This window comes from Bidens hawaiensis, unplaced genomic scaffold (assembly GCF_021521415.1).
Source record: "Bidens hawaiensis isolate Kalapana, Puna unplaced genomic scaffold, B.hawaiensis_p1.1 tig00004105_1, whole genome shotgun sequence".
Classification (NCBI taxonomy): domain Eukaryota; kingdom Viridiplantae; phylum Streptophyta; class Magnoliopsida; order Asterales; family Asteraceae; genus Bidens; species Bidens hawaiensis.
In genome coordinates this window covers 254,946-396,347 of record NW_027491242.1, presented here as the reverse complement: position 1 = coordinate 396,347, position 141,402 = coordinate 254,946, and the positions used below count along the sequence as shown (strand labels likewise).

The 141,402-nt window shown below is 37.3% G+C and overlaps 11 protein-coding genes, 1 long non-coding RNA gene and 3 pseudogenes across 18 annotated transcripts; 8 read left to right on the top strand and 7 right to left on the bottom strand.

Annotated features, from left to right (window-relative positions):
* The first annotated feature begins 25,437 nt into the window (after positions 1 to 25,437).
* On the top strand, positions 25,438 to 31,813 carry LOC143625481 (DExH-box ATP-dependent RNA helicase DExH12-like). The gene is made up of 3 exons (XM_077095796.1): positions 25,438 to 27,433; positions 27,516 to 27,905; positions 28,635 to 31,813. The coding sequence occupies exons 1-3, from the start codon at positions 25,565 to 25,567 to the stop codon at positions 31,758 to 31,760; spliced, it is 5,385 nt and encodes a 1,794-aa protein (XP_076951911.1). The 5' UTR covers positions 25,438 to 25,564; the 3' UTR covers positions 31,761 to 31,813.
* A 638-nt stretch (positions 31,814 to 32,451) lies between these two features.
* Positions 32,452 to 35,374, bottom strand: LOC143625480 (uncharacterized). Its single transcript, XM_077095795.1, has 7 exons — positions 35,184 to 35,374; positions 34,165 to 34,313; positions 34,031 to 34,088; positions 33,590 to 33,661; positions 33,402 to 33,497; positions 33,247 to 33,336; positions 32,452 to 32,634 (listed from the first exon to the last, which is right to left on the bottom strand). Exons 2-7 carry the CDS (start codon positions 34,311 to 34,313, stop codon positions 32,584 to 32,586), a joined length of 516 nt encoding a protein of 171 aa, XP_076951910.1. The 5' UTR covers positions 35,184 to 35,374; the 3' UTR covers positions 32,452 to 32,583.
* Positions 35,375 to 37,013: 1,639 nt separating this feature from the next.
* Positions 37,014 to 37,694, top strand: LOC143625344 (SNW/SKI-interacting protein pseudogene; annotated as a pseudogene).
* An 87-nt stretch (positions 37,695 to 37,781) lies between these two features.
* LOC143625479 (glutamate--cysteine ligase, chloroplastic-like) lies at positions 37,782 to 42,640 on the bottom strand. Of its 2 annotated transcripts, none has more exons than XM_077095792.1 (16): positions 42,288 to 42,640; positions 41,457 to 41,607; positions 41,276 to 41,383; positions 41,099 to 41,191; positions 40,939 to 41,022; positions 40,789 to 40,857; positions 40,612 to 40,682; positions 39,974 to 40,042; positions 39,798 to 39,891; positions 39,633 to 39,722; positions 39,472 to 39,552; positions 38,878 to 38,970; positions 38,708 to 38,788; positions 38,552 to 38,621; positions 38,034 to 38,125; positions 37,782 to 37,924 (listed from the first exon to the last, which is right to left on the bottom strand). In XM_077095792.1, exons 1-15 carry the CDS (start codon positions 42,635 to 42,637, stop codon positions 38,037 to 38,039), a joined length of 1,593 nt encoding a protein of 530 aa, XP_076951907.1. In that variant the 5' UTR covers positions 42,638 to 42,640; the 3' UTR covers positions 37,782 to 37,924; positions 38,034 to 38,036. The 2 variants fall into 2 exon arrangements, with proteins under 2 accessions (XP_076951907.1, XP_076951908.1); XM_077095793.1 differs by having other exon boundaries at positions 37,844 to 37,923; positions 38,006 to 38,125.
* Positions 42,641 to 63,823: 21,183 nt separating this feature from the next.
* Positions 63,824 to 67,693, top strand: LOC143625389 (transcription factor EGL1-like). The gene is made up of 8 exons (XM_077095726.1): positions 63,824 to 64,099; positions 65,035 to 65,316; positions 65,775 to 65,871; positions 65,979 to 65,993; positions 66,073 to 66,129; positions 66,211 to 66,837; positions 67,090 to 67,440; positions 67,524 to 67,693. The coding sequence occupies exons 1-8, from the start codon at positions 63,993 to 63,995 to the stop codon at positions 67,593 to 67,595; spliced, it is 1,608 nt and encodes a 535-aa protein (XP_076951841.1). The 5' UTR covers positions 63,824 to 63,992; the 3' UTR covers positions 67,596 to 67,693.
* A 254-nt stretch (positions 67,694 to 67,947) lies between these two features.
* On the bottom strand, positions 67,948 to 70,562 carry LOC143625478 (uncharacterized). The gene is made up of 5 exons (XM_077095791.1): positions 70,221 to 70,562; positions 69,239 to 69,614; positions 69,028 to 69,159; positions 68,766 to 68,941; positions 67,948 to 68,173 (listed from the first exon to the last, which is right to left on the bottom strand). Exons 1-5 carry the CDS (start codon positions 70,475 to 70,477, stop codon positions 68,050 to 68,052), a joined length of 1,065 nt encoding a protein of 354 aa, XP_076951906.1. The 5' UTR covers positions 70,478 to 70,562; the 3' UTR covers positions 67,948 to 68,049.
* Positions 70,563 to 73,345: 2,783 nt separating this feature from the next.
* On the top strand, positions 73,346 to 77,990 carry LOC143625475 (UDP-N-acetylmuramoyl-L-alanyl-D-glutamate--2,6-diaminopimelate ligase MurE homolog, chloroplastic-like). The gene is made up of 6 exons (XM_077095789.1): positions 73,346 to 73,837; positions 75,075 to 76,464; positions 76,555 to 76,671; positions 76,766 to 76,941; positions 77,383 to 77,528; positions 77,607 to 77,990. Exons 1-6 carry the CDS (start codon positions 73,427 to 73,429, stop codon positions 77,623 to 77,625), a joined length of 2,259 nt encoding a protein of 752 aa, XP_076951904.1. The 5' UTR covers positions 73,346 to 73,426; the 3' UTR covers positions 77,626 to 77,990.
* A 27-nt stretch (positions 77,991 to 78,017) lies between these two features.
* Positions 78,018 to 80,644, bottom strand: LOC143625476 (uncharacterized). The gene is made up of 3 exons (XM_077095790.1): positions 80,538 to 80,644; positions 79,496 to 79,643; positions 78,018 to 78,273 (listed from the first exon to the last, which is right to left on the bottom strand). Exons 1-3 carry the CDS (start codon positions 80,590 to 80,592, stop codon positions 78,195 to 78,197), a joined length of 282 nt encoding a protein of 93 aa, XP_076951905.1. The 5' UTR covers positions 80,593 to 80,644; the 3' UTR covers positions 78,018 to 78,194.
* Positions 80,645 to 81,226: 582 nt separating this feature from the next.
* Positions 81,227 to 83,136, top strand: LOC143625388 (uncharacterized). The gene is made up of 2 exons (XR_013152269.1): positions 81,227 to 81,629; positions 82,910 to 83,136. It is a non-coding gene; the product is annotated as an uncharacterized LOC143625388 (long non-coding RNA).
* A 2,381-nt stretch (positions 83,137 to 85,517) lies between these two features.
* On the top strand, positions 85,518 to 86,232 carry LOC143625387 (signal peptide peptidase-like 2). Its single transcript, XM_077095725.1, has 4 exons — positions 85,518 to 85,602; positions 85,744 to 85,814; positions 85,903 to 85,986; positions 86,058 to 86,232. The coding sequence occupies exons 1-4, from the start codon at positions 85,520 to 85,522 to the stop codon at positions 86,174 to 86,176; spliced, it is 357 nt and encodes a 118-aa protein (XP_076951840.1). The 5' UTR covers positions 85,518 to 85,519; the 3' UTR covers positions 86,177 to 86,232.
* Positions 86,233 to 91,143: 4,911 nt separating this feature from the next.
* On the top strand, positions 91,144 to 95,415 carry LOC143625474 (aquaporin PIP1-2-like). The gene is made up of 4 exons (XM_077095788.1): positions 91,144 to 91,504; positions 92,700 to 92,998; positions 94,609 to 94,749; positions 95,210 to 95,415. The coding sequence occupies exons 1-4, from the start codon at positions 91,393 to 91,395 to the stop codon at positions 95,303 to 95,305; spliced, it is 648 nt and encodes a 215-aa protein (XP_076951903.1). The 5' UTR covers positions 91,144 to 91,392; the 3' UTR covers positions 95,306 to 95,415.
* A 644-nt stretch (positions 95,416 to 96,059) lies between these two features.
* On the bottom strand, positions 96,060 to 110,831 carry LOC143625473 (short-chain dehydrogenase TIC 32, chloroplastic-like; annotated as a pseudogene). The gene is made up of 6 exons (XR_013152280.1): positions 110,665 to 110,831; positions 109,754 to 109,985; positions 97,100 to 97,333; positions 96,939 to 97,017; positions 96,419 to 96,516; positions 96,060 to 96,340 (listed from the first exon to the last, which is right to left on the bottom strand). The product of XR_013152280.1 is annotated as a short-chain dehydrogenase TIC 32, chloroplastic-like (transcript).
* A 2,501-nt stretch (positions 110,832 to 113,332) lies between these two features.
* Positions 113,333 to 116,817, bottom strand: LOC143625472 (short-chain dehydrogenase TIC 32, chloroplastic-like). The gene is made up of 7 exons (XM_077095787.1): positions 116,611 to 116,817; positions 115,658 to 115,889; positions 114,530 to 114,763; positions 114,369 to 114,447; positions 113,822 to 113,906; positions 113,691 to 113,737; positions 113,333 to 113,627 (listed from the first exon to the last, which is right to left on the bottom strand). The coding sequence occupies exons 1-7, from the start codon at positions 116,714 to 116,716 to the stop codon at positions 113,445 to 113,447; spliced, it is 966 nt and encodes a 321-aa protein (XP_076951902.1). The 5' UTR covers positions 116,717 to 116,817; the 3' UTR covers positions 113,333 to 113,444.
* A 2,042-nt stretch (positions 116,818 to 118,859) lies between these two features.
* Positions 118,860 to 125,754, bottom strand: LOC143625471 (mitogen-activated protein kinase kinase kinase YODA-like; annotated as a pseudogene). Its single transcript, XR_013152279.1, has 11 exons — positions 125,677 to 125,754; positions 122,334 to 123,093; positions 121,383 to 122,132; positions 121,200 to 121,287; positions 121,043 to 121,105; positions 120,792 to 120,952; positions 120,630 to 120,705; positions 120,488 to 120,547; positions 120,292 to 120,406; positions 119,968 to 120,191; positions 118,860 to 119,900 (listed from the first exon to the last, which is right to left on the bottom strand). The product of XR_013152279.1 is annotated as a mitogen-activated protein kinase kinase kinase YODA-like (transcript).
* An 11,498-nt stretch (positions 125,755 to 137,252) lies between these two features.
* Positions 137,253 to 139,171, top strand: LOC143625385 (uncharacterized). Of its 4 annotated transcripts, none has more exons than XM_077095723.1 (6): positions 137,253 to 137,512; positions 138,125 to 138,257; positions 138,349 to 138,482; positions 138,689 to 138,751; positions 138,853 to 138,894; positions 138,982 to 139,171. In XM_077095723.1, exons 1-6 carry the CDS (start codon positions 137,321 to 137,323, stop codon positions 139,060 to 139,062), a joined length of 645 nt encoding a protein of 214 aa, XP_076951838.1. In that variant the 5' UTR covers positions 137,253 to 137,320; the 3' UTR covers positions 139,063 to 139,171. The 4 variants fall into 4 exon arrangements, with proteins under 4 accessions (XP_076951838.1, XP_076951836.1, XP_076951839.1 ...); XM_077095721.1 differs by having other exon boundaries at positions 138,826 to 138,894; XM_077095722.1 differs by having other exon boundaries at positions 137,259 to 137,512; positions 138,352 to 138,482; positions 138,826 to 138,894.
* The last annotated feature ends 2,231 nt before the right edge of the window (positions 139,172 to 141,402 follow it).

Below are 141,402 nucleotides of genomic sequence, written 5' to 3'. Positions count from 1 at the left end.
ACGGGCCCCGGGGCGGCGTCAAGGCATAATTATTGACCCGATTCTTTCGTAGGGTCATAAAATATTGTATGGAAGTCACAAAAACCGAATTTCTGATCCGATTCGGTGGTTAGACCAAAACTCAGTTTTTCCTCCGGCTTGGTGAACATACCCCTTTGGCAATACTGGCAAAATTTCGAACAAGCCGCGGGGTGGCGTAACGGCATAATTATTGATCCGATTCTATCATAGGGTCATAAAATATTGATTGGAAGTCTCCAAGACCGAGTTTCTGATCCGATTCGGCGGTTAGACCAAAACTCAGTTTTTCCTCCGGCTCGGTGAACATAACCCTTTGGCGATACAGACAAAATTTCGAATGGGCCCCGAGGTGGCGTCAGTTTATACTTACTGATACGATTCTTTCGTAGTGTCATAAACTACTGTATGGAAGTCTCCAAGACCGAATTTCTGATCCGATTCAGTCGTTCGACCCATACTCAGTTTTTCCTCCGGCTCGGTGAACATACCACTTTGGCAATATTGGAAAATTTTCGAACGGGCCGCGGGGTGCCGTCAGGGCATAATTATTGTTACGATTCTTTCGTTGGGTTATAAAATTTTGTATGGAAGTCTCCAAGACCGAATTTCTGATCCGATTCAGTGGTTCGACTCATACTCAGTTTTTTCTTCCGGCTCGGTGAACATACCCCTTTGGCAATACTGGAAAAATTTTGAACGGGCCTCGGGGTGGCGTCAGGACATAATTATTGATCTGATTCTATCGTAGGCTCATAAACTATTGTATGTAAGTCACCAAGACCGAATTTCTGATCCGATTCAGTGGTTCGAACCACACTCAGTTTTTTCTCCGGCTCGGTGAACATACCCCTTTGACAATACTGGCAAAATTTCGAACGGTCCCGGGGTGGCATCCGGGTATAATTATTGATCCGATTCTTTCGTAGGTTCATAAAATTTTATATGGAAGTCCCCAAGACCGAATTTCTGATCCGATTCAGTGGTTCGACCCATACTCAGTTTTTCCTCCGGATCGGTGAACATACCCCTTTGGCAATACTGTCAAAATTTCGAACGGGCTGCGGGGTGGCGTCAGGGCATAACTATTGATCCGATTCTTTCATAGCATCAGAAAATATTGTATAGAAGTCACCAAGACCGAATTTCTGATCCGATTAAGTGGTTCGACCCATACACCGTTTTTCCTCTGGCTCGGTGAATATACCCCATTGGCAATACTGGTAAAATTTCGAACGGGACGCGTGGTGGCGTCAGAGCATAATTATTGATCCTATTCTTTCGTAGGGTCATAAAATATTGTATGGAAGTCTCTAAGACCGAATTTCTGATCCGATTCAGTGGTTCGATCCATACTCAGTTTTTTCTCCGGTTCGGTGAACATACCCCTTTAGCTATACTGGAAAAATTTCGAATGGGCCGCGTGGTGGCGTCAGAGCATAATTATTGATCTGATTCTATTGTAGGGTCTCAAAATATTGTATGGAAGTCTCTAAGACCGAATTTCTGATCCTATTCGGTGGTTCGACTCATACTCAGTTTTTCTTTTTCGGCTCGGTGAACATACCCCTTTGACAATACCGGCAAAATTTCAAACGGGCTGCGAGGTGGCGTCTGGGCATAATTATTGATCCGATTCTTTCGTAGGGTTATAAAATATTCTATGGAAGTCTGCAAGACCGAATTTCATATCCGATTCAATGGTTCGTCCCATACTCAGTTTTTTCCCCCGGCTCGGTGAACATACCCCTTTGGCAATACTGGCAAAATTTCGAACGGCCCCGGGGTGGCGTCCGGGCATAATTATTGATCTGATTATTTCGTAGGGTTATAAAATTTTGTATGGAAGTCTCCAAGACCGAATTTCTGATACGATTCAGTGGTTTGACCCATACTCAGTTTTTCCTCTGGCTCGGTTAACATACCCCTTTGGTAATACTGGCAAAATTTCGAACGGGCCCCGGGATGGTGTCGGGGCATAATTATTGATCCGATTCTTTTTTAGGGTCATAAAATATTGTATGGAAGTCTGCAAAACCGAATTTCTGATCCGATTCAGTGGTTCGATCCATACTCAGTTTTTCCTCTGGCTCGGTGTATGTCCCTTTGGCAATAGTGGCAAAATTTCAAACGGGCCCCGGGGTGGCTTCCAGGCATAATTATTGATCTGATTTTTTCGTAGGGTTACTAAATTTTGTATTAAAGTCTCCAAGACCGAATTTCTGATCCGATTCAGTGGTTCGACCCAACTCAGTTTTTCCTCCGGCTCGGTGAACATACCCCTTAGGCAATTGTGGAAAATTTTTAACGGGCCACGTGGTAGCGTCAAGGCATAATTATTAATCCGATTCTTTCGTAGGGTTATAAAATATTGTATGGAAGTTAAAAAAACCGAATTTCTGATATGATTCTGTTGTTAGACCAAAAACTCAGTTTTTCCTCCGACTCGGTGAACATACCCCTTTGGCAATACTAGCAAAATTTCGAACAAGCAGTGGGGTAGCGTCAGGGCATAATTATTGATCCGATTCTTTTATATGATCATAAAATATTGTATGGAAGTCTCCTAGACCGAGTTTCTGATCCGATTTGGCGTTTGGACCCATAATCAGTTTTTCCTCTAGCTCGGTGAACATACCCCTTTTGCAATACTGGCAAAAGTTCTAATGAGCCGCGAGGTGGCGTCAGAGCATAGTTATTCGTCCGATTATTTCGTAGGGTCATAAAATATTGTATGGAAGTCACCAAGACTGAATTTATTATCCGATTCAGTTGTTCGACCCATACTTAGTTTTTCCTCTAGCTCGGTGAACATACCCTTTGGGCAATAGAGGAAAAATTTGAACGGGCCGCGTGGTAGCGTTAGGGCATAATTATTGATCTGATTCTTTCGTAGGGTAATAAAATATTGTATGTAAGTCACAAAGACCAAATTTCTGATCCGATTCGGTGGTTCGACCCATAATCAGTTTTTCCTCCGGCTCGGTGAAAATACCCCTTTGGAAAAACTAGCAAAGTTTCGAATGGGCCGCATGGTGGCGCCAGGGCATAATTATTGATCCGATTCGTTCGTAGGGTCATAAAATACTGTATGGGAGTCACAAAGACCGAATTTCTGATCCGATTCGGTGGTTCGACCCGTACTCAGTTTTTCTTCCGGCTCGATAAACATACCCCTTTGGCAATACTGGCAAAATTTGATCGGGCCGCGGGACGGCGTCATGGCATAATTATTGATCAGATTCTTTCTTAGGGTCATAAAATATTGAATAGAAGTCTCAAGAATTTAAGATCCGATTCAGTAGTTCGACCCATACTAAGTTTTTTCTCCGGCTCGGTGAACATACCCTTTTGGCAATACTGGCAAAATTTCGAACGGGCCACGGGGTGGCGTCAGGGCATAGTTATTGATCCGATTCTTTCGTATGGTAATGAAATTTTGTATGGAAGTCTCCAAGACCGAATTTTTGATCCAATTCAGTGGTTCAACCCATACTCAGTTTTTCATTCGACTCAGTGAAAATACCTTTTGGCAATATTGCCAAAATTTCGAACGGGCCGCGGGGTGGTGTTAGGGCATAGATATTGATCTGATTCTATCGTAGAGTCATAAAATATTGTATGGAAGTCACCAAGACCGAATTTTTGATCCGATTCAGTGGTTCGAACCATTCTCAGTTTTTTCGCCGGCTTGGTGAACATACCCCTTTGGCAATACTGGCAAAATTTCGAACGGGCCCTAGGGTGGCGTCAAAGCATAATAATTAATCTAATTCTTCCGTATGGTCATAAAATATTGTATGGAAGTCTCCAAGACCGAGTTTCTGATCCGATTCAGTGGTTCGACCCATACTTATTTTTTCCTCCTGCTCGGTGAACATACCTCTTTGGCAATACTGGCAAAATTTCGAACGGGCCGCGAGGTGGCGTCAGGGCATAATTATTCATCCGATTCTTTCGTTGGGTCATGAAATATTGTATGGAAGTCTTCAAGACCGAATTTATGATACGATTCAGTGGTTCGACACATACTTAGTTTTTTCTCCGGCTCGGTGAACATACTTCTTTGGCAAAACTGGCAAAATTTCGAATGAGCCACGGGGTGGCGTCAGGGCATAATTATTGATTCGATTCTTTCGTAGGGTCATGAAATTTTGTATGGAAGTCTCCGATACCGAATTTCTGATCCGATTAAGTGGTTCAACCCATACTCAATTTTTCTTCCGACTCAGTGAAAATACCTCTTTGGCAATACTATCAAAATTTCGAATGGGACGCGGGCTGGTGTTAGGGCATAATTATTGATCCGATTTTATCGTAGAGTCATAAAATATTGTATGGAAGTCAGTAACACCGAATTTTTGATCCGATTCAGTGGTTCGACCCATACTCAGTTTTTTCGCCGGCTAGGTGAACATACCCCTTTGCCAATACAGGCAAAATTTTCAAAGGGCTGCGGGGTGGCGCCAAGGAAAAATTATTGATCCGATTCTTCCGTAGAGTCATAAAATATTGGACGGAAGTCACAAAGACCGAATTTCTGATCATATACGGTGGTTCGACCCATACTTAGTTTTTCCTCCGGTTCGGTGAACATACCCCTTTGGTAATACTGGCAATATTTCAAACGGAACGTGGGGTGGCGTCTAGGCATAGTTATTGATCCGATTATTTCGTAGGGTCATAAAATATTGTATGGATGTCTTCAAGACCGAATTTCTGATCCGATTCAGTGCTTCGACCCATACTTAGTTTATCCTTCGGCTTGATGAACATACGCCTTTAGCAATAATTGAAAAATTTTAAACGGGCCGCTAGGCGGCGTCAAGGCATAATTATTGATCTGATTATATAGTAGAGTCATAAAATATTCTATGTAAGTCAACAAGACCGAATTTTTGATCCGATTCAGTAGTTCGACCCATACTCAGTTTTTTCACCGGCTCGGGGAACATATCCCTTAGGCAATACTGGCAAAATTTCGAACGGGCCCCGCTGTGGCGTCAGGCATAATTTTTGAAACGATTCTTTCGTAGGGTCATAAAATATTGTATGGAAGTCTCCAAGACCGAGTTTCTGATTCGATTAAGTGGTTCGACTCATACTCAGTTTTTTCCTCCGGCTCGGTGAACATACCCCTTTGGCAACATTAGCAAAGTTTTGAACGGGCCACGTGGGGACGTATGGGCATTATTATTGATGCGATTTTTTTGTAGGGTCATAAAATATTGTATGGAAGTCTCCAAGACCGAATTTCTGATCAGATTTGGTGGTTCGACCCATACTCTGTTTCTTCTCCGGCTCGGTGAACATACCACTTTGGCAATACAGGCAAAATTTCGAACGGGCCACGGGGTGGCATAAAAGCATAATTATTGATCTGATTCTTTCGTAGGGTCATTGTATGGGAGTCTCCAACACCGAACTTCTGATCCGATTAAGTGGTTCGGCTCATATTCAGTTTATACTCCGGCTCGATGAACATACCCTTTTGGCAATACTGTCAAAATTTCGAAAGGGCCGCCGGGTGGAGTCAGGGAATAATTATTGGTCTGAATCTTTCTTAGGGTCATAAAATATTGTATCAAAATCTCCAAGTCCGAGTTTCTTATCTGATTCATTGGTTCGACCCATACTTAGTTTTTTCTCCGGATCGGTGAACATACCTCTTTGGCAATACTGGAAAAATTTCGAACGGGCCACAGGGTGGCGTCAGGGCAAAATTATCGATCCGATTCTTTCGTAGGGTCATGAAATTTTGAATGGAAGTCTCCAAGACCGAATTTCTGATCCGATTAAGTTGTTCAACCCATACTCAGTTTTTCCTCCGACTCAGTGAAAATACCTCTTTGGCAATACTAGCAAAATTTCGAACGGGCCGCGGGGTGGTGTTAGGGCATAATTATTGATCTGATTCTATCGTAGAGTCATAAAATATTGTATGGAAGTCACCAAGACCAAATTTTTGATCCGATTCAGTGTTTCGACCCATACTCAGTTTTTTCGCCGGCTCGGTGAACATACCCCTTTGGCAATACTGGCAAAATTTCGAACGTGCCCTAGGGTGGCGTCAAGGCATCATAATTGATCTAGTTCTTCCGTAGGGTCATAAAATATTGTACGGAAGTCTCCAAGACCGAGTTTCTGATCCGATTCAGTGGTTCGACCCATACTCATTTTTTCCTCCGGCTCGGTGAACATACCCCTTTGGCAATACTGGCAAAATTTGGAACGGGCCGCGGGGTGGCCTCTGGGCATAATTATTGATCCGATTCTTTCGTAGGGACATTGTATGGAAGTATCTAAAACCGAATTTCTGATCCGATTCAGTGGTTCGACCTATTCTCAGTTTATCCTCCGGCTCGATGAACATACCCCTTTGGCAATTCTGGCAAAATTTCGAACGGGCCGCTGGGTGGCGTCCGGGCATAATTATTGATCCGATTCTTTCTTATGGTCATAAAATATTGTATGGAATTCTCCAAAACCGAATTTATGATCCGATTATGTGGTTCGACCCATACTTAGTTTTATCTCCGGCTCGGTGAACATACCTCTTTGGCAATACTAACAAATATTCGAACGGGCCGCGGGGTGGCGTCAGGGCATAATTATTGATCCGATTCTTTCGTAGGGTCATGAAATATTATATGGAAGTCTCCAAGACCGAATTTATGATCCGATTCAGTGGTTCGACACATACTTAGTTTTTTCTCCGGCTCGATGAACAAACCTCTTTGGCAATACTGGCAAAATTTCAAACGGGCCACGGGGTGGCGTCAAGGCATAATTATTGATCCGATTCTTAATTAGGGTCAAGAAATTTTGTATGGAAGTCTCCAAGACTGAATTTCTGATCCGATTCAGTGGTTCAACCCATACTCAGTTTTTCTACGACTCAGTGAAAATACCTCTTTGGCAATAATGAAAAAATTTTGAACGGGGCGCGGGGTGGTGTTAGGGCATAATTATTGATCTGATTCTATCGTAGAGTCATAAAATATTGTATGGAAGTCACAAAGACTGTATTTTTGATCCGATTCAGTGGTTCGACCCATACTCAGTTTTTTCGCCGGCTCGGTGAACATACCCCTTTGGCAATACTGGCAAAATTTCGAACGGGCCCTGGGGTGGCGTCAGGGCATAATAATTGATCTAATTCTTCCGTAGGTCCATAAAATATTGTATGGAAGTCTCCAAGACCGAGTTTCTGATCCGATTCAGTGGTTCGACCCATACTCACTTTTTCCTCCGGCTCGGTGAACACACCCTTTTGCAACACCGGCAAAATTTCGAACGGGCCGCGGGGTGGTGTCAGGGCATAATTATTGATCTGATTCTTTCGTAGGGATATTGTATGGAAGTCTCTAAAACAAATTTCTGATCCGATTCTATGGTTCGACCTATACTTAATTTATCCTCCGGTTCGATGAACATACCCCTTTGGTAATACTGGCAGAATTTCGAACGGGCCGCCGGGTGGCGTCCGGGCATAATTATTGATCCGATTCTTTCTTAATGTCATAAAATATTGTATGAAATTCTCCAAAACCGAATTTAAGATCCGATTATGTAGTTCGACCCATACTTAGTTTTTTCTCCAGCTCGTTGAACATACATCTTTGGCAATACTGGCAAATATTCAAACGTGCCGGGGGTGGCGTCAGGGCATAATTATTGTTCCAATTCTATCGTAGAGTCATAAAATATTGTATGGAAGTCTCCATGACCGAGTTTCTAATCCGATTCAATGGTTCACCCATACACAGTTTTTCCTCAGGCTCGGTGAACATACCCCTTTGGCAATACTGGCAAATTTTTGAGCGGGCCCTGGGAGGCTTCATGGCATAATTACTTATCTGATTCTTTCGTAGGGTCATAAAATATTGTATGGAAGTCTCTATGACCGAGTTTCTGATCCGATTCATTGGTTCACCCATACATAGTTTTTCCTCAGGCTCGGTGAACATACCTCTTTGGCAATACTGGAAAAATTTCGAACGGGCCACAGGGTGGCGTCAGGGCATAACTATCGATCTGATTCTTTCGTAGGGTCATGAAATTTTGAATGGAAGTCTCCAAGACCGAATTTCTGATCCGATTAAGTTGTTCAACCCATACTCAGTTTTTCCTCCGACTTAGTGAAAATACCTCTTTGGCAATACTAGCAAAATTTTGAACGGGCCGCCGGGTGATGTTAGGGCATAATTATTGATCTGATTCTATCGTAGAGTCATAAAATATTGTTTGGAAGTCACCAAGACCAAATTTTTGATCCGATTCAGTGGTTCGACCCATACTCAGTTTTTTCGTCGACTCGGTGAACATACCCCTTTGGAAATACTGGCAAAATTTCGAACGTGCCCTAGGGTGGCGTCAGGGCATAATAATTGATCTAGTTCTTCCTTAGGGTCATAAAATATTGTATGGAAGTCTCCAAGACCGAGTTTCTGATCCGATTCAGGGGTTCGACCCATACTCATTTTTTCCTCCTGCTCGGTGAACATACGCATTTGGCAATACTGGCAAAATTTCGAACGGGCCGCGAGGTGGCGCCAGGGCATAATTATTGATCTGGTTCTTTCGTAGGGTCATGAAAAGTCTCCAAAACCGAATTTATGATCCGATTCAGTGGTTCGACACATACTTAGTTTTTTCTCCGGCTCGGTGAACATACCTCTTTGGCAATACAGGCAAAATTTTGAACGGGCCACGGGGTAAGGTCAGGGCATAATTATTGATCCGATTCTTTCGTAGGGTCATGAAATTTTGTATGGAAGTCTCCAAGATCGAATTTCTGATCCGATTCAGTGGTTCAACCCATACTCAGTGTTTCCTCAGACTAAGTGAAAATACCTCTTTAGCAATACTGGCAAAACATCGAACGGGCCGTGGGGTGGTGTTAAGGCTTAATTATTGATCCGATTCTATCGTAGAGTCATAAATATTGTATGGAAGTCACCAAGACAGAATTTTTGATCCGACTCAGTGGTTCGACCCATACTCAGTTTTTTCGCCGGCTCGGTGAACATACCCCTTTGGCAATACTGGCAAAATTTCGAACGGGCCCTGGGGTGGCGTCAGGGCATAATAATTGATCTTATTCTTCCGTAGGGTCATCACATATTGTACGGAAGTCTCCAAGACCGAGTTTCTGATCCGATTCAGTGGTTCAACCCATACTCAGTTTTCCTCCGGCTCCGTGAACATACCTCTTTGGCGATACACGTGAAATTCAGAACGGGCCGCGGGGTGGTGTTAGGGCATAATTATTGATCCGATTCTATCATAAAGTCATAAAATATTGTATGGAGGTCACCAAGACCGAATTTTTGATCCGATTCAGTGGTTCGAGCCATACTTAGTTTTTTCGCCGGCTCGGTGAACATACCCCTTTGGCAATACTAGCAAAATTTCGAACCGGCCGCGGGGTAGCGTCAGGGTATAATTATGGATCCGATTCTTTCGTAGGGTCATAAAGTATTGAATGGAAGTCACAAACACCGAATTTATGATCCGGTTCGGTGGTTCGACCCATACATAAATTATTGATCTGATTCTTTCGTAGGGTCATAAAATATTGTATAGAGGTCACCAAGACTGAATTTCTGATCCTATTCAGTGGTTCGACCCATACTCAGTTTTTTCTCCGGTTCACTGAATATACCCCATTGGCAATAGCGGCAAATATTCGAACGGGCCACGATGTAGCGTCTGTGCCTAATTATTGATCCGATTCTTTCGTAGGGTCATAAAATATTGTATGGAAGTTACTAAGACTGAATTTCTGATCCTATTCAGTGGTTCGACCCATACTCAGTTTTTTCTCCGGTTCAGTGAACATACCCCTTTGGCAATAGCGGCAAAATTTCGGAACAGGCCGCAGGGTGGCGTCTGGGCATAATTATTTATCCGATTCTTTCGTAGGGTCATAAAATATTGTATGGAGGTTACCAAGACCGAATTTCTGATCCGATTCAGTGGTTCGACCCGTACTCAGTTTTTTCTCCAGATCAGTGATCATACCCCTTTGGCAATAGCGGCAAAATTTCGATCGGGCAGTGGGGTGGCGTCTGGGCATAATTATTGATCCGATTCTTTCTTAGGGTCATAAATTATTCTTTGGTGGTCACCAAGACCGAATTTCCGATTCAGTGGTTCGACCCAAACTCAGTTTTTTCTCAGGTTCAGTGAACATACCCTTTTGGCAATAGCGGTAAAATTTCGAACGAGCCGCGGGGTGGCTTCTGGGCATAATTATTGATCCGATTATTGCGTAGGGTCAAATATATTGTATGGTGGTCACTAAGACCGAAATTCCGATTCAGTGGTTCGACCCATACTCAATTTTTTCTCCGTTTCAGTGAACATACCTCTTAGGCAATAGCGGCAAAATTTCGATCGGGCCGCTAGGTGTCGTCTGGGAATAATTATCGATCCGATTCTTTCTTAGGGTCATAAATTATTGTATGGTGGTCACCAAGTCCGAATTTACGATTCAGTGGTTCGACCCAAACTCAGTTTTATCTCCGGTTCTGTGAACATACCTCTTTGGCAATAGCGGTAAAATTTTGCACGGTCCGCGGGGTGGCTTCTGGGCATAATTATTGATCCGATTATATAGTAGGGTCATAAAATATTGTATGGAGGTCACAAAGACTGAATTTCTGATCCTATTCAGTGGTTCGACCCATACACAGTTTTTTCTCCGGTTCAGTGAACATACTCCTTTAGCAATAGCGGCAAAATTTCGAACGGGCCGCGAGGTATCGTCTGTGCATAATTATTGATCTGATTCATTCGTAGGGTCATAAAATATTGTATGGAGGTCACCAAGACTGAATTTCTGATCCTATTCAGTGGTTCGACCCATACTCTGTTTTTTCTCCAGTTCAGTGAATATACCCCTTTGAAATTGCGGCAAAATTTCGAACGGGCCACGAGGTAGCGTCTGTGCCTAATTATTGATCCGATTCTTTCGTAGGGTCATAAAATATTGCATGGAGGTCACCAAAACCGAATTTCCGATTCAGTGGTTCGACCCATACTTAATTTTTCTCCGTTTCAGTGAACATACCTCTTAGGCAATAGCGGAAAAATTTCGATCGGGCCGTGGGGTGGCGTCTGGGCATAATTATTGATCCGATTCTTTCGTAGGGTCTTAAAATATTGTATGGAGGTTACCAAGACCGAATTTCTGATCCGATTCAGTGGTTCGACCCATACTCAGTTTTTTCTCCGGCTCAGTGAACATACCCCATTGGCAATAGCGGCAAAAAATTTAGATCGGGCAGCGGGGTGGCGTTTGGGCATAATTATTGATCCGATTTTTTCTTAGGGTCAATAATTATTGTATGGTGGTCACCAAGACCGAATTTCCGATTCAGTGGTTCAACCCAAACTCAGTTTTATCTCCGGTTTAGTGAACAAACCCTTTTGGCAATAGCGGTAAAATTTCGAACGAGCCGCGGGGTGGCTTCTGGACATAATTATTGATCCGATTTTATCGTAGGGTCATAAAATATTGTATGGAGGTCACCAAGAGCGAATTTCTGATCCGATTCAATGGTTCGACCCATACTCGGTTTTTTCTCCGGTTCAGTGAACATACCACTTTGGCAATAGCGGCAAAATTTCGATCGGGTCGCGGGGTGGCGTCTGGGCATAATTATTGATCTGATTCTTTTGTATGGTCATAAAATATTGTATGGAGGTTACCAAGACCGAATTTCTGATCCGATTCAGTGGTTCGACCCATAGTCAGTTTTTTCTTCGGTTCAGTGAACATACCTCTTAGGCAATAGCGGCAAAATTTCGATCGGACCGTGGGGTGGCGTCTGGGCATAATTATCGATCCGATTCTTTCGTAGGGTAATAAAATATGGTATGGTGGTCACCAAGACCGAATTTCCGATTCAGTGGTTCGACCCATACTCAGTTTTTTCTCCGGTTCAGTGAACATACCTCTTTGGCAATAGCGGCAAAATTTAGAACGGTCCGCGGGGTGGATTCTGGGCATAATAATTGATCCGATTCTATAGTAGGGTCATAAAATATTGTATGGTGGTCACCAAGACTGAATTTCTGATCCTATTCAGTGGTGCGACCCATACTCAGTTTTTTCTCCGGTTCAGTGAACATACCCCATTGGCAATAGCGGAAAAATTTCGAACGGGCCACGAGGTAGCGTCTGTGCATAATTATTGATCCGATTCTTTCTTAAGGTCATAAAATATTGTATGGAGGTCACCAAGACCGAATTTCTGATTCGATTCAATGGTTCGACCCATACTCGGTTTTTTCTCCGGTTTAATGAACATACCACTTTGGCATTAGCGGCAAAATTTCGAACGGGTCGCGGGGTGGCGTCTGGGCATAATTATTGATCCGATTCTTTTGTAGAGTCATAAAATATTGTATGGAGGTTACCAAGACTGAATTTCTGATCCGATTCAGTGGTTCGATCCATACTCAGTTTTTTCTCCGGTTCAGTGAACATACCCCTTTGGCTATAGCGGCAAATATTCGAACGGGTCGCGGGGTGGCGTCTGGGCATAATTATTGATCCGATTCTTTCGTAGGGTCATAAAATATTGTATTGAGGTTATTAAGACTGAATTTCTGATCCTATTCAGTGGTTCGACCCATACTCAGTTTTTTCTCCGGCTCAGTGAACATACCCCTTAGGCAATAGCAGCAAAGTTTCGAACGGGCCGCAGGGTGGCGTCTGGGCATATATATTGATCCGATTCTTTCGTAGGGTCATAAAATATTGTATGGAGGTTACTAAGATTGAATTTCTGATCCTATTCAGTGGTTCGACCCATTCTCAGTTTTTTCTCCGGTTCAGTGAACATTCCCCTTTGGCAATAGCGGCAAAATTTTGAACGGGCCGCAGGGTGGCGTCTTGGCATAATTATTTATCCGATTCTTTCGTATGGTCATAAAATATTGTATGGAGGTCACTAAGACTGAATTTTGATCCGATTCGGTGGTTCGACCCATACTCAGTTTTTTCTCCGGTTCAGTGAACATACCCCATTGGCAATAGCGGCAAAATTTCGAACGGGCCGCGGGGTGGCGTCTGGGCATAATTATTGATCCGATTCTTTCGTAGGGTCATAAAATATTGTATGGGGGGTTACTAAGACTGAATTTCTGATCCTATTCAGTGGTTCGACCCAAACTCAGTTTTTCTTCGGTTCAGTGAACATACCCTTTTGCAATAGCGGCAAAATTTCGAACGGGCCGCAGGGTGGCGTCTGGGCATAATTATTTATCCGATTCTTTCGTAGGGTCATAAAATATTGTATGGAGGTCACTAAGACTGAATTTTTGTTCCGATTCAGCGGTTCGACCCATACTTAGTTTTTTCTCATGTTCAGTGAACATACCCTTTTGGCAATAGCGGCAAAATTTCGAACGGGCCGCGGGGTGACGTCTGGGCATTATTATTGATCCGATTCTTTCGTATGGTCATAAAATATTGTATGGTGGTCACCAAGACCGAATTTACGATTCAATGGTTCGACCCATACTCGGTTTTTTCTCCGGTTCAGTGAACATACCACTTTGGTAATAGCGGCAAAATTTCGAACGGGTCGCGGGGTGGCGTCTGGGCATAATTATTGATCCGATTCTTTTGTAGAGTCATAAAATATTGTATGGAGGTTACCAAGACCGAATTTCTGACCCGATTCAGTGGATCGACCCATACTTAGTTTTTTCTCCGGCATAGTGAACATACCCCTTTGGCTATAGCGGCAAAATTTCGAACGGGTCGCGGGGTGGCGTCTGGGCATAATTATTTTTCCGATTCTTTCGTAGGGTCATAAAATATTGTATGGAGGTTACTAAGACTGAATTTCTGATCCTATTCAGTGGTTCGACCCATACTCAGTTTTTTCTTCGTTTCAGTGAACATACCCCTTAAGCAATAGCGGCAAAATTTCGATCGGGCCGCGGGTGGCGTCTGGGAATAATTATCGATCCGATTATTTCGTAGGGTCATAAAATATTGTATGGTGGTCACCACGACAGAATTTAGGATTCAGTGGTTCGACTCATACTCAGTTTTTTCTCAGGTTAAGTGAACATACCCCTTTGGTAACAGCGGCAAATATTCGAACCGGCCGCGGGGTGGCGTCTGGTCATAATTATTGATCCGATTCTTTCGTAGGGATATAAAATATTGAATGGAGGTCACCAAGACCGAATTTCTGATCCGATTCAATGGTTCGATCCATACTCGGTTTTTTCTCCGGTTCAATGAACTTACCCCTTTGGCAATAGCGGCAAAATTTCGAACGGGTCGCGGGGTGGCGTCTGGGCATAATTATTGATCCGATTCTTTTGTAGGGTCATAAAATATTGTATGGAGGTCACCAAGAACGAATTTCTGATCCTATTCAGTGGTTCGACCCATACTCAGTTTTTTCTCCGGCTCAGTGAACATACCCTTTTGGCTATAGCGGCAAAATTTCGAACGGGTCGCTGGGTGGCGTATGGGCATAATTATTGATCCGATTCTTTCGTAGGGTTATAAAATATTGTATGGAGGTTACTAAGACTGAATTTCTGATCTGATTCTGTGGTTCGACCCGTACTCAGTTTTTTTTCCGTTTCAGTGAACATACCCCTTAGGCAATAGCGGCAAAATTTCCATCGGGCCGCGGGGTGGCGTCTGGGCATTATTATCGATCCGATTCTTTCGTAGGGTCATAAAATATTGTATGGTGGTCACCAAGACCGAATTTACTATTCAGTGGGTCAACCCATACTCAGTTTTTTCTCCGGTTCAGTGAACATACCCCTTTGGCAATAGCGGAAAAATTTCGATCAGGCCGCGGGGTGGCGTCTGGGCATAATTATTGATCCTATTTTTTCTTAGGGTCATAAATTATTGTATGGTGGTCACCAAGACCGAATTTCCGATTCAGTGGTTCGACCCAAACTCAGTTTTATCTCCGGTTCAGTGAACATACCCTTTTGGCAATAGCGGTAAAATTTCGAACGAGCCGCGGGGTGGCTTTTGGACATAATTATTGATCCGATTCTATCATAGGGTCATAAATAATGTATGGAGGTCCCCAAGACCTAATTTCTGATCCGATTCAATGGTTCGACCCATACTCGGTTTTTTCTCCGGTTCAGTGAGCATACCTCTTTGGCAATAGAGTTAAAATTAGATCGGCCGCGGCGTGTCGTCTAGGCATAATTATTGATCCGATTCTTTCGTAGGGTTATAAAATATTGTATGGTGGTCACTAAGACCGAATTTCCAATTCAGTGGTTCGACCCATACTCAGTTTTTTCTCCGGCTCAGTGAACATACCCCTTTGGCAATAGCGGCAAAATTTCGATCGGGCCGCGGGGTGGCGTCTGGGCATAATTATTGATCTGATTTTTTCTTAGGGTCATAAATTATTGTATGGTGGTCACCAAGACCGAATTTCCGATTCAGTGGTTCGACCCAAACTCTGTTTTATCTCCGGTTTAGTGAACATACCCTTTTGGCAATAACGGTAAAATTTCGAACGAGCCGCGGGGTGGCTTCTGGACATAATTATTGATCCAATTCTATCGTAGGGTTATAAAATATTGTATGGAGGTCACCAAGACCGAATTACTGATCCGATTCAGTGGTTCGACCCATACTCTGTTTTTTCTCCAGTTCAGTGAACATACCCCTTTGGCAATAGCGGCAAAATTTCGAACTGGCCGCGGGGTGGCGTCTGTGCATAATTTTTTATCCGATTGTTTCGTAGGGTCATAAAATATTGTATGGTGGTTACTAAGACTGATTTTCTGATCCGATTCAATGGTTCGACCCATACTTGGTTTTTTCTCCGGTTCAGTGAACATACCTCTTTGGCAATAGCTGCAAAATTTTGAATGGTCCGCGGGGTGGCTTCTGGGCATAATTATCGATCCGATTCTTTCGTAGAGTCATAAAATATTGTATGGTGGTCACCAAGACCGAATTTACGATTCAGTGGTTCGACCCATACTCAGTTTTTTCTCCGGCTCAGTGAACATACGGCAATAGCGGCAACATTTCGATCGGGCCGCGGGGTGGCGTCTGGGCATAATTATCGATCCGATTCTTTCGTAGGGTCATAAAATATTGTATGGTGGTCACCAAGATCGAATTTACGATTCAGTGGTTCGACCGATACTCAGTTTTTTCTCCGGTTCAGTGAACATACCCCATTGGTTACAGCGGCAAATTTTTGAACCGGCCGCGGGGTGGCGTCTAGTCATAATTATTGATCCGATTCTTTCGTAGGGTCATAAAATATTGCATGGTGGTCACCAAGACCGAATTTCTGATACGATTCAATGGTTCGACCCATAGTCGGTTTTTTTCTCCGGTTCAGTGAACATACCCCTTTGGCAATAGCGGCAAAATTTCGATCGGGCCACGGGGTGGCGTCTGGGCATAATTATTGATCCGATTCTTTCGTAGGGTTATAAAATATTGTATGAAGGTCACCAAGACTGAATTTCTGATCCGATTCAGTGATTCGATCCATACTCAGTTTTTTCTCCGGTTCAGTGTACATACCCCTTTGGCAATTACGGCCAAATTTCGAACGGGCCGCGGGGTGGCGTCTGGGCATAATTATTGATCTGATTCTTTCGTAGGATCATAAAATATTGTATGGATGTCACCAATATTGAACTTCTAATCCGATTCAGTGGTTCGACCCATACTCAGTTTTTTTCTCCGATCAGTGAACATACCCTTTGGCAATAGCGGCAAAAATTCGAACGGGCCACGGGGTGGCGTCAGGGCATAATTATTGATACGGTTCTTTCTTAGGGTCATAAAATATTATATGAAAGTCTCCAAGACCGAAATTCTGATCCGATTCAGTGGTTCAACCCACACTAAATGTTTTCTCCGGTTTAGTGAACATACCCCTTGGGCAATAACGGCAAAATTTCGAACGGGCCACTAGGTGGCGTCTGTGCAAAAATATTGATCCGATTCTTTCGTAAGGTTATAAAATATTTTATGGAGGTCACCAAGACTGAATTTTTGATCCGATTCAGTGGTTCGACCCATACTCGGTTTTTTCTCCGGCTCAGTGAACATACCCCTTTGGCTATAGCGGCAAAATTTCGAACGGGTCGAGGGGTGGCGTCAGGGCATAATTATTGATCCGATTCTTTCTTAGGGTCATAAAATATTGTATGGAGGTCACTAAGACTGATTTTCTGATCCTATTCAGTGGTTCGACCCATACTCAGTTTTTTCTCCGTTTCAGTGAACATACCTCTTAGGCAATAGCGGCAAAATTTTGATCGGGCCGCGGGGTGGCGTCTGGGCATAATTATCGATCCGATTCTTTCGTATGTCATAAAATATTGTACGGTGGTCACCAAGACCGAATTTACGATTCAGTGGTTCGACCCATACTCAGTTTTTTCTCCGGTTCAGTGAACACACCCCTTTGGTTACAGCGGCAAATTTTCGAACCGGCCGCGGGGTGGCGTCTGGTCATAATTATTGATCCGATTCTTTCGTGGGGTCATAAAATATTGTATGGAGGTCACCAAGACCGAATTTCTGATCCGATTCAGTGGTTCGACCCATACTCAGTTTTTTCTTCGGTTCAGTGAACATACCCCTTTGGCAATAGCGGCAAAATTTCGATCGGGCCGCGGGCTGGCGTCTGGGCATAATTATTGATCCGATTTTTTCTTAGTGTCATAAATTATTGTATGGTGGTCACCAAGACCGAATTTCTGATCCGATTCCGTGGTTCGACCCAAATTCGGTTTTATCTCCGGTTTAGTGAACATACCCATTTGGCAATAGCGGTAAAATTTCGAACGCGCCGCGGGGTGGATTCTGGACATAATTATTGATCCGATTCTATCATAGGGTCATAAAATATTGTATGGAGGTCACCAAGACCGAATTTCTGATCCGATTCAATGATTCGACCCATACTTGGTTTTTTCTCCGGTTCAGTGAACATACCCCTTTGGCAATAGCGGCAAAATTTCGAACGGGTCGCGGGGTGGCGTCTGGGCATAATTATTGACCCGATTCTTTCGTAGGGCATAAAATATTATATGGAGGTTACCAAGACCAAATTTCTGATACAATTCAGTGGTTCGACCCATACTCAGTTTTTTCTCCGGTTCAGTGAACATACCCCTTTGGAAATAGCGGCAAAATTTCGAACCGGCCGCGGGGTGGTGTCTTGGCATATTTATTGATCCGATTCTTTCTTAGGGTCATAAAATATTGCATGGTGGTCACCAAGACCGAATTTCTTATCTGATTCAATGGTTCGACCCATAGTCGGTTTTTTTCTCCAGTTCAGTGAACATACCCCTTTGGCAATAGCGGCAAAATTTCGATCGGGCCGCGGGGTGGCGTCTGGGCATAATTATTGATCCGATTCTTTCGTAGGGTTATAAAATATTGTATGAAGGTCACCAAGACTGAATTTCTGATGCGATTAAGTGATTCGACCCATACTCAGTTTTTTCTCCAGTTCAGTGAACATACCCCTTTGGCAATAGCGGGAAAATTTCGAACTGGCCGCGGGGTGGCGTCTGTGCATAATTTTTTATCCCATTCTTTCGTAGGGTCATAAAATATTGTATGGTGGTCACCAACACCGAATTTTTGATCCGATTCAATGGTTCGACCCATACACGGTTTTTTCTCCGGTTCAGTGAACATACCTCTTTGGCAATAGCTGCAAAATTTCGAACGGGCCGCGGGGTGGCGTCGTGGCATAATTATTGATCCGTTTCTATCGTAGGGTCATAAAATACTGTATGGAGGTCGCCAAGACTGAATTTGTGATCCGATTCAGTGGTTCGACCCATACTCAGTCTTTTCTCCGTCTCAGTGAACATACCCCTTTGTCGATAGTTGCAAAATTTCGAACGGGCCGCTGGGTGGCGTCTGGGCATAATTATTGATCTGATACATTCGTAGGGTCATAAAATATTGTATGAAGGTCACCAATACTGAATTTCTGATCCGATTCAGTGGTTCGACCGATACTCAGTTTTTTCTCCGGATCAGTGAACATACCTTTTGGCAATAGCGGCAAAATTTCGAACGGGCCACGGGGTGGCGTCAGGGCATAATTATTGATACGGTTCTTTCTTAGGGTCATAAAATATTATACGGAAGTCTCTAAGACCGAAATTCTGATCCGATTTAGTGGTTTGACCCACACTCATTTTTTCCTCCGGCTCGGTAAACATACCCCTTTGGCAATACTGACAAAATTTCGAACGGTCCGCGGGGTGGCGTCGGGCAAAATTATTGATCCGATTCTTTCGTAGGGTTATAAAATATTGTATGGAGGTCACCAAGACTGAATTTCTGATCCGATTCATTGGTTCGACCCATACTCAGTTTTTTCTCCAGTTCAGTTAACATACCCCTTTGGCAATAGCGGCAAAATTTCGAACTGGCCGCGGGGTGGCGTTTGTGCATAATTTTTTATCTGATTCTTTCGTAGGGTCATAAAATATTGTATGGTGGTTACTAAGACTGATTTTCTGATCCGATTCAATGGTTCGACCCATACTCGGTTTTTTCTCCGGTTCAGTGAACATACCCCTTTGGTAATAGCTGCAAAATTTTGAACGGTCCGCGGGGTGGAGTCTGGGCATAATTATCGATCCGATTCTTTCATAGGGTCATAAAATATTGTATGGTGGTCACCAAGACCGAATTTACGATTCAGTGGTTCGACCCATTGTAAGGCCCCGTTACCGGTAACCCTACTTTCGTGTTGGATTTACTCATAAACATAGTTCTAAATATCAGAGTTAATTAAAACATTTATGCGGAATATAAAACTTTCATAAAACATTACAATATTTCATAACTTGTCTCAAAACATCCTTTGTCTTTCACGTTAAAACATTAAAATTAAAACATCGTAAGTCTTCAGATGCCAGGCTCTTATTCTTCTGCCATGTGTCCCCGCTCAAGCCAGCTGTCTCATCCTACTCACCTGCGTGCATACTAAAAGTCAGCTACGCTGAGTGAGTTCTAGTTAATCACATAATCATACAATACATTCTTTACATTTCATACTTAACCTCCTAACTTTCTTTCATACACACTTAAGTGCTTTTACTTTCATTTTTACCTTCATACTTTCTTTACATACATAATCATACGTTTTAAAGAGCCTTTCGCCCTATAACCTCACAGATATTATAAGGGTCTGGTCCCTAGTTTTCGAATATTAGAAGGGTTCGATTCCCTAACATCACAGATATTATAAGGGTCTGGTCCCTAGTTTCGAATATTAGAAGGGTTCGATTCCCTAACATCACAGATATTATAAGGGTCTGGTCCCTATCATCACATATATTATAAGGGTCTGGTCCCTAGTTTTCGAATATTAGAAGGGTTCGATTCCCTAACATCACAGATATTATAAGGGTCTGGTCCCTATCATCACAGATATTATAAGGGTCTGGTCACTAGTTTTCGAATATTAGAAGGGTTCGAACCCGACCCGACAACAGAACCCGGCCCGAAAACCCCTTGGCCGAGATAAAATGATGGCATTCCATCCCTAGCATCCATGTATTCACTCAACCACAAAAATTAACAATCTTTTTTCACAATCAAGCAAAATTTGAGCAAGAAAAAGACTAAAACAGAGACTTTAAGCAAAACCCAACTCAAATTAATCAAAAAGTTACAAACTTTATCAAGATTTTTCTAGGGTTTGTAAATTAACAGGCTAAAACTTAAATTTTAACCCAAGAAACCAAAAGGGGTTAAGTAAAAACTGAATCTTTATGGTGCAAGATTGAAACTTTGGTGTTAATCTTGAATACCCATATGATCAAACATATAAACAAGGGGTTTTTAACTTACAAAAGAACCCATGATCAAGAACATGGTTTTGAAATGAAGAGAAAGCTGGTTTGGGGGTGGAGAGTGAAGGAGGTGAAGACAAAAGTGAAGTGATGACAGTATAAATTTAGTCATTATATAATTAAATAAAAGGAGAATAATATTTGTCATTTAATAAACATAACATTCATATGTCAACTATAATTATTATTTATTAAGAAAATATCTTTTTAGTTGATACTATTTTTTTAGCATATTGTTTTAGACAGTCAACTCATGCATCTTTTAGTGGTATATGATGGTTAGTGTGTAAAGGTTTGGTATAATTAACGGGTCAAAATTATCCTGGTGAATTTCAAGTTTCACGAGTACGGATAAAATTAGTATACGAGTTCGTAAAGTTCACAGTACGTATGTATTTATGTATATATGTGCATGATGTTTTTATACTAAGCCACAAGTGAAACCAAGACAGCTCGCACGCATGGTCACCCTTGTCCATGTACTCCCGTTGGCATTTAATAGCCACTTTGCCCCAAGTATGTAATAGGATATAAATTCGGATAATAAACGGTTTTATAGTTATTCAACCTCGTGTAGCACATAGGTTTTATCATATAGTATAATAATATCTAAAATTTTTATACATCGTATGGTTGTATAATCAAGCATGATTATATTAATTACATATATACTGACTCGTGAGTTAGCTGCTGGCCAACGAGGCTGTAATCAAATTTTCCTTTTGGTTCTAATATGTCGGAAGTTATTTGGATAATTAATTTATTTATCCAAATTGATAATTTTTCCATAAATCAGGTCTTTTTTTTTAATCGAATCAACGTTTAAGATATTTTGATTATTATCTTCAAGTCAGCAGTTATTTTGGATAATTAATTTCAGTCGTCAAAATTGATAGTTTTGCCAAAAATACGATAGTTTTCAATATACTCTAATCAAGTTTTATGATATTTTGATTATTATCTTCAAGTCAACAACTACTTTGGATAATTAATTTCAGTTGTCCAAATTGATAGTCTTGCCAAAAATACGACGGCTTTCAAAATACTCGAATCAAGTTTTATGATACTTTATAGAATAATTAATTTGTTTCTGTCTACTAATCATTACGCTCTGACGTACTTTTATATTATCGTTACGTCGACTATTATGGATCACATGGAGAAGTAATCAAGACTTCAAAAATGAGATGAACCTTTTGTCCTATCAAATGCATTGAATCAAATTTTGTATCTATTCCAAACATTATAATGTTTTTATTTTAAATATCTTTATTATGTTTTAATTTAAAAATCCCGTTATTGGGATTTTCCTTTTTAAATTGGTTTCTCATATATATATATATATATATATATATATATATATTGCATATTGGGCTTCTCTTGTTTGTTGGGCCTCTATCTGGTTTTTATATTTTGTTCTTTGTATTTATGTTATGAATCGGACCCGAGCCCGAATTAGCCTAGTTCAGACGGCCCAACAAACTCAAAGGTCTCATGATATAATGAACCGGAGGCGAACAAATGATGTTAACGAATATTATAGACGTGTGTGTTTGATCTTTTTCTCTCATCCCGACTCTAATGTGTGATCTTCCCATCTCCTTTTCTTAGTGTGTATGATTTCTTCGGTGGTAATCTCGTCATTACTTGATTGTTGAACGAACCTAGTGACTGATTTATGAATCCGACTATGTTTTGGTTGTGAGTAAACATCGATCACTTCATATTTTAAACCAGATTCATCCACGGTAAATCCGACAAAGTAATCATGTTTGTGATCTAATTACTATTATATTGGCATGTCGGTCGTAACTGGCTTGGGGTGCTGCATCCATACCCGAAGATTCCTCTTGTTGGTCGTCCCGTATAGAAAAATACTCGCACTGTATAATGTAATTATTATAATTTATTACTAATTTAACTATGGGGGTGTTTGTTTTTTCTTCAAACATCTTCAAGGGAGCTAATGTCTGCAGGCGCGCAGACATTACCCTTGAAGACTGTTTGTTTTTTTTCTTAAAACAGATCTGAAGTTATCTTCTTTCATCTTAAAAGAAAAGCAAGGAAATCTTGCTTAAAACATCTTCACAAAAAAACCCTACTCTTCTCCCTTTGCAGCCACCCTCTCATCCACTGCTCCTACCACCGTCCGCCAACACCACCACCCACCGTACGCCGCCACCACCACCCCCGTACCCCGCCGCCACCGTCCACCACCATCCACCGCCACCACCACCGTCCACCACCCACCATCCATCACCACCACCGTCCACCACCCACCATCCATCACCACCACCGTCCGCCACCACCACCACCATCCATCACCGCCACCACCACCATCCATCACCCACCACCACCACCATCCATCACCGCCACCACCACCACCATCCATCACCGCCACCACCACCGTCCACCACCCACCATCCATCACCACCACCGTCCACCACCCACCATCCATCACCACCACCGTCCGCCACCACCACCACCATCCATCACCACCACCGTCCACCACCCACCATCCATCACCACCACCATCCATCACCGCCACCACCACCACCATCCATCACCGCCACCACCACCATCCATCACCCACCACCACCACCATCCATCACCACCACAGTCCACCACCAACCAAAACCATCCATCACCACCACCCATTGTCCACCACCACCATCCACCGCCACTACCCACCGTCCGCCGCCACTACCACCATCCACCACCACCACCTTCCACCACCCACCAAAACCAAATCGGCATGGAAAGCAAAGACTAAAAACTAGATGTAACTTGAATAAATGACTTCTATCTTGTGAGATAAGTTTGACAGTTATGCAGACAGTATCAGCTTATAAAAACAAACAGTCTTATATTTTCAGCTTGCAGATCTTCAGACCACATCTTCAGTTGCAGACATGAAAACAGATGAAATCAGCTTGCAGACAGTTTATGTCTGCAAAAACAAACAGCACCTATATGTTAAATGATTTCAAAAAAACTAGTGCACTTTTCACCTTTTGATCACAAGTAGTGGTATGTGAAAAACTTTTCACATTTGATGTTATTTTCAATACTATGATTTGAGACCAATCTAATATAGCCTAACCCAATCTCATCTTCATGATGAGATTCAACTTTCAACTATACGTGGCCTTAATTCTAATTATTAAGATGAGATTTGAGACCAGTCTTATCGTCAAGTTAGGAAGCCACATGTTAATTTATAATTGGGTTGTTTAAATCTCATCGTTGACTTATGAATTTAAGCGTGAAGATGGTGCCACTCGTCACCCTTTCATTAGCAAATGATTTTCATTGTCCTACATGCAAAACTCATCGTCAAGATTGGTTTCGAATGTGTTATTTATGGAATTAAGCAAAAAAAACCCAAAGGTCAATTTTTTTTTATATATATAAATACACCCACGTTGTAAAATATATGATTATTTTATTATGCTATATTGGTTTTTATTAATCATAACTATCGTCTTTTGGTCGCTGTCAGTCCCAGCTAATGAATTGGCTTCTGATGATCACAAATTTTAACGTATTTGTACCTAACGGTTCACGACCAACAGAATCTTAATGACGTTAGTTACATGTCGCTGGAAAAAACGTTTTTTTGGCGGAAATGTCACATTTTTTTCCGGAAAACAACACATAAACACCACCACCACCACAACTCTAGCACGACCAACCGATTCCGACGATGGTTCCAAGGTTTCAGCGATCTCAATAACTGAGGCTTTTACTAGAAAAAATGTTCATAAAGGTCTGATACAAAGTTACAAAGATGTTCGGGACGATTTCCTAGGAAAAATTGTGAGTTTTCTGGCCAAGAACGTTTTTCCGGTAAACCTGGAATTAACGGCGTTAGAACCTTGTTAGTCACGAACCATTAGAAACAAATACGTTAAAAGACGATAAAAGTTTGATTAATAAAGACCAATATACACTTTATTATTAATCGTATCTTATAATTCATCATTCCGTGTGGAGCAAGTCACACTCGTTCGTCGGTTATATTAATATGTATATACACACGTATATATATATACGTGTTCAGCAAGCAAACAATCTTCTTATATATATCTACGTCGTCGTCGTCTTCTTCTTCTTCTTATTATTATTATTATTATTATTATTATTATTATTATTATTATTATCAAAACTCTAATTCCCAAACCCACATTCATCAATTACAATGTCAAGTTCCGGTGAAGGTGAGTCATTGTACGGTAAAATCGATCCTAAAGCTTTCGGTGATCGTGCTTACAGAGGAAACCCTAATAATATTAATAATAATGATATTAACAGTAAACGACGTCGTGTTGAAGAAGCCATTAGTGTATTAACATTAACAGAAGATGTTAGTACTAGTCTTAATAATAATAATAATAATAATAATAATAATAATAATAATAATAATAATAATAATAATAATAATTATCAGCCTAAGTCTAAACAGACTGAAGCTGCTTATGAGTTAATGCTTGCTTTGATTCAACAAGAGTACTTAGGTGGTCAGGCTTATAGTATTGTTTGTTCCGCTGCGGATGCGGTTTTGGCAGTTCTTAAGAGTAATAAGTTGGAGATTGATCAGAAGGTTAAGGCGATTGAGAACGTGTTCGGTTTCGGTGTCTCACGCCAAGTGTTCGATGAAATGCTTTTGGTTTCCGAGCGGATAACCGATTATACGGATGCTGGTGATGATAATAATATTAATATTAATGATAATGTGGTTAATGATAATGTTGGTGTATCTGTTGAGTTTGAGGATGATGAAGAGGGTTATGATTATGATGGTTATGAAAGGAGTGATCTTGATGTTATGCAAGAAGATGTTGAGGAGGAGACGACGAGTTGGTCAAACGGTCAACGGAAGGTGATTGATCTCGAGAGTGAGGTTTTGTTTCGGAAAGGTGGTGTTTTGATTACGAATGATAAGTGTGAGCTTCCGTTGGGGTCGTGTAGGGTTCATAATAAAGGGTATGAAGAGGTTCATGTGCCTGCGTTGAAAGGGAAAGCGGTTGGCGTGGATGAAAAGGTTGTGAAGGTTTCGAGCATGCCGAGTTGGGCGCAGATGGCGTTCAAGGGGATGAGTGAGTTGAACCGGGTTCAGAGTAAGGTTTACGAGACTGCGTTGTTTAAAGCGGATAATGTTTTGGTTTGTGCGCCTACTGGAGCTGGGAAGACGAATGTTGCTATGCTTGCGATTCTTCAACAGATTGGTTTGCATATGAATGCAGACGGGTCGTTTAATCATAGTGATTATAAGATAGTGTATGTGGCGCCGATGAAGGCTTTGGTGACTGAAGTGGTTGGGAATTTGTCTGAACGTTTGAAGCCGTATGGTGTTACCGTGATGGAGTTGAGCGGGGACCAGTCGTTAACGAGTCGACAGATTGAGGAAACACAAATTATAGTAACTACGCCGGAGAAATGGGATATTGTTACTAGGAAGTCAGGAGACCGGACTTATACTCAACTCGTGAAGCTTATAATTATCGATGAAGTACATCTCTTGCATGATAACAGAGGACCTGTTCTTGAAGCTATTGTTGCGAGGACCGTTAGGCAAATTGAGACGACAAAGGAACATATTCGGTTGGTTGGATTATCTGCCACGCTTCCGAACTATGATGACGTGGCATTGTTTCTGCGAGTTGATTTAAAGAAAGGTTTATTTTATTTTGATAATAGTTATAGACCGTGCCCGCTTGCTCAGCAGTATATAGGAATCACAGTGAAGAAGCCATTGCAGAGGTTTCAGTTGATGAATGATATTTGTTATGAGAAGGTCATCGGTGTGGCGGGAAAGCATCAGGTGCTTATATTTGTGCATTCAAGGAAAGACACGGTAAAGACTGCATGTGCAATTAAAGACACGGCTCTTGCTAATGACAAATTAGGGATCTTTTTAAAAGACCGTGCAAGCCGCGAGATTCTTCATGAACATACGGATCTTGTGAAAAGCAATGATCTTAAGGGTCTTTTGCCTTATGGTTTTGCAATTCATAATGCTGGAATGACTCGGGCTGACCGTCAATTAGTTGAAGATTTATTTGCTTCTGGACACATTCAAGTACTGGTTTCAACTGCCACTCTGGCATGGGGTGTGAACTTGCCAGCTCATACTGTGATTATCAAAGGAACACAGGTTTATAATCCAGAAAAAGGAGCATGGACTGAACTTAGTCCACTCGATGTTATGCAGATGTTGGGTCGTGCAGGGAGACCGCAGTATGATACTTGTGGTGAAGGGATTGTTATAACTGGACATAGTGAGCTGTTGTATTATCTTTCTTTAATGAATCAACAGCTTCCAATTGAAAGTCAGTTTGTTTCCAAGTTGGCTGATCAACTGAATGCAGAAATTGTTATGGGAACTGTTAGAAATGCAAAAGAAGCCATCAATTGGCTTAGTTACACTTACCTGTACATTCGTATGATGCGGAACCCTGCACTTTATGGTTTATCTTCCGATGCTTTGCAGACAGATCAATTACTCGAGGCTAGGAGAGCTGATCTGGTGAGTTTTTAACTGCTTTTGATTATTGGTTTGATAAAAAGTTGTAATTATATTTTTCTGATTTTATTATTGTTTCTTGCAGGTACATTCTGCTGCGACTATACTTGAAAGAAACAACTTGGTGAAGTATGATAGAAAAAGTGGTTATTTTCAGGAGACCAATATGGGTAGAATTGCAAGTTACTATTACATAACTCATGGAACGATTACCACTTACATTGAGAATTTGAAGCCTACTATGAGTGAAATAGATCTTTGCAGGCTGTTTTCACTCAGTGAGGAGTTCAAACATGTGACAGTAAGACGGGATGAAAAAATGGAACTTGTAAAGCTTGCGGATCGTGTTCCTATTCCCATCAAGGAAAGCTTTGAAGAACCGAGTGCAAAGATCAATGTCTTACTTCAAGCGTATATTTCTCAGCTACACATTGAAGGACACTCTTTGACTTCTGACATGGTCTTCATTACTCAGGTTGGTTTTATACTTTAAGCTCTACTTATTCATTAACTTCCTTTGCATTTGTTTTTTCTTCATAAAGTACCAATGCATTCTAACTTTAGTTATGTTTTAGTAGTATATTTTTTGATACTTTTTTGGCCGGAACCCGTTTTGACCCAATCCGAAATAATGCTTCTTTAGAAGAGCCCGATTTGATCCAAACTCATTTTGCTCTGAAGCTGAATCGACCCAAACCCGTTTTAACCTGTGACCCGACCCACCTAGTTCGGAAGGCCTAACATAGAAATAAAGAAATGCGCCTGAGCTTTGAGTGTACTAGTGGACATACCGATAATACATAAAAAAATCTCACACATGAATGATTCATCTTTTTATGTTATTAAATTGTGTATTACATTATTATCTTAGTTTTAGGTGTTTAACGGTAGAAAATGTTATCTAGTTTATCAGGTGCCCCACACACGTGAGGCTAGCGCCTTCACTGCGCCTTTGTTAAGCCAAGGTTTGGGCCATTATGGGGTCATTTGTAAAATCCCTTAAAATCACCCAAACATGACTAAAGTCAATCTCTTAATGACTCAAATACACAAAAAAACACACGATGACTAAAACAGGACAAAAGTGTCAGTAACTTGGTATTTTATCCAAATAACCCTTTGGATTTTCCATGATATATTCACTTACCATTTATGGTTGCACATTACATATTTTATTAATTAAGTTTTTTTTTTGGTTTTGCAGAGTGCGGGACGTCTGATGCGTGCTCTTTTTGAGATTGTGTTAAACAGAGGCTGGGCCGAGTTAACCGAGAAAGCTTTAAACTTGTGCAAAATGATAAATAAGAGGATTTGGGGTGTACAAACTCCACTACGCCAATTTGATGGTTTAAAAAATGATATATTAATAAAACTGGAGAAAAAAGATTTAGCATGGGAAAGATATTATGACCTGTCATCACACGAGCTAGGAGAGCTCGTTCGTGGCCCGCATTTGGGAAGAGTGCTTCATAAATACATTCACCAGGTCCCGAAGCTTAACCTTGCAGCACATATTCAACCAGTCACCCAAAGCATGTTAACAGTTGAACTCACTATCACTCCAGATTTTCAGTGGGATGACAAGATCCATGGCTATGTTGAACCGTTTTGGGTGATTGTAGAAGATAATGATGGGGAAAACATTCTTCATCACCAGTATTTCTTGCTGAAAAAACAGTATATCGATAAAGACCGCGCTTTAAAGCTCGTTCTACCGTTATACGAACCATTGCCACCTCAGTACTATATTAAGGTTGTTTCTGACAGATGGATCGGGTCGTTATCGGTTTTACCCGTTTCGTTTCGTCACTTAATCTTACCTGAAAAGTACCCACCACCAACCAAATTACTAGAGTTGCAGCCACTCCCTGTAACCGCTTTGAGAAACCCGTTGTATGAATCTCTTTATCAAGAATTCGAACACTTTAACCCCGTTCAAACTCAAGTTTTCGATGTGCTGTATAACACTGATGACAATGTGTTAGTTGCTTCATCAGCTGGATGGGGGAAAACTATATGTGCTGAGTTTTCGGTTTTAAGACACCATCAGAAAGGGCCTGGTGATGTCATGCGGGCCGTGTATATTGCACCCGTTGAAGCACTTGCTAAGGAAAGATATAACGAGTGGGAAAAGAAATTTGGAGACGGGCTCGGGTTGACCGTTTGTGTGTTGACCGGGGAAACAACAACCGATTTGAAGTTACTTGAAAATGGGCAGGTGATAATCAGCACTCCAGATAAGTGGGACGCGTTATCGCGTCGTTGGAAGCAAAGAAAACATGTTCAACAAGTAAGTCTTTTTATTGTTGATGATTTGCATTTGGTTGGAGGGCAAAATGGTCATGTCTTGGAGATTATTGTGTCCAGGATGAGGTACATTGCAAGTCTGGGTCATAATACACGGATCATCGCGTTATCGACTTCACTTGCAAACGCTAACGATTTGGGCGAATGGATGGGTGCCACGTCACGCGGTATTTTCAATTTCCCGCCATCTGTTCGACCCGTTCCACTCAAGACTCATATTCAAAACCTGCCATTGTACAAACATGCTAGTTTTGATACCCTAATGCAATCATTGAGCAAACCGACTTACAATGCAATCATACAACACACTAAGAATAAAGAGCCCGCCATTGTGTTTGTTCCCACAAGGAAACACACCCGCCTGACAGCTGTCGATCTGATGACATACTCGATTGCTGAAAGTAATATTCAATCTGAAAACAAGGTGGGCCCGTTTATCGACCGAATCCAGGAGCCCACGTTGAAGGAGACTTTGAAACACGGGGTCGGGTATCTACACGAGGGTTTGACCACCATTGACCAAGATATAGTTAAGACACTGTTTGAAACGGGCTGCATTCGAGTGTGTGTAGTTAGCACTGCAATGTGTTGGGCGGTCTCTCTTCGTGCACACTTGGTGGTTGTTATGGGAACACAATATTATGATAACACCGATTACTCATTCACCGATCTTCTTCGAATGATGGGTCGCACGGGCCGACCACTTGACGATAGTGATGGGAAATGTGTTATCTTTTGTGGCGGCCTGTGTAGAGCATACTGCATAAAGTTCTTCGTTACAGGGTTTCCAGTTGAAAGCCATTTGCAGCATCACTTACATGATACTCTCAATGCTGAGGTAGTTACTGAGGCGATTGTAAACAAACAAGAAGCCGTTGATTATCTGACATGGACGTTTATGTACCGTAGACTAACCCAAAACCCTAACTATTACAACCTGCAAGGTGTAAGTCACAGGCATTTATCGGATCATTTTTCCGAACTAGTGGAGAAGACGTTAACTGATTTGGAATCGAGCAAATGTGTTTTGATCCAGGATGATTTTAACATTTCACCTGATAATCTTGGTATGATTGCTTCATATTATTACATCAGTTACACGACAATCGAACGGTTTAGTTCTTCGATTACCAGTAACACAAAACTGAAGGGTATTTTGGAGATTTTAGCTACAGCATCCGAATATGAGACACTTGCAGTTCGACCTGGTGAAGAGGTTTTAATCCGGAGGTTAATCAACCATCAACGATTTTCGTTTGAAAACCCGAACTACACGGACCCGCATGTCAAGGCTAGCGCGCTGCTACAAGCTCATTTTTCAAGACAGTTGGTAGGTGGGAGTCTCGGGTTTGACCAGAAAGAAGTGGTCTTAACTGCTGGTAAGTTGGTTCAAGCTCTGGTTGACGTTGTTTCGAGTAACGGGTCGCTTAGTTTAGCTCTTCTTGCAATGGAAGTTAGCCAAATGCTGACACAAGGAATGTGGGAACGAGACTCGGTTCTGTTACAACTGCCTCATTTCACTAAAGAGTTAGCCGAACGATGTGAAGCAAACCCGGGGAGAAGTGTGAAGACGGTTTTTGATTTAGTCGAAATGGAAGATAACGAAAGACAGTTGTTACAAATGTCGGATCTTAAGTTAATGGATATCGCAAAGTTTTGCAACCGTTATCCCAACATTGACATGTCATATGAAGTGGTGAATAGTGAAAGTATTCGGGCCACGGATGATTTTAGTTTGATGGTGACACTTGAACGGGATGGGACCGAAGTGGGGCCCGTGGATGGGCCGAGGTACCCGAAGAGTAAAGAAGAGGGGTGGTGGCTTGTTGTCGGGGATACTGAAAGTAACGCGGTGCTTGCGATTAAGAGGGTTAACTTGCAGAGCAAGTTAAGGGTGAGAGTTGATAATATTAGTGCTCCAAGTGAAGTTGGGAAGAAAATGTTGAGCTTGTATTTGATGTGTGATTCTTACATGGGGTGTGACCAAGAGTATAGCTTCACTGTTGATGTTAAACCATATTAGTAAGTGTTTTTGAGATGTTTCTTTCATAATCACACAAATTTCCACTTTCACTAAGGATATTATTATTATTAGACTCATTTTAATATTATAGTCATTTGACTTTTAGTATTTATGTTGTTCAATTTTCAAGCTTTTGCAATCACATGAATTTTGTTTTTAGGATATTGATCATCTTTTGCTATAGGTTGTTATTTATTGTTATTTTAAGACGAGTGATCTCTGCATTTGATGCAAAACTACCACAAAAACCTATAGCGGCGGCTCTTATGTGGCTCGTGGTGATGTATGTGTACGTGTACGCCATCAAAACACGACTTTGTGATCATCATACAGTCACGGTGCACACATTAAAATAGTCAAATGGATACATGTTGAAATGTGTTGAAAGAAAATCATTAGCTTGTTTTTTTCTTCTTCTCCATAAGGTGCATATTCTGTAATCATTTGCTTAATGGCGAGGAACGAATAACTCGAAAGGTACAAATCACTTACTCACATGTATCGGTGAGAAACTCAAGTCGAATACAATTTTCGTTCTGTTTGAAGACTTTTTCTTGATACTTTATTTGATAAGTAAATCATGAGCTGTCACCAACTTACGCAATTTATTAATTGCGTTACAATTGAATTCCCCCGGGTTTTCTCAATCGCATTATTATAATTTTTGAAATTTTGAAATACTAAGCGTAAAGTATTACATTGAATATCGCTGATAAGTATCAAATTAAGTCGAAACTCGAAAGACTAAATATAAAATGATAAATCACCTAAATATTCAAAACCAAGCCACATAACTTATGGCCCTAAACTAAGGTCTTGATGTTCATTGGCTTTGTTCAGTCACAGCATACCTGTTCACAAAATCCAAATACGCCTGCGAAACACCATAAAAATAAGACTTAAATTTTACGAATAATTAACGTGTTAAATAAGATAATAAAGGCAATTAAGGGTGTAAACGAGCCAAGCCAGTCAGAAGCTATTCGAGATCGGCTAGCAAAAAAGCTCGAATCGAGCCGAGCTTAAATGAGCTCAATCCTAAAAATAAGCTTGTTTAATAAACATACCCGAGCCCAACTTGAGTCTAAAAAATAAGCTTATTTAATTAACAAGCCCGGGCTTTAGTTATTGAACTCGAGCAGCCGCACGAGCCTAAACAGGCCTTTTGCTTATATACTTTTTATTTAGTTACTGCTATATATAAAATTATGATAAAAATAACTAAATATTATATATTACGTTATAAACTAATAATTAAAAGAATATACAGAAATAATATATATATATATATATATAATTTAACTAATAAACAGTAAACGAGCCAAGTCCGAGTCGAGCTCGAGCTTGAAAAACTATTCACGAGCCGAGCTCAAGTTTTAAAAATGGAGCCCAAGCTCTATATTTTAACGAGTCAAGCTCGAGCCTAGTCGAGCTAGGACTCGACTCGGCTCATTTAAACCCCTAAAGACAATAACAAAAGAAATACCTGCAGTATTGCTACAGCTGCAAATTTGTCACTACTTGTTTTCGCTTCCACCGGATACAAATTCAATGGCTTCAACAATAACTCCACATTCTGTTACCAACTTAACCACATCAGAACCTTATAGTCAAACATTTTGCGTAAAAAGATACACACACCTTTGTCGTGTAGCACTCGTTCCACAAAGTATACTTAACGTCTACAAGTTTCCCGGTTTTACTAAGGTCATCTACAAACACTTTCACTTGAGTAGCCTGATAAAAATGAAGATGTATAAATAATGAGATCATGTAGTTTAAATTGAGTAAATGAGAAGGTGAAGTTACAAAAATGAAATAAAACTTACGTTTTCGCTGTTCTTTTGCATGTATTCATATGGGTACCCGACAACAAACGCAGACAGAGACAGTTTTGATATCTACACACAAAAAACAAAGATTAACATATCTTATCTATACTGACTATTAATAAATAATGATATATTTTATAAGAAAATACTAATTATACTAATAAAACACAATTTTATAAATTATCCCTTATTTTAAACTTTGGAATCTACTTATGTAACTTTTGTCACATTACATTAAATAATAATGTATTTTTGAAATCTTTTACATATTTTTGATTTATTTTAAATCGTTAGTATATGGAATACATTTTCCATTTATATAATGTATATAAAAACTTTAAGTTTTATGTATTGATATTTTACACCCCATGTCGTAAACAGGTTCTAAGCTCGTTTTATATATACAAACGAATAGACTGTTGTAAAAGTAAAACTAACCAGTTGTTCAAAATCAAGAGCCATCAGACCGATATTGTTTTTCCTCCTAACTAGAACACTGCAGCAAATAAAAACAACCAATATTATCTCAACCATATTCTATTAATGCTTGTGCATTTGCAACAAGTTTATACCTTAACGGTGAAGCAACTTTGTTGTCAAAATCTGAAACCGCGAGACCAACATATTTGTCACCGACATCCAAACCAAGAAACCGGCCTCGGTCCACTGCACGCAGCTTCAGCAAGTCTTGGTATAAGTTGAGTGGCTTCACAAATCTCATCTATCAAGCCATTATTAAGAGATTAGTGATTAACATGAATTCTTTTAAAGCTCAAAACTTTATAATTTAAAACTCACATTTCCCTCAAAACTTTATAAAGCTCAAAACTTTATAAGACAAGACAGAAATTATGTTCAAGTATTACAAAAGATGGAATTTTTCATACTTAAAATCTTTATCCATTCTAAGAAAAAACAGAAACAACAAAACCAACTAGTAGGGGTGCATGAAACCGAAAAATCCAAATAAATCAAACCGATGCAAAAACCAACAGTTTGGTTTTGTGTTTGTGTAAAACAAAACTTCCGGTTCGTTTTGGTTTTGCATGTAATAAAAACGGAAAAAACATAACCGGACCAAATTTATAGATTTTCTTTAATTATTTTATAATTCATAAATATTAAATGAATATATAGCTCAAATACTTTAGACAAAATATATATTAATCAGTTATTAGTTTTTCCAAAATAATTCATGAGCAAATTCATTATTTTAGGCCAATTTCTTTTTTCAGCCAAAATTTTTCATGCTCAAACGGAAAACCGACAAAACCAAAACCAAACTGAACCCAAATGGTGTTCAAAAACTCAAAAATTCGAATGATTTAGGCCGAAATTCATATTATGGGCAAAAAGAAAACCAGCCCTAAATTTTCAAGCTCAAATGGCAAACTGAACCCAAACCGAAAACCCGAAACCGAACAGTTTTCAAAATCCAAACTTTCGGTTACTGGTTTGGTTTTTAGCTCAAAACCGACCCAACCCGAACCAAACCGTGCACACCCCTACAGTTAATTATGCCTTTCCCATATGCAAATTGCAGATTCTCAACATAAAACTAACTCAAAAGGTTCAAAAGGTAAGCATATACCTTTTATTAGAAGCTAGTGATTTGCAGGTAAAAGTGAACACAAGAAACTAAACAAACAAACAAATTTTGTAAGGTAAGTGGGTCCTTGGTGAAGAAGCCCAAATCAAAATCTTGACCCAAGAAAGATCAATTAAAATTTGACAAGGGTTGTCTCTCAGGCATTTCTACAAACACTTGGTGTGCAGCAGCAAAAAGAAAAAAACAAGAGGCTTTTATTATGCATACGATGGTGATAGCTAATGAGAATCAACCAAGTCCGACACGGAAGCCTTTGGTGTTTCTTATTTGTCTCGTCGATTCGTGTTTTTACGTGTTTAATAGGTTAGAAATAACGCGTTTAATAATGAATTGGGTTTAAATATTCTCAAACCCATGCTAGATTATGAAAGACAGTCTCAAACCCGTCGGGTTTTAATCGGGTAATTATCCGTTGGGTTTTGGGTTTTCTCATCGGGTTAAAAACACTTAGCACACTTTTTTGATTAACAAGTCATATCGTGTCTAAAACAGATACCGAATTAAGAGTCATATTTTTGCAAACATAAGGGGGTGTTTGGGATCGTTTATATTTATCAATTTATAACTTATTAGCCTTTTTAATTGGGATTCCTATGTTGTGACGTTATCCTCGTAAAAAAAATATCGAAACCCGTTGCGACCCAAACACTTCTTACCCAAACCAAAACAAAAAAAATATTAATTGACCTGTTCTGACCATAACTCATTCTGACCCAAGCCCGTTTGTCACCTCTAGCCGTAAGGTACCCACGTCATCACAAATTATTTATTATGATAAAATAGAGTTGTTATTCATAAACTTAACAGCTTAATTCTTAAAACTTTTAAGACGTACGAATTAGTTTTTAAGTATATTATTAAACAAAATTTTAAAAAATCTATAAGGTTTATAAAATTTGGAAAACTAAATCTCGTTTAAAAAAGTTTTCAAAATTTTAAAAACTAGTTGATTGATGTAAAAACGGTATAATAATATAAATTTTAAGCCCTTACCTTGTATCTATATCTATTATCTATCTATAATATATTGACAGAATTACATAAATTATCTTTTATGTTTACCCCAAATTTTACTGGTGGTTATTTATCTTCCAAATTGATGATTATTGTCCTTTGCGTTTAAAAATGTTACACCTTTCGTTCTTTAGGCCTAACCCCATTAAAAAATCTCGTTAAGTTGTGTCATATGCTGCTCATGTGGGGGTAAAACTGTAATTTTACCCTATTAAAAAAACATTTTAGTTTTATCCCAAACCCTTTCTCTCTACTAGACTCATCATCTTCTTCTTTATTATACCCCTTCTTCCAACCTACCTGCAAACAAACACCAGAGCTGGCCCTATGAATTCATCCACTGCCACCATGGCTTCACCTCCGGCGAGCCACCACCACCGTCTTTTCCAGCAAGCCACCAACACTGGCACCGGAACCACCATACACCATTCTCTCTCTCTCACATCCACCAACATTGCCACCACCAATGTCGTCCGACCAAAATGAAACCCAAATCAAAATCCATTAGCATATTCCGGTAAATCGGAACCTAACAGAAGCCTATTTACAACTTAACATAAACACCATTTACAAATACTGCAATCTGATGGCTTGAGAAAAAATCGGGAGGTTTCGTTTATATATATTTAAGATATTACTATTTATACTTAATTATTAAAATGGTTTTTTAAAATAATAGGTAAATTGACTGGTTTGCCCCCTCATGTGCAAAGCACATGACACAACTTAATAAGATTTTTTAACGGGGTTAGGCCTAAAGGACAAAAGATGTAACATTTTTTATCGGGGTTTGCCCTCATGTATGAGAAAACCAAACTAGAAACAACTAAAGCTCTTGTTAACATTATGCTAAACCAATCTCAACATTCTTCAAAGTTTATAAAATATACACACTCGGGTGCAGGCGCAATGCAACGAATGGTTAGGATGGTGGAAACGCCTGTTGACCCGTTAGACCCTCCCAAGTTTAAACACAAGCGCGTCCCTGGAGGCAACCGGTCCCCACCTATGCCAGTCATGCACTCCCCGGTTCAAGACCAAAAAGATTGGAAGGTCCCGCCTTGCGTTTCCAACTGGAAAAACCCTCAAGGGTACACGATCCCACTCGATAAACGCTTAGCTACTGCTGCAGATGGTGCGGGCAGGGGGCTTGAACAAGTTCAAGTTAATGACGGGTTTGCGCAGTTTGCGGAAGTTTTATATGTAGCTGAACGATATGCCCGCGAAGATCTTTGTATCAGGTCCAAAGTGTTAGAGATGATGCTGAGAGAAAAAGAAAAGAAAGAGCAAGAGTTACATGCGTTGGCTCAAAAAGCACGGTCTGAAAGAAATAATCACGAGACGAAAGATGAGAGAGAAGAGCGGGTCCAAAGAGCGAAGATTCGGGAAGAAAGACATAAAGAACGGGAGAGAGAAAGGCGGTTGGAAGCTAAAGATGGACCCGCCATGGGGAAAAAGCGCAAGATTCACTATATATAAATAAACCTTATTTAATATCAAATTCAAACGGGTGTTTTGCTTTCAAAGAAAAAAACACACAAATACATATCGTTTAAAGTTAATCCACGGTTGTACAGATGATCCTACGATCGTGGGAGCAAAGTCAACCTCGGAAGTCTTAAACTGGTCACTTTATGTATATTGTTGCTGCATTAGTGATCACACCAAGCACTAATCACACTTCATATATGCAGCACACAGCTTATTCCTACAAAACAACATTCTGCAGTTTAATAGTTTATAAAGTGTTGAAAACAATTTACAAATATCGAATGCGAAAATATACATACGGAAAATATTGACCATAAGTTGACCATAATCTTAGTAGAGTAGTTCCTCAAATACAGGGTCCACAGTTTGACCCCATTTCCCATGGTACAAATCCAATATCTTCTCTGCTGGTGTTAAACCTGCAGGTAATAAACGACAAATTCGACCCGTTTATGAGTACAATAGTCGACTTGTCACTTGACAAGTTAATGATTAATATCACTAACTTATTTCCCACGAAGGGGTCGAATGGACGAGCTAACGGGTCAAGGGGTTCGAAAGTTGCCCAAAGTGTACATTTTTATATGGGTTCATTTGGGTCAACTCGTATTAAACAACGGGTCAACTTGGGTTTACTCAAACAAGACAACAGGTCATTTTATCTGAACTCATTTGGTTCCTGTATTGTCCCGGCCCGTTTTGAGCATTCAACTGACAGCCAGGTTTTCCATGCTTATAAGATCAATTTATCGTGTCAAAATAGTTTTTATAGTGGTTTTTAAGATATTTATTTATTAAAAAATCTTTTTATAAAAAATATACGAGAAATAAGAAGCATAATTCACCTGTTCTAACAACCTCTGCCACTTCATTTAAAAACCCTGTTTCTTTATATCCTCTTCTCTCCAGCCCATCCTGAATTAAAAAAAATTATAAATAGGATTAATAATGCACTAATCACAAACACGAGTAGTATTAATCAATATAAGTGTCATAATCACCTTGGCGAACTGCAAAACTTCTTCCGCCACATGTTTCACCAATCCATCACGAAACGGTGTTTTCAAACCGGTTACAGGAACCTGAAAAACATTAATCCACAAAAAAGTTAAGATACTTTTAGTTGTATAACGAGAATAACATACTTTTTATATGTTCATAATAATATTACCTTATTTCTCAGCATCTGTCTTTCGCCTTCGGTCCAATCGGCTATCATGTCCAAAACATTTTGCAGAGAAATATCATCATACAATATGCCCACCTGTAGTTAGTTCTACCACAATGAGAGATTGAGAGCTAAAAGGTAAAAAGAACACCTTTTAAGTAGCCATGTAGGGGTGCAAACGAGCCGAGCTGCTCGAGCTAGGATCGATAAAAAGCTCGAAACGAGCCGAGCAAGCCCGAGCCTCAAATAAAGCTCATTTAGTTATCGAGCCCGAGCTCAAGCCTTGTGTATTTTTAAGTTGAGCTCGAGCCGAGCTATGGCTCATTTAAGGTACTACACGAGCTCGAGCCAAGCTTAGGCTAATTTAAAGTTTTTCTAAAGCTATATAAAAATAATTAAAAATGTACCAAATTAATTAATAATAATAATAAATGAGCCGAGCCCGAGTTTGAAAAAACAACTCGCGACCGAGCTCAAGCTTTGGAAAAAGACCTCGAAACGGTCCGAGCTTTAACCTAGTCAAGCTCGGGCTCGTATCGGCTCGTTTACACCCCTACCTATATGAATAATTATTAAAAATAAAACAAATTAACCTACCCAAAATGCGGGCAACGCACATAACCTTCTCCATGGCCCTCCATCCGCACCCCTCATTTCCAAATACCTTTTAAGTCTAACCTGAATAAAAAATAACCAGAATTATAATTTTAAAAAAGAAATCTACTTTTATCGTGTTCTCGAGTAGTCGAGTAATATACCTCAGGAAATATTGTTGTGAGGTGATTTTCCCAATCATTCAAAGTTGGATATTCTCCCGGAATTGGAGCAAGTTTTCCTGCTAGGAAGTCCTGTAAGTTACGACAGTTATTCTCACAGATAACTTAAGCACATAACTTAACTGACTATTAGGAATAGAGTCAAACCCTGAAGGACAATCCAGCACAATCGATATACTTTTTCTTTCGGTAGACAAAATACATAGGGACATCAAGAGCATATTCAACATATTGCTCAAACCTAATACCATCAAACAGACAATGTATTAATATGAAGTATAAACGTTCGTGGATGTGTAAATAAAATAAAATATTTGGCTTACCCAAAAGAATCATCAAAAACAAAAGGAAGCATTCCAGCACGATTGTTATCGGTGTCTGTCCAAATTTGGCTGATAAAAGAATATAGCAGTCACTATAGGGGTGCAAAAGAGCTGAGCTGCTAACGAGCTACTTGAGATCGGATCAATAAATAGCTTGAAACAAGCCGAGCTTTGTTGAGTCCGAGCCTCAAACAAAGCTCATTTAGTTATCGAGCCTGAGCTCAAGCTTTGTATGGGAAGCTCTTTTAGGCTCGTCGAGGCTTAATGAGCCTTGTGTGTTTTTAAGATTGACCTCTTCTGGACTTCTATTTATTTATTAATTTTAAACTGCAAAGCCAAGTTCGAGCCGAGCTTTGGCTTGTTTAAGGTGCTACACGAGCTTGAGCCGAGTTTAGGCTCGTTATAAAGTTTTTTTCTTAATATATAAAAATAATTAAAAAATGTATATCAATAAGTTAACAAATAATAAACAAGATCAGCCCAAACCGAGCCCGAGCTTGAAAAAACGACCCACGAGCCGAACTCGAGCAAGTCAAAACAAGCCAACCTCTAGCCTTGTCAAGCTCGGCTTGTTCACACCCCTAGTTACTTTATCTTGAAATATTATTAAATAGATATAAGTAATATTAAATATTTACCTCCTCATGCTGAGATAACCATTTGGTTTTCCTTCTGTAAATGGTGAATTAGCAAACAATGCTGTAGCAATCTGATTCATTTTGATAAAACAATTTACTCAATTTTAGTTTGACCCGTTACAAGATGCATGATCAGAATTCACCCATTCATAAGCAAACGGTTCAAAATATACTCACAGGTTGTAAAGCAAGACCAGCCCGAAATTTTCTTATCATGTCAGCTTCAGAAGAAAAATCCAGATTAACCTGTCAAATATAAAAGACCAAACTTTGACCATCGACCATCGACCGTTGACTAAACACGTATTCTGAATCAAAAGAGCTCACCTGAACGGTACACGTCCTGAACATCATGTCAAGTCCAAGAGAACCGACTTTAGGCATGTAATTCCTCATAATCTCATATCTTCCCTGAGCCAACATATAATGTTAACATATTTCATTTTTACTAATTATCAAAAAAATAAATTTTTATTTTTTTTTTTACCTTGGGCATTATAGGTATATCTTTCCGTTCCCATTTCGGCTGGAAACCGATTCCTATAAACCCAATTCCCATCTCTTCAGCAACAGCTTTAACCTGCAAATAATAACGAAATACAAAAATCTTCATATAAAGATTACATATTAGTTACATGTTTAACAGAGATTACAATTAACAAACCTGGTAAAGATGTGAATTAACTTCTGCACACGTTTGATGCAGAGTTTCAAGAGGCGCGCCGCTAAGTTCAAACTGACCACCAGGTTCCAAAGATATACTTTGCTTTCCCTAAATAAAGTTATATAAAGTGTTTGAAATATGATTAAAAGCATCAAAAAGTACAAAAGATTATGCAAATTACCTGTTTAAGTCCTATTATGTTATCCCCTTCCATGATTTTTTCCCAATCAAATCTCTCGGAAATGGCATTTAGCAGATGAGCAATTTGTTCATACGTCATAGGGCGCAACGTTTTAAGATCAAAACCGAATTTTTCATGCTCAGTTCCTATTCTGTTTTATCAGTGAAGATTAATCAAAATGTATCATACATAACAATATAAGGTAAGATTAAAAATAGGACTTTAAACAAAACGAAAGTTTGGTGGAAAGTTCGTTTATGTTCGTTAGTTTAATAAATGAACGAACTTGAACAAGGAATTTCGTGAAATCAACTAAATTAAACGAACACACACAGAGGCCATGCTCATTTACATTTGTTTATGTCCGCTTATCTTCGTTAATGTTTGTGACTTTGTTCATTAAAGGGTTTTTTTTCTATACTTTTTTAATAACTTTTCTAATCTTATCACATATATTTAAGCAAAATTATTAATTATGAAACAAAAAATATACGAGTGTTGCGCGATTAATTTATATGTGCATTAGCATATGAATATGATTGTCAAAAAAAAAACACGAAAAAAAAAAGTTGACACAATTCTCAGTTAGCCAAATAAATAAAACATGTTTTGTGTACATTTGTGTCCGTGAACCGTTCATGAACAAGTTTGTTTCCTTAATGAACGAGCACAACCAAAAAATTACATTCAGTCAGGTGTTCGTGAACCGTTCGCTTGTCCAATAATAGCTAAACGGACCACTATCCACAAGGCCGTGTTCTGTTCAGTTCGGTTCGTTTACAGCCCTGTCAAAAATATGTTTAAACTGCAAAAAAACGAATAAAATCGAACCTCCAGTTCTCCTTAGGTTTGCAGCCGGAAGCAAGGTATCCAACAAGGTCTTCTTTTGTAAGTGGCTCTGCAGAAACTGATGCATCATCTGTTGGAGGACTTGCAGCCACAATTACCCTTTTGCCCCTGCTGAACTTTACACCAGTGGCATCTATATGCATATTTAAGGTAGTCTTTAAGGAGTCCCTTGGAAATGCAAAGGTCATATTGTGTCTAGATGCATTTGTGTTGTGTGATCCACTAAAAATTGATGAAGTGTAACCGGATTTATGTTGCGAAATCCCGGCATGAATGACATGTGATGGACTTGTTTGAGACATTGATACCATTTTTTCCTGCAAATAGAACATAAATCAGTGCTAATAACATAACACATGTTACATGATTATGTTCGTGTTCGTTCATTTTACTTTAGCTGAACACAAACACGAACAATTAAACGAACATACTTTCTTGTTCATGTTCGTTCATCAAGAAAAATGAACATGTTCGTGTTCGCTTATGTTCGTTTGGTAACATTCTAAACGAACAGTTCATGAACATAAACCACAAAAAAGAACATAAACGAACATAAATAAACAAATATCAATTGAAGTCTAATACATTAATAATTATTTTTAAAAATTATAAAATTTCATAGTTAAACGAACATATAAAAATGAGCACAAACGAATGTTCACGAACAAACGAAACATCATGTTCGTCTATTAACATTCTAAACAAACAGTTCATGAACATAAACGAACGTAAACAAACAAACAGAAACTAACATAAATAAACAAATATCAACGAACATAAATGAACAATCATAATCGAGAAACCAATTGAAGTCTAATACATGTTTAATTATTTTTAAAAATATTATAAAATTACATAGTTAAGCTACGTGTTCTCGTTTGTGCTCGTTTTCTAAATATTTTAAAAAACGAGCACAAATTATAAAATACGTGCTCGTTTTTACACGAACACGTATTTATAAAAATTATTAACTAACATGTGAAAACGAGCACAAACAGTGGATCAAGTAATTGTGATGATAAAATTAATTAATTAATAAAACTGAATACATAATTGAAAATATTAACAAAGTGAAAACAGAATTGTATATAGAAGAGCATATTGATTGAGATGATACGTACAAATAATGAATCGGACGTGCGAGATGGGAGTGTGTTCGGTGATATTAATATGCTCCTACAAACTCTAACTGAGATTTATTATTATTGTGTGTAAAGGCTTTAACGACCGCGTTTTGGACTCGTGCGACGGCGGAGTGACGCAAGGAGTCTTGTCGTGATTCGATTATGAGTTTTTTTACAAAAACTGAAATGATGATTTTACGGTCACGTGTCACAAAATGCATAAGTGTGGAAAGTTTTAACTACGTATGGTCTAAACTTTGTAGGAGTTCATGTAAATATAGTACCTTAAACGAGCGAAAGCTCGGGTTAGGGGTGTGTGTCGTGTGGTTTTTGACTAAACCTAGACCGAAAACCAAAACTTTGGTTTTTGAGGATTTTGAAACCGTTTGGTTTTGGTTTCGGCCTTTTCGGTTTCTGCCATCTAAGATTAAAAAAGTTTAGGCCGAAAAAATAATGAATTTAGATATAAATAATTTTGTTAATTGTAAAATAATAGACTATTATACATTTGATCAAAAAATATTTGAGTTACATGTTTATTAAATTCTTATAAATTACTTAATATAAAATATAAAAAAAAACAAAAATTTAGGAATTCGGTTCAGTTCGGTTTTTTTACATGCAAAACCAAACCGTCGGTTTTTGTTAAGGTTCGGTTTTTTCGGTTTAGATTTTTCGGATCGGTTTTTCGGTTTCTTGCATGCCCCTAGCTCGGGTTGTTTCAAACTTTGTTTTTAAAGTTTGAGTTTGGCTCGTGAGTCATTTTTTTCAAACTTGTGCTCGAATCATTTATTATTATTATTATTATTATTTATCATTTTGTACGTTTTTCATTATTTATGTGAATTTTGAGAGAAACATTAAACAATTCATAGCTTGGCTTGAGCTTGACTATGCAATGTGAAATTAATACATAAAAGTTCCAAAAATGTGGAAAAAAAAAACACTCATTTGGTAACTGAGCTTCTCATACAAGACTCAAGCTAAGGCTCAATAACTAAACTAAACGAACTTCATGTGAGGCTAAAGCTCGGCTCAAGCTCAAAAAAGCTAATTAACTCGTTCAAACTTATTATCGATCTGATCTCGAAAAGCTTGCGGCCGGCTCAACTCTTTTGCACTCTTATAGGTTTTTGGATAATCAGGTTGTAATAACCTGATATTATCCTTGAATCCTAACCTATGAAGAAATTAAAATCATTCTCGTATCCAGTTTCATCTAAATCTTGACCATATATCCAGCCGAATTTATCATTTTACATGTAAAACAAACGATCTTATATATTTACGAAAGAGGTATATCATATCAAATTATCAACCATTAATTGTTATGAATTATGATAATAGAGTTAATTAGGGACAAAGTAATTGCGTACGATATGAAAGTAGTAAATGGTCACATTCACATCGTCATCATCGAAAAGCAACGTTACTTTGGAACACATGTGGAAAGTCAAGCATTAATAATGATAACAGAATTTTCATACTTATTATTATTATTATTATTAAATGTAATTAATTGTCATATTCATAACTCATAAGTCGTAAATAAAGACAGTTTATGATTCTTTTTTTTTTTTAACGGCCAATTAAGTAACGCCGGGTACCCTGTACGCGGCTCCTATTGGCTAAAGGTAGCCCGAGCCGGCCACTAGTCTGGACGGACGGAGCCCCTAGCGGTCCACCTGTTGAGGGATTCACCGGATAAAACCCGACCACCACGCCCGCCAAACGGCACGACAGCGAGGAGCCGGTAAAACCGGGTGAGATCAGGACTCGAACCCTGGCAAGCCAGGGTCATCCCTCATATCTCCCATATAAGTTGGTGGTAGTAAGGGTCATCCCTCATATCTCTCATATAAGTCGCAAATAAAGACAGTTTATGATTCAAATATGGGTTTATTTATAAGAAGAAAAAATCAAATTGGAATTGTCAATCAGATTGAAATCTTGTAAATAACTAAATAATGAATTATATTATTGGTATAATTAACTATGTACGTCAAACTAAATCATTACATTGAAAAATATTGAAATTTAAAATAGTGATTTAACATTACATTTCAATCTCTTATTTAAATTTGAGCCAAACACGGTCGGGTGTGACTCTCAGTAGGAATTTGGTATCTTTATGTAACAAGGGTTTTGGGAGATTGTCGGAACTCTTTCTCTCGCCTAACTCTTTATTTGACAAATACATTATCATTCATTTATTTTTGATTATGTGCATTACTTCATTTATGTTAATTATGGTCGTGTATGCTCGTTCATTTATGTCCGTGAATCATGTATACGTGTACTTTTAAACAACTTATTTTGACGTTGTTTTTGATTTTTTAATTAATCATCTATTTAATGTATTCATCTATGTTTATTTGTGTTCGCGAAATGTTCATTTAGATTTTAAAAGAACGTCTATAAATGAACACAGATATGTTCATTTTAAAAACAAACAAACATGAACACATATGTTTGTCCGATTAAGTGTTCGTGTTCGTTGTTCGTGTTGGTTCATTTCGTTTATATGCCTATTCCATACACTCATTTTGTTACTGTGCTAGACGGACCAATATTCAAGCTGATAGTACAAGTGGTTGTAGCTTCGTTTTATTGCCACTGTGCTAGGCATGCCCCACCATATACGAACTTCTATCGCTTATACATATCTCCAGTTGCTCTCATAGTTTCATTCCACTTCGTTTGTCCCAAATTGCTCCAAGGCATTCCTCTTTTAAGCATGCAGAGTAATCCAAGAATTGGTGAAGAAACACTAAATGACCCCGACAGATTAAGGATAATCTTAGAGTTAAGTAGATGTTTCCCACGAGGGTTAGGTCCGGCAAAGATGGTTATTCTTCTCAACCTGCAAAACAGACACCGTAAGCTCGTCACTGAGAAGGGGGGTTCCTCCTTGTGACCACCCTCCGACGTGAGAATCAGACTAGGTTGCTCTGAATATAAGTGTATATAGAGAGAAATAGCTAGAGGGAAGATGATGATACCGTTCCAAGGTGTTGGAGTATTTATAGCCGAAGGTAGGTTTCCAAGCAGGTACGGCCAGCTGTATATAATATTCCTTTTCCACCAACTATGGGCTACGTTCGTGCCACGATGGGAGTTGGTGGGTAGGCAGCGGCTGATAGTGACATTTTGTACTGGAGCGTGCTCCTCCTCGTACTATTGTCCGTGAGCTGTCACCCTGTGATTGGTTCATGGGTTGCTTTTGTCAGATCTTGTCTATTTGTCCATACCTTGGTAGGTATAGTACAAAAGATCTTCTAGAAGCGTACGGACTGGCTCTTTTGGGCGGGAATATTCCCGCCCTGCTCATTCCTTCTTCAGGTGACATTGCTGAAGTATAAGAGTTAGTGCCTTATGCGTGTAGCCTTACTGTTAGTGCGGGTAGCCTTCCTTCTTGGCTTGTACCCACAGCTGCGGGGACAGGCAGGGTACTGTACCAAGGGAGGCTTTCCTGCGGGAACAGCTGGCTTACTGCGTGTAAGGTCTTCATCTCTCTGAGCATGGTGGGTTCTGCGGATCCAGTTGGTCTTTTGCGCAGATGTACCTCTTCAAGGTGAGTCTTGCGGGTCCAACTGGGCTTTGCGGGGACCTACCTCTTCAAGTCCCCCCAGTCCATTGTTCTTCTCATGAATTGTTAATAAGTGAGGGGAACTTTTGGACTTTAAGCAAGGGGCTTTAAATAGGGGTTTTCGTTTTTTAAGGTTCTCCGTGGGGATTCTTCCCGCGGTTTTCCTAATGTCACTTGCAGAAAATTCCCGACTTTTCTGCCTGATCTTTGGGTATGATGCGGGTAGATGTGTAACCTCTTCGCAAGTCGGGAGCGTTGAGTTTCACTTGTGTAAATTCTCCACGAGGTTTTGGTAGTTTTAGACATAGTGATCAGTTATGTTAAACAACCAATTCCACCTTGAAGCTTCAAACAATCTAGTTCTCAACGTTCCCGCCATGCGGGGGTGTTATTTCTCTTTCCGCAAGCATGGCCCATAAGATCGATCTTCTTGGTTTCAATTCCCTGCAAGTGCTAAGTATGTGAAGGGTTTCGCCTTGACACTGTACCCGCACTTGTCTTATGGTTTCTTGCTTTCCAAGGTAAGGGGGTATATTCCCTCTTATTTTTGAATCTTTTTGAAATTCAGAGAGTTGGTGAAAGGATAAGGACAGTCCAAACGGTTGAAGGGACGTTGGCGTCTTCTGACGGTTTCAGGATGTGCAGGAAGTTATGACGACGTGACAGCATGTGGTCAATCAGGACGCTTTTTCAGGCGCGTGGGCGCAAGTTTCATGACACGCGCCATTCCTACACCTGTTGCCAGCTTGCTTTATCCACACGTGTCGCCGTGTCATTGCGCCTGCGCTTTCTCTCTCATCCGCATTAAATTCATCGCATTCATTGCGATGAGTATATAAGGGGGAGAGGGTGTATTTCGTCTATTATCTTCACTTCACTCTCCTTTTCCTTTTAAGCGATTTCCGGCGAATACTCATCTTTTCCGGCGAGCATTCTCCTGAAACCGCTTTCTTTCCTCAACATTTAAAAAATGTCTTCTTCTCATGACCCAGAGGTTAACGTCGAGGAGTCCGACGTTTACCCCGAAAACCCGGCGTCCACGTCCGATAAGGACGATAAGAGTACTGCTGGCGAGTGTCAGTGTACTCTTTCTGTCGATGTATACCATTACATCGTCAAGAAATTCATGTTGGAGCCCTATGAGCCGGAGTTTCCGGAGGCCAACCAGACGGTGTACGATGCCCCTAAGGGCAAGATAGGGGTTTACGCTCGTTCTTCATATATGGGAATCTAAGATTCCCATTAACGAAGTTCGTATACCGTGTTTTGGAGAAACACGGTGTTCATTTGACGGAGGTGCACCCAATGGCAATTGCTAAAGTTCGCCATTTCGAATGGGTGTGCCGTATTTTGGATATCGAGCCTCGAGTAGACCGCCTGATGACCTTCTATACCTAGAGGTGCGTCCAGGGTTGGTATACCCTTGTCACTCGGATCAAGGGTTTAAAGATCTGTGCTAGTGAGCGTAGTCTTCGTTCTTGGAAGCGCGAGTTTTTCTTCATTTCCGCTCGTGTCGTTCCCATCGCGATGACGTTCAAGAATGGGAGGGCACTCCCTAACCTTCCGGCTTCCAATTACCAGGAGACGGAATGGTTCACCAAGATTTCCCAGATTCAGACTCCTGTATATCGCTTCGCGGAGTCTGGGATGGTCATGCTTGGGATGAGTCGCGTGTGGAAGGACACCACTCATCCGGGACGCCGCAAATACCCATTGTTCTTGAATACGGTTTGAACTATCTTCCTTTTGGTACGCCCCGTCTTTTGTGTTGGTTTAGGGTTTTCCCTCTTAACATTTTTATCGTTTTTATTTCAGAAGGGAACAACTTACAGTCGCTCTTGTACCTGCGGGAGACTGGTGGTCCAGCGCGGTTGGGTACTCGTGATCTTGATGAGAACGAGTTGCCCATTTTGGAGAGGACTGCGGATAGGTTCGTAGAGGTCTACCCGCCAGGCCATGACATTTTAAGCGCCACTCGGCCAGGTAAGGAGTTCTTTAATCCTTGTCTTCTTCATGCTCAAACTTCTGCTGGAATTCCTCTGATCTTGTCATCTTCTGATGAGGGATCCGCAGATGGGTCTTTTATTGTGAGGAAAAAGAAGGCGGCTGGCGTGAAGGGCAAAACGAAGGTTGCTCCCTTCGTTGACTTGGGGGATCAGTCTGATTCCGAGACTGAGAGTGAGGAGGCGGCGAGGAACCTTGGTGGTGGTGACGAGACCATTGTCTCAGAGGTTGAGACAACGGCTGTCACTTCCGAGCCGCCAAGCGTTGCGAAGGTAACTGGCGTGAAGAGGCCAGTTTCATCGGGTCCATCTCCGCCTGTCAGGGCTTTCAAGATTAAGAAAACCAGTAAGTATATTGTGTATCTTTTCCGCATTTCCTTCCGCCTTTGTTTTTTATATCTTTGGTTTTTCTTTATGCAGGAGTGGACTTATCTGTTTTTGAGGAGAGCGGTGCGGGTGGAAGTGGTTCGGGACCCACGACGATAGGTTTGGTCAACCTATCCGAGGCGATGACCCAGACGGCTGCGCCTGTTTCTGGTACTGGTTCAGTTGCTTATACTGTTAAAGCAACTGTTCCGGTTATGACGTCGTCTGTCATGGCTGCTGTGCCGACGATGGCGTCCACTTTCGTTGCTGCGTTGAGCAGTTCAACTTCTTCGCCGGCCGTCAGTACCATATTTACTACATCATTCACCGGACCGGCGGTGACTTTTTCTGTGAGCTCATCTGCAGCGGCTACCACGGTTATGAGTTCATCTCAAATGAGTTCATCTCCGATGGTCTCTACCTCAGTGGCTTCTACAGTGTCACATTCGGCGTCAACGACTACTTCGTCCTTGGCCGGTTCTTTAGGTATGTTTAGAGTTGGGACCTCTAGACTTACCTCTGTTGATGAGGGGGTCCAATCTTTGCCTCCTTCCCATCTCCTTGACCTCTTGGATGGATATCCTTTAGGTTCGGGTGATGGGTTAAGCGGCTATCGGCCTGTTATCGACCCTACAGGTGCGTGGGGTTACTTTGGCCTGTTATCCATCCTTGTCATTTTTTCCTAACTGTTTTCTGTTTTCGCAGTTTCGGATTCTAATGAGGTTTATGCTCCAAGGTGGAATATACGCCGAGGAACAACTCTCAGGACGGCCGCAGACTGCGTCGACTGGACGCGCCATGCCGCTCCAAGTGGTGCATTGGGGGAGGCAATGGTTAGCTACCAGGAAGGTAGGTTGTCCACCGAGCTCCGAATTCTACTTGCCCGGATGCAGCCGCGTGTCGAATTACTTTGTCGTGAAAACGATAAGTTAAGGACTGCGCGTAGCTTGGAGGGGGCTCAGGTGCGATCGCTGAGAGAAGAGAACAAGAGGCTTGCCGCCACCGCTGCTGAGAAAGAGAAGGCCTTTAAGGATCTTGAGGCCGAAATGCAAGCTAGGCATGAAGCCCGTTCCAAGGCTACTCAAGTTGTTAATGAACAACTTAGGTTGGCTAAGGAAACGGCGCGTAATGCCACTGAAAGGGCCACAAAAGCTTAAGCCGTTGCTGAGCCTCTACGCGCTGAGAATGAAGAACTGAAAGCCAAACTGGAGAAGCTTCAGCAGGCTCATGAGGCTTTGGCTTTGGAGGACGCCAAGAAGCTACAGGAGCTCTTGTATCAGAGGGGTGTGCTTGATCGCACTGAGCGCAAGCTTATAGGCGTTGAAGAGGCTGCTGCCAAGGAAGTGTTGCTTGCCAACCTTAATAAGAATGAGGCCGAACGCGCACGCGATCAAGCTCAAGCTACCCTTCAAGAGTCCTTGTCCAACAACGATTGGCTTCTACGAGAAGCGTTGCCGCAGGTACGCATAGCTCCACAATTCTTTGCTTTTTGCTCTTTTTCTTTATACTTAGAAAAGTTTTTTTTTTTTTTTAGGTTGTGCATCGGATTTTCGCGAACACATCCAATGATGATGCCATGAGCGCAACCCTCAACGCTTCTCATGAGGATGGAGAGAAAGCTGGTTTCTTACTTGGCCTAGGATTTACAGAGAAAGGCATCTCGCCTTCCAAATTTCCTTTACACGATGTTGATACTGAGGCTGCCTATGACCAAGCTGTGAACCAGTATGCTGCTTTCTCTCATCCGGTTGTGGAGAAGGTTAATGAAGTTGCTGCTGCTGACGACGGGCTAGCTGTTCTCAAAGCTTTCCTTGAACAGCCGCAGCCAACTGATGGTGCGGGTTCAAGCGGATTTGAAGGGAGTGGTCCCGAAGCCTGAATCTTGAGATTCCTCCAAGCCGTTAGGATAGACTAGCATTTTTTGTAGGCGGGTAGATACCTTAGCCATTTTGTAATGTTTGAACAGCTTTTATCGTGAATATAAATGTTTGGTTAATGTCTTGCCTTGTAAACATTATATGATTTGCTCATGCATATTTTAGTTTAACTTAGCAATTTTCTAAGTGTTTTGAATAAGTTAACCTTTCGACGCGTGTCAGATAATAGGTTAATGTTCTGTTTCCTCTATCATGATTGTGCGGGTAGGGCCGGCACTTTCACTTAGTAGGATGACCAAACTTCATCTATATATGACCTGCGTGAAGGTTTTCCTCATCTTCCCCTTAGAAATTTTTACTGTTTTTGTGTTTATGCGGGTTGTGCCGCTTTCCACACGCAACGACTTACTTCCTCCCTCACTTATTTATGCGGTGAATACCAGCATGTCATTGTGGTCGGTTCATAAGTATAAAGGTAAGGCTATCAACATCAATGTGATAAGGAGAATCATTTCCATTAGAAGTGGCTCTAGGCATGTTCGTTACAAGTTTGGAATTGATCTACATGTAGCATCTGCGTAATTGAGCTCCATTCCATGTTCTTGGGATGGGGGTGCCATCGAGCCTTTCGAGCCGGTATGCGCCCTTTCCCAGAACTTCTTTAATAATGTATGGCCCTTCCCAGACCGGGGCCAGCTTTCCTGGGCGCTCCTGGTTCGAAGCCTCGTTGTTACGCAGTATGTAGTCTCCGACATTGAAGTTGCAGAGTTTCACCCGCGTGTTGTAGTACTTTTGCATTTGTCGCTTGTAGTTCTCTTCGCGCCCTGCGGCTAAGTCTCTGCGCTCTTCGGTTAGCATAAGGTCTAACCGTCTTTCCGCATCATTGTCTTCTGGTTGAGTTATGACTCTTGGTGAGGGTAGACCAATCTCGATTGGAACCATGGCTTCAGTGCCATAGGTGAGGCTGAACGGGGTTTCGCCCGTGCTTGCTTTTTTCAGCGTTCTGTTTGCCCAAAGGACATGTGGAACTTCGTCCACCCAGCCGGATCTATGCTCCAAGAGTCTTTTCTTTATGCCGTCGACGATGCTCTTGTTTGCTCTTTCCACCTCACCATTACCCTGCGGGTGTGCCACTGAGAGAAAGGTGTGGGTGATTTGAAGCTCTTTCAGCCACTTTTGTATCTTCTGGTCAGCAAAGTTGGTGCCGTTATCGCTCACCAAATTCTGTGGAAGTCCAAAACGACAAATAATAAATTCCCAAATAAATTTTTGATATGTTTTGCGGTTGTTTGGGCTAGGGGTTTTGCTTCTATCCACTTGGTGAAGTAGTCGATGGCTACCATTAGGAACTGAACGTTCCCTGCTGCTGTGGGAAATGGGCCTGTAACATCGATGGCCCACTTCTGGAATGGCCATGAATACGTGACTGGAACAAGTTCGTTCTTCGGGCGATGCGTGTTGGGTGCGTAGAGCTGGCAGGACCTATATTTTCTGATGTAGGCCAGCGCATACGTGTGCATCCCCGGCCAAAAGTATCCCGCGTTGTTTAGCTTAGCTACAACTGCGCGTGGACCTGCGTGTACTCCACAGATGCCTACGTGTACTTCCATTAGGAGGTAGTCGGCATCTTGGTCGTCAACGCATCTGAGGAGTGGGCCAAGAAAATTACGCCTGTAAAGTATGTCATCAACAAGTTGATAGTTCAGTGATTTACAACGTATCTTTCTTGCATGTGTCTTTGACTCTGGTAATACACCCGTCGCAAGGTAATTTATGATTGGCGTCATCCATGTTTCCGTGCCGGTTTGGATGACACAAATTTCCTTGTGCGGGACTGATGGTGCTCCAAGAAGTTCAACGCGGATGTCCTTTCCCAAGTGGGTGAAGGCTAACGATGCAAGCTTGCTTAACGCATCCGCAGATTTGTTTTCGCTTCGCTTGATGTGCACAACTTTGCAATCGTTGAAATCGCGCATAAGGGTTTTTGCTTGTGCGAGGTACAGGGTCATTGTGTCGTTCACGGCCGTGTACGTCCCGTTTATCTGGTTGGCTACTAGCATGGAATCCACGTGGGCTTTCAAGTTTTTCACCCCCATCTTACGCGCAATTCTTAATCCGGCCAAGAATGCTTCGTACTCCGCTTCGTTATTCGTACTTGGGAAATCCGGCCGAATAGCGTAAGTGTACTCTTGGCCTGCTGGGTTAGTTAGTTTCAACCCTGCGCCTGAACCTTCGTTATCGGCTGCTCCGTCAGTATAGAGTCGCCAGACATCGTTAATGTCTTGTGCTGGAGAGGGTTGAGCCTCTTCCTGGCACTCTTTTTCCCGCGAAGCGGGGACTTCTGCAATAAAGTCGGCCAAGACCTGGCCTTTTATGGCTGGTCTTGGCTTGTACTTTATCGCGTATTCTCCCAACTCAATTGCCCATTTGGCTAGGCTCCCTGACAACTCGGGTTTGCAAAGAATGTTTTCAAGTTTGAAGTTGGTGAGAATGGTGATTGAGTGGCCTTGGAAATATCGTCTTAGCCTGCGTGAAGCCTGTACAAGCGCTAAGACTAATTTTTCCAGGGTGGAGTACCGAGTTTCCACGTCTGTTAAGATGCGGCTTACATAGTAGATAAGCATCTGGATGCCCTTTCGTTCTACTAGTAGGACTGCCCCGGTTGCTCTGTCTGTGGCGGAGAGGTAGAGAATTAATTCCTCCCCCACTTCTGGTGCTGTGAGTGTTGGGAGTTCGACCAAGCGTGACCGAATCTCTTGAAAAGCTGCTTCCGCTTCTGGTGTCCAGCGGAAGTGCGTTTTCTTCAAACAATTTCTCAATGTTGACACGAATGGGAACGACCTATCCGCATGGTTTGCCAAAAAGCGGTTGAGTGCGACTAGTCGTCCATTCAGTGTCTGAGCCTGTTTGATGGTAGTAGGTGATTCCATTTTCATAATGGCTTCAACCTTGTCAGGGTTCGCTCTGAAGCCATCTTTGGTAACGATGACTCCTAAGAACTTCCCATCTTCCATCCCAAAGGAACACTTGCTCGGGTTGAGCTTCATGTTTATCTTTCTGAGCGTGTTGAAAGTTTTTTCGATGTCTTTCAACATCGCCTCTAGCTCGAGGCTTTTGATGACCAAGTCATCCATGTAAACTTCCAAGTTCCTCCCGATTTGGGTATGAAACTCTTTGTCCATCAGGCGTTGGTATGTGGATCCGGCGTTCTTTAGTCCGAATGGCATCATTTGGTAACAAAATGTGCCATCGGGCGTTCGAAATGCGGTTTTATCCTGATCGTCAACAGCCATGTGGATTTGATGGTACCCTTTATACGCATCAAGGAAGCATTTAAGGCGAAACGGTGCTAATGAATCTACCTTAAGGTCAATTTCAGGTAACGGGTAACAATCCTTAGGGCATGCTTTGTTTAGGTCTTTGAAATCTATGCACATGCGCCATTGTTTGTTGGATTTTGGTACCATGACGGGATTTGCAACCCATGTTTGATATTTACTAACGCGTACGATGCATGCGTCAATGAGTTCCTTGACTTGGGTTCTACACGCGTTAGCCTGCTTAGCACCCATTACGCGACGCTTTTGTATGACCGGCGCAAACGCCGGGTCACACTTGAGCTTATGCTCAGCCTTACTTCGAGGTACACCAGTCATGTCAGCTGGTGTCCACGCGAAGATGTCGGTATTTTTTTGCAACAAGCGTTTGAGTAAGGTGCGTGTGGGATTAGTGATCGTTGGGCCAATGGTAACGGCCTGGTCAGGGTATTTGCCATTGAAGGCCCATTCTTCTGGCTCAGAGGTGGTTGGTTTAGCCATTTTGGTTTGGGTTTAGATGAGACAGATGCGATGCATACCTGGGGAATGCCCGTGATCATAGCAACGCCCTCGGCTGTTGGCCATCCCATCATCCCATGGACCGAAGACACCACGGCATTAAATCTTGCCATCCCATCTCTCCCAAAGAGAATGTCGTATGTGTGGTGTGGCTTCCTCATTACAACGAAGTCCACGTCTTCTGTGCGGGAGTACTTCCCGTCCGTGAGAGTGACAAGGAAAGATAGGATTCCCAAGGGGGTGTTTGTGCTGCCGTCAAACCCTTCCATCGAGGCGTAAACTGTTTCTAGGCGCTCTTTGTCTTCGTCGTCTAGCTTGTCGAAGAACTGCCTATACATGACCATTGATGAAGCGCCATTATCAGCAAGGCTGCGGGAGGTGATGTAGTGCCCCAGCTGGCTTTTGATGACTATGGGGCCTTCTTTGTTGGCCCCCCCTGGCACACGCGGGAAGCGCACTTCTGCTTCCTTCCATGCACTTGGCTCTGTTGTTCGTCGTTTTCTTTCTCTGATGTTGCCATGAACCATGTGAATGCTGATGTCGACGGGCTTCCATCCATTGCCCTTGTACCGATTGTCTTTCCTCCCTCCGTTTCTGATTGACGCCACGAGGTGCGTGAGTTTCCCATCTTTGACGAATGTTTCGACGACATCCTTCAAGGATGTGCATTCTTCAGTGGTGTCGCCTTTTGTCCCGTGGAAGTCACAGGATTTGCTCTGATCAGCGTTATGATGCTGTCGGATTATTGGAGCCTTTGGCCATGGGAGTTTCTCGGTGGCAAATATCTCGGTGACGCTTTTGGTGAGTGGCGTTCATCTGGGATTCCGGTTCGACGACTGCATATTGTCCCTTCCGCCTAAGAGAGGGCGAGAGCTGGATGAGGTGTCAAAGTTAACCCTTGACTGCCAAATACCAAGCTTCCTCTTTTTGTTATGTCGGGCGGTACGGACGTTATTTTCTCTTGTTCTCTGAGTGTAGAGGTTTGTGCTCTGGGGAAGATTTCTACCCAGTTGCTTCTCCGTTTTGGCAAAGCGTTTAGCTGCCGTCATGATGGCATCCCACGTGGATGGCATGCCGTCTTTACCTGTCAACGTGCGGATGAGCTCTGGGTACTCAGCGCCTTGGATGAAAGCTGCGCGAACAAGATCTTCGCTAATGGTGCCCAGACTTAGCTTCTTTGAGTTGAAGTGAGTGATGAAGTCTAGCAAAGATTCGTCTTCCTCTCGGATGCAGTTGAGGATCATCCATTGCTCTTCAGTATTTTTTCTTTGTTGACTGAAGTGCTGGCTGAACTTGTGCTGGAAGTCCGTCCAATCGTAGATGTGGTGGACCGGTAGACGATCAAACCACGCTCTGGCTGCTCCGACGAGCATCATTTGGAACTTGTAACACCATGTGGGTTCCGTCCAATTACTGACGGTTGCCCTCCCCCTATAAATCTGTTCATGTGATCGTCCGGGTCAGATATACCATCGTAAGTGCCTATGTTGGACATCTGTTTGGCACTCTTTGGAGCGATTGCTTCCGCAATGTCCCTTGCAAATTTGGACGTTCCCGCATTCGCAACAGTTGGTCTGAAAGTTTTGGAGAAGTCACGTGGGTTACCCCCCGTGTTCTTTGGTTCGAAAGCTTTTTCGAAATTTCTTCTCGAGTGGAAGTTTATTTCTTTACGCTTCCCTTTCGCCTTATGACGTGGGTTTGCGTCACTGTCAGATTCTTCCCAATCTTCATCCACATACTCGCAATCATTGCTCATGTTGAGCTGTTGTCGAGTGCTTCCGAATTGGTCATTGGCCTGTTGGAGTGAACGTAAACGTTCGTCCAACTCGGCTTGGAATTCTTTCTGACGTGCTTCCGCCCAAGCTTTAACTTGTTCTAGTGTTTGTCGGGGAAGTCTCGTCTGTTGTCTCCCCAACTGGGTATCAATGAATCCCAGGAGAGGATTTTTTACTGCACTTGCCCCGGCTTGGGTAACCGGGGTAGTGTTCGTAACAATCGTGTATTCACCGGTGTTCCCCCCAGTAGCTGGGGTTGTGGTTACCGGAGTTTCTTGGTTACACGGTGGCTTTGGCATCGGAGTAACCTTAACCATCTTTCCAGAAGTTTGAAAAAACTGAGAAAACGAAAAGTTCTAGCTTAATGCACGGATGGCGCCAATGAAGAAACACTAAATGACCCCGACAGATTAAGGATAATCTTTGGGTTAATTAGATGTTTCCCACGAGGGTTAGGTCCGGCAAAGATGGTTATTCTTCTCAACCTGCAAAACAGACACCGTAAGCTCGTCACTGAGAAGGGGGGGTTCCTCCTTGTGACCACCCTCCGGCGTGAGAATCAGACTAGGTTGCTATGAATATAAGTGTATATAGAGAGAAATAGCTCGAGAGAAGATGATGATACCGTTCCAAGGTGTTGGAGTATTTATAGCCGAAGGTAGGTTTCCAAGCAGGTACGGCCAGCTGTATATAATATTCCTTTTCCACCAACTATGGGCTACATTCGTGCCACGATGGGAGTTGGTGGGTAGGCAGCGGCTGATAGTGACATTTTGTACTGGAGCGTGCTCCTCCTCGTACTATTGTCCGTGAGTTGTCACCCTGTGATTGGTTCATGGGTTGCTTTTGTCAGATCTTGTCTATTTGTCCATACCTTGGTAGGTATAGTACAAAAGATCTTCTAGAAGCGTACGGACTGGCTCTTTTGGGCGGGAATATTCCCGCCCTGCTCATTCCTTCTTCAGGTGACATTGCTGAAGTATAAGAGTTAGTGCCTTATGCGTGTAGCCTTACTGTTAGTGCGGGTAGCCTTCCTTCTTGGCTTGTACCCACAGCTGCGGGGACAGACAGGGTACTGTACCAAGGGAGGCTTTCCTGCGGGAACAGCTGGCTTACTGCGTGTAAGGTCTTCATCTCTCTGAGCATGGTGGGTCCTGCGGATCCAGTTGGTCTTTTGCGCAGATGTACCTCTTCAAGGTGAGTCTTGCGGGTCCAACTGGGCTTTGCGGGGACCTACCTCTTCAATTGGCTTCACATCGAAATGACTGTCGGCTATTCAAAGAAGAAGTTAATTACTCATGTCATCTTTGACATGAGCAAGTGAAGATCTTGAAGCCGGAGATATTGCTTTGGTGATCCCTGTGTTTGTCATCAGTACATAGGACATTGTACATAAAGCATTCACAATTTATTCTCTATAAATATGCGTGTGGGTTTTGTATGAGTGATTGTAATTAGTGGAGAAAGAAAAAGTTATGTGGATTAAACGGAGTTAATGATTTGGACGTAATTGACAAGAAATTGGAAACCTCGATGGTCCAGTTGCACAAAATATACTATTTGGATGAAAATCACATAATTAACCAAACCTCATGAACGATTTAGGCCCTTAACTCCTTTTTTTTATTATGTCAAACCTCATTCACATAGGTTACATGTAATACATATTTAAACTGGAAAGGTGTGCCATGCATATTTGTATTGATAAATATGCATGCACATAAAGCTAGTTAATTATTAGCATTTAACTTAGCACAAAACTAAACTTCTAATGACCAAACAACATCCAAAAAGATATTATTTAAAAAATATAATCAATTGAGTCGAAGAAACAATATTTTTATAATTAGGACATAAATTAGGGTTTAATCCTGTTTCACACCAGCTCTTCTTCAACTTCTATCTTCTTTAATGTGCTTTCCTCCTCTATTTTCGTTGTCTTAAATTTAGAAATGGTTGTATTGCATCCACCATCGCATCAATACGACTCTCCATATCTTCACCGAGATGGGGTTTTTGAATATCATGTAGGTCAACTCTGTCACTGAACCAAGTGCATTTTATCACAACTTCAGCACACACAACTCGTTGCCTTTTCGCTTTGTATCACTAATAATTAAGTTTAGTAACTAATTCATAGAATTCCTGGGTTGTTTCTAACATACTTGTAATTCCCAACTTATACAACTCACCCTTATAATAATTAAGGCCTTCCATGGTAACATTAGAGAGATGGTGGAAATTATCTCTTTAAGGTGTATAGGCCTTTTCATCATTTGTAGCATCGTCAATTGTAGTTTGCACCCACTATTCTACCTGTTATATATCTATTTCCATCTCTTGTAACTTTATTTTGAAATTTATAACTCTATTTACATCTTTTACGATATAACTGGAACCAATTGCAACTAGATTGAAGAAATAAAACAAAAAATAACAGGTTTCATTCTTTTCAATAGTAGCATTTCTTTACCTGTGTTTCCCCCCCCCCCCCCCCCCCCCCTTTATCATCATTTTCTTACTTATGGATATAATCAACTACACATTATTCATCATCGAATCAATACACCTCTCAATATTTTCAATGAAGTTTGTGTACTGTAGGTAAAATTTGTCAATGAATCGTGGACCTTTCATCACAACTTCGACATCATACAACTTTCCGCCCACCTCACACGCCGTTATTCACCATTTCATTTGAACTGGGGGCTTTAATCGAAATCTATATGAAGTAATAGACTCGTGACATCCGGTTGGCTCAATGCATTTCAGCCTTGCCTTGCATTTGTTTCACATTCGACACTAGATAAGTACATTAAACACACGAAACTGTAAAAAAAAAGACAACAAATGTAGAAGATTAAGAGTATGTTTAAGATTGAGTTTGAAAACAACTTACGAGCTTATAGGTTTAAAAAAATTAAGTTAAAAAGGTGTTTGCCAATCACAAAAATATTTCTTATTTTAATTTTTTGAAAATGTTAAAAAATTGTTTTCTAATAACCATAAATCCTGACTTTTTAAAATTCCAATAAGTCAATAAACTATTTTGAAATTCAATCTCAAGCATGCTTTATGATACATATGTGACCAAAGTACACCGATTTGCAATAAAAAAAACAAAAATTGGCATAAAAGCGGTCAGAGATAAGTTGGGATATTATGAGAAGAAATTTTATGTGAAAAGATATTTTTCATAGATCCTAATAATAAATATTAATAAATAAGTAACATTGCATAAACATAAAGTCATTTTAAAAGTATAACTTTTAAATTGGTTAAACATAAGATAAATTAAATAGTAACTTCTTAAACAATTTAATATATAAAAAAATAAAATAATTAATTTTACATAGAATTAACAAATACCTCACCTAATAATGTCCTTAATTAATTAAATGCAGGCGATAATGTCTCGAGCCTTGTCGGTGTTTAGTATGTTTCAACCTGGGTTTACTAAATCCTTTGTTAGAGGATGTGCTAGAAAGTTGAGAAGCTTGTTGATCGTGCTATAACAAATAGTCGATTTATTAAAAGGCATAAAAGTGAGTGTAATTTTAGACTGGAAGATGTACACATTTCAGAAAGAATGTATAAATAGGGAGTTGGGCGTCTAATAAGTTTGCCCATAATTCTATAAGATTATATGGACATAGTTCTAGACTTTTTCATAAGTTTGTCCATAATTCTATGAAGTTTGTCACAATATGTTTATAGGACGATTATTGTATGTTTGGAGCAATATATTAAAAGTAGCCGTCATAATTAGATCTACTAAGTTAACTTGGACTAAATTTGAATTAAGAAAATAAAACATAATTCGTATATTTATAATATTAAACAATGAATATCATTCTTTAATCAATTATTAGTAATTTTTAAATAATTTAGTATTTAAAAATATATTTCTCTTATATATCTTGATATTAATTTATTTTGTTATAAATATTAGTAAACTTAATATATTTGACATGTATATAATATTCAAAAATTATTTTTCTTTATTTTTACCATGAGTACTCTTCGAGTACTCCAAGCACACTCAACTCTCCAATCGAACGCTCATATCATTGTAATCATCATTTCATCCACATACTGTAATTATTTTTTACCTATTTTTAAGATTGAAAATTGATTAGGAATAACCACTAAATTGTTTCAAAACAATAGGAAATGATTATGCATATTTTGTATGTTCAAAAAACATGTTAGAAAGTGTGTAAAAGAATGTAAGACTAAGTGGGTTCAACTTGATACTTCATTTGCGAAACGAAAACCGGAGAGTGTTGACTAGAGGAACAACTCTATCGTAATAGATTAAGGTTGTTGCGGCGTTTTAAGGCGACCGAGTATCTCACGAAGGTGGAGTCACGGTGGTGTGACCTGATTTGGGAGTAGATACGGTGATTGTTTGTAGGCACTTGAGAATTTAGCAGCAACAAATGATCAGAAGCAAAAAAAGATGAGTGCATGTAAGGGGCTTTATGAAGAACAAAATCTTATAAATCTTTTATATAAATATTTTAACTAACCTAAGTTAAAACTATTATGTCATTGTAAATATTAGACTATATTATTATTAGGCATTATTAGTGTCAGCCTACCACCTTAGGTTTCTAGGGTTTGTTTATGAGTATGGTTTGGTGGTTGATTATTTCATTTAATAAACGTTTACAATATATTGAGTTAAACCGGGTTGGGTATAAAACCCTAAACACTACATGGTTTAAGAGCCAGCCTAGGCTCGTATAACGTCCCCGCCACTCCGCACTCAAAAACCAAACCATAATAATAATATAGTCCAATAGTTAAAGCCAAAGGGTGATTTACTTAAAATGCCTATGTGACACTTTAATATACCCTTTTAACATCTACCATCAAACATAGTTTAATTAACATATAAAACACTTTAACATACCCTTTTAACATCTATCATCAAAACACAGTTTAATTAACATATAAAACACCTAATTGCACTAGTTAACATCCTAATTAATTGTGCATTTAAAACTTTCCAAACTGTTTTTTTCCTCTTTGTCATATTATGCTGATTCATTTAAAAGCAAACATTATCCTGAGCCTATATGAACCTAAACCACTACTACTCTAACCACCCTTAAATATGTGGACCAATTGCCTCCTTCATATATCATCTTTCTTTCAAGAATGCTACCTTGCCCCATTTGAGAGTCAATATTTATGGCAACATATTTTATTTATAATATTGTATATTAATATCAAGTTATGGCGACATATTGTATCTTATACTATGTGTTGTGACTAGTGAGCGACTACTATCATGTCATGTTATTTATTTACGCCTCCAACACTACTACATCATCGTTAACACGGGCTCCAAGGGACCCTCTGTCAAACCCTTAATGGGCATGAATATTGATAACGATGTGGGGTATACTATTTTGATCAATCACCCCCAACTTTCTTTCTTTATTTTATTTTTTCATTTTAACATGTAACATTTTACCTAACCGCTACAAAATTATGAAAGAGTAGGTAAGTTAAAGTCACACTATATACGTGATACTTTAACAAATCATTTTAATTGAAATCACAACACTTCAAGTAATACACTATTAATTACACTATTACTCATGGTAATAGTTGAGTCAAGTTGTGTTTATTATTTAATAACAAAAAAAGATAACTTTTTTAAATAAGAACAACAAAAGATTTTCTTTAAATTCATTACAAATTAAAATAATTAAGAAAATTAATAATTTGATATTTTATTCTTTTCTTGCCTACATTGTCAATCTATTATTATTCATGAACCTAATTAGTGACTTCTAGAAGGTAAAAAGAAAATTGTACCAAGAATATACCAATCATATGTCACAATTCGAAAATACCTTATTATTATTTTAAAAGATGATAGCATAGCTTGTTGCCTGCTTAGCTATCTTTTTATTGTAATTAGATCATTTTATTTAAAATTCTAAAAGTAGTTTTACCTTTTTTTTCTGTGATATTTTAGCAGTCTAGTCAAGTTTATTTGAATAAACCAAATAACTCGTAAACCAACTTGATTAACATCCAACATTTTGATTTCGGTCGATATCAGTTAGCTTATGATAAATAGAACAATTAATTTTTAATTTAAACTAGGTAACAAAACTCCCCAACGATGTGAATTCGGTTGGTATCAGTTAGCTTAAGATAAATAAAACACATTTTAAAACGACATGTAGTCGGTTGGTAAAACCCGCACAATGTGCTTGCGAGTCGACGTGAATTCGGTCGGTATCGGTTACGGCACTGAAAGTAAACAAAGATTTTTTTTCATTAACGCCCAAACAAATTAACATACGTAAAACAAAGAGTAAAAAAACCGCAACAAACTAAAAAGAAAACATCTCAACAGTGTCAAGTATCAACATTAAATCGTAAACATAAATTAGTAAGCCTAAAAGAATTAAATTAAAATAATAAAAAAATGACGTGGCTCAACCATGCATACATCACCAACCGTTGATATTTATTTATAATTATAATTAAGAGAAAATTCTCAAAAATAACCCTTTTAGAATAGAGTGTCCAAAAATGTCTCGTTTTTATTAAATTATCAATAATGGCCCATCTTGAATCATCTTCACCGTGAGATTTAACGTCCAACTAGAACCTTACACGTGACGATGAATCTAAACTCATCGTGAAGATGAGATTTGAGAGTCACATGGCAGATGAATTCATTGTCCGACACATAAATCTAATCGCCATAAATAAATCGGGACGAACTATTTCTGGAATTAAGCAAAACGATAGGTTAATATGAAAATCTCTCTCCTTTAACGAGTCATTTTGATAATTTTCCCTTAAAATTAAAGGTCAAATCTTGAACTTTTTATTTGTTTTGTGCAGCCCCCCAAGCTATGTTCATTGAGCATTGACAGTATGACACCTGCCATATTAATCATTTAATGTACTTACTCTCACTCACTCTAATGCACTCACTTCACTTGTCACTTCATTTTCTCTTTTATTTCACCAAGATTTTGTACTCTTCTTCAACCACTAAACCCCACCTTTTAAAATTATTATTCCCATCATTTTCTTTGAAAAAAAAGATTATAACTTGAACCTTGTTTTCTTGATTTTTATGGCTGCAAAAGAAACCTTAAGGAGAAAGTTGGCTATGGCTGTCAAAACCATCCATTGGAGCTATGCAATCTTTTGGTCCATTTCTTCAACACAACCAAAACAAGGGTACCAAAATTCTAGATTTTTACAAATTGTTTATAAATAAATATGCATCAAGATTCAAGCTTTTTAGCATATGATGCAACTTTGTGAGAGTTTTGAGAAATCAAGAAAATTTGTTTTCACTTTTGCTTGTGATTTAACTCCAAAGATTCTTGTTTTGATGTGTCATTGAGTGAATATGTGCCTTTTAAGTTATAAAGATAGATAAAAATTTGAACTTTTGAGGTTAGACATTGATTCCCATATTAGGTTTTTAAGGAACTGTTACATTTGGTAAAATTTCTATATAACAAAGTAGGCATGTGCACAGTTTGGTTTTCAGTTCGGTTCGGTTTGGTTTGGTTTGGTTTGGTTATTAGCCTCAACAGTAACCGAAGTTATCAAATCTATTTTATTAACCAACTGGTTTTTGGTTAATCAGTTTGGTTTATTCAGTTAGTTGGTTTTCGGTTTGATCTATGTCGGTTAATAACCAAAACCAAACTTGGGCCAAAATTTTTGCTTTGAAATAAATGAAATGGAGGTGTAAATACATGACTCAGAGGCATAAAATATTATATATATGAATGGTGGTATACAAGCTAGAAATATGTAAAAATATTAATATTTGGGTCGGTTAACCGAGGGTACAAAAAAAAACAGATAAACGATTTTGATCAGACGATTTTTGGTTCGGTTCCGTCATGAAATATATGAATGAAGGTATAAAAGCTAGAAATATATGAAAATATGAATTGTTCAGTTCAATTAACCGAGGGTACAAAAAAACTACATATACCCGATTTTCGATTAGTAACATGCTTGACCAAAAATTCAATATGCTTTTTTCTCTTTATTTGCTATATGGGTGGTACCTTTTTCATACCAAGTAACAATCTTTTGTCAAAAAATACAATCTTTTTCATATATGAATAATATATGAATAGTATTTGAATTAGGGTGTTGACATGGTGTGATGGTTACTACAATGGAGACATTAAAACAAGGAAGACAATACAAGCAGAGGAAACGGAAGACGAAGACGATGAGGATGATGAAATGGGACTGCAAAGGACTGCGCAGTTACGACAGCTTTATGAATCACTTTCAGCAGCTTCGGAGATGCAGCATTATGAACCACAACCACGAAGGCCCCCGACTGCATTGTCACCTGAAGATCTCACGGATGCCGAGTGGTATTTCTTGGTTTGCATGACATTTGAGTTCACTAATGGTCAAGGGTAAGCAAATGTTATTTGTCTATTTTATGTGTTTTAAAATGTATAGTTTGTTTTAGGTTTCTTATAGTAAGATGTATATGTTTCAAAAGATTCAACATAAGGCAATTTTAAGGTAAAAAAATTGCATTTTTTTGGTACCATTAAAAGTCAAAATCAAGAAAGATGAGACCACATAGAAGTCAAAACATGTTAAACATTCATGTATAACATAAATCAATTTTAAGGTCAAAAAATGCATTTTTTTGGTACCTTCAAAAGTCAAAATCATGAAAGTTAAGAGCATATAGAAGTCAAAATATGTTTAACATTCATGACTTGACATAAATCAATTTTAAGGTCAAAAAATGCATTTTTTTTGGTACCTTCAAAAGTCAAAATCAAGATGAGACCATATAAAAGTCAAAACATGTTAAACAATAAGCATTCATGATACAAAATAATAACTTGATCTAATTTAGATTGCCAGGAAGAACAATGGCAAAGAATACAACTAGTTGGTTGTCCAATGCTAACCTTGCAGATAGCAACGTTTTCAGCCGCTCTCTTTTAGCGAAAGTAAGCATCTTTTTTTACATTAAAGTCATATTTCTTACTCAAAATATTGTTTTCAATCTAACTATATAATACACATCTTGCTTTTGCATTGCTACCGTCTTCCTCAGAGCGCGTCAATACAGGTATGCAAATTTTGCTCATTTAAATCATTTCCGTATATAGAAAACATAATTCACTATTTTTTTTGTTTTTGTCGTGTAGACCGTAGTATGCTTTCCATATTTAGAAGGTATAGTCGAGTTCGGTGTAGCAGAGAAGGTATAAAATAATAAAAATTATAACTTTTAATCTTTTTCCACATTACTAAGTTTCTAATATTATGCTAAATATTTTTAAAAGGTTTTAGAAGACGAAAGCATCGTTAAACAGATTAAAGCTTTAATCTTTGATGCTCCACTTCAAAAGGTTCTTGAACTCCCTCGAGAAAGTTGTTCCAACATGCTTGATCATGATGATCATTTTATCAACAATCTTGACAACATTCTTGAATATGATCAAAACCAAGAACAAAGTTGGCGGTTTGTAGACGATGATGAAGAAGGAGAGATTAGTTTTCACCATAATAATTATTCCATGGGTTCGAGTGACTGTGTATCTCAAAACTTAGCCAGTGCCAATGGTCATGGAGATGTTTGGAGCGATGATGATGATCGGTATCAATGTGTTCTTTTGAGGATATTCAAGAACACCCCGAGATTGGTTTTGGGACATCATTTTAGAAACTGTGATTTAAAAGAGTCTGCATTTGTTAGTTGGAAAAGTTATGATGGTATTGAATCAAATGGAAGTTGTTCACAATTTTTGTTAAAAAGTGTGCTTTATAAAGTCCCGAAAATGCACGAAAACCGCTTACTTTGGCCTCCTGATGAAGATCTTGATCAAATGAAGAGATTTGAAGATGATGATGTGAAGAATATTGATCATAGGTTTTCAGTTTTAAGCGCCTTGGTCACGTCTAGAGGAAAGGTAAATTTATATCTCACAACCTTCGTGTCAGTTGAAAAACGGGTTGTTTGTGTACATTGGGTCGGATTGGCCCAAAACACTTTCTTTCTATATTATTAAAATAATAATATAGAACAAGGGTAGGGGAACAAGGGTACATTCAGTAAAAATAATGTGTGTGGGGTACATTTAGCACAATCCTGTAGTTATTATTATTATCATGTCAATCAATCTTTGACATTGACTTTGACTTTTTACAATGATGTGTTATAGGTTGACAAAGTGTCTCTACTTGATGACACTATCGATTACTTAAAAACTCTAGAGAGAAAAGTTGAAAAGTTACAATCCAACAAATCGTATGACACGCAAGAAATGACATGTGATAGCTATTGCAACAAAAGAAAAGCATCGTGTGATCTTAAAGATTTACAAGAAGAATGTTTTTCAGACTGTATCACAGTCAGTGCAATAGAAAAAGACGTGACGATAGATATACGGTGTAGGTGGCGAGATAACATGATGGTACAAGTGTTTGATGCATTGAGTAGTCTAAACTTGGAATCTTATTCTGTTAATTCTTCTACCATTGATGGGATCCTCACATTAACCATTGAGTCTAAGGTATGGTTGACTAGTCAAACAACCATTGATGTACATATTATGATACAATGTTGTTTAATGCTTTGCGTACTTGTACGTTGCAGTTAACGAGTTGTACAACATCAACCACAAAGATCAGGCAAGCACTTCAAAGAGTGATTGGTAATAGGTATTGAGTTCAATTTTTCGAGTTAAAATATGTAATTTTCGCGTAGATTAGCAACTTTTCGAGGACGTTCATTTACGTTGGTATTTACATAGACGTCCGATTGATTTCTAGAATAAGTTTTTGAAATTATTGTGTTTGTAACAACATACATTTTTGTTGCCCGAAATTTATTTTGAGTTTTTACGTTTATGTACATTATCATTTTCCTCTCCGCGTACATAATTTGTATATATACATTATCATTTCACTATCAATCATATCCAATCACACAACAAGTGTTATATCTTTGTCTCAAATCTACACATCTAAGATCACACAAAATTCATTACCTAAAGCAAACAAACATGAAAACACATGATTGTTTATATAAAAGAGTAGTGTTATAACTTGGGTCTCATACAAATTTCATTACCTATAGCAAGAATCTAAAAGCTGCAAAAAATATGCATAAATTCGTCCGTTCACTCCCACTCGATTGTTGATGGAGGCTTGGATGTAACGTCAAGACACACTCGGTTGACCCCACGAACACTGTTGCAAATCTTTCGTGACACGTCATCAAGGAACTTATGCTCAAAATAATACCTGAAGTTCCAAAAAAAAAGTCAACAAAAAACAGTCTTGATTTGACTTTTAAAAAGTCTTTATTAAAAAATTTATAAGCATTAGTTAAAAAGTTGAAGACTTTATTGGTCAGTTTAGTACAAACAAGCTAAGCTCGAATCGTTAAATGCTCGAATCAAGCTGAGCTTACACGAACTCGAGGCCAAGCTCGAGCCTAAAATTAGCTTGTTTAATAAACAACCCAAGCTTCATTTGTCGAGCTTGAGCTGACTCGTGAGCCTAAACAAGACTAGAACTTATATAATTTTTATTTAGTATATTTAATATATAAATTTATAATACTTACTAGTATATAAAAAAATTAAGAAATAAGTATATTATATATTATGTTATATATACATGATATAAAACGAATAAGTACAAATACAAGTAAAATAGTTAATAAATAACAAACGAGTCAAGCTCGAGCTTTAAAAACTACTCACAAGTCAGCTCAAGCTTTAAAAATATAGCTCAAAACAAGCCAAGCTTGAGCCCAGACGAGCTTGGATTCAGCTCGTTTACACCCCTATATCAGTTTTGACGGTTGACCGGAAAAGTCAAAGGAGCTTACCAATCTGCAGTCATGCCGTCTTGACTCGTGACGGCTCTAAGTGCAACCGCATTAGAATGAGTCCTTTGATCTCCTTGAACACCAGTTGTTTTTACAGGCAAAAACACCGCAAATGCTTGCCATATATCATCATAAATCCCAGCATCTTTAATTGCTTGAATAAAGATTTCATCCACCTAAATTTTCAATTTATAAATAAATAAAAATAAAAAAGTCACCATAAAATAGCTTATGCTATAATTTTATTAAACTTAAATCTTACCTGGCGAAGGATATCCAAAGCGTTTCCTTGAGTGACATCACCGGGAATGCGTACAGCAAGCCCGGGCCCAGGAAACGGGTGACGTTTCAAAAATGAAACGGGAACGTCTAAAATCTTACCCAGTTCACGAACCTTCAAAACAATAAACGAATCGTTAAAAGATGATAACTTTAAAAGAAAAAAACAGTATATATAAAAAAAAAATTTCAACCTCGTCTTTAAATAAAAGTTTAAGTGGTTCGATGAGTTTCAACTTCATATCTTTAGGAAGCCCGCCAACGTTATGATGACTTTTAATCGTGTGAGAGTGAGTCTTCCCACTTCCGGGCGGTGGGCAAGATTCAATTACATCCGGATACAAAGTTCCTTGAACCAGATAAGTCGGTTTTTTCCCCAACTTTTGCTCTAACTCGTGTGCAAACGCATCAAACACTGAAATAAACTCCTTCCCGATGATTTTCCTCTTTTTCTCGGGATCGGTGACCCCTTTTAACTCGCTGAGAAACCGCACCGATGCATCAACACAAGTAACTGGAAGATGAAGATCTTTTTCAAAAGTTTCCATCACTCTTTCTTGTTCCTTGTATCTATAAACACAAAAAAAAAATCAATCTTTATTACAAAAAAATAAATCTTTTGACTAGCCTGATTTTAGCAAAATCTTTCAAGTTGACCATTTGACTCGTTTGAGCTAAAACACTATCAAACTTACACATAAAGATTCAATCTTTATCAACAAAAAAAAAACTTTTGCTTGCCCCGTTTTAGCAAAATCTTTTGAGTTGACCATTTGACCTGTTGGAGCTAAAACACTATTAAACAGACACTCAAAGATTCAATCTTTATCAAAACAAATAAAATCTTTTGAGTTGACCCATTTTAGCAAAATCTTTTGTGTTGACCGTTTGACCCGTTTGAGCTAAAACTTTTATCAAACTTACACATAAAGATTCAGTCTTAATAAAAATAAATATTTTGACTTGCCCAATTTTAGCAAAATCGTTTTGAGTTGACCATTTGACCCGTTTGAGCTAAAACACTATCAAGCTGACACATAAGATTCAATCTTTATCAAAAATTAATAACTAAAATCTTTTGACTTGTCCCATTTTAGCAAAATCTTTTGAGTTGACCATTTGACCCGATTGAGCTAAAACACGATCAAACCGACACATTGCAAATCAAAATCTCACCTTAATAAACCATTATCAACAAAAATACAGTGAAGTCTTTCTCCAATTGCTTTATGAACAAGAGTGGCTGCAACGGTTGAATCAACGCCTCCGGATAATGCACAAATAACATGATCTTGAGGGCCCACCATACCTCTAATCACTTTGATTTCTTCCTCCATTACATCTTCCATTTTCCAACCTGCTTCAACTCCACATATGTCGAGAAGAAAATGGCGTAATGTTTCCATTCCTTTAGGTGAATGTGTTACCTTCATAACATTCAAAAATTGAGTCTTTATACTATTCTAATTGAATCAATTCACCGAAGATTACAGAATAACATATTAACAAAACAGAGAACTCATATAATCAGCCCTAAAACCGGTCAAAAACCGATTTCACCTAATCGGCACCAATCAAAGTCAGTCAAAATTGGTCAATTTTCGGTAAAAATTTGTCAAAATCGGTCAAAATTAGAGGTGTAAACGAGTTTAACCCGAGCTCATTTAAAGCGGTAATTTTTTAAGCTCGAACTAGGTTAGTGAGTTATTTGTCAAGCTCGAGCTCGGCTCGGCTTGTTTATTATTAATTGATTACTCAATTATTTTATTTATATAATTTTACAATTACTAATATTTATATCTAAAATTATAATTGTATATATAATATAATATTCAAATCATCTTATCATATTTTCATAACTTCATGTATAAAAATATTACTATATAAAAAAACTGTATAAATGAAAAGCCAGTTTAATCTCGCTGGCCAGCTTGAGCCCGATATATGAAACTCGGGATCAAACTCGTTTATTAAACGAGCCTTAATAAAAGCCCAAGCTTGAGCTCGTTTAAGCTCAGCCCGCTTCTAGCTTTTAACATACCAATCCCAAGTAGCTCACAAACAGCTTAGCTCGTTTACACCCCTAGTCAAAATATCTTAAGCATTTAGATTTATATATAAACATTTAGATTTATAATATTTATATATAGACATAGTATAATATATATTATTTAATTGATTTTATCACATGTTTATATAATTATATATATAAACAATTATTATATAAATAAATTAATAAAAATTGTAAAATGAAAAGCTCGTCTAGTCTCGCAAGCCAACTTGAACTCGATATAGGAACCTCAGGCTCAAGCTTGCTTATTAAATGAACCTTAATAAAAGCTCGTGCTTGAGCTTATTTAAGCTAAGCCTAATTCTAGTTTTCACAAGCCGAGCACAAGTAGCTCAAGAGCAGCTTAGCTCATTTACACCACTAGTCAACATATCTTAAGCATTTAAAAAACTATACAAATTCAATCCGATTAATCCCAACTAATCCGTATTAATCACTAGCATGGGCGAGCTTCTTTAGGGCCCGCCCCCCCACCCTTTTTTTTCGTGCAGTAGTGTAAATTGACCATTTTTCGTCCGAAAATTTGTATAGGTAGTGTAAATTTACCCGTTTTTGCCCCAAAATTTAAGCACCCCCCCAACGAACTCGTCCAAGCTTCGCCACTGATCACTAGTCTGTACCCCACCACCCGACTAACGCCTAACAAGATGGATAGTGAGCGGATGCGGCGGGTGATTAAGTGGGTGTATTGTGAACCGTAGTCTAGGATGAGTACTATGTTGGATTTATTAGTGGCTTCTTGTTGGTGTTGGTGTTCCATTGAAGAAGATAATGATAAGGGTTTAAGAAACGGGTGCTAGGGTTTTTGGAGGGTGTGGTGGGAAAGGTAAGTGTGTTGAGCATTATTTATACGCGACTATATGTCACGTATAAGGTTATATGAGCTTTAAATGTGCAAAATTTTGTCATTTTGTCGTATATAGGCTATACGACCCATATAGACTAGAAAAGCTGACAGTCCTACATTAGCTAGTCATGTGAGGTCTATACAAGTTCATATACTAACCATATAGAGTTGTTAATGGGGGTGGTGTTTGTATATAACAACCCTATTAGTAATTTTGACACGAGGCTTGGGTTACATGAGAGAATGTGAAACCTTAATTGACAGTCTATGGTTTTTTGGGGAATGTTTTAAGTCAAATTCTGAAGCGAGTGTGGGTCTGATTAAGACAACATGGTGTGGCAAGAGTGAGACAACGGGACTCTCCAAATTTTGAAAGTGTGCTACGTGACACATAAAAAAGTCGTTCCAAAAAAAATAATAACAGAAGAGACAGCATAAAAGACATAAACCTGATGTCGACTAGGCTCGGGATTGGCTCGTTGACTTTCGAGGGCTCGAGCTTTACTTGTTTCATGTTGTTTTCCTAAAACTTGAGTTGACTTGTGAGTTGTTTTTTCAAGCTTGGACTTGACTCGTTTATTATTCATTAATACTTAATTAATTATAAACTTTTTTTAATTGTGTTTATATATATTGAGATAAACCTTAAACGGGCCTAAGTTCGGTTTGTGCTCATGTAGTACATTAAACAAGCCAAAATTCAGCTCAAGCTCCACTATACACTGTAAAATCAACACATAGAAGTTTAAAAGAGGTAAAAGGTTAGAAATACACAAGACTCATTACACTCGACAAGCCTACAAAGCCTGACCTCGAGCTCAATAACTAAACTAGTTTTAATTAAAGCTCAGTCATGACATGAGTTCGAAAAGGTTCGACTCACTTCAAGATTTTTATCGATCAGAGCTCGAGTTAATTACAGTAGAGCAGTGTTGCAAAAATCCCGACTAGGCACCGATGAATCCGATTAATCGCTAGTCCCTACTTCACTGATTAATTTTGGGCTATTCAGCTTGTTAATCGATCAACGGTCATATCCGACCAAAATCGAATCAGCGGTTTTCGACGAGATTCCAACCTAAATCAACGCTTTATGGCGAGATTCCGACCAAAATCAGTAGTTTCCGGCGAGATTCCAGCAAAAACCAGCGTTTTCCCACGAGATTCCAGTCAATTTCCGTCCAAAATATGTTTATGTATGTATAAAACTGAAAATTACATATAAAAATGTGTGAGTATATAAAACAAAAAAATAAACATTAAAGTCCGATCCAATTAATCCCGATTAATCCCTAGTTTCTGCTATACCATGATACCACCTGACTATTACAATACCTCTCATTTGAAAATGAAAAAAGGATTTTGAAAACATATAGCAAAACTATATCAATCACCATCCTCATAAACCCCATTCAACACACCTTATCCCATCCTCAACCTCCAAACACTTAAACCCCTTCACAAATGTTCTCTTTCTCTCTCTCTTTCTCACCCTCTAAACCCTTATTCCACCGCCCAATTGCCACCACTTTTGCCACCAACAAGAACAGCAAACACTACCCAAACCCATCTGACATTGACCCACCTGAGGCCCCAGAAGACACAGTACATGGTGTGTCTAAGTTCAAGCAACTTGACCTCAGGATTGCAAGAGCAAGAAAAGCCCAACAAGTGCAGTATGAGAAAGACCAGTCTATCTTTCTGAAAGCCATTGAAGAGGTGGAGGATGCACCTGATGATGATGATGAAGGTGGTGTTAAAGGTGGTGGTGAGTCTGAGGGTGATTTGTATTCTGAGATTGATGAGTCTATTGCTTTGAAGAGGAAGGAGTTTGTGAAGAAGGGGTTGTTGAAGCCTAATCCTAAGAAAGATGAGGTAAAAAGATCTAAGAAAGATGAGGTAAAAAGATTGGATTTTTATTGTTGATTTGATTGTTTCTTGATGAAAGGTTGAATTTTTGTTATTAATTCACTTGTTTCTTGATAAAAGATTGAATTTTTATTGTTAACCTACTTGAAGTTTGTAGTTAATAAGTGATTTTGAACTTGTTTCTTGATAAAAGATTGTATATTTTTGTTTCTGGTTTTACTATATTTATGTTGTTGAAGCCAAATTTAAAGAAAGATGAGGTAAAAGATTGAATTTTTATTATTAGCCCACTTGAAATTTGTAGTTATAAGTGGTTTTGGACTTGTTTCTTGATAAAAGATTGAATGTTTTTGTTTCTTGTTTTTCCTGATTTTATGTTGTTGAAGCCTAATTCAAAGAAATATGAGGTAAAAGATTGGATTTTTATTATTGATTCACTTGAAAATTGTGGTTAAAAGTGGTTTTGGACTTGTTTCTTGATAAAAGATTGTATCTTTTTGTTTCTTGGTTTACTGATTTTATGTTGTTGTTGTAGCTAAATTTAAAGAAAAATGAGGTAAAAGATTGAATTTTTATGTTGGATTTGTAGTTAGAAGTGGTTTTGGACTTGTTTCTTGATAAAAGATTGAATGTTTTTGTTTCTTGTTTTTACTGATTTTATGTTGTTGAAGCTAAATTAAAAGATATGAGGTAAAATTTTGAATTTTTATTGTTAGTTCACTTGGAATTTGTAGTTGGAAGTGGTATTGGAGTTGCTGATTGTTGAAAGATTGAATTTTTATTATTAATCCACATAAATTTGTAGTTAAAAAGTGATTTTGAACTTGTTGGTTGTTAAAAGATTGAATCTTTTTGTTTCTTACATTTCTACTTTTATGTTGCTGAAGGCAAATTCAAAGAAAAATGTGGTAAAATATTGAATTTTTATTATTAGCTCACTTGGAATTTGTAGTTACAAAGTGATTTTGTACTTGTTGAGTTGCAAGTTTATTCTTGTTTTACTAAATTTGTGCATAAGTTTGAATTAGGCCCTAATGTTGTCAATTATTAGAAATTTTCTTGGCCCAAATCTTGTTAATTAGGAGTTGCAGGTGATAATATATAGACTCAGTTTGGACTAAGAATTATGTCTTTTTAAAGATTCTTGATTCAAAAGACACGAATCTTTGCATTCGGTTTATAAAAAAGCAAGCTTTTACTATCATTTGGCTTATTTATAATTTTTATGCCAATTTGGGTGCAGTCAAAGGAAGAGGTAAAAGATGAAGTGGTAGATGAACTACAATCTCAAGAAGAAGAAGATTTGGATGAAATCGAAGAACTCGAAGAACTAAAAGGAACCTCTGAGGATTCAGAGGCAGAAGCTTCAGATCTTGAGATAGATGACGATTTGGGCTCTGGTGATTCATCCTTCAAATCCGAATTTGAATCCGAATTCGATGCTTTTCGCAAAGGCGAAGTTAGAATCGTTGAACCCAAATGTAAAATGACATTAGCCGAGCTTTTAGACGAGAGCAAAGTCGTACCTGTTTCGGTTTTGGGTAATTTAGAAATCGAAATCACGGGTATTCAACACGATTCAAGATTAGTTGAATCCGGTGATCTTTTTGTATGTTGTGTCGGGAAAAAAACCGATGGGCATTTGTTTTTAACGGAGGCTGATAAACGAGGGGCGGTTGCGGTTGTAGCTAGTAAAGAAATTGATATTGAGGAAACTTTAGGGTGTAAAGCGTTAGTTTTAGTTGAAGACACGAGCTCGGTTTTAGCAACTTTAGCAGCCTCGTTTTATAGGCACCCGTCGAAAAAGATAGCGGTGATTGGTATCACGGGAACATATGGGAAAACAAGCACTGCTTATTTAATAAAAGGTATGTATGAAGTGATGGGATTACGAACCGGGATGATAACTAACGTTGCTCATTATATTCATGGAGAAAACCAATTGGAAACGAAAAACACGGTCCCGGATGCGGTTTCCCGCCAAAAGTTGATGGCGAAAATGGTCCATAACGGGACGGAAGCTCTCGTGATGGAAGCTTCTTCTCACGAGCTTGAATCGGGAAAATGCGATGAAGTTGATTTTGATATCGCGGTTTTCACGAACCTAAGTACGGACCATTTGGATACTCACGGGTCGGTAGAAGAGTATAAAAATGCTCAACTGAGATTGTTTAGTAGAATGGTGGACCCCACACGGCACCGGAAAGTTGTGAACATTGATGACGAAAACGCCCCTCTGTTTATTGCTCAAGGGAATCAAGACGTGCCGGTAGTCACGTTTGCGTTGGAGGATAAGAAAGCCGATGTGCACCCGTTGCAGTTTGATCTTTCTTTGTTTGAGACACAAGTTTTAGTGGATACACCGAAGGGTATTTTGGAGATTTCATCTGGATTACTCGGGAGGCAAAATATTTACAATATTCTTGCAGCTGTGGCTGTTGGGATTGCGGTTGAGGCACCATTGGAAGATATTGTTAGAGGGATTGAAGAGGTCGATGTGGTCCCGGGTAGATGCGAGTTGATAGACGAGGAGCAGACGTACGGGGTGGTGGTAGATTACGCAAATACCCCTGCTGGGCTATCAAGACTTCTCGATAACGTTCGTGAACTCAATCCAAAAAGGATCATCACAGGTATGAAAATTGCAATACAACATTGTTAATATAATACAAAATGTTCAACTAATTATGAAATACCTAATATACCCTTGGTGTTCATTTTAGTTATTGGCTGTCCGGGTGAGACCGAGAGAGGCAAACGACCGGTAATGACAAAGATCGCAACAGACAAGAGTGACATCACTATGCTGACATCAGACAATCCAAGAAACGAGGATCCGCGTAAGCACGTTTGAAATTTGAACAGTAATTGTTTATTCAAACCATGTATTGTAAGTTTGTAACTAAATAATGCTGTGAATAACATGTGTACCAGTTGACATATTGGACGACATGTTGGCGGGCATAGGGATGACAATGCAAGATTACTTCAAGCATCAAGCAGACGATTACCATCCGCCACTTGCAAACGGTCACCGACTCTTCCTTCATGATATTAGAAGAGTAGCTGTACGGTCTGCTGTTGCAATGGGCGAGGAGGGCGATATTGTTGTAAGTTAATTGTCAGTAGGGATGTCAGATGTGCATAGGTCGGTTTTGGCTCAAAAGTCAAAACCATAACCACTCCTTTATGGTGGTTTCGGTTAATCGGTTTTCAAGGTTATAGCTAAAATATAGCTCAAAACTTATATTATTGGACATTATTTCGGCTTAAAAGTTTTGGCTTGAAATATTTTGACCATGGAATGAATTGTTATTACACATTTGTATATATTTTACTATATTACATATCACCAAAAAATTACATATAATCTATAATATTAAAAAAAAATTATAGCCAGTCTGATTTTGGCGGGTATGGAAACCTTGTTAACCATAACCGACCCACCGGTTTTTGGTACAGTTCGGTTTCATCAGTTATATCAGTCTGGTAGGCCAGGGCCCGACATGTTTGCAAAGGTTAATTTTTTTATTTTTTTTATATTTGTGTAGGTGGTTACGGGGAAAGGGCACGAGACGTATGATACAGTTGGCGAGACAACCGAGTTTTTCGATGATAGGGAAGAGTGTCGGGAAGCTCTGCAGTATGTGGATGAACTGCACCAATCTGGGATCGACACCAGTGAATATCCATGGCGGTAAGATTCACATTATTCACGCCGGTTTGGGCTTAAAAATCAAGTTGTTTTAAGTTTTAACTATCCATTTTCGTGCAGGTTGCCTGAGAGTTACTAACAAGGATAGAGCTTCTATGTCATTTAGTTTTTTAAAAAGAAAGAACTCGGTTTTGTTCTTAAAACAACGGTTGTGTGATCCATCAAAGTACAGTTTTGTAGGAACTAGGAAGCAGTGTTGAAAAGAGATGTAGTTTGAAAAGGTTAACGAACGAAGAATTCGGGTTGAGGTTCGACGTAAGAAGCATAATGAACAATCTGTAACGATTTGTGGGAGCCAAAAAATGAGATGCAAGTTGTAATGTTATTTTCTGTGATGTTGAGATGGTATTATATGCATGTTATGTATGTAGTGTAGGAATATTGTCACTTTGGTTATCAAGTTGTAATTTAAAGGAGTTTACTATTAATGAAAGTATTGAGATTTTCGGCTTATAATTCAAGTGTTCTTTCAAAACCACTAAATTCATCGTTCGACTTAGTTTAACATGATACGTGTTTCAAAACCAAGCGTGTTGAAAACCTGAAATACACATAAAAGACATGTATGCGCTTGATATAAACTAAGTTTCAAACAAAACAACAAAACGCAAACCACAAACATCGTCTATGAAAGAAACAACAATGTAGTTAGACCGCAGCAGGTCTCTTGGACTCCTCTTGTAGCGCATACTCTTTCTTCATTTCTTCCAAGACTTTGTCATTCGTGCTGCAACCAAAATTACAATGAACTATTAGTTCCTTTGCAGGTCAAATCAGTACTTATAACAGCTTGTAGGAGTGTGCGTGGTGCGGTTCGGTGTGGTTTTTGGTTAAAACCGAACCGTAAACCAAAACTTCGGTTTTTGGAGTATTTGAAACCGTTTGGTTTCGGGGTTTTCGGTTTTTATTTTGGTTTCTGTTCGGTTTCGGTTCTTTCAGTTTTTGCCATTTGATAAGTTTTCACAAAATAGTTAATATAGGTATACATAATTTTGTTAATTGTAAAATAATTGACTAGTAAACATTTTATCAAACATATTTGAGTTACATATTTATTAAATTTTTATAAATTACTTAATATAAAATATACAATAACAAAAATTTAGGAATTCGGTTCGGTTCGGTTTTTTGGTTTTATTATATGCAAAACCAAAACCGAACCATTAGTTCGGTTTTTACGAAAACTTAAAACCAAACCGTCAGTTTTTGTTTTGGTTCGGTTTTTCGGTTCCAGGTTGGTTTTTTTCGGTTTCTTGCACACCCCTAGCTTGTAGATAATAATCTGAATCTACAAGTGGCCTATCTGCTTGTAAGTTGTAACCATTAAGCACCCCAAAGTATTGACGATATTGAGTTTGGTGCATAAGGTTACCCCAAGGGCCGTAAAAGAACCGAACATTCAACACGACGAACAAGAAATTTTCTTCAAACGATTAAATGAACGAATATGAACGGAGTTTGTGCTCGTGAACGTTCGGTAATGTGTTCGTTTGCTTATGTTCGTTAGTTTAAGGTTGTTTTATATTTTTATAATATTCTATTTCTAATAACCAACCTAACGTTTACATTTTATAATTTTATTGTTTATGCTTATGTTTATGTTCAGTTCGTTTCGTTAATGATTTGTTTTATAATGTCTTACTTTAACTAACAACAAATCTAACTTGTGCTTCGCAACATTTTTATGCACATGATTATTATTATTATTATTATCTCAAGTGCTTAACTTTATATTTAATTAAGATAATAATGTCTAACGTTTTGGAGTAACAATGTTGCTTTTTTTCCACCATAAATAGTAGAAGTTCATTTGTGTCCGTGAACGCTCACAAACAAGATTTCTGTTCAGTTAGCGTTCATACACCGTTCATGAACAAGTTTATATTTGTACAGTTAACAACAGTTGCAACTTTATAAATGCTGGTAAAAGATATGAAGAACGAACTTACTAATCATGAAGACAATTATTTAATTCTTTAGCTTGTGCACGACATTTCCAAACAACAGAAAACGTTCTCCCCGTAGCGCACTCGGCATATTTAGCAGTGTAGTGATCACATTCTTTTAACGCCTTCGCCTTCATTTTGCTTTTTAAAGCTACAACAAAACACAAAGTACAAAAATGAACAACAGGAAACTCATATTGATGGGATACAAATTCATATTTTTATTGGCTCTCATTGATCAAGAAATACTGAAATTTGATGGAAGGTTTTGTATAGGGCCGTCCAAACCGCTCGTCGCTCGGAAATTGCTCGCTCGTTTTTTCGCTCGATTGAAAACGGGCCGCTCTGCTCGGTTCGGTTTGCAAATGAGACAAGCAACGAGCAAAGGTCTGCTCGGTTCGGTTCGGCTCGAATATTTTTAATTTATTTTATATATAATTATATATGAACAAATATATAAATATATAGACAAAACACATAAATATAAGCTTAAATATTTTCCTATTCCATCAATTTTATAGTTTTATTTGTTCCCTTCAAGTTTTTAGAATACTAGAAGTTTGTTTACACGATCATTTTACCTCACTCCAAACTTACTTTTAATAAATATTTACAATCTATTATACGTTTGTCTAAAAACTACTAATTTATTTATATAATATATAAATAATTTACAACCTTCAAACTTGTTTCTTATTGAAAATTTTCAAAATGAAAAAGAAACAAATAATGCTCGAAATCGCTTCGAAAAATGATCGATTTGATTTTGGCTCGTTTCGGTTTTCGCTCAGTTCGAATTTCAGCCCTAGTTCGGTTCGGTTGTAAACGCACCAAGCAACGAGCAAGTCTTGGCTCGGCTCGTGAACAGCCCTAGTTTTGAAATATCCTTTAATTTAGAACAAATTCATAGCTATATTTATATGAAACTAATGTGATCCTAAATATAATATAACATCATAATAATAATAATAATAATAAACCCTAGATTAATTAACATTGAACAAGTGAATTGGAATGAGAGAAATGAAATGGATAAATATCATACCTTCTTCGACCTTCTTCTTAACGTGATTCTCTCTGGCTTCTTGAACGTAACTCATCTCTCAAAGCAACCAATCGAATAGCTCCTCCTTCTAAAATCCCTAAATAATAATCAAAAAGGAAAAAAGGAATATGTAACTTATTAACTTACAAATCGGTTAGATCCGGGTCGGGTTCAAAACCAATTCTAGTAAATGCGACTACGCACTAGTATACGAACCTACAAGTTGAGTCAGGTCCAATATGGTTAAGCCCAAACCAAACTTTTTGGTGAAGTGGGCCGAGTCAGAAACCGGTTTACCAGATTTTTTGTACATCTTTAGTGCAATTGAAAGTTAAGTATAACAAATTAACAATAGAAGCATTTAAACGAACAATAAACGCACATGGTCTTTTTGTCCGTGTTCGTGCATTAAGAAAACAAGTGTGTTCGTGTTCATTTGTTGAAAGTACAAACGAATGATGCGCGAACGAACATAGTTAATCATGGATTAACCAATGACTTGTGTGTTTTTTGATTGTGGGCAGTGTAGTTATTTAGAGTACTTTTAACAGTGTTAAAATGGCTAGTAAATATTCGAACACACTATTCAATGATCAAACTTTTTATTAACTATAAACTAGAAGAAGAGTTTAAGGAACTTATTGTCATAGTTAGATTTTCTTTGCACGAGTTATTATAGGTGCCTTTTGTTTAGTGCATAATCGTGCGACTAAGATTCCATATATGAATGAGTTTTCTTATGAGGTTTATTTTATAAAACAAACTGAATCACATAATTCAGTCAACAGCAATATGTTTTGTACTTGTTTCAAATATATTAATGGACAAACAACATATCGTCAGTAATCTACATCGTGCAGTTTTAAAAATCATTAAGTGGAGTTGGGTTATGAACTTGGGTGAAATGGACCAAATGGGTAGAAAGCCAGCCAGTTGATATTACTGTTTCTGAAAATTGTTTTATTGTATGCAGATTTGCATACTCGTGATCATGTTCTTTTGAAACCGGTGCTGGTGATAAACTTGGAAGTAAAAGATAATCATGAGGAGGCTGCAATTGGTGCTCGCCAAACTTTAACGTTGTGTCAAGAGGTCTACACTATCTCTTGTTTTTTTTTTTAATTCCATCTCTTTTCTATTACATCCATTTTGCTTAAAGTTAGTTAATTTCCGTTAAATTCAACTTCAAGCGGTCGAATCTGTCAAAGGTGACAATTTACGTATGGTTGAGTGGGTCAAGCGAGCTAAAATTAACCCAAAATGAGCCGGGGCTGAGGAGGCTCGAGCTCGGCTTGTTTTGAGCTCCATCTCTAAACCTCGAGCGTAGCTAGTTTATTATTTATTAATTAAGTATACATTTATAGTAATTTTTATTATTATTTTTATATACAACATATAATATATTTAGTTATTTTTATCATAAATTTATATATAATAATAAATAGTAATATATAATATTATAATATATATATATTATATGATTTTAACTCTGTAGACATAATAGGTTTGTTTAGGCTTGTGAGTCGGCTTGAACTTGATAAGTGAAGTCGGGCTAGTTTATTAATAAGCTAATAATTTTTAGGCTGAGGCTCAAGCTTGGCTTGATTCAAGCTTTTAGCGAGCCGAGCTCAAGTAGCTCACGAGCAACTTTGCTCATTTACACTCCTATCTCGTAGAATTAGTCAAACGAATTGATTTGATAGTCATTATAAACTTATTCAATCAATCAATCAATCATGCCCAGTAAAATCCCACCGACATCGAAGCTATAAGTAGGGTCTGGGGAGGGTGGGATGTAGGCACACCGTACCTCCATCCAAAGGAATGAAGAGGTGGCTTCCAGAGAGACCCTCGGCTCTAAGTACATGTGTATGAAGCAAAATAAAGGAAATCAAAGTTTAACAGTTATATACAAACTACTACTAATTATAATAATATTAATAATAAGATCACAGTTTAACAGCTATATAAAAGCTAATAATAATTATAATAATAATAATAATATATGTAAGGGAAATACCATTATGGTATGCGACCTAAATAAGTTAAGTCTAAGCCCTAAGGTATTCAATTCTCTCTAAAAATCCTTAACTTTAATTCTACTTCTCCACGAATTCCTATCCTCAACCATGTCCTCGGAGAGGTTTAGGTCTATCAAATCATGCCTAATCCTCTCATCCCAAGTCAATTTCGGTCGTCCTCTACCCCTCCTCCCCTCTATAGTAATGTTTTCTACGGATCTAACAGGATTCGTACATTAACTAAAAATTTTAATATAAAAAGTCACATATGCTGATGTTGCGATCTGGGCCTGCTTGACCCGCATTAAAGTTTTATAACCTTAATCAACTACTTCATTGTTTGTACAATAGCTTGAAGAAACTAATGAGTGGGAGGATGTAATTGATGATATTATATCTGCATTTGAGCGAAAACACCGAAGAAAAGTGGTCTACACAGTCTCCTTTTATTGACCTAATGGATTCTAGTTTCAAAAGTAGATGTCCCAATAGATTGTATTAAAAATGAGTGTATTTGGGAAATATTGTGTTTTCATCATGTGATTTGCCCGAATACATCATTGTATAAGTTCTCTAAACTATAATTATCATATTCAAACCAGGAGGCACATCTAGAGGTGTCAATAAATCTGTTTCTAAACCAATATAGAAACCGGCACTAATCATCCGCTAGATTGAAATCGGTTTGAGATATATCTGTTGGAAACTGGTTGAAGCCAAACCGAACATGATAAAGACCAGTTTTGAACATCAAAACTTGCTAAACTGGATTATTTCCTAAAATTTAAAAATGTAAATATATAGCCTAAAATTTTTAAAGGGATTAAATTAAAATATTTTTCAGTGAAAAAAAAAATGCTATAACTAAGTGAAGGGGTATTAAATTCATACAAGAAATCGTACCTGCCATGTTTACTTTGTGTTAGACGTGTTCGTGTGGTCATTCTTTTAACGGATCAGTCATGTTGTCGTTGGTAAATTAGAATTTAGTTTTGTATATATATGCTTAACTGCCTTGGTTAAGTTCAAAATCAGACAGGAATTTAGTCTTTGCATATATATCCATCGTTAGCCTAATTATATATTTTTTTGAAAATAAGTGTTGTGGCTTCATTCCATGGTTAAAAAGCTCCTTGTATGCTCATTAAGCTACTGCTTGCTTCGTTCCATGATTGAGTTGTGGTTGATATTTTCCAAAAAAAGGTCTGTTCTTCAATCCATGGTCAAAAGGGGGTTGTTTTCCATAGTGGGCTGGTTCAAAGCCTGCATTTCTTCATAGTCTCCTCTATTCTTGCATAAGCATTAGTGTCCGTTTTAAAATGCCTCTACTTGTCATTTGTGATCTAGTACCTGATGGCTCGTGTTGTGGCCCTTTTTGCATCAGGGCTTATGGTGTGAAGTGAGGGAGTGCAGCACGTGGTACTCCTGTCATGACAATGTTTTGCTTCTCATTTAAATTGTTGACAGCGGTGGGGGGGTCTTTGTGTTTGACCTGCTCTTTGCATAGTCTTCCAAGGAGGGCTGTCATTACATCGTTAAAGAAGACCGCATGTACATCGGACGTGTCATCGATATGGGTAGCATTGTCATAGTACCTTTTAAGTTGTCGAATAAGAAATAAAATTAGTAAGACTGGCAGATGAATTAGACAACATGCAATTTTAGTAAAATATCAGAGTAACTAAGACTTAAGGAAAACACAAACAAAAACACTGTGAATTTGGATCCACTTAACCCACTAAGTGACAAATATTCAAAATGAAAATAATCATATCTGGTTGAGCGGAAAATATTTACATGTTAAGACATTAGCTGCCATTGTAAAGGCGACTTGGACACGTAAAGCTGTGATCTCAACCCATTTTAACACCTCATAGAAAAGCTTGACATGTCAAGAAGGTCGTGTCCGGGTAAGCCCACGAATATAAGGGTCGTGTTAGGACTCATTTCATGTTCAAGTTGCTATGAATCAAACTCGTTTGGACCAGTTCAAATTATTTGTTCAGGTCCCAAATAAAACGTAACCTAAATCGGGCGAATTGCGTCTTTAAAACTTAACCCAGTTCGAAATGAACTCGTCCTGACCAGAACACAAATAAAATCAGTAACATTTCCAAATGATTTACCAATTTGATAGAGTCGGTTCTGTCAAAAACTACCAAAGTTGTGATAAGTGCTTTATTTGAGTACATACATACATGACACATCCTTTAAAAAGTATGAATGTGATGAAACCAATAATTTAGTAGTCTATTTTAATTGAAAAGTCAACTAAATACCACAAACATGTATGAGCCAACAGATGTCCTATACTATTTTAGACTGAACATGTTCTGTTTCCTTGGCCCGTTAGTCTCTCTGATTAAACATATGGTTTTTTGATGACTGTGTTAAGAGTTTATATGTATAGCTTGTTAATTGATGATATGTTTCCCAACAGACGCATGTGTGTTTTGGGTTGTGTTCGGATTTGAAATGAGAGTTTATTTGTTTGTTGGTGTATACCTGCAACATTGGCTATCCTGTAAGAAGAAGATGAACAAAATCCCTAATTGAACGAATTACTCCTAAAATTTGGCAGTCATTGTTGATGATTATCACCGAACATACACACATGATGGAAGACAGAAACAGTCTTTTTTTTATCAAAAACTCACACGTAGCCAGACACGTGTTGAACTGTTAATGATACGTGGATAAAAACTAACGCATATGGGTACATGTACTACATGCTTAAATACTTGTAATGTTTTGCTACAGTAACTATTGTGAGAGCATGTCAAGACGCCTTTAAATTATATTTATAATTATAATTGGCCTACCTTTTATTTTTTTGCTTATGCTTATACCTCAAACCCATCAGGCAACTCCGCGCCCTGTTTGTTTGTTTGTTTGTTTGTTTGTTTGTAGGTGGCTTGCGGTGACAAAAGCGGGGAAAATGGTATCCCGATGCTACTAAACATGTTTGACCCATGGGGCGGTTTTAGTATAATTGGCTTTGGTGATATTCTGTTACCCGGTTTATTAATCGCATTTTCCCTCAGGTTTACATCTTTATCCTTCTAAATAAAAATATAAATAAAGTGTAATTTTTATCAACTCGAACCCATTTTGATCTGTTATATTGTCAGCCCATTTCATCAGCTATATAATGCTTGGTTTTGTTTTAACAAAACTCAATGCAGGTATGATTGGTTGGCAAAAAAACACATTCGGGCCGGATATTTCTTGTGGGCAATGTTTGCTTACGGGTTAGGTAATAAAGATCTATAACGAAACCTTTTATTGATCGGTTCAAGTGTGTCGAATGTTCTAACAAGAATCCTATGAAAAATATACAACAGGTCTCCTTGTAACATATATAGCATTAAATTTGATGGATGGTCATGGTCAACCGGGGTTGTTATACATTGTTCCATTTACTTTAGGTAATGTCCTTGCTTCGAAAGATATTAATAACATTGTGGTATGGCTAGCGAGTCGGGCTTAAATGATGCAGGGACATTTTTGTCATTGGGAAAGAAGAGATGGGATCTTGGTGTTTTATGGTCAAGCGGTCGGCCCGAAAGAGAATGTCCGCATGTTTGGCTTGGGCAAAGTCATCCACCAGATGAATGAGCTCGAGTTAATATTGTTTACGCGTTAATATTATTACACTGTTATTTAAAAGTAACAAGTTTTGCATACTTTCAACCAACATCAAAACATAACAATTCAAAACTAGCAACCAACACAATGCTAACGTTGTTGGATGCAGGTCGTCAGAAAAACGTTTCTAGCCTGAAAGTCACATTTTTTTTCCAGGAAACTCAACCCTGAACACCACCACCACCAACTGACTCAACAACCGATTCCGACGATCGTTCAGGGTTCCGACGACCTCAATAACTGAGACATTTACTAAAAAAGGTTTCTAAATGTCTTATCTAAGGTTACAAATATGTTTGAAACAAAAGTGTTGAGTTTTCAAAAAAAATGTGAGTAATTTGCTAAAAACGTTTTTCCAGCTACTTGCTACTAACGACGTTAACATTCGACTAATATGGCCCATTATAACATGCTTTAAAAGTTAATCTATTACGACCTGAACATGTTTTGACTCGTTACTTATCCAAAAAATTCTGTTGGTATGATTTTGAAGGGATTACATAATAAAAGTTATCGCATGTCTTTTCCAGAATCACAGTTTGTCTTTTCACTTGTTGATATGGACTGTTATTTCGGGATGTTACCCCCTGTAACTTTAGAACTAAATAAATTCTAGAACATTAGTTAAAATAAAAATAAAATAAAATAAAATTTTACTTTTTAAAAGATATGACATAAATGGAGTTTAATATACTATGTGTTAGATGAATGCCACGTTGATGAATGCTTGTCGGCGTGGACGGTTGGAATGATGTGTTTGGATGTAGAACTTACATTACAATATTAATTAATATTTTATTAAAAAAATAAATTTTCAACTCATGATCAACTGGTCCGGTGGTAGCTCTATGACTTACTTTATAAGATGTCATATATTCGAGTCTTGCATGCAATTTTTATTTCAGAATGAACAATGAGTTTTCTCGGTTGCAGGTTTTCTTTTGGGTGTGGACCGGGTTATCACATTCGGTACTTCGAACGAAAGAATGATTAATTTGTTAGGATGATCCCGGATGTTGTCTTTGTTGTCAAAAAGACAAAACTCGTCTTTACACTCATAGTTATTGTTCATCAAAACCGTTATTATCCATATAAACGATAATTGACATGTCAAGTTTGGTATTCGCATGTTTACATGATACAAACATGAGACACGTTAAAAACATGTAAGATATATGAACTACAAAATCGTGTCAGATGTGTACAAGTTATTATTAGTTAACCTGAGAGTACATATTGCGAGGCTCTAGAGAGGCTTTAAGATAAAAAAAAAGGTTGTGTAATGTGTCGCCACGTATACCGGTACACATTAAATTGTTTATTATTTTGCAAACAAAAATTAATGTCAATGTATTATTATTATTATTATTATTATTATTATTATTAGTTTAATTTAAATTTCTCACAAGAGGTCTTGGCCTACCTCTTCAATAAGCATCTTCAAACATATCCATATTAAGACAAGTGTAACATATTTATTTTTATTTAAAGTTGGTCTTGGTTTCATTAAATATAGTATTTTCTTTATGTGTTATAATAAAGGACAACCCAAAAAATAAGGATAACTTCATAAACAGGACAGATATTAAAGGATGCATGTGAAGAGGTAGGCCAAAACCAGAATGGCATCCCTTGAGTATGAGTTGTTTAATGATTAAAGTGTTCTTTAATCAGTTTATTTCAACATATATTTTTTTTTATTAAATTACAATTATTTAGAAAATAATATCAACTAATAATCATTTGTAAATTTAATTAATGCATAACATTTGCACTTAGTGATCCACGTTGTTGTAATGTATCAAGTGAGTTGTTTTGTTTTTTTTTTTTCCAAAGAACCACTCGAAATTCATGCGTGTTCGTGGATTGGCAGGTCCAACCTTAACTGGAAAATCAAGTAATAGACATGAACCGAAACACGCCCGTATATTCGCGGATTGATCTGAACATAACCCTTTTGACCATAAATTTTTTTATTCGTTATTGTTTTCTAATATTGATACTTTGAAATTATAATTTTTACAACAAAAGTTACAAATTTATATAAAACAATTAAAATTTATTATAACATATTATGTAACTACCCAATAAATTCAACTTACTACATGTTTTAAAAATAAAATTAATTAAATTAAATGGGTTAAACGGGTCAACTCGTGAATCTACATGGTTGACCCAAATTCAACTCGTTTAACTAAAGGGTTTGCGGGTTCAACCCAAAAATGAGCGGAACCCGTTAATATCAAACACAACCCCGTAAAAGTTGTGTTAAGGTTTTATCGGATTTTCATGTCGTGTCAGAAATTAACACCTCTTATACTGTTTTAACGTGCAACGCAACGACTACCTTTGCTTTTAGATTGGTTTGTATTTATAGAACATATTTCTCTTATATTTTTTTCTATCATTTGTAATGATATGTAGATTAAAAGTTGGGCCTATCTATCAAACATGGAATAAATAATTACAAAGTATATAGCCTTGGTCCCAAATGCATCATTGTGCATGCTAGTGGAAAAGTTTTAAATTTTTAAAAAATATAATTCCATATAAATAATTCGAATATGATTCTTCTTATTTTATACTTATAAACATTCTAGGTAATTGTTAATATTTAAATTTTCCTGTATTGAACCACTTCACAATAAATAATACACGAGAAAATAAATCTCTTTTTAAGGATGTCATGGGCAGGTTATTAAAATTGGACCGGGCAGGCTGTCGAACCGGTTAAACCGAAACCGGCTTGTATAGCCGTCCATGACTCATGAGACGCAAGTAGGGTGCAAATGAGCCGACCTCGAGCCCGATCTCGACGTGACTTTTAAGTGCTTGAGCTCCGATCGTTTCAAATTCTTTTTCTAAACTCAAGCTTGATTCGTGAGTCTTTTTTCAAGCTTAGACTGATTCTTTCAATATTTATTAATTAAATTTTATATATTTTTAATTCTTTTAAATATATTTTACATATACAAATAACATAATATGAGTTATCTGGTCATTTTAAAAAGTAAATATTATAGAAATAACGAGCTTGCGAGTTAGATTGAGCTCTCGTTTATTAAAGGAGCTTCTTTTATAGATCGAGCTCAGAGTCATTTTGAACTTTTAAAAAGTCGATTTCAAGAAGTTCACTAACTGACGCGGCTCAACTCGCTACTACGATTATATTTTAACTTTTAGATCAAATACAAATTTAATTAACGTGCTAACTGAATCAAGCAATGTAATTACATATTACACTACTTGATTCGTATGGTTAACATATTTTTTTAATTTATACGTTAACTTTCCCTTTCCCTTTCCCTGTACATCTAATATATGTTATATGTATAAAATATTTTATTTATTAAATTTTGTGAAGTGTAACGTTTATAAAAATTTTAAATCATGACGGCGGTTGCTCACACAACGGTCCGAATAAAAATGAATAAGTACCGGCCATTTGTTTTCAGCCACTAATTCGGTTGTGGGTCCCACTTTTTAAGAAGAAACACTTACACCACGTAAGCATTTATTTTTAAAATCATAAATTATTGAGTAATTACGTATTGAAAATATTAAAATTATATTTTGATGTTGATTACTTTTTATGTTTGATTAATTAAACTAAATAGAAATATTTGTGGAATTAGTCGGATAGAATTGACGAAAATATTAAATGGTTCACGTTTCGATGGGTAACGAATAGCGGAAAGTAGTTGGTATAAAGTGGCAGGTGTGTTATTTTATTTATTTTTTTTTTCATTTTGAGTAATCACTTAGTAACTATATTGAGTATGTTTATTTTCGGGATTAGCTACTTGTTAGTCTCATAATAACTATTTAATAACATTGAACCATTTTAATTTACACCACCCGTTAATTTCAAACCACTGGACCCCAATTTTTTTTTCTTCAAACAAACATCAATTGTACATTTGTACCGACCGACTTTTTGTATTTTAACGTTTTTAATACATTTTATCGGACCCACTACTCAAAACTCAATCATTAAACTTCAAATTAATAATAAAGTAAAAAAATATATACAATCACTCACATATTAAAAGTTTTTTAATTAAATACAATATTGTAACCGAGTCAAGCTATTCACAAGTTATTTGAGTTTGAATTGAAAGAAAATTTAAATAAGCCAAATTTTATAAGCTCGAACCTTGTATGCAAAGCCCGTTTAGACTCATCGACCTTTAACAAGTTGTATGTAATTTCATGTTTTACCTCCTTTAGAATTCTATAAATTAATTTCACGTTACACAACCAAGCTCGAGTTGAGCTATGGATTGTTTAAGGTATTACACGACCTCGTACCAAGTTTAGGCTCATTAGAAGGTTTTTGCAAAATATATGAAAATAATAAAAACATATATAACTTACTTAATAAATAATAAATGAGTCGAGCTAAGCTGCGAGCTTGAATAAACAACTCATGAACCGAACTTGAGCTTTAGGAAAAAAAACTTGAACGAGTCGAGTGTTTTTCAAATTGAGCCGTGTATGAGAAGCCCGTTTGAGCTATTTGACTTTTAACGACCCTTATGTAATTTTATGTATTATCTCCTTCGAACTTTTACGAATTTATTTCTACATGAGTTTGTTCCAAATTTTTGCTCATTTAAGTTGTTTCACAAAATATATAAAAAATATTTAAAGATGCATATAAATTAATTAATAAATAATAAACGAGTTCTAGCCCGAACTTGAATAAACAACTCACCAGCCGAACTCGAATTTTAGAAAAAAAAATAAAAAACTCAAAACAAAAACAAGTCGAGTTCAAGCTTGAGTTCTCGTAGGTCAAAACAGACCAAAGTTGGACATATTCAAGTTCAGGCTCAACTCAGATCGTATACACCAAACTTAAATGTTTAGTTCCCAACTTTCCACTATAAAATCCCACAAACACTTATCCTCTCACCACACACTTGATCACAAACTCACATACAAATACAAATCTTGGAACCACAACAATGGAGGGTAAGGAAGAAGATGTTAAGCTTGGTGCCAACAAGTACTCAGAGAGGCAACCCATAGGTACCTCAGCTCAAACTGACAAAGACTACAAGGAGCCACCACCAGCACCTTTGTTTGAGCCTGGTGAGTTGTCATCATGATCTTTTTACAGAGCTGAGATTGCAGAGTTCATAGCCACTTTCTTGTTCTTGTACATCTCTGTCTTGACTGTTATGGGTGTGGTTAAGTCACCTACCAAGTGTGGGACTGTTGGGATTCAAGGGATTGCTTGGGCTTTTGGTGGTATGATCTTTGCACTTGTTTACTGCACTGCTGGTATCTCAGGTATATTATTTTTACTATTAGTTTATTTCCTTGAAATTACTGTCTAATTTATTTATTTATTTTTGGTTTTCTTGATTTTTTTAGCTTTAAAGTTTATATTTTTAGTTAAAATTTTGCCTCAAGTGACATGGGTTCTTCAAGATTTATCTTTATGTGAAATGGGTTCCTCAAGATTTATTATTGTAACCCTTTGTTTTCTTGAAATTACTGTCTAAAAATGTGTTGTTTTATTGATTTTTTTAGCCTTAAAGTTTCTATTTTTTTAGTTAAAATTTTGCCTCAAATGACATGGGTTCTTCAAGATTTATGTTTATGTGAAATGGGTTCCTCATTATTTATTATTAAAACCCTTTGTTTTCTTGAAATTATTGTCTAAAGAATGTGTTTTTTTTGTTTTCTTGTTTTTTAGCTTTAAAGTTTCTATTTTTAGTTAAAATTTTGCCTCAAAGGATATGGGTTCTTCAAGATTTATCTTTAAATGAAATGGGTTCTTCAAGAATCCTATGTTTTGGATAAACATACTTGTGTTTTTGTTTTCTTGATTTTTTTAGCCTTAAAGTTTACATTTTTACTTAAAATATTGCCTCAAAATGACATGGGTTCTTCAAGAATCATATGTTTTGGATAAACATAAGTATAGTTTGGTGTAAAACAGAGGAAAAACATGCTTATAGTTTTATTTCTCTTTGCTGTTTTTAACCTTAAAAGTTTCAATCTTGATCTAAAATTTTACCTCCAAATGACATGGCTTCTTCAAGATTTATCTTTGAATGAAATGGGTTACTCAAGAATCCATTGTTTTTACTAAATATACTTATAATTTGGTTTCTTGCTGTTTTATACCTTAAAAAGTTTCCATTTTTGTCTAAAATTTTACCTCAAAATGACATGGGTTCTTCAAAAATCCCATCTTTTAATTTGGTGTAAAACAGGAGGAAAAACCATATATATATATATATATATATATATATACTAAAATATCATAGAAACATCCAAACGATTTACAATGAAGTGGCTTGTAAGCAGGCAACAAGCTGCGCCGCAACCCCCTTTTGGAAAAACCATATATATGTTTTCTTGCTGTTTTTAAGCTTAAAGTTTCCATTTTTACCCTCAAAATGACACGGGTTCTTCAAGATTCACCATAAAACAAAATGGGTACTTAAATTTTTTTTATCTTTTGGTGTAAAAACAGGAGGACACATCAACCCGGCTGTAACATTCGGTTTGCTACTAGCTAGAAAGCTATCCTTAACCAGGGCATTATTCTACATGGTGATGCAGTGTCTTGGAGCCATCTGCGGTGCGGGTGTGGTCAAGGGGTTCCAGGGCCGACACCAGTACACCGCTTTAGGCGGCGGAGCGAATGTTGTGGCCCATGGTTACACCAAGGGTGATGGTCTTGGTGCTGAGATTGTTGGGACCTTTGTTCTTGTCTACACTGTTTTCTCAGCCACTGATGCCAAAAGAAGTGCCAGAGACTCACATGTTCCTGTATGTGTACTCTTGCTCTTGTCTATTCCATACTTGTGCATATTAATTGTTAAATGACTAAATTGCCCTTAATAAGATTATTCAGGATATAAAGTATAGACAGAAAATAAGTTAGATGAACTTGTTTTAAAAAACTTAAATTGGATTTTAAAACGAAAACTACCATATGCCGGCGATGAAGACAATATTTGAAACGTAGTTTCATTAGCATTAATAAATAATTTACTGATTTTTATCCGAATCGGAAGAATATTGTAAATTGTTTTGAAACGACAAAAGTTAAAGTTAAGAGTGTTACTGATCATTATGTAAAGTAAGAATTATTATCGGTAGACAGGTAACCTATTTATAATTATTAAATGTCTAAAATACCAACAACATTATTTATAACATATCTATAATCTATAATATATATAAACGAAGACATAAAAATCCTACGTGTCGTGATGTGGGCGCTACCCCTTTTTTTGGAGTCACCATATTTGCTTGATTTTTAAATGGAGGCTTCTCATGCATTTGACCTGAATTCATGGGTATGGGTCTTACCAAACCCAGATATTCCTTAAACGGGTTATAACATCTCATTAAATTAAATATTATTTTCACCAAATTATTTATGTAAAAATCCTATAAAATAGGATATACTAAAAATTAATATCTTATTTATTTTAAAAAAGATATATATATATATTATTTAAATTAAAAAACCAATTTGATAGTAATAAAAATAAACGGGTCTTGGGTCTCATCAAACCATAAGTATATTATAAACTTTCATAAATATTATTTATAATTAAAAAACCAATTTCATAGTAAAAAAAATAAACGGGTCTTGGGCATCATCAAAACCATATAGCTTTAAACCGGGTTATAACATCTCATTTATTTGTGAAACAATTTATCATCAAACCATAAGTATATTATTAACTTTCATACAATAAAAAATATATAAATTAAAAAAATAAATAAATATTAGAACAAACAATACAAAACAACCCCCGTAATACGGGGGACAAAAACTAGTTTATAATATAAATAGAAAATAAGTTAGATGAACCTTTCTTTAAAATGTAATTTGGATTTTAATAGCTAAAACTATTGCATAATGAAAAACTGATTGATTTTTATCTTAATCAGAATATTGTAAATTGTTTTGAAACGACACAAATGATAGTTGAGTGTTAACGGTTTATATGAATTATTTAAAACTTAATTTTATTTTTTTAAAAAAAGTAAATACTAGACAAAGAGGATATAAATAAATTAAATGTGTGGAATGATGGAAGAGTAGTAGGTATATTGCCTTTGTGTCTTCTTTTGTCTTTGCATACTGCATATATTTCCAAGTGTATCATTACAAATATTTTACACTTTTCATTTCAAAATGTCATAAGTTTTTAAACACTTGTATCTCATGCAATGGAAATTGTACTTTATTCTAAAAAAGTATAAACTGAAAAGTAAAAACTTAATAAAGTTGTTAATTTGTTATTGGAATAAGTGACTATATCATGGTTGTAAAAGTTTAAGTTATACATGCTATATTTACCTTATGTTTGACCTTGACTTTGACCATCTTTGTTGACTTTAATTTGAAATGAACTATGCAGATTTTGGCTCCACTTCCAATTGGTTTTGCTGTTTTCTTGGTCCATTTGGCCACCATCCCCATCACCGGAACCGGTATCAACCCAGCAAGGAGTCTCGGTGCAGCCATCATCTACAACAAGGACCATGCTTGGAATGACCATGTGAGTATTCATTTGACTACAAGTTCTAGGGACTTGGTTTTGTTTTTTATATTTTCATAAAACCCATTACGGTTCGGTTGTGGCTTTGCATGTAACTAAAACCAAAAAAACCGAACCGAATTTATAGATTTACGGTTTTTATATTTTTTTATATATAATTAATAAAAATTTTAATGAATATTTAATCAGTTACTTATTAGTTTTAACAAAATTATTTAGGCCAAAATTTATTATTTGAGGCAAAAAAGCTTTTCAAGATCAAATGGCAAAACCGAAAAATGGAAAAACCGAAACAAAACGATTTTCAAAAATTCAAAAACCGAAATATTATAACACAAAACCGACCCAAAATTAACCGTGACACCCCTACATTTAACTTTCAACATATTAATCAAGATTTCATTTTGATGTCGTCAATCCATATATATTGAACTACATTTGTTTTTCGATCTTTTTGCAGTGGATTTTCTGGGTTGGTCCGTTCATCGGGGCTGCACTCGCTGCTTTGTACCACCAGATTGTTATCAGAGCCATTCCGTTTAAGAGCCGATCTTAAATAAAAAAAAGAACCTTGCATGTCTTTGATTTGTTGTTTTTATGCTATGGATTGTTGTGTTGTCTACCCAAATGTGGATTTAGTGTTTTCTTATTTTGTAGCTTTTGGTTTATTATGAATGTGTGTAAATTACCTGTATGACCTTTGAGTTGGTGCTGAATCGATGTTAAGTTAAAAAAAATCGGAAAATAAGAACTCTTTTTTCTCGAATGCGTTTTTGGCGATGGACGTTTTGAGCCTTAAATGACCCCTTTGAACACAACTAAGTAACTTTACAGCCTCAGGCGTTAGGAAACGTTCTGAAAGCAATTGAACCCGCACCAGGGGCTAAGATGGACTAAGAAATAATAAGATGGCGTTGACGTTTCATTTCAAGCCATACCCGAAGATCTAGTTCTTAAGATGGCAAGTTTTGTGATGCATTGAAGCAAGGCCGTCTCAGAGAATTGCTGATAAAATTTGGGCCGAAGGCAAGTATAAATTCAGGCCCTAAGTAAAATATAAATTCGATAACTCATATATTAAAAGCAATCAACTATTGTATATGTATTGGATTTTAGGTCTGACTTAAAACTTTTGATTTGTGCCTAATATAGTTTTTTTATATAAATACGTATATTATTTTTTTTTAAATTTCGGGCCTTTGGGATGATCAGGCCTAAAGCGGCCGACCTCCCTGCCTCTCCATCCCAGACGGGCCCGCATTGAAGACAAGGTTTCTAGACTTATACTTATTTTAAGTGTCTTATTAATGTAGGATTAAGATAATTGCAACTTGTAAAACTTTTATTATGACAATGTACAAACCACAAGGACATTATACAGTCGCTACACAATTGCGACGAGTAGAACTTATAGCGACGACGCCTTTAGCGTCCGATCAACCAAATCCGCACTAAAATTCCAAAATTTCTTCACAAACTCTGGATCATTAACAAACCTGCTTGGACTTGATATATTATTATCAGCCCAATACTCGCCACTAATACCCTTAGCGCCCGGGTGCAATGCCAGATAGCATGTAGTCGACGCCCCCTACACAAACCAAACAACCCTTCAGTGACACCATTGTGACCGTCACAATACAAACATGTTCCGTCAACAAAAACAAACCTGTTCCGCATTCTTTAAGAAAAGTCTTACTAACCTGTAAGATTCGTCGCGATAACTCCCGGGTGGAGTGAATTTACGGTTATATTCACACCGTCCTCCTGTAAAATCGCATGTAAATGTACATTATTAGTCAAACTGTCAGTATAAATTATTATGTGACCATTTAAGGGTGTGCATCAAACCCCCAAAAAAACCGATCTGAAACAAAAACCAACCGAACCGTGTTTATAGGTTTTCATTATTTTTATTTTTATTTTAAGTAGTTTATAAAAGTCAATTAATATGTAACATGAATTTTTAGCCCAAATGTATGATAATCATTTAGTTATTAACTAACAAAATGATTTAGGCCCAAATTCATTATTATAGCCAATTTTTTTTGGGCCAAAACTTTCAAGCTAAAATGGCAAAACCAAGCCCAAACCAGTAAAACCAAAACCGAACGGTTTTCAAATATTCAGAAACCGAAGTTTTGGTTTTAGCCCAAAACCAACCTAAACTGAACCGTGCACACCCCTACCTTGAGTCGCCTTGCGAGTTCCTTCGCGTGCAAAGCATTAGCAAGCTTAGATTGTCCATATGCTAGTAAAGGAGCGTAACTGTCACATTTAAGAAATTCAAACATTTAGCAACGAATTAACGCCGCGAAAACAAATAGGGGCAACTTAATCTCGCGTGTACCTCTTTTCGTCGTTAATTTTATCGAACTTAATCCCTTCTTTATAACTCACCTTTTGAAGCTCCGACGACACTATGACTATCCTACCCTGCACTCCCGACAACTCGGCAGTGTTTTTCGTCGTTTCCAGTAATCCGTTCATCAAATGGAAGTGACCGATATGGTTCGTCGCGAAATGTAGCTCTATGTTGTCCTCTGAGAGGCTGAATGGTGGTCCCATAATCCCAGCATTCGCACTATAAACACCAAATCGCCGTGTTATAAAACCGAAAAAAACCGATTCGAAACCAAGAAAAACCAAACCGAAACAAAGAACCAACGGTTTGGTTTTATGTTTGCGTAAAAGCCAACATACAGGTTCAGTTTTGGTTTTGCATGTAATGAAAACGGAAAACCAAACTAACTGAACATAATTTATAAACTTTTTTATATTTTAAATAATTTATAAAAATTTAATAAACATGTACCTCAAATATTATAAAGCTTAAATGTACAACAATTAATTAGTTATTTATGACAAACTGAAAATTTTTCTTACTTTTTCAGACACTCATCACGACTTGACTCAAATTTTCGGGACGAAAATTCTTTAACATGGGAATGATGTGACAATCGTCAATTTCAGGTTAACTCCGTTAACTCCGTTAACTCAACTCCGTCAATTCAAACTTAAGATCATTGAATCTATAACGCACACTTCATTACATTTAAACTAGGGTTTAAATGACGCTTGACACTTACTACATGTGTAGTCTTTCGGGAATTGCACCGAAACGCAAACGAGTTGACGCAAACAATTGGTGAATAAACGAAAAACGTCAAAACAATAATTATGTGATAATTATGTGTTAGGCTTATGTGTTATGTGATTACATTGTTTAAGAAGTTAACTCAAGATGCAAACTAATTACTTTGGGCTAGTAAACTAATAAATTGAAGTGGAGGGACCTAGATGTAACATGTTATTATTAATAATAATAAACCCTAACTCTCTCTTCTTTCTTTCACTCTACCCAACGGCAGCCCTCCCCCTCCCCTCTCTCGCGATCGGCAGCCTCACACACACACATATCACACCCGTTAAAGCTTGATTCTTCATAATCGGAGCATCCTACACTCGTTTCTAAGCACCTCTCACGTTTCTCTTGGTTATCTCTGCGTTTTTAAGGTATATATATGAAACCCTAACTATTGAATATCATATATTAAGTGTTTTATGATTGATTATGGCTAGAGGATGATTGATTATGTGTTAGTGATTGATATTGATAGTCATATGTGATTTTGAACGGTGAAAGATTGATGAATCATTAATTGTTTGTAAACCCTAAAGGGTTACTACTGATTTTTATGATTAATAATGTTTATTGCATGTTTTGAGTTATGTCATATGCTTAGGATGCATGTTAGATGATTGTTTATGCTTGCTGAGTTTGACAGCAGTGATTGTTAAAATTGAACGGTGTGTAACTTGTTGAGTATATAAGCAAACTGAGCTAATTATGAGTCTACAAGGTAGTACTCTGAGTCTAGTTTTCAGAAAGTCCAACCACGCCTAATTTGGAGGTGTTTTGGTTGGTCAAACGATTTAAATGCGATTAAAGGTCAAAACTGGTACTGGACAGATTGTAAGTTATGATTAGACAACTGTAACTAAATGTTAATGTAAGAATTAGTTGAGATTATTGATACTATAGTAAACTAGGTTGAGTCTAGTTTCTAAAGAATATAAATTTGCAATTTTTGGACGTGTAAAAGTTAACCTTTATGATTTTACAAAAACGTTGTGCAAGCTGAGTTGTTAGACCTGCTGTTAGGTTGTTTTGTAAATATTATATCTCATGAACTACGAGACCAATTGGGTTGGTTCCACTTCTGGAAGTTGACTTGTTGAGTTAGGAACCTAACCCAAGTGGTCTTTGTGACATCTGCCCCGATCCGACCCGACCCAGGTACCCGTTTCTCTGACCCGATCTCTTTCTTTTATGATTTAATATTTATACTTATATTTTACTTTTAATAATAATATATATTTTCCTTCCCGCCTCTATCTCTCTCTTTCTTTCCGCCGTCCCGTCCCTCTCCTTCTCTCTTTCCGCCTTCTTTTCCCTCTTGTCGTCGTCCCGCCCTTACGCCTTGTTTCCCTCTTTTTCTTCTAACTCTTTGCTTGTCCTTTGTTCCTTCCCGCCTAAGGTTGTCTGCGCAGCTCCACGCGCCAGACCCCTTTCAAGGAATCCTGCGTGAAGACCACCTGTTACAGCGATACGCGAGACGAACTCTTCTCGCAGCGCGCTAAGAATTGTAATTCTTCTCGCAGCGCGCTAAGAACGGTAGTTCTTCCCGCGACGCGTTAAGGTTGGTTCTGTCTGCCTTCGCGCTCGCGCTCTCTTGTCCTTCTGTGTCTGCCTTCGCTCTCGCGCGTGCGCTCGAGCCTTCTCGCGCTAAACCCTTTGAGTTTCCTTCTGTTTAATCTAGCCGTTTGCTTTTGTGTTGTCTTATCTTTTGTGCTGTTGACCTAATCTGCTTTATGTCTGAAAAGCCACTTTTGGCGCAGCATGCGCACCAACCCCATTGGTTGACAGAAAAAGTGACTGACATTATCTTTTGAGATATGCTTTTTCCATGCTTGACCAGTACCTTTATCTGACCCGCCCATGCTTTTTACTGTTCCCTGTCAGCTTTATCTTGCCCCTGCAGCTGCCATATCTTTCCATATCTTTTGCTTTTGGATTCTTATGCTTTTTGATATCTTTTGCTTGATCCTGTTAAAGATCCTTTCCCCTTTTCTAGGGATTATGTCTCCTAGGGTTTTCCTATAAATAATAATAATATTTTCATAACACTACACACACAAAACACTTAATCTCTCCTGTTCTCTTGCCCCTTGCTCTCTCTGCCGTCTTCCTCTCTGCCTCCGTCTTCCTCCCTGTTCTGCCCTGCTTTTCCGGTAATATATATATATTATATATAATAATTTACTTATTAATTATGCTAACTTATAATCAAGACTTAAATCAATTCATTAAAACAATAATCTTATTTATAGGTTAACTTGTGCTTGTTTAAAGTTGGTTCTTGCTTTATCTTACACCGCATCGTTTATCATGTGAGTAATCTCGTACCTAATCCCTTTTTATTTTTAATGTTTTGGGATGTTCATGTGTTCGTACAAACTTGAGTCTTAAACTTGTTTATGAACTTTAGTCGCGCAGTATCCCATGTGTTGAGGACGTTTACTTGGCTGTTTATTTGTATGTGTGTATCATTAACCGCTTTGTTCGGCCTATTCCGAAGTTTTCATGGATCCATTAGATGAACACGGGAGACCTATCGTTTACGGTTTTCTTTGTTTACACTTGCACAGATGTTTTCTCGTTTTTGTGCTCAATTGGGAGCACGGATTGAACTATGAACTATGAGCTATGATCTAATTAGGCTTGATCACAATCTGATTGCACCCTTGTTAAACACCAGACATACACGTGTTGCGCGCAGATTTATTGTTATCTATGTATTGTATTAAACTTGATTTCTCACCAACACGCAAGTGTTTGACATTTATTTTAACACATGTTCAGGTTTGCAGTAGCTGTTTTGGAGCTTGTGGACACATAGGAAGTTTTCTTTATTTTGGACCTAGATTAAAATGTATCAAGACAAGTTATTTGTTGTTCTAATATTTTGCCTTATAATATGTTGATTTATGTTATCTTGTGCTTACTTTGCGCGTGCGCGAATGAATGTATTTATTAAATATTGACACCCAATAGTGTCACGAGTAATGAAACAATATGTGGCGCCCCGATGTATAATCCGCCTTTGGTCGGGGTGTTACAGATTGGTATCAGAGCTCGTTGACTTTAGGATAGGTGGTTAGACGTAACGGCCTAGAATACCTAAGAGTCCCTTCTCGCGCATGAGAGAAATCTCATGTTCGCGCGCTTATTGTTAATTACTCGTTATTTATGAATATGCTCGCGCTTGCGCAGTATATGATTTTATGTTTTATTTCGCGATATTTCGATTTTTGTTGAATTTCGATTTTTATTGATTTTACTTACATATTCGTTTGTTGGATTTGAAAATCCGAAAAGTCATGGTGATACATGAATAGTTGATTTTCAATTTCCATTTACGATTATGATTCTGAGGTTGGAGACTTGAAAAGTCATGGTGATACATGAATTGTCAACCTCCAATACTCATTTTCTTGTATATTTTATATTGAAGATTGAAAAGTTATGGTGATACATGAATCGTCAATCTCCAATACTCGTTTGCTCGTATATTTTAAATTGGGAATTCGGAAAGTCATGGTGATACATGAATTGTCGATTCTTGATTCGAATTTGTTACCTTTATTAAGTCTGCATTTAGGGTCATTTATTTTACTTTAACTTTTGACAGTAACTGACTCCGTGAAACCAAGCTTTTCGAGGTTATACTTTGCGCTAAAACCAAGATATTAACTAAAATTAAAATTTTTATAGAATGCCTCCGCTATCTCGCCGATTTCAGAGAAGAGAAGCCTCGCGCATGCGTAGACAGCAACGTTCCCAGGAAATGGCCGCCGCGATAGCCCAAGCCTTGAGCCAAAATAATACCTCCAGTTATAACATTAAATCCTTCAACGCGGATAACCCTCCAAAGTTCACAGGTCTTGAAGGAGCCACCGTGATGCTCCAGTGGCTTGAGAAAATAGAAAACACTTTCCTCCACACCCAATGCCCCTCAGACAGACGAACCCTGTATGCTTCCAGTGTCCTGGAATCTAGAGCGCTTACATGGTGGAATGGAGTAGCTCATGCGCGTGGCGCAGAAGCTGCTTCTAGCATGACATGGGAGGAATTCAAGGAAATTCTGACGCGAGAATTCTGCCCTCCCAACGAAGTTAAGCGCCTGGAGGAAGAATTTTGGAATCTTAAGCAATACAGTGGCGAAGCGCGCGAGTACGCGACGCGCTTCCATGAACTAAGTTTGCTTGTCCCTCACCTTGTTACCCCTTCCCGCCGAGCCATAGAGAAATTCCTTGGGGGTCTCCCCATGGATATTCAAGATTCTGTATGGGCCAGAAACCCAGTAACCCTCTCTGACGCCATCGAGTTGGCCGCTGTGCTCAGCGACAACCATGTCAGAGCAGGAACCCTGTTCCTGCGGGGAACAGAAAAGACCAAACTCACCAAGACTGTTCCTGAACCAACAGAAACCAAACCAGAACCCTCAAACCGTAACAACCTCAAGCGCAGGCGCAAGGCCTATGCGCTTACCAACCCGCCCATTGCCCAGCAACCCATCTACCAACCTCCAGTTTACGCGCCTAACCCTCTGTCAGCCTACCCAACACCTCCTGTAGTCCATAACTATGCCTTAACCAATCCCGCACTCCCTGCCCCGCCACTTAAGAAACCTTACACAGGAAATCAACCCTTTTGCCCAACCTGTAGACTTCACCACCCAACCCAAACCCCGTGTCGACAATGTAACCGATGTGGCCGCGTTGGTCACTCTGCCGAATACTGTAGAGTCCCTCCCGCCAACCCAATTGCGCCGACACCACCAGTCTACCCGCAGAACCCACAACCAACCTACCAAAACCCACGACCCAGGTCGTGCTATAACTGCGGTGATCCCAGTCATTTCCGGAACGCGTGCCCGAGACTACAAGTGCAAATCACACAAGCGAATCCGGTGAACCAGATTTCGAACCAAGTGACACGCGGACGAGCTTTTAACATAACCGCGCACCAAGCGCAAGCGAATAATGACGTAGTTAATGGTACATTTTTGCTTAACGGATTTTATGCTTCTGTACTTTTTGATACTGGCGCCGATCGAAGTTTTATTTCTCGCGCGTTTGAGCAGAAGCTTGCGCGACCGCGCAACGATTTAAAAGAAAATTTTTCAGTTGAATTGGCTAATGGCAAAACTGTTTTAATTAACTATGTGATTAAAGATTGCACGCTTAATCTTAACGAAAACGATTTTCTGATCGACCTCATCCCCATGCCTCTTGGAAGCTTTGATGTTATTATTGGTATGGACTGGCTTACGCATAATCGCGCCGAAGTTATTTGCGCCAAGAAGATGATTCGCATTCCTCGAGAAAATGGTGATCTTCACATCTACGGCGAAAAACCCTCCAGTGGTCTTAAACTTATGTCTTGCGCCGAAGCCCAAAGACTCATGCGGAAGAAGTGTATTGCATTTCTAGCCCATGTGGTTAAACCTGCTGAAGAAAAGAAGCTTCGCGATATCCCTGTTGTGCGTGATTTCCCTGAAGTTTTTCCTGATGATCTTCCTGGTATCCCTCCCGCTCGTGAAGTCGAGTTCCGTATTGATCTTGTCCCTGGTGCTTCCCCCGTAGCCAAATCTCCTTACCATCTTGCGCCCGCTGAGATGCAAGAATTGGCAAGCCAACTTCAAGAGTTGACTGCTAAAGGATTCATTCGCCCTAGCTCTTCGCCCTGGGGTGCTCCGGTGTTGTTCGTTAAAAAGAAAGATGGATCGTTTCGCATGTGTATTGATTACCGCGAGTTGAACAAACTCACCATTAAAAACCGGTATCCCTTACCGCGTATTGACGACCTCTTTGATCAACTCCAAGGTGCCTCTTGTTTCTCGAAGATTGATCTCCGCTCTGGCTATCACCAGGTGCGCATCCGCGATGAAGATGTTCCGAAGACAGCTTTTCGAACTCGTTATGGCCATTTTGAATTCTTGGTCATGTCCTTCGGTTTAACCAACGCACCCGCCGTTTTCATGGATCTAATGAATCGGGTGTGTAGGCCTTTCGTGGATAAATTCGTGATTGTGTTTATCGATGATGTTCGGTGTATTCTAAGACCAAGGCCGAGCATGAGCAACATCTCCGATTGGTATTGCAACAGCTTAGAGCTGAGCAACTCTATGCTAAGCTTTCCAAGTGTGAATTCTGGTCTGATGAAGTACAGTTTCTTGGTCATGTTGTAAACAAGATGGGTATTCATGTCGACCCATCCAAGATTGAAGCAATCAAGAACTGGATTACGCCATCCTCTCCTTCTGAGATCCGTTCCTTTCTGGGCTTAGCTGGTTATTACCGGCGCTTCATTTCGAACTTCTCGAAGATCGCTTTGCCTTTAACAGCTCTAACGCACAAAGGTAAACCGTATATTTGGGGCTCGAAGCAAGAAGAAGCCTTTCTATCGCTCAAGCGATTGTTGTGTGAAGCTCCTGTCCTTGCGCTACCTGAGGGTAATGATGATTTTGTCGTGTACTGCGATGCCTCCAACCAAGGTCTCGGTTGTGTTCTTATGCAACGAGGCAAGGTTATCGCTTACGCATCAAGGCAACTCAAGGTTCATGAAAAGAATTATACGACTCACGACCTCGAACTTGGTGCAGTTGTATTTGCCTTGAAGATCTGGAGACACTACCTTTATGGTACTAAGTGTATCCTTTACACTGACCATAAAAGCCTTCAGCATATTTTTGATCAGAAGGAACTTAACATGAGGCAACGCCGATGGAACGAACTCATCAGCGATTACGATTGTGAGATCCGGTATCATCCTGGTAAGGCTAATGTGGTAGCCGATGCGCTCAGCCGAAAACCCTGCCAGCTTAACTGTATCTTGCCGCGCACGCAGCTTCACTTCGCGCCGATCCAAAGCAACCTTGAATCGCGCATTCGTGACGCGCAGCGCGCATCCATCAGTAATGGTAACCTTCGCGCCGAGTTAGCGTGTGGCGCGGAAGCGCACTTTGTCCCTAATCTGAGTGGAATTCTCTGCTATCTTAATCGCATCTGGATTCCCTGTGATGAGAATCTTCGCGCTGATATCCTGAGTGAAGCGCACAAATCTCGGTATTCTATTCATCCTGGCGCTGATAAGATGTACAAGGATTTGCGCATTACTTATTGGTGGCCCGGTATGAAGAAGGATATTGCTGTGTTCGTAGCTAAATGCCTGACTTGTTCTAAAGTAAAAGCTGAACACCAACGCCCATCTGGTTTGCTCGAACAACCAGAAATTCCTACGTGGAAATGGGAAGGTATAGCGATGGACTTTATTACCAAGTTACCTTTGACAGCAAGCAAACATGATAGCATTTGGGTAATAGTGGATCGTTTGACTAAGTCTGCTCACTTTCTGCCCATTCGTGAAAACTACCGTGTTGAGCAACTCGCGCAGCTTTATGTCAAGGAAATTGTCTGCCGCCATGGTACTCCTTTGAGCATCATATCCGATCGCGATGGCCGTTTTATATCTCGCTTTTGGAAATCTCTCCAATCTGCGCTAGGAACTCGCTTGGACATGAGTACGGCATATCATCCCCAGACTGACGGTCAGTCTGAGCGAACTATTCAAACTCTTGAGGATATGCTCCGATCTTGTGTTCTTGATTTTGGAGGTAATTGGGATTCGCACATGCCTTTGATCGAGTTCTCTTATAATAACAGCTATCATTCCAGTATCGGTATGGCCCCATTTGAAGCACTTTACGGTCGTAAGTGCCGCTCCCCGATTTGTTGGAGCGAGGTGGGTGAAGCTCAAATCACAGGACCCGAACTTGTTCAAGAGACAACCGATAAAATCGCCAAGATCCGTGATCATCTGCTGACTGCCAGAAGCCGATAGAAGAGTTACGCAGATCGTAGGCGAAAGCCTCTCGAATTTCAAGTTGGTGATCTTGTTCTCCTCAAAGTGTCGCCTTGGAAAGGTGTTGTCCGCTTTGGGAAGAAGGGTAAGCTTGCTCCTCGTTATGTTGGTCCATTCAAGATTCTCGCGCGTGTGGGAAAAGTTGCCTACAGACTTGACCTGCCGCCCGCGCTCAGTAATGTGCATCCAACGTTCCATGTATCCAATCTCAAGAAGTGTTTAGCTGACGAGAACCTTCACATTCCGCTTGATGAAGTTCAAGTTGATGAAACTATGCATTTCGTTGAGAAGCCTGTTGAGATTATGGATCGCGAGGTTAAGCAAACCAAGCGCAGTCGTATCCCTATCGCGAAAGTTCGTTGGGAGTCCAAGCGCGGAGCCGAGTTTACATGGGAAAGGGAAGATCAAATGAAGATCAAGTACCCGCACCTGTTCTCTGCGCAACCTACTTCGAGATAAATTTCGGGACGAAATTTCTTAAAGTAGGGGAGACTGTGACATCTGCCCCGATCCGACCCGACCCAGGTACCCGTTTCTCTGACCCGATCTCTTTCTTTTATGATTTAATATTTATACTTATATTTTACTTTTAATAATAATATATATTTTCCTTCCCGCCTCTATCTCTCTCTTTCTTTCCGCCGTCCCGTCCCTCTCCTTCTCTCTTTCCGCCTTCTTTTCCCTCTTGTCGCCGTCCCGCCCTTACGCCTTGTTTCCCTCTTTTTCTTCTAACTCTTTGCTTGTCCTTTGTTCCTTCCCGCCTAAGGTTGTCTGCGCAGCTCCACGCGCCAGACCCCTTTCAAGGAATCCTGCATGAAGACCACCTGTTACAGCGATACGCGAGACGAACTCTTCTCGCAGCGCGCTAAGAATTGTAATTCTTCTCGCAGCGCGCTAAGAACGGTAGTTCTTCCCGCGACGCGTTAAGGTTGGTTCTGTCTGCCTTCGCGCTCGCGCTCTCTTGTCCTTCTGTGTCTGCCTTCGCTCTCGCGCGTGCGCTCGAGCCTTCTCGCGCTAAACCCTTTGAGTTTCCTTCTGTTTAATCTAGCCGTTTGCTTTTGTGTTGTCTTATCTTTTGTGCTGTTGACCTAATCTGCTTTATGTCTGAAAAGCCACTTTTGGCGCAGCATGCGCACCAACCCCATTGGTTGACAGAAAAAGTGGCTGACATTATCTTTTGAGATCTGCTTTTTCCATGCTTGACCAGTACCTTTATCTGACCCGCCCATGCTTTTTACTGTTCCCTGTCAGCTTTATCTTGCCCCTGCAGCTGCCATATCTTTCCATATCTTTTGCTTTTGGATTCTTATGCTTTTTGATATCTTTTGCTTGATCCTGTTAAAGATCCTTTCCCCTTTTCTAGGGATTATGTCTCCTAGGGTTTTCCTATAAATAATAATAATATTTTCATAACACTACACACACAAAACACTTAATCTCTCCTGTTCTCTTGCCCCTTGCTCTCTCTGCCGTCTTCCTCTCTGCCTCCGTCTTCCTCCCTGTTCTGCCCTGCTTTTCCGGTAATATATATATATTATATATAATAATTTACTTATTAATTATGCTAACTTATAATCAAGACTTAAATCAATTCATTAAAACAATAATCTTATTTATAGGTTAACTTGTGCTTGTTTAAAGTTGGTTCTTGCTTTATCTTACACCGCATCGTTTATCATGTGAGTAATCTCGTACCTAATCCCTTTTTATTTTTAATGTTTTGGGATGTTCATGTGTTCGTACAAACTTGAGTCTTAAACTTGTTTATGAACTTTAGTCGCGCAGTATCCCATGTGTTGAGGACGTTTACTTGGCTGTTTATTTGTATGTGTGTATCATTAACCGCTTTGTTCGGCCTATTCCGAAGTTTTCATGGATCCATTAGATGAACACGGGAGACCTATCGTTTACGGTTTTCTTTGTTTACACTTGCACAGATGTTTTCTCGTTTTTGTGCTCAATTGGGAGCACGGATTGAACTATGAACTATGAGCTATGATCTAATTAGGCTTGATCACAATCTGATTGCACCCTTGTTAAACACCAGACATACACGTGTTGCGCGCAGATTTATTGTTATCTATGTATTGTATTAAACTTGATTTCTCACCAACACGCAAGTGTTTGACGTTTATTTTAACACATGTTCAGGTTTGCAGTAGCTGTTTTGGAGCTTGTGGACACATAGGAAGTTTTCTTTATTTTGGACCTAGATTAAAATGTATCAAGACAAGTTATTTGTTGTTCTAATATTTTGCCTTATAATATGTTGATTTATGTTATCTTGTGCTTACTTTGCGCGTGCGCGAATGAATGTATTTATTAAATATTGACACCCAATAGTGTCACGAGTAATGAAACAATATGTGGCGCCCCGATGTATAATCCGCCTTTGGTCGGGGTGTTACAGTCTTGCATCTGTTGGATTTTTCATTTAACGGGAATTTCAAATAACATTCTGTTGCGCATGAATTTGACTGTTATGAGTTTGCTGTAATGTTTTGATCATTGTGAGAAACCTATGGGGAATAAAAGTAAAATAAAACATGTTCTGGAAACCTAATACATGTATGCTTTTGTGATGATTTTTGATGAATTAATTGAGATGCTATGATCGGTGGAATAGTATAATCTTTCAAGTAGAATTCTGTCTCGGTAAAGTTAACTGCCGAACTTTGTGAAAATGCATGAAAAGTGCTAGTTGCTAGTTAATTGTTATGTTTTGACCAAATTGCCCCTGCGGGAATACTTGCTAAATAAGTGTGGTATTTTGACAAAATTGCCCCTGCGGGGAATAGTTGCTAGTGATATACGTTATTAATACATGACACGTAAATAATTGTTCACACATGTATCGTATCACAAATGTACTTGTTAAGTCACACACGATTCACAAATAAACACGAAACGTATCTTGTGCTTAGGAATTATGTGCCGGGTCTAGAGACTCGATATTAGTTCCGATACTTAGAAAATCTCCTTGTTGTTTTAGAACGCTAGAGAGAGTTTTCTGTGACGCGCATCACTTGGTGATTTATTTTGGGAATTCTTCGCAAACAGTGAGTTTCACTTACCCCTTTAAACTGTTTTTAAACGCTTTTCACTTGGGGGAGATGACATACTCCGAAAAACGCATTTAAGATTTTGTTAGTAGATTATATATCACTTGTAAAGGCTAAGTGGCAAACGAAACAATTGAAGTCCTACACATCGAACCGGTTAATATTTGGATAATAGCGAGTCACTGTTGAGTAGTACTACTGGGTTTGACAAACCCCACCCAACGCTAAACTCGACTGGAGGTCGAGCGGGTGTAATTTTGGCTAACACATACCATGGTCTGGATGACCTGGTGGCAAGGCACTTGATCAACAGTCAGCTTCGGTGTCGAACACTTAGTAATACTTGTTGTATAGGCTAGCTACCTATCGATATATAATTGATTTAACACTATCTGGTAACGCAAAACGCTGAACGCAAAACGCTGAACGCAAAACGCTAAACGCTTTATTTTATATAAACTTGTGAACTCACCAACCTTGTGTTGACACTTTTAGTATGTTATTCTCAGGTAGCCGAGGCGGGCGCGCGGTATAGGATCATGCATGGTTTTTGAACATTCTGATATGCAAACATGTTTTTAACTATTATCACTTGGGTTTTTAAGTCGTCCTGCGTGACGTAACTTTTGTCTTTGGTTTTTACGCTTCCGCACTTATTTTCATTTAAACGTTTTTATGGTTTGATTATAACTAATGATTCCGATCCTGTTAGTTCACACCCTCTGACGGTAAAACTCCGTTAGTGGATTTTGAGGGTGTGACATTATTGATTAACAAAATGATTTATAATTCATTATTTTGGGCCACAACATTTTTTCAGCCCAAAATTTTCAAGCTCAAAATGACAATACCAAAACCTAACGGTTTACAATTTTCAAAACCCGAAATTTCAGTTTTAGCCCAAAGCGACTCAGACTGAACCGTGTACATCCCTAGAACCAGCCATACTTACATGAGGATATTAAGGGGTAAACCCGTCGCTTTAAATTCGGTCACAAATTTATTAACAGATTTTAGTGAAGCAACATCAAGCTCCATAACATCAATTTTGGCCTTTAGGATTTCATTGATTAAGTCCTGCTTAATTTTGTTACCCGCGACGGTGTTTCAAACTGCCATAACTACATGTACACCGCGCAACGCCAGAATCCGAGCAGTTTCCAGCCCAATTCCACTCGTCGGACCTAAAATTGTTGCGCGATGCACAAACGAATTAACAAGCAGAATACGACAATATAAGGTAGTTATTAGGCCAGTTCATTTATTTAATTAACTAACGAACATGAACATATTTTTTTTGTTCATTTAATTAAATGAACGAACACGGACACATGTATTGGTAGTACATTTATAATCATTTATTTACATTGGTTTATGTTCATTTAAATTGTAAATAAATAAGTGGTTATATTTATAAAGATATAAACATAAAAGGGGCTCGTTTAAATTATATGCATAGTTGCATACACACACACATATATATACATGGTTATGTTTTTATATTCATTTGCATTCATTTATCTTTGTTCTGTTATGTTTGTTTATGTTCACAAACTGTGTTGGTTTTGCTTAAAAACAAAGGCACATGAACGAACATAAACATGCTCATTTTCTTAATAAACAGACATGAACACAAAAATTTGTTCAGTTATATGTTCGAGTTTGGTTAAATTTCAACGAACGAACACATGCATAACTCATCCGTATTCATGTTCGTTCAGTTTATTTACAGGCCTAGTAGTTCGATCAAGGTGACTTGCGTCCACAACTGCATCTAACGTTTCTCTTTTATCGTTGATCACACATCAAAAAAAAAAAAAAAACCTAAACCATAAACGCTAAACACGGAGGAACATGAGAAACCTGTAATAACGGCGGTGAGGCCATTAGCTTCGATTCCTCGAGTAACTTCTTCAGCAGTAGATGAAGCAGAAAAACCAGTAGCTTCTTTCCATGAAAGTATCCACATTTTTAAGCTTTTGATTATGGATGATAATTGGATACTATGATCATAAAAATATTGTAAGGTTGATGATATATAAACTAACAAGAAGGTTGACTTTTGGTCAACTTTGTACACTCTACCATGATAAAAGTATGTCTCTTAATAAAGTTTTTTATTTTTTTAATTGTTATAAAACTAAATTTTTATTTAAATTAAATTAAATTTATGTAATGAAACCTGAACCCAATAAAAATTCTTGAAGCGTATGGGTCGAGACGCCAAGTATGAGGTCAGGTAAATCAAGTATGAGACCGGGGTGTGAAAATACACTTGAAAGTTTTACATAATCTGATTACCTGATAACGCATACTCATTTACCCGACTAGATATCCAACATGATTTTTGTTTCTTTTACTTACTTTAAGTATATATTATATTCCTAGTTCGTATCAACTTGATTTATATTAACTATATACAATATATAATATACCCCACTTATTTAAAGTGTATACTGTATATAATATATTTGAAACTCACAAGTATACCTGATACTCGATAGATACACGGCAGGTTTTGGAACGGATGGGGGAGAAGTTTTAATTATCGAATAGGAGGTTATAATTGGTGATAATTACTTAAACTAGTCCCATACCGACATATTGCCATCCGTAATTGAACATTAAAACTTTCATGAACATTTGTACTAAATAAAATTTCTGTTGATAATTTTCAATAATATAAACTTTTTTTAGTCATTTTTGTAAACTTTTGAAAATAAAATAGTAAAATAATAATATGGTAAAAAAAAGATAATATGAAAACAAGTATATACATATAGTTTGAAAATAAATATTTGCTTGTGACATCTCAATTATGCAAAGACAAAAATGGTGCAGTTGAGCCAGTATTAGCGACAAAAGGCTGTCCGTTGGGAATTGATGGGCCAAAACATAGTAAAGTATTAGGTTCAGAATACGTGTACCTGGTCATTAGGGACATAGCGTCACGCCAGCAGGGGACGATTTTCATTTTAGGATGTAATGGTTTGTAGCTAATATCGTCCGAATAATAATATAATATTATTATTTTTTAAACCTTTCTGGCGACGAATACATGTCACCTCCAAATCGCCCCAGGTGTTAAAGGAGACATCGGGGCGATTTTCGCACAAAATCGCCACATGAGCTTAACTACTTTCATCACATATCTAATGGATGTTGTCACTTGTCCCCAAACGTGAATTAATATTATTGTATATCGAATTTCTTGACTTTTTGTGCTTTTAAAATTAGAAAAAAAGTTTTTTTTTTTAATTTTTACTTTTTTTTTATTTTCAATAAGAGCATTCAAATCCTACCCATTAAATTATGTGAGTGGGGAATTTATTATTTAAGGAGTTGTTTAAGGTGCCGTGAACATAAAAAAAAAGAAAACACAATGATTAATTTAAATGTATATTTAAAAGTATTATTTAATTAAATTTATAAAGAAATGCAATGATTTTTATATAGCATTCTCATCCCTTCCTCTATCTTAAAATTCAAATATACACTGAAAACCACTACATTTTCTTTCTATATTTCTTTTTAATAATATATTTTTTCAAGATTTATCATTACATTTTCTCTTTTTTCACTAACAAACACTTTCAAAATATTTAGGTCACAAAAAAATCACTGTATTTTCTTTCTCTTTCACTCATAAACACTCTAAACCACTCTATATATTATGAAAGTCTTACTAAATTTGATGGGCGGATTGTGAATGCTCTTAAGTTATATCTAGTGCCGGTATGTACCTGGTGGCTGGTACCGTGATGAAGTGAAGAATCGATTATGACTGAACATCAGTACCAATATAAATATTACTGGTACCGGTATTCCTTTTTCTGGTTTTCGATTGATGTGAACATGTGTCTATATCCCTTTAAGCATATCACATACCTGTGTTTTTCTGGTTTTCTGTTTTGGTTGCTATAACGGGAGCTATATTACGTTCCTATTTAGATGTTTGAGGGGTAATTTGGGAAGTTTTAAAATTTGAACTATTAAGTGATGTTAACCGAATTGAAACCGGCCAAAACCTGAACCGAAACCGATCAAAACCCGAACCGAAACCGATCGTATCATGGTAAGAAACCAGTTTCAACCCGAACCAAAACCGACAATAACCTTGTTTTAACTTTTGTTAACCAAACCGGTTTTGAGTTTAAACCAGTTTATGCATCTCTAACTTAAGGTATTTTTCATATTCACAAATAAACATTAAACCAAAACGGGCCGGTTCCATAACAATTAGAGATTGGCCCAACGAAGACTGGGCCGGTCTAATTTCTATAATGCTATCATACACACCGGTCATGTAAAGCACCGGTCTTTAGGCCCGCTTGAGCCCGGCCCGTTAACCATGTCATGGCATCTTGATGCAACTAAAGGCGTAAAAAAAAACAATTTGGATTTCCAAACCGGTTTTCTAACCCAACCCGGTACCAGTAATGAAACCGGTTTGACACAAACCGTCGGTATATCGGTTCCTTTACCGTTGTAATTATTAAAACATCAAAACTAAATAAATGCATATAACCGATTTCAACCCAACCCAAAACAATTTGTATAAAGTTCAGACATTTTATTATAACGTACAAAACACAAGTACAGTTTATATTATACAGTCGCTACATAATTGCGACGAGCATAACCTATAGTGCCGAAGCTTTTAGCGTCCGGTCAACCAAATCCGCACTAAAATCCCAAAATTTCTTCACAAACTCCGGATCATTAACAAACCCGCTTGAGCTTGATATGTTATTATCCGCCCAATACTCACCACTAATACCCTTAGCGCCCGGGTGCAATGCCAGATAGCATGTAGTCGACGCTCCCTACACAAATCCAATTGTTATTATCGTCGCAAATACAAACACATTCAGTCAACAAAAACAAACCTGTTCCACATTCTTTAGGAATAGTCTTACTATGTACCCAAAGACCACTGCGAATAAAAAGAAAACAAATTTCGTCACAAAGATGATTTTTAGCGACACGATATGGTATTATATATGAAACAAACTAGTACATCGCATCCAAGCCGTGTGTCGTGCAAGATTCGTCGCGATAACTCCAGGGTGGAGTGAATTTACGGTTATATTCACACCGTCTTCCTGTAAATTCGCATGTAAATATATGTATTATTAGTCAAACTGTTAGTATAAATTATTATCTGACGATTATTTGATTATTTTTAAAGCACCTTCAGAGTGTGCATGAAACCGAAAAATCTAAACCAAAAATAACCAATCGTTTGGTTTTATTTTTTTGTAAAAAATAAAATTACGGTTCGGTTTTGGTTTTGCATATAATAAATCCCGAAAAACCCTACCGAACAATCTTTATAGATTTTCATTTTTTTTTTATTTTAATAACATAATTATTATAGGCCAAATTCATTATTTCAGGCAAAAAAAAATTTTGGGCCAAAACTTTCAAGCTAAAATGGCAAAACCGAAAAAAACAAACAGAACCCAAACCAAGAAAAATGAAACCGAACAGTTTTCAAATATTCAAAAACCAAAGTTTCAGTGTTAGCCCAAAACCGACCCAAACCGAACTGTGCACGCCCCTACCTTGAGTCGCCTTGCAAATTCCTTTGCGTGCAAAGCATTAGCAAGCTTAGATTGCCCATACGCTAGTAAAGGAGTGTAACTGTCACATATAAGAAATTCAGACATTTAGCGACGGATTTAAGTCGCGAAAACAAATAGTGGCAACTTAATTTCGCGCGCACCTCTTTTCGTCGTTAATATTATCGAACTTAATCCCTTCTTTATAACTCATCTTATGAAGCTCCGACGACACAATCACGATCCTACCCTGCACTCCCGACTTCTCGACAGTGTTTTTCATCGTTTCCAATAAACCGTTCGTCAAATAGAAGTGACCGATGTGGTTCGTCGCAAATTGTAGCTCTATGTTGTCCTCTGAGAGGCTGAATGGTGGTGCCATCATCCCAGCATTCGCACTATAAACACCAAATCATCGTGTTATGATTAGCGGTCGTCTAGGGGTGGGTTAAACAAGCCGAGCCTGAGCCCAAGCTCGCAAAGGATAGAGTTCGGCTCGTTGTAACTTAGGAGGGCTCAAGCTCGGATCGTAAGTAGTTATTCAAGCTTGAGATTAGGTTGTTTATTATTTATGGATTATTTAAGTGTTTTGTTTAAATATTTTTATAATTATTTAAATATATATTTATAATTATACTTTTTATATAATATAACTTATACTACTTAATTACTTTTATCATAATTTTAAGGGGTGTAAATGAGCTAAGTCGAGCCTGAGTTAGTTTGACTCGCTTAACTTATAGAGAGCTCGAGTTCGTCCCAAGCTCCATTTTTAAAGCTCGCGCTCGGCCCGTGAGTATTTTTTCAAGCTCAAGCTTGACTTGGGCTCGGCTTGTTTATTATTTATTAGTTCATTTTTATATATATTTATAACTATTTATGTATATAATATATATATATATAAATGTATAGTTATATATATCATAATTTTATATATTACAAATATATATTAAATAAAAATTATATAAGTTAGGCTCGTTTAGGCTCGCAAGTCATCTCGAGCTCCATAAGTACAGCTCGGGCCCGTTTATTAAAAAGCTTATTTTTGGGCCCGGGCTCGTTTAAGCTCAGCTCAATTCGAGCTTTTCTGCAAACCTGTCTTAGATAGCTTGCCAGCAGCTTGGCTCGTTTACACCCCTAATAATTTTATGTGTAATAATAGTTATTATATAAATATACTAAATAACAAATTATATTAATTAAAAGCTCGTTCAGGCTCGCTAGCCGGTTCAAGCTCATTTATTAAATGAGCCTCATTAAAAGCTAGCCCGGGCTCGTTTAGTTATACTTACATGAGGATATTAAGGGGTAACCCCGTCGCTTTAAATTCGGTCACAAATTTATTAACAGACTTGAGTGAAGCAACATCAAGCTCCATAACATCAATTTTGGCCTTTGGGATTTCATTGATTAAATCCTGCTTAATTTTGTTACCCGCGGTGGTGTTTCGAACCGCCATAACTACATGTACACCGCGCAACGCCAGAATTCGAGCAGTTTCCAGCCCAATTCCACTCGTCGGGCCTAAAATTGTCACGCGATGCACAAACGAATTAACACGCAGAACAAAAAATAAAAACAAGAACACGACGATATAAGGTGGTCCGTTGGTCTGTAAACAAATCGAACGTTCATGAACTGTTTGCTGGGAAGTTCGTTTATTTAATAAACAAACATGAACAAAAAAAATTATTCATTTAATTAAATGAACAAACACGGACTCAAGTTTTGTTGTTCATTTATGTTCATGAACATTTGTTTATGTTAGTTTATTTACATTCGTTTAAATTTTAATAAATATGTATGTAGTTATATTGATAAAAATATAAACATAAAAGGGGCTTGTTTAAATTATATGCATACACACACATACATGGTTATGTTTGGTCTTATGTTCATTTGCGTTCATTTATGTTTATTCTGTTATGTTCGTTTAACTTCGTGAACTGTTCATTTAGATTATAAACGAACAAACACAAACATGCTACTTTCTTAATACACAAGCATGGACACAAAAAAAAATATTCAGTTATATGTTCATGTTCAGTTAAAGTAAAATGAACGAACACAAACATGACCCGTTCAGTTCTTTACAAGCCTAGTGGTTCGGTCAAGGTGATTTACGTCCACAACTACACCTAAATATTATTTCTTTTATTTTTTTTATCGTTGATCGCCAGATCAAACCAAAAAAAAACATTAAACCCTAAACCTTAAACCTTAAACCGAGAAGAAGCGTAGAAACCTGTAATAACTGCGGTGAGTCCATAAGCTTCGATTCCTCGAGTAACTTCTTCAGCAGTAGATGAAGCAGAAAAACCAGTAGCTCCTTTCCATGAAAGTATCCACATTTTTAAGCTTTTGATTATGGATGATAATTGGATACTATGATCAAAAAAATATTCTGAGGTTGATGATATATAAACTAACAAGAAGGTTGACTTTTGGTCAACTTTGTACACTCTACCATGATAAAAGTATTTTTTTTAATAATCATCAACTACCTTTTTATTTCTTTTAAGTTATTTTTTATGAAAAAATTAAAAATCTGAAATTATTATTATTATTTTTTTAGTAAATATCAAATATATTTAACTGATACCAGATGATAATTATTTGATAGATACCTAACATGTTTTTGGTCAGATGTGAGACATGTTTTAATAATCGGATATGACGTTGTGGTTATTTAAACTCGTCCCATACCGACATTAAAACTTTCATTAATTTTTTTTGTTGGTTAACTAGAAAATTAGAAAATATCTGATTTTTTTGGTTATAATTATACAAAGTTGTTAACATAATTTTATATTGCTTATATACTTATAGTATAACAAAATATAAAAAAAAAAATTTTGAGCATGTACTCTTATGGATCAAATAATTCATTTTATAAAGTATGTACCTGACTGAGTCACCTTTTACTTTATCACGTGAATATTTTGTACCATATGAAATTTTAGTTGATAATTTTTAAATAATATAACCTCTTTTGTTTGGGTCATTTTTGTAAAAATTAATCAAGTTTTTTTATACTTTTTTTTTAAATTAAAAGATATGTAAATATTTAAAATAGTAAAAAAAAATTATGTATATAATATGAGAAGTAGTATGTAAATATAGTTAAAATAAATATATTTAAATATATATATATATATATATATAACATCTCAATATGTAAAGACAAAAATGGTGCAGTTGGGCCAGTATTAGCGACAAAAAGCTGTCGTTGGGAAATTGATGGGCCAAAACAAAGAAAAGTATTAAGAGTCAGAATGTGTGTATCAAACAACTTTCATTACATATATATAATGGATGTTGATATTAATATTATATCAAATTTCTTGACATTTTGTGCTTTATTTAAATTAGAAAAAAAAATTTATTGTAAGCTATAGTGAGTGCCGGTAAGTATTTGGTTCCGTAATGAAGCAAAAAGATACGGCTTCGGTTGGTTATATGTACCGATATCAGGATTTGTTTTTATGGCTTTCGATTGATATAAAACATGTGTAAATATAAGTTTGTATTTAAAAATTTTGAGGGGTAAATTTGGAAAGTGTTAAAATTAAACTATTATTTGTTAAAAGTGAAATAAGTGCTTGGTTTTGAAATCTTGATCACCTCTTTAATATCTATCAACTTTGTTCATTTAATCTTAACTAGCAATCTTTTGTTTTTTTTTTCTTTCGCTTTATCAAGCTAAATATATAAAACCGAGATTGTTAATTGAGAATGAAAGATAAAATTCACAATGTATCACTCATGTTCATAAATGAACATTAAACTAAACGGGCCGGTCGTATAAGTCTATAACAATTGAGACTGGTCCATCAAGATTCAAGACCGGGCCGGCCTAATTGCCATATGCTATCATACACACCCGGTCATTCAAGCACCAGTCTTCAGGCCCAGTTGAGCCCGGTTAACGGTTAACCGTATCATGATGTCTCGATGCAACTAAAGGTGTACGAAAAAACACGATTTGGAAATCCAAACCGGTTTCTAACCCAACCCGATACCACTAACGAAACCGGTTTGACCCAAACCGCTTTAGTGAATATCAATTCTTACTCGGTTACTTCTTAGTGAAACCGGTTTTGATCCGACACGATTTACAGCAATTAGAACACCGGTTCGAAAGCCGGTTTATACCTTTAGGTCAAAACTAGCCGTTTCTTTATCGTTGTATATTACTAAAATAAATATCAAAACTAGAAAAAATATGCATATAACCGGTTTTGAGTACTGGTTTGGACCCGAACTGGTTTCAACCCAACCCAAACAGATTTGTATAAAGTTAAGATGTTTTCCTCCATAACCGGTTTCAACTCAAAACCGGCTTTGACCAAAGTTGACCAAACCGATTCGGTTTACAACCTGAACCGGTATGGGCCCACAACCCGGTTTCTCCCCCTATAAATGCAACTATAATAATAATAATAATAATAATAATAATAATAATAAATAAATAAAAAGCCAACCAAAAATATGACAAAAACTAAAAGAAGTTCTTCATAGATAAACTTTTGTTGTGTGCACAAAACATGATTACATTCCTACTCTTACACAACAACTTTTAACCAACTTTTATCACCAAAATCTTGATTTCTAACCTCTAACCATTAACCATTAACCATTAACCATCTTATTCTTCTTCTTACTGTACCACCAACCATAACAAAAACAATCTCACCTGCATAACAAGTATGAGTTGTGTACACTTCTTTACTTTCAAAGCTATCCATCTGCATAATAATATCAATAACTGTACCTATACTTATACTTAATATTAATAATACCATCCCTTCTTCCACTTCACTTTCCTTAAGGGATTATGACCATGAAACAAAAACATATATATATTTTTATATATTATTTTTTTATATAAATATATAATATTATTTTATTATTATTATTATTAATATTTTTTTGAGTCAAACAATGGTCGAACCAGACGAACTCAACTGACTCAATTCCACTCTCGGCAACTCATCACAGGCGAAGTCGACTTGAACTCAACGTGCGGATACGGTTTCACATGATTACTCAAAAGCTGCTGAGAAACACGGTCGCTAACACCGACTTCCCTCCATACGTTTCCTTTTGGTTCCCTAAAAAATCATTCTCCGAGGGAACTATCTCTTGAAAATAGGAAGACCCTTGAGGCATTGCTCGAAACATGTCAGGCTTCGGGTCGAGATAGTGGGGCCCGTGGAGGCCGTTAGCAGGCGGGCCGAAAGACCGGGTTGGAGACCTTGAAGTTGAAGGCAAGCCCGTGAACTCGTGAGTGTACGGCTTCGGGTAATACGGAAGGGGAAGTGCGCCACCGCCACTTGCTCCGGTTCTAGGTGTCGACGAGCCTGAGATGGCCCGCGGGCTTGTTGTTGGAGTTGGGGAGAGTCTTCCATTTGGGGACTGTCTTGAATGTAAAAGCGGGCCCGGGCCCAGGCTCTGGCTGGATATGTTACGAGGCACTTGACCTCTAGCGGGAAGAACCAAAACGCCTTCGGGAGCGGGAGCATGTCCGATACCCTATAAAAATAACCGTTAAAAATTAATAAAAAAAAATTGTTTCCCAAAAAATAATAAAAAAGCATACCAGAGATCTCATTCCATTTGTGATCGGGGCCGGATTAGGCGTCGTCAATCTTTCGGACGACCCGAAATTTTTAACGAACGGATGCTCAAGAAGTTGGGTGGCGGTAGGGCGCTGACATGGGGCCCGCTGCAAGCATCGCAAGATAAAGTCTTTACATTCATCCGAAAGTTTAGCAGGAATTGTAGGCAGTTCCTTGCTGTTTGAAACTTTAAATAAAGCAGCAACTTTTGAAATATAAACATAAAACAAGAAAATGAAATAATAAGATTAAACGAACCAAGAATGTATATTTTTCGGTTAAACGTCTTTTAATGATTTGTTTACTGACCCCTTCGTACTGACTCCATGGCGGTTTTGTGGTAGCCATTTCAAGTACAGTGCATCCGAGACTCCGTATATCCACCGCAAGATTACAGCCTTGTGAATTATGGTTAATAAGCTGAAACAAAGTAACTTAATTTAATATATGTAAACCAAAAACATTTTGATGGTAAAAAAAAAGAAATATTAATTAACTAACCTCGGGTGCCATCCAGTATGGACTTCCCTTGAACGATAATGCGCATGATGGTGCAGTAATCTGTATATGCAAAAAAGTCAAGAAACCAAAAGACGATTGGCGATGTTAGCATTGTAATTAGCAGTCTAAAGACATGTCTTACGTGTTTTGCCATCCCAAAATCGGCTAGCTTGACACGTCCGTTAGGGTCAACAAGTATGTTTGCTCCTTTAACGTCCCTAAGTAAACATAATAAAAATGTTGTCAAATTAATATAAAATCTGCAGACTATAATAACCATAAGATGTGACAAAATTAAACTCACCTATGAACTGTTTTTTGAGCATGCAAATAGGCGAGTCCTGACAAAATTTGGTGAGTATAACTTCGAATTGCGATTTCACCCAACTCCCCGTACTCCTGAAGAAGTTTATGAATAGAACCACCCGAGACATATTCCAAATATATATAAAGCTTGTCATCCACCTGATAAGTTTATAGCAGATGTTTAGGATACTTAAAAATATTATCACAAGTCAACGTAAACATATAAATTTACGAAAATGATTTTCTTACAGTCTCGGATCCATAATACTGCACAATGTTTGGATGTCGCAAACGACTCAAAAGTGCAACTTCCTGTCAATATCAAGAATACATTTTTTTAAATAAAGATTGTTTTTTTAACGAAAAAAGGCGATAAATAATTAAAGGGTGCGGTAAAAAGACTTACTTGCCCCAACTGTTGGGCACTTTCTTTAGACTTTGAATCATCGGAGCATAAAGTCACCTCTTTCATTGCACACATCTCTCCACTTTCTCTATAATTCGTATATCAAAAAAGTCAAAAAATCGAATAAGTCAAACAATGAATGAAAATAGTCAAATAGTCAAATACAATAAGTTGATCACGAACCTGTTGAAACCAAGATAAACCTGGCCAAATGAGCCACTACCAAGCAACCGACCCTTCTTCCAACGTGGACCGTTGCTACCCAAAAGTTCAGCTCGATTCGGACTTCTTGGAACCGTTGGTGTGGTCCCGGTTGAATACTAGGGTGAATACAGGCCAGGGCTAGTGTTGGGCATGTGTACCGGGGGAAGAGGTAGCCGGTGGGTTTGTTGTTTTCCATTAATGGCATCATCGGGCCAGTTTACAGGTGAGTCCATGTTTGACCCACCAGCCCGTGGATGCAACGGCGTGACGGACCCACTTTGTGTTCTCGAGCTGGGGCCTGCGCTGGGGCCCGCGCTGGTCATCTTAGGGCTCGGTGCGGGTGAGTATTCAGGGCTACATCTACTGGGTTGCCACAATATCTGGCCCGTCATGTCTCCACCAACCGAGTTATGACTTGAGTTGTGACCCGACCCGGGACTAGAACATTGGCCTGATCCAGGAAAGCCCGTATCTGCGTAGGGCCTACCGGCGCAGAAGCCGGATGTCAGGGTCGGATCGGGCCCATATGCCCTCATTGGGCTTCTAGATGGGCTGGACTTGGAACTGTCGGGTGCACTATAGAAAGCACCAGATTGAGGTATCTGTAATTTCGCCATTTGGTGACCAAAAGGACGCCGCTTTTGTGGTGGTGGGCCCGGTTGAGGGTTCACGCTTGCTTTCACTGGCTTCATTTGCTCCCTTCTCCTTTGAGCAACATTAGTCACACGGCTAAAGATAAAAAAGAAAAGAAAAAAAGTGTGTTATTTACAAAAATAAAATAAAAATTATGACTTTACATAATTTAACAAACTTTGAATTATAGAAAACTATTAGAGCATTACTTGAATAAATCTTGAGAATAATTACACAAAAATACATAAAAAATATTGAAAAGGATTAAAGAACAAATATAAAAAGTTAAAGACTGACCTTGACGGACTGTTTGTAGAAGTTTTAATCCCGGCTTCATGATCAGATGCTTGAGGACTTATACGCCGAGAATCAGCAGGGTCAACTTCATAACTATCACAATCACTATCACTATAAAACAAACCGGTTGCCAACTCGCCTTCACCGTCTGCTTGACCAACAAGGGCATTTTGGGAATGATTAGGTGGCAAAAGCGGAAAAAACACCAACGGCGATGACCCTCTGGCAACTCTTGGGCTTCTTGAAGCCCGTTTTCCTGATTCGACCAGAACAGTATCCGATAGCTTTTCTGGACGCGGTAGTGGATGAGCAAGTGGATAATCTGCAAAACTTTGAGACCGAGCCGCTAGGGTTGTTGGAGACGAAGCTCAGGAATTAGATCCCTTTTCAGAATAGATTTCACAGTGTTTTCTTGATGAGACTTGTTTAGATTCAGGGCTTTTCAGCTTTCGCTGAATAGAACCGAAAATACCGCCACCGTTTGCTTTCTTTTTCGGTTCCTTTGACGAAGATTTGCTCCACCATGGAGACATGATTGTTGAACTTTGATTAGCAGTCTAAAAACTACTTGATTTGAGGCTCAAATTTCCAATTGGAAGCGAAATCGGTTCTGCAATTTCTAGGTTACAAGTGAGATTTGGGAACGATTTTCTTTGAAAAATATCCCAAACATTACAATGGGTATATAGAGCAATGTTAGCGGCTGCTTCCGTAATCATGAAATAAATAGTATTTACTTGAATTACAGGTGCACCGATAGCTGCATTTAATAATTATACATTAAATTCGAGAAGATAACCATATAGAGTTGCGAATCGTAATTACATTCGCATCATATACTCAAAATACAAAGCACCGAATGATAAAAGTCAAACTAAAGACGTGCGTGGTTTTCAAATTCGAAGTTTGAAAATCAAGCGCGATTCAAATTATTATTTATAATTAATTCACTAAAAGTCAAACTAAAGACGCGCGTGGTTTTCAAATTCAAAGTTTGAAAACCAAGCGCGATTCAAATTATTATTTCTACTTAATTCACTATATGATTAACTTGATTATAGTATCAAGTGTGATTCTTGGAAACTTTTGTTTTGTTTTTTTTTTTGGTATAATCAATAATGCTTATATATCACATAAAAAGGTAGCATTTACATCGAAACATAAGGTAAACGAGCAACAAGTTGCGCAACTACCACAAATCATGCTTTATTTTCAAGAGTTTATTTTTAAAATTTGCACAAGTCACACGACCGCTTAAAACCAAATGGCGAGCCCATATCTCACCATTTGATCCTCATCTACTAGAAAATTCTTAAGAGTGACGACATATTAAGATACACGTGTAAAGCCTGCATCAAGTGTTCTATTTCCTATAGACAACCTTTTCCCTATCAAGTGTTCTATTTGGCCCCTCGACTCAAGAGACACACAAATAAAACTTTTAAAAAAATTGTTTATTATGAGGAATCAAGATACACATGTTGTTTGATGGCTTGATTTATGGAAAGAAAGTAAAAATGAAAACTTTCATGAGATTCTTCACAAGAAACAAAAAATCGTTTTTTTTTTCTATAAACAAGGAACGTATATTAATCATTAAATCCTTTGTATGTGACTCCATTAAGTCATTAACATCCGAATCTCGAAACAGCTAATAAAACCATTTTCTCTATTAAATTTTGCATAAAAGATATTAATCATTAAATCCTTTGTATGTGACTCCATTAACATTCGAATCTCGATATAACTAATAAAACAATTTTCTTTATTAAATTTGCATAAAATATTTTACTTATATAAAGATAATATCTTCAACACGCTTAATTTTCTGTAATGGCAAAACTGTTTATCAATTTAACGAGTTACCTGAACTTCCATTTAAAAAAAAGCTGACACTTTTCTATTTAGCCTGATATATACAATATGTATATACTGAACTAAAAACACCCCAACGTTATAAAAGCTACCTAAAATTTAAACCCGAGCAAAAAAAATGCATTTTGTGGTTTTAAATAAGAACACAACATCAACTCATTTATTATATTAATTAGATACTTTTTGAAAACACACTGTGTCCTAATCCTGTGGCTATCCTCTAATGCCAACATTATGATTAAAAAGGAGTGTTTACCTATAAATTAGGTGAATCAAAGAAAATGAAGTATGACCCGTGTTGTTTCCAGAAAATTAAAAGCGTTTAAACCGTAACCGTCAAAGAGAATACTTTTTCACTTCAAAAGATTAAAACCAGACAGTTGACTTGTGAAAAAAGGACCCGCACGTGCACGAAGGTTAATTACTGAAATCAATGTTTTACTTTACATATCTTAATTCTTAACTCATACCGCCAAAACCTAACATCTTCAACTTCCATTTGATTGATGTCTACTACCAACCCTAATTTCTCAAATCAATATTTTAGTCACCAATCATAAGTTCAAGTAAGCACACGCCCGCTAAGCATATCAAATTCAACGGTTAAGATTTCACTTTAATCATCAAATTAAGGGAAATATAAAAACCTAATCTCACCTATATTTAACATTTTTTTTCAAGATTACACATCAAACATATGTGTTACAACTTACCATAAATTGTTCATGACCAAAATGTGCATAATAATCAAACCCCTTAAATCCCTCTTAACATATACCCAAATCAAAATTCAAAACTTCATATAAATCAGATTCTCAAGCATATATCATCTAAAACACATTCAAGACATTATTAAAACAAGCAAACACCATCAAAACCATAAATTCTTGTAATCTTGCACAAACCACATGCAAGAAACCATCATCAATACTCAAAATTATCAAAATTTAACACACACCCACAACAAATTTCCCAAAAGGGTATCCGAAAAATAATACTTTTTGTTCAAATTCACCGAAAAATGTACAAACACAGAACAACCCGAAACTGAACAAAACCCTAAATCTGCAAACTGAATCATCAATCAACCATCATCTAAAACACACATTCATACCATTACTAAACCAATCAAAACCATTCATTCTTGCAATCTTGCACACACCCACCAACATACTCCCACTAATTACAACCCACATGCACAAAACCCATCATCAAAAATCAAAATTATCACAATCCAACACACACCAACAACCAATTTCCCAAAAGGGTATCCGAAAAACAACATTTTTTGTTGAAATTCACCTGAAAATTGTAACACCCAAAACTGAAACAAACCCTAAATCTGCAAACTTTTTAACAATTTTTTAACAAACAATTTGTGGGTTTTGACAGTTTTGTGATCCTTTGTACATCAAACCATTAAAAACCCAAACTTTATATGTTTAAAGTAATCAAAAGAAAGACTTACTGGAGCATGAATTGCAGGAAACCGGCGGGAAGTTTACAGCTTTTTTACAGACAGATAAGTGTGTCAGTTACCGAAGAGACTGGAAGAAAATGAGAAGAGAGGATATATATATATAGAGAGAGAGAGTATACATATGCATATACATATACATATACATATACATATACATATAGAGTGTGAAATGGGGATTTTGTAGGGGTTATTATATTTCCATATATTAACTACAGTCAACTCCATTGTAGTTTAGTTTAATTACAATTTGCTACCTCTTATGTTTTCTATCATTTGTATCTAACTATAACTTGTAAGGGTCCGGTTAGACGGGTTACGAGTTAAGTTGAGTTGAACTGAACATGTAAGATAAGGTTTCTTGTATCTGGTTTATTACAATGAGTTTACAAATGTGTTTTTGATTGCATGAGTGGAAACTTTTTATGCTTTTTATAATATCACGTGTCGGAGATTTGTTAAAGTACAGTCAGTCTCATTATAGGTTTCATGTATGTCTGTTATACGGGTTGGGTTGAAATGGACGAATAATGTGATAGAAGTAATATTATGATTATTGAAACTTGACGAGTGGGTTGAGTTGAACTAAATGTGTAAGATAAGGTTTTTTGTACTGACTGGTATTATCTGGTTGATCACAATGAGTTTACGAGTGTGTTTTTAGTTGTATGAGTGAAAATTTACTGTGATCGGGTCGTCTGTCGGAGATTCCTTAAAGTACAGTCTACAGTCAACCCCACTATAGGTTTCATGCATGTATGTTATGCGGGTTGGGTTGAATGGTCAGATAATGTGATAGAGGTAACTTTATGAGTATTAAAACTTGACGAGTTGGATTGAGTTGAATGAACATGTAACGTAAGGTTTCTTGTATGACTGGTATTAACTCGTTTACTACAAGGAGTTCATGAATGTGTTTTTGGTTGCATGAGTGAAAGCTTACTATGATATCACTCGTTGGAGATTTCTTAAAGTACAGCCTATAGTCAACCCCACTGTAGTTTTCGGTTGAAATGATCGGATAGTATGATAGAAGTAACTTGACGAGTATTAAAACCTGACTAATCAGATTTAGTTGAACAAAACATGTAAAATAAGGAGTTTGATACTAACAGTAGCCAATATTGTCTGTATTGATATAAAGAGGTCATGAACATGTGTGTTTTGTTGCATGAGTGAAAACTTCATATGATAGCCACTCGAAGATTGTTCACGCTAAATCACGTTTAGATATGAAGTTACGGTCTCATGTGCATTCAATGCGCCAAAGGAATGCGTATGTAGTACTTGAGGCGGACATTTCTTATGTTCATACATTTACGGTGTAAAGAAGATAGGATGTAACGATGTGAGATTTGTGTAAGGTGTCATAAACACAATATGAGTGGTTTTGGTGAAGGTTGTAATATTCAGTACGTTATATCAAGCTACCAGCATATATTTCCATGTACTAAAAACGCGTTAGTAGTGTTCGTACGGGAGAATTTTTACCGTCAAATATCTTTCATGTGTATAGAATATAAGTATATAACATAATGATGTGGAAATCATCTAAAGCGTCATGTAATTACTATAAACAACACCTAACTCGATTAACTTGTTTATAGTAAGTAGAGTAAACTACAGTTTTTTACCACGTGTCTTGTTCAAATTTCCATCCAGTCCAATAGTTTCTAATTCATCTATTCAATCTCTAATCTTTCATCTCGTTGCAATTAACTCCACCTAACTAACACCGTGTTAACTGTAACAAAAATGAAAGATTGAGGACTAAAAATACGAATTTTAAACTATTGGAAGAATATAACAAATTTAAACAAACCAACTATACAAATCCTGATTAAAAGTGTAAACATGAAGATTGAGCTTGTTGTATATATACCAATATAAAAAAAATGTCATTTAGAAACAAACTTTACGTTATAATACTATGTGGGAAAAAGGTAGTAATACATAATAGCACAAGTATGCAATTGAATTAAAGATATAAAGTCGCAACTTTTTAACAGAAAAATATGTAGTTTCAACTTTTGATGGTAATAAACATATACTAATCCATTTTCCAAAGAGATTGATGTAAATCCATAACTTCAATGTGTTTAAAACAAGCCGAATACTCGCTTTAAAGTAAGGTGTCAAGAAGAGTTTCTTTAACTCCGAATAGTTGCTAAGAATCGATCAAATACGGTCAACCTTAGTCATAATCATATCTAGTCGGTCAACTTGAGTCGATTTTTTACTTAAAAAATAAAACACAATCCATATTTCATTAATATTTTCAGTTTTTTAGTTAATGATCAACAAATTTTAAAATAAATTAGTATTTAAAAATGTATTTCTCTTACTTATATTAATTATTCACTTATTTTGTTATAAATATTAGTATACTTATGATATTTGGCATATATATAATATCCAAAAATTAATTTGCTTTATATTTACCATTTCCGAGTACTTCCCGAGTACACCCAACTCCTCAGTTGATTGCATAAGGTCCGCCTATGATCTATTATCAATTCAGGTTTTTTCATGTTCTGCGTTCATAAACGTTATGCTCATTTTAATTCGATAGATTTGTAGTAAATAGTTAGATAGGAATACCGCGTTTGTTTATTACAAATGTGTAAAGTCTTAGAACAAGTTTGTAACATACATGATATTTATAAATTATTTGATATCTTTGAATAAAATGATAAAAATTCAAAAACTACGTTAAAGAAAATCACTTCTTTAATAAAATAAAAAAGAAACTATTCAATAAATATTATTCTTTATATAAATAAGAAATAAATTAAAAAGAAACAGAATTCATAAAAAAAGTATACTTCAATAAGTAGCCAACATTCTTTAAGTATTAGCATAGTTGACAAATTTTCTCCATTTTTTCTATTTACAAAAGAAAAAACAAAGTCAGATTGATATACAGAAATGGTTCTTATTTGTTCACACTAGTGATAAATATGTTTAAATACTTTGTAATTAATTTCTTTAACATGTGACACAAATATGTCTTGTGACTTTTTGATCACACACACGGTCTTCTTTTTTATTTTTTGGATATTTCTCATGACCACATTAGAGAAACAAAGAATATATATTTTTTAATAACCTATAAGTTAATCCCTTTTTCTTCAAATTTTTTAACATACTTTCTCTTCTCATGTATTTCTATCATATTTATAAATTTTTCTACTACAATCAAATGTATTTTTATATATTTTTTAGTATTTTGCATTAATGAATTTGATGTATTTTCATTTATTTATTTTATTTACTGTTTTTTTTTGTCTTTATATATATATATATATATATATATATATAGTTTTATATTATAAACTTAAAAAAATTTATATATTAATCTCCATACACCCCTAATAAATCTTTATAAAGTTTTAAAAAAACTCCGTTAACTGTGAGATAACAATCCGTCATTAATTCATTTCATTATTCCTACATCGATAAATTTTCAAGCACCCCTAACACTTTAAAGTATGATGATGTACGGTAAATATGTGACTAAATTTGCACATTTGATACTTTCCCATGTCATTTTCATTAGATACACTAAATTGATATACTATTTAACATTTTTGCAATGTCATTTTTGTGGCCACATGCCTAACAAAACCCATTCCATGATCAACAAGTTGCAAAGTGTTTTTACTAGTTAATTGATTGAATGAAAGTTGTCGTTCTAAAAAAAATACACATAAACCACTTACACAATTAATCAGTTACTACAACAACATTTGATGATAAAGCCAATGAAGAATCAATAGTCGTGAATCAGGTCAAAAGTGCATGACTTTCTTTGTAAAGAGCAATGAGAAGATGTATTTTTACCGCCACGAGGGATCTGAAAGTCAAGATGGGTTTGATTGTGATTTTTTAAATGACGTTAGTCCGGCTCACCTGGTAGGTCTCCGAAGGAAAACTCTACATCAACCACTTTTTACCCGAGTTTAAATCCTATTACACTGTTACAGTGGTGGTCTCCCGAATAAGTTACATAAACTTGTTAAATAAGTGATACATTTAAACAAAAATAAAAATAAAAATCCCATGTTATAGTGCTATGTTCATATGTTTGACATATGATTCTTAAATGTTAATATTGTTTATGTTACCAATAAATTGGTGTAAAGTATTTTACTTTCCTTTCTGTGTTTAACAAGCTACAAAAAATCTTTTCCTACATTTTAATGATTTAATCCAAGAAAAAATATCTAGTATACCCGACCCGTGGGTATGGATCAGATTTCAATTTCTAAGAGAAATCATACTTGGACCCGCGTGAACTGTTTCTATCTCTAGCCGGACCTGACCCGGTCACAACCAGGTAAAGCCGGTCAAAAAACCGACTATACCTGGAACCGGAACTCACCCGCCCAGTTTATTGACTTTGTTGACCAAACCTATAAGCGAATCCTACCGGTTTTTTGAAAAAACCCGGGTTGCGAACCCGTCACCTCTGTAGTGGGTTATGAGTGTTAGGCCCATTGGGTCATCAGATCAGGTGATGTAAATAGAAAAGAATTGCAATCAACATTAATGGGCTGGATATTTAAAAGCAAGAGGTGGGCTGCAGTTCAATCTTATTGGGCTAGTCCACTTTATGTGTAAACACTAAAGCTTATGGAGACAAGCAGTTTCTAAGCAGGTCCACCGCGGTTCGGTTTCGGTCAATGAAATTCAATATCAGTTTTTTGTTCAAATCGGTATTTGACGGGAAAGGATCAATTCGGTTTGAAACCGTGTTACATTTGGTTCGGTTTGGTTTTGCCTGGTTTCAACATACGAATATACATATCGATTACAAACCACCAGTTCATTTTGGTTTGTAACCGGTTTCATCTAAATAGTTTAAAATCAACTTTGGTTCGCTTTACTGACCAGTTTCTGCTTGGGAACCGGTTCATAAATAACGAGACAGATAATAGAGTTATAGTACATTATTCAATGTTAATTCCATCAATATGTTTGATATAAGCATTCTATTAGTCATATGGAGATAACATATATTGATAATAGTGTTTAAATATTTGGACGGGCGTCAAACGTTAATCATATGCATGTTGTTTGTATTCGATTTAGTGCGATCAGTTCTTATGTAAACTCAACAATCACTAAATCGTGCATAATGCACTCTACCGTCCTATCCACTTTAGTTAAGGGTTAGGTTTTCGTGTATAAGTAACAAATAATTCAATAGGTTAATTATTCGATCTAGTTAGTTTAAGTCTACGCAGGTGATTAAACACTGCATTCACTAATTAAGCCGTGTCACCAACTAATCAAACATAAAACCTAAAGTGATTGCTTCTTCTTGTATTTGTAAGTTTTCCCAACTCTCTTTTACTTATAATTTAACAAGACGTGTAATACTAATCGCATGTTATTCGTAGATACAGTATCGAACTTACGCTAACTAAGTAACTATCAAAGTTTAACACTTGGACACGTGTCATATAACACATGGTTATTGAGTGTGGGGTTAGACATGTCTTTTGGCTTTTGGATGTTAATGTAAAACTCTTTTTGTATGTTATAGTTCATGACTTCATGTTCTGGACCATGGTTTAATCCTTGGTTCACTGTCCCATAAACAAAGCAAAAAGAATCCAAATTGACTAATTTGGCTTCATGTGCATAATAATAATAATAATAATAATAATAATTCAAACAATATGTCAATCAAATTCATGTACCCAAATTTGACATTTCTTGTTTTGATACAAAATTGGCGCCAAAATATGGAGGGAAAATAAAAAAGGAAAGAAAATGGACAAGTGTTACAATATTTATAAAAAAATAAAAAAAGTGAAGAATTTGCAAAAGTTAACGAGTTTGGATGTGGGCCCACACTCCACCATAAAATCTCTTAAGTGGGCCTATTATTTTCTAACACCTTCAACTTTCTTAAGTTCATTATTTAGTCCTTGTATTTATATTTGTTCTTGATTCTAAATAGAAGACACGCACAAGGGTCAACAAAAGTTTTCATATACATATCGTTATAGATACGTTTTAAGTGTAACGAGTTTATGTGGTTGCAATTAAATTTATATTATAATTGGTATTACTTGGTCAAGCTACGATCATCATATAAATACATAGTCATTATTAGGGTTCGTATATAAGAAATATTGTACTCGACTTTTGTGTTATTTTATGGATTATAATAATACGAAAGCTCATCTAAAATATTGCGTGCACGTTTGTGTTTTTGTTTATCTATTCAGTATTCATTCTTGAGCATGCCTGCGTTGTAGTAACATGACAACCATATTTTTACTTTTTAATTAAACCGATACACAAAGCGTAAAATGTTGATGTAATAATAATTTAGGGTTAAGTTGTTATATAAAGAAAACAATATAGGATTGCCTCCACAATACCAAACACTTCTTGTCTTCACTTGACAAGATAATGTGTACGTATAGATAGAGAAACACACACACACCATATATATATATATACACACACATACGTATACATATAGAGAGAGAAGAGAAAGAGAGTGATGTGTAATGTAAACTGCCCGGATAAGATCCGACAGCTGTGTGTATCTTTACTCAAACTGACACGTGTATGTCTCTATAATTTGTACATACTAAAAAGTTTAAACGGCTCACTCTCTTGGCTTAGCTTGGCTTGTGATATATACTATTATAGTCTATATAATAATATATATCCACTTCAATCCACAATTTCTTAAAATTTGTTTTTTATATGTTTAGATTTTAACTTTTGAACTAGTCAAGGGTATTTTAATTTTTTTTACATAATTCCCTTTCGAACACAAGACGATGTTGGGTTAGATCAAGTTGGTCGGTTTCAAGTTATAAATTAAATAAGTTTAATTTATGATGGCTAATTAGATTAACAGACAGACATGTAGATTTACTTATTATTTAATTAAAAGTACCGAGTCATTGTCTATATAACACAATCAAAGTCGTGATTATGGTTAGGTGAGTTTGTAATCGGTTTTACAGTTATAGTTTCTTGTTGTAATATTAAGAGTAATTTAATCCAATTTCATTGTTTTCGTTTTGGTGAGTTGCATCAACTCGTTCTTGATATGTGGTGTTGTCTTTCTTTTTAATATGTATAAACTTTAATCCATAGGGGCGTACCCAGCTTTATATCCATCGAAATGGTTTCTTTCTTTCCCATTCCTTTTGGGTTCTCACAGTTAGCAAAATATCTTAAGGGGTTGGTGATACAGTGACAAAGATAAAATATCTTAAACATCCAAATGATCCGAGTTCAATACAAGAAATATATCTTAAAAACCCGAATGTACATTGTATTGTGGTAACTTGTAATACAGTGAGTGGTGATTTTGTTTAATAGAAAACCAATTCTTAATAAGTATTGTAAGATCCACATAATATATATTTTTTTCTCTCACCGTTTCATTCATTTATATTATTTAAATACAAAAAGAGATGAAAAAGCAATAAGAAAAATAAAATAACATGATTAAGTAGTGAGCCGCGTGACTCGTGCGGATGTTTATTTGAACACCATCATTCGTGAGGTGAAGGGCAAGGGTGCGGTATTTGCGTGAGGTTAGACGAGTCACAATAACACCATACGTGATAACACATGAACCATACCCATTAATCTTACATGATCCAAATGTATAGTTTGTCCTTAAAAAATATTATTAAGCCTTTTGTCCACCAACTATCATTTGACCTCCATATAAAAGGGTCAAATCCTTAAATCTTGTTTGGATTCTTTTACCAATTTTTTTTTTATTATTGATTTGATATGCACATTTCACTTTTGTTTGAATAATAGCCAAATACTTCAATTTATACTTGGAAAGAGAAAAATATAAATCAACCACCATATTGTCATGTCTAACTTTAACTTTTATAGCGTGACTGCAAACACGTGTGTATATTATATACATAAATTATCTTAAAAAAAACATATGTTATATTTAAAAAGTTAATTATAACATCTTTGATACTAAGATTTTCAAGTAACAAGATTGAGTTTTATGCTTTATTTATTTTAACACTCTTAGATATTAACATTAACGATCGTTAAAACTTTAGTGGGAAGCCTCTTATACACATAACACGTGTGGGTATTTCGTCACTTTCGAATTAAATCGATGAAACAATATTTTCTCATTTTCAAAACCGCAACTAAAAGATGTAGCGGAATCCAACTCACGTAATCTACTCGTCGTAGGGGGAGCGGGTAGTAGGGTTGCTCATGCAAGCTCGGGTGAGGCAAGCTGGGTGCCCCACCCATCCTTATCTAACACATCCATCAATCAGAACTTGACATCTATTTGGACACCAAGCATACGATACGACGACTATATAGTAATATAGACCAGTGATAACGTGTCACGTAAGCATCTTTGGACTTATTATACCAGCACGTTTTGATCTTTTGGATTATCATGCCAACAACCTTTTCATAATATTTATATAACCATTTGTGGTCCCAGCAAACCTTATTGATAGCTTTGTTTTTGTTATGTATATGAATGACGGGATATGATTGTTGTTGTATGTAGTTTCATCAAGTGAAATGTTAAAAGCTTTAGATAAAGGTTAAAATAAGGTATATTGGTTTATATTAATCCCAACGGTCCGCGACTAACATAATCATAATGCCGTTAGTTGCAGGTCGCCGGAAAAAACGTATTTGGCCGAAAAACTCACATTTTTTTCCTGAAAAACTCAACACTTTTGTTTCAAATATCTCTGTAACTTTGTATCAGACCTTTAGGAACCTTATTATAGTAAAAATCTCAATTATTGAAGTCGCGGGGAACCATAGAACCATCGTCGGAATCGCTTGGTGGTGAGTCAATTGGTGGTGGTGGCGGTGTTCAGGTGGTGTTTTCCGGGAAAAAAAATGAGTTTTCCGGCCAAATACGTTTTTCCGGCAACCTGCAAATAATGACGTTAAGATTTTGTTATTCGCGGACCGTTGGGAACACATACGTTAAAAGCTGGGACCATCAGGAGTCAATTCGTTAACTGAGACCGGCAACGACCAAAAGACGATAGTTATGATTAATAAAAACTAATATACCTTATAATAAAAACTGAAACATGCAAATATAAACATGATTGAAAATAAAAATAGAAACACGAATTCAAACGTTTATAATTTGTTTGAACGGTGAACCCCGGCTAAACTTCTGAAAAGCTCTCATATGGATTCGAAGTTGCAAAACATAATCCACTCAATGATACTTCACCGAAACTTAAAACCATGAATACAACATCTAGTCAGGTAAGGTCGAGTCAGGTCAGGTCACATTCGGGATTCAAAATTTCGAACTAAAAACAAGACAAAAGCCGAGCCGAAATAAGTAAACCGGTAATAGCCGGTAAAAGCAAGAAAGAAAGAAGATTGTGTGTGATTGACCGTACAGAGAGAGAGAGAGAGAGAGAGAGAGTGTCTTATTCATTTGCAGGTCGTTTCAATGGCAGTTGGTAAGCATTTACTGTGTGTGTATTTGTGTCTTCATTCTCTCTCTCTCTTATATTATTATTCTTATTATTATTTGCTCTGTACTGCAAATCCAAGCATCATCAAGAATCTTGATTTCTTCAATAATTTGATTAATTTCCCATCAAATTTACACTTCATACATTCCACATAATTCCAAGCTCTTGATCCATTCAAACCCTTCACTCTACTCCAATTTTCAGGTAAATTTGATTAGTTTCCATTCATATTATTAACTATTACTCTGTTTTTTACTCTGTTTTTAAGATGGTGTTTCAAGATTTTTGATATTTAAATATAAAGTTTTGTTTTTTTGAGGAAAAATATTTTAATGCATTTAAACAACACCTCAATTCTGCTGCTATATTGAGGTAATTTTGATTCATTTTCATTCAGATGATTATTTATTACTCTGTTTTTAAGATAATATAAATTTACTAGAGAAATTTTTTTAATACATTTAAATAATTTGAATCTATTGTTACTGATTATTACCCTTGATTCTGGTGCAATTTTGAGGTAAATTTGATTAATATTTCCTTTAAGATTGTTGCTACTCTGTTTTTTTAAGATGGTGTTTCAAATTTCTTGATAATTAAATATAAAATTGTTTTTTTAGAGAATTTTTTTAATACATTGAAATAATTTGTATCTATTGTTACTGATTATTACCCTTGATTTTGGTGCAATTTTGAATATTTTTCATTGAGATTACTCTGTTTTGAAGTTGGTGTTTAGTGTTTACAACTTTCTGATTATTAAATATATATTTAAAAAAAAATTTGTTTTAATACAGTTAAATATGCAATTTTGAGGTGAATTTGAATAACTTTCATTGAAATTACTCTGTTTTGTTACCTTATTAGATAATAGATTTAAACAATATGAATCTGCTACAATTTTGAGCTAAATTTGAATACTTTTCATTGAAATTACTCTGTTTTGAAGGTTTCTGGTTATTAAATAATAAAATATTTATTTTTATAAGAAAAGTTATTTTAATACTTTTAAACAATTTGAATCTGCTGCAATTTTGAGGTAAATTTGAATAAATTTTTCATTGATTTAGTCAAATTACCCTGTTTTTAAAGTTTCTGGATATTAAATATAATTTTTTAGAGAAAAATATATTTGAACACATATAAACAAATTGAATCTAGTGTCACTGATCAAAGTGGGAAACTTGGGATTCAAAATGTAATTTGAATATAACCATATAATTATATTATTTTATCTTATATTATATGTATGCATTGGTTTGTTTCATTTATTATTTACAAACTAAATCCGTGAAGGGTAGAAAGAAGGAGATCCAATGACTTTGTGGGTCATTTTGCATTCAACATTCTATGTAAAGTTTCGTGTCAGATTTTAAAGATTCAATTTTTTTTTAAATTTATTTATTATTCTTATTATTATTATTATTGTTATATTTTTATTTTTATTAACTCAGTTAAGTTAGATAAGAACAATCTTTTTCTCTCTCCTCTTTCTCTCTCATCATTTCAAAAAAAGAGTTTCAATTTTTTGTGGGTATGTCTTCAATCTTTTGTTCACATATGAAATTATATCAATAAGGTAAAATTAAGCATAAAGTTGAAACTTGAGCTCATAATTGTAGTATTTTTTTGTTTCTTTGATCAAGATTTTGTTTCAATTATATCAACAAGTGTAAAATTTAGCATAAAGTTAGAAGCTTGAGCTAATAATTGTAGTCTTTTTTGTTTCAATTATATCAGCAAGTGTAAAATTTAGCTTAAAGTTAGAAGCTTGAGCTCATAATTGTAGTATTTTTTGTTTTATTGATCAACATTTTGTTTCAATCCCATATTTAATCACATCAAGTAGTGTAATATTCAACCAAAAGTTTGAAACTTGAGCTAATAATTGTTGTCTTTTTTGTTCCTTGATCAAGATATTATTTCAATCCCATGTAAATTGTATCAAGAATTGTAATATTCATCTAAAAGTTAAAAACTTGAGCTGATAATTGCAAATTTATAATCTTTTTTTTTATTTCTCTGATCAAGATTTTTTTTTTTGGGTAGATTCAGGTTTTTGCTCAATGTTATGGATTAGATAAGATTAACTGGAAAAAGATTGAGATAAAGATTCTCACAAGTTTTGAATACTAAGAGGAATGCTAGAACCCGAGTTATATTCCTCTAGAGCGTTCTCCCCTTTTCGTGACGAAAGTGGGGACGAAGAGCTTTCTGTTCTTCCTAGGCATACAAAAGTAATTGTGACGGGCAATAACCGAACAAAGTCGGTTTTGGTGGGTCTTCAAGGTGTTGTCAAGAAGGCTGTTGGTCTTGGTGGTTGGCATTGGCTGGTATGCTATTTCTATTTCCTTATTCTTTCTTTTGCTTTTGTTTCAAATTCATATACTTTTTTGTTACTTTGAATCTTTTGGTCACACTAATTAAGGAGAAAAAGAAGGAATAGCATGTCAAAATGATTAATATTGTACATCATGGGTCCATCCTTGTTTTAATAATTTGATCAGTGATAGCAGATGTAATCAAATGTAGTATCATCAAAGTTAATTTTTTTTTTAATTTATTTATTTATTATTATTATTATTATTATTATTATTTTTAATTTTGGCTGTACGTTTCATTTTCTAAAATAAGGTGATCTTTCTTGTTCTGGTTTTAAGCCAAAATGACATTTTTGCCCATCGTTCGTATTCACAAGAAAACGACTTATTTGTTCGTTATATTCGTTACATGTTAAACTTAACAAGAGTTTCCATTATGGGATGACTAAAGTTTGCAACTTTTTCTTCTTTTGGCAAGACTTGAAGCTAAATTTTTCCTATTTGTATATTATATTTATTACAAACTATTAAAGGTGCAAGTTTTAGTTTACAAGATATATACATTTTGGTAATTATTAAAGCTAGTTTACGCGTTTGACTAATAAAAAGTCCAACTTTGACTAGGTTCTAAAAAATGGCGTTGAAGTGAAGCTGCAAAGGAATGCTTTGAGTGTTCTTGAACCACCGACTGGTAATGAAGAAGATGATGAGTATGAATTTGATATTTCAAGCAGTGGATCCGATGTTAACGAGTTTCGTAAGACATCTAACTCGGTTATGAGTTCAATTCCTTAAAAAAAAAATCATTTAAAAAACCGTTAACAATTTTAGTTTTTTTTTGGTTCTAGCAGCCACTGCTACTGAGTTTACCAAACTAAACAAGCCCAAAGTTCGTTACGCAAGACCGTGGGGCCCGTCTCCATCGATGAAGTCTGCTAGCCGTAACCACTGCACTCAATCCAATATGCATACATGTTATCCTGTAAGTTGACTTTTTTGGTCAAAGTATGCATGTTTATAACTTCAAATTCAATGTGATGAATTAAACTTTAAAGTATTGTTTCGATATAAAAATTATACATTGTAACGTATAGTTCGCATATAGATACGCGGATTTAAAATATTTACACTTTAAATCTTTTAAACTAGTATGTTTGACTTAAATAGTTGACTTGGTTTTCTGAACAGAAAGTGAACTTCTCAAAGCTAGGAACCAATACGTTATGGCGATATTACAGTACCTTTAACCTCGTGAGGCTCGTTTATAATACCGTCTACGCCCATGTTTTGTTTGTTTATATTAACTTAGTTTTTTTTAATTTCAGGGAAATATTCACTCTAATCCGACAAAGGAACAACTAGTTAACGCGGTCCATAAACATTTTGCTTCCCAGGCACTATCCTCTTAACTCTTTTAATATGTTTAAATTTATCCACTCGTTTTGACCCGTTATTAACTTATTATGTTTTCTTTGCAACAGAAAGTGAGTGAAATGGAAGCAATAATGGAGTTCATCAATGCAGCCAAGAGGCGGAAATCTGGAAGAAGCCATAGGGATTGAAGTTGATATAACGAGGATTTTGATGTTCATTTGATCTTCTAGTTGTGTGCGCGTGTGCGTGTTGTTTGTGTATACATACTGCTACTATTATCCTAACCGATTAGCGCAACTTTTAATTGTAGAGACTTTAACCAGAGATAGAAAAAGCCCGTTTCTTGGCTTCAAAATGCTTATCCATCTTTCACCGTGTAATATCGAGCCAAGTTTTAGTTTTTATCGTTTTTCGTCACCATTGTTTCGTAAATTAGCTAGTGAAAAATTTGTGTTTATTATATTATTGAGAGAACCGCATTTTCGTCCAAATTTTTTTTAGCAATTTTCATCATCGTTTTTTCATTTTCTTGCTATTTTTGTTTAAATCACTAACTCTGTTAGTTCTAGTCTGTTAAGTTAGTATTAAATGACAAAAACATCCTTTTATTAAATAGAGAAAGCTACCATTTTCGTGGTTTGCTTACATTTGCCATATGCCCATATTTGTCTAAAATAAACTTATTTTTAGTCATTTTCGTCTTTATGGTTTCTAAAAGTTGTAATTTTCATCCACTTTACTAACACAGTTAGTCCTTGTCAATTAAGATAGTGTAATTTGACAAAAGTGCCCCTACTAACACCATTCTAATAAATTAATGTCACGGAAATAAATAAACGTACGAATTGATCTATATTTGCAATTTTTGTTGGGATTCGTATGCAAGTTTTAACAAAATGTAGTTATACTTGGGTCCAAATGTTGGTGGCATTTAATCATATTTTTGACCTAAAAAAGAGTTTCATTTATTAAAATCTTTTTTCTTGTACAACAATAATAATAATAATAATAATATGGGGAGGACCATCATGTTGTCCAGTTGTCTCCCAACCCTCCATACAATTATTGGAAATTATGATATTAATGGAAATAATTCAAAGAGAATAAAAAAGGAAGGTTTAATGTTTAGGGAACCGAACCGGTTCTCCCACCCTCGGACCGGTTCCTATATTCAAAATCCCCTTTTAAACCGGTTCCAGGCTCTAACCGGTTAGGGAACCGAACCGGTTCTCCCACCCTCGGACCCCTAACCTATCTAACCGGTTCTTACCGGTTCTTAACCCGGTTCCTGTACCGTAACCGGTTCCAACCGGTTACAGTGTAAAATTTTTTTTTTTTTTTCGTTTTTCGTTTGCGATCTGGATTCTAAACTACGATTCGTATTTGTATAACATGAAAAATAAACTTCGCCATACGATCTTGACCTCGATCAATTTGGTATGTAAATATTCCGCCTTCACTATCCATTTGCGTTTGTTGCGAATCGACGTTCTTTTTCAACGCCTTGCAATACGGTTTTTCGATGTGTTTCTTCAAATTTGAATTCGAAAGTGGGTTTAAATAAATCCCACAAAACTTGCACCGAGCCTTCAATGAATGGTCACTCAATTCAACCAAATTCCAATTGCACCAAATCTCTTGATTACGATTATGAGGTACAATACGAACGAAACTTGGTTCGGCGTTGGAACCTTGACCAACCGATGATTGTGAGGCAGCCATAACAACAAATATGAATATAGAAGAAGAGAAAACAAGATATTAGAGAACTCAAAACGTTGTAATAGCGTTTTTTTGTATTTTTTTGCGTTCGGGTTTGCGTTTTGAGTGTTGTGATGAACCCATGACACCAAATACCTATTTATACTAGTAGTGGGGTGCTTGGGGGAGCCAAAAAAACGGCTATTTTTGACCCCAACGGTCAAAAAACGGCCAAAAAAACGATTTCCAACGGCTATATTCGATCCAACGGCAAGAACCGGTTAGGAACCGGTTCCGGATGGTTCGGTTCCAGAACCGGTTCCGGTTCGGTTCCGGTTCCCACCCGCCCCCACTCAGAAATGCAAGAACCGGTCACGGATCATCGGGTTGAATCAGATAGGGTCCGGTTCCTACAAAAAACGGGTAGGAACCGGTTCGGGTCCTGTTCGGGTCCACCAGTTCGGTTCCAGGAACCGGTTTCGTTGAACATCTCTATGCCATAATATGTAATATATAAATAAGATTTGATATTTTTATATTCATACTCGAATGAACGGATTTGAGTAGATTAAATTAATGAAAGTAGACGAATGTCCAGTCGTCCACATATGTTTATGAAAGAACAAAGTATATGTTCATGTTTGTTCATTAATGTATTTATCGCCGTATAATTCACTGAACGTTCACTTCAATTACAGAGTTAACACTGATCGAGTAAACTGAACCAAACCATTACCTATCGGATTCTCACCACAAACGTGTGTGGAGTCCCACTAGTTTAAAACAAGCTTCGTTGGTATTACCTTATATATTTATTTTTTAAAAAT

What these genes read in the sequence shown, in the direction of transcription:
- LOC143625481 (XM_077095796.1), top strand. Translation starts at nt 25,565, where the DNA reads ATGCTTTTGGTTTCCGAGCGGATAACCGATTATACGGATGCTGGTGAT. An exon ending in AGGCTAGGAGAGCTGATCTG is followed by an intron (nt 27,434 to 27,515) that starts GTGAGTTTTTAA and finishes TGTTTCTTGCAG; the next exon opens with GTACATTCTGCTGCGACTAT. An exon ending in ACATGGTCTTCATTACTCAG is followed by an intron (nt 27,906 to 28,634) that starts GTTGGTTTTATA and finishes TTGGTTTTGCAG; the next exon opens with AGTGCGGGACGTCTGATGCG.
- LOC143625480 (XM_077095795.1), bottom strand. Translation starts at nt 34,313, where the DNA reads ATGAGATTTGTGAAGCCACTCAACTTATACCAAGACTTGCTGAAGCTG. An exon ending in AAAGTTGCTTCACCGTTAAG is followed by an intron (nt 34,089 to 34,164) that starts GTATAAACTTGT and finishes TATTTGCTGCAG; the next exon opens with TGTTCTAGTTAGGAGGAAAA. An exon ending in CAGCTGTAGCAATACTGCAG is followed by an intron (nt 32,635 to 33,246) that starts GTATTTCTTTTG and finishes GGTGTTTCGCAG; the next exon opens with GCGTATTTGGATTTTGTGAA.
- LOC143625479 (XM_077095792.1), bottom strand. Translation starts at nt 42,637, where the DNA reads ATGTTCTATTTGCAGGAAAAAATGGTATCAATGTCTCAAACAAGTCCA. An exon ending in TCAGGACGTGTACCGTTCAG is followed by an intron (nt 40,858 to 40,938) that starts GTGAGCTCTTTT and finishes TATATTTGACAG; the next exon opens with GTTAATCTGGATTTTTCTTC. An exon ending in GTTTTTGATGATTCTTTTGG is followed by an intron (nt 39,892 to 39,973) that starts GTAAGCCAAATA and finishes TGATGGTATTAG; the next exon opens with GTTTGAGCAATATGTTGAAT.
- LOC143625389 (XM_077095726.1), top strand. Translation starts at nt 63,993, where the DNA reads ATGGCTGCAAAAGAAACCTTAAGGAGAAAGTTGGCTATGGCTGTCAAA. An exon ending in TCAACACAACCAAAACAAGG is followed by an intron (nt 64,100 to 65,034) that starts GTACCAAAATTC and finishes TATTTGAATTAG; the next exon opens with GGTGTTGACATGGTGTGATG. An exon ending in TGGTCACGTCTAGAGGAAAG is followed by an intron (nt 66,838 to 67,089) that starts GTAAATTTATAT and finishes GATGTGTTATAG; the next exon opens with GTTGACAAAGTGTCTCTACT.
- LOC143625478 (XM_077095791.1), bottom strand. Translation starts at nt 70,477, where the DNA reads ATGAAGGTAACACATTCACCTAAAGGAATGGAAACATTACGCCATTTT. An exon ending in AACTTTTATTTAAAGACGAG is followed by an intron (nt 69,160 to 69,238) that starts GTTGAAATTTTT and finishes ATTGTTTTGAAG; the next exon opens with GTTCGTGAACTGGGTAAGAT. An exon ending in CTTTGGATATCCTTCGCCAG is followed by an intron (nt 68,942 to 69,027) that starts GTAAGATTTAAG and finishes TTGAAAATTTAG; the next exon opens with GTGGATGAAATCTTTATTCA.
- LOC143625475 (XM_077095789.1), top strand. Translation starts at nt 73,427, where the DNA reads ATGTTCTCTTTCTCTCTCTCTTTCTCACCCTCTAAACCCTTATTCCAC. An exon ending in CTAATCCTAAGAAAGATGAG is followed by an intron (nt 73,838 to 75,074) that starts GTAAAAAGATCT and finishes ATTTGGGTGCAG; the next exon opens with TCAAAGGAAGAGGTAAAAGA. An exon ending in TCCAAGAAACGAGGATCCGC is followed by an intron (nt 76,672 to 76,765) that starts GTAAGCACGTTT and finishes CATGTGTACCAG; the next exon opens with TTGACATATTGGACGACATG.
- LOC143625476 (XM_077095790.1), bottom strand. Translation starts at nt 80,592, where the DNA reads ATGAGTTACGTTCAAGAAGCCAGAGAGAATCACGTTAAGAAGAAGGTC. An exon ending in TAAGAAGAAGGTCGAAGAAG is followed by an intron (nt 79,644 to 80,537) that starts GTATGATATTTA and finishes GTTTTGTTGTAG; the next exon opens with CTTTAAAAAGCAAAATGAAG. An exon ending in AATAATTGTCTTCATGATTA is followed by an intron (nt 78,274 to 79,495) that starts GTAAGTTCGTTC and finishes TTTTGGTTGCAG; the next exon opens with CACGAATGACAAAGTCTTGG.
- LOC143625387 (XM_077095725.1), top strand. Translation starts at nt 85,520, where the DNA reads ATGTTTGACCCATGGGGCGGTTTTAGTATAATTGGCTTTGGTGATATT. An exon ending in AATGTTTGCTTACGGGTTAG is followed by an intron (nt 85,815 to 85,902) that starts GTAATAAAGATC and finishes AATATACAACAG; the next exon opens with GTCTCCTTGTAACATATATA. An exon ending in CATTGTTCCATTTACTTTAG is followed by an intron (nt 85,987 to 86,057) that starts GTAATGTCCTTG and finishes TAAATGATGCAG; the next exon opens with GGACATTTTTGTCATTGGGA.
- LOC143625474 (XM_077095788.1), top strand. Translation starts at nt 91,393, where the DNA reads ATGGGTGTGGTTAAGTCACCTACCAAGTGTGGGACTGTTGGGATTCAA. An exon ending in CCAGAGACTCACATGTTCCT is followed by an intron (nt 92,999 to 94,608) that starts GTATGTGTACTC and finishes TGAACTATGCAG; the next exon opens with ATTTTGGCTCCACTTCCAAT. An exon ending in ACCATGCTTGGAATGACCAT is followed by an intron (nt 94,750 to 95,209) that starts GTGAGTATTCAT and finishes ATCTTTTTGCAG; the next exon opens with TGGATTTTCTGGGTTGGTCC.
- LOC143625472 (XM_077095787.1), bottom strand. Translation starts at nt 116,716, where the DNA reads ATGTGGATACTTTCATGGAAAGGAGCTACTGGTTTTTCTGCTTCATCT. An exon ending in TTACCCCTTAATATCCTCAT is followed by an intron (nt 114,764 to 115,657) that starts GTAAGTATAACT and finishes TGGTGTTTATAG; the next exon opens with TGCGAATGCTGGGATGATGG. An exon ending in AATTTGCAAGGCGACTCAAG is followed by an intron (nt 113,907 to 114,368) that starts GTAGGGGCGTGC and finishes GCGAATTTACAG; the next exon opens with GAAGACGGTGTGAATATAAC.
- LOC143625385 (XM_077095721.1), top strand. Translation starts at nt 137,321, where the DNA reads ATGCTAGAACCCGAGTTATATTCCTCTAGAGCGTTCTCCCCTTTTCGT. An exon ending in ATCCGATGTTAACGAGTTTC is followed by an intron (nt 138,258 to 138,348) that starts GTAAGACATCTA and finishes TTTTGGTTCTAG; the next exon opens with CAGCCACTGCTACTGAGTTT. An exon ending in ATATGCATACATGTTATCCT is followed by an intron (nt 138,483 to 138,688) that starts GTAAGTTGACTT and finishes TTTTCTGAACAG; the next exon opens with AAAGTGAACTTCTCAAAGCT.